The sequence below is a fragment of the Cygnus olor genome, chromosome 2 (genome assembly GCF_009769625.2).
Source record: "Cygnus olor isolate bCygOlo1 chromosome 2, bCygOlo1.pri.v2, whole genome shotgun sequence".
In the NCBI taxonomy this organism is placed as follows: Eukaryota; Metazoa; Chordata; class Aves; order Anseriformes; family Anatidae; genus Cygnus; species Cygnus olor.
The window spans coordinates 21,683,178-21,797,296 of NC_049170.1; the positions used below are offsets into that span (position 1 = coordinate 21,683,178).

Here is a 114,119-nt window from a genome sequence, read left to right on the forward strand (position 1 = left end):
AAGGAGAGCTATGTCAACAAGTTCTGAAAGTAGGTGAAATTAATTTCATCTAGCTGCTCAAGCGAGCAGTCTGGATAAAAAAGACAGTATAACGCTCACATTGTGTTCATTCTACTGAAATGGCAGTAAATATTTTCTCAGAGGAACCAGAACTGCTAAGCATATTCTTAAAACATTTTAAATGCCATTATTTATCAAATATCATATTGAAAGTTGTGCCCCACAGAACATCAGAGAAGGAAGAAGGCTAGATATGTCAGATAATGACACAGCAGAGAAGAGAGAAAATGAACCCAAACTTTTCCTGTGTCCACTTATGGTGACATCAGGGCAACTTTATGCTTATGGAGCAGTTCAAACCTGCAAAATCTGCCGCTTGCCAACTGGAATCTCGCCTGAAGGCACAAATTAATTTCACAACAGTCTATCTATTCAGTACAGCACATGAACAATGTTAAACTACACTATCTTTTATTGAGGTAAACTTTCAAATGTCAGGAATAAAGAAACAGTGAGACGTTGTTTCATGGGATGGCAAAGACAAATCACTACTAGAATTTAAGGACACAGTAGACTAAGAAAAATAGATGCTTATTTTGAATACAGAACCTTAAGAATCCCATCCCTCCTTTCTGTTATTTCACTTTTATGATAAATTGTTCTATTTAAGAAGACACAAACTTTTACTTATAACCAACCTTTTAATGACTATTTAGTGAATCAAAGTAGAACAAAAACTTATTTACATGTATTTCATATACAAGTAAAATATTTTAATTTAAACATGATTAAAAATTGTCAAAAGATTAAAATATTTTAAAATGTCAAATTAAATAAAGATATTCTTGAGACTACGATCTTTGAGTCATTTGACTGTTTAGCATAAAGTACACTGAAAATGTTTAAAATATTTTAACATATAGGAACAAACTGTTTATTTTCAAGCTTTCTGAACACAGAGGATACACTCGTATAAAATGCAGTGCTGTCAGCTCAGTCCTGATGGAAGTCTGGAATGACATTTACAGGACTGAAACAGACATTGACAGGGAAAATTTGGTTAGAAATTATAAAAGCCTTTCTAATAACAAGCTTCATTAGACTTTGAAAAAAAATGGCCTAAAAAGGTACAAAATCTTCACTGGTACTGGAGATTCCAAGAATAAATTTTACACAATTTTGTCAGCTGTGTATTAAGTATCCTGCCCATTCTCCCCCTTTCCTTTGAAATGCCTAGTCTGTTATTTAAACAAGAACATATTTCTATTCACAATACACTCATACCTCTTATGATAGCTGATCTTTCAATGCTTATATAAGTCATATAAAGAGGAAAATGTGTTTATACAGATAAGACTGAAATTTTACAAAAGTCCAACAGAATAAGATTTAATAATACTTTTGTGATGAGATACTCTGAAGTATTGTATCATTCCTATATTACAGGTATGTGCTGTAAAATTAAATATCCCAGTATGAGAATGCATGCTATCTGCATTTTGGAGCTTTCTGACCTGAATTTATACAACACCAACCCAAAGAAAAATCAAGTCTGAATGAAGTTATTGAAAGGGCAAGGAGCCGAGGACAGCTTTTCCATCTTCAAGGACAACCTCCTTAAAGCTCAAGAATGGTTTCTACCAGTATGCAAGACACAAAGTAGGCAGGGCCTGACCCCATGGGGAATTTCCGATTGATTTGAAACTCGAAAAGCTCAAAGTGTATGGAAAGTGAAAAAGGCAACAAGCTACCCAGCATGCAAAGAGGGACATGTCCTGGGCACAGTGGGACAGAATGTGGAAAGCCAAAGTTCAGCTGGAGTTCAGACTAGCCAGGAATATGAAGGGTAACAAAGGATTTCTGTGGGTACCTCAGCTGCAAAAGGAAAATGCGGGCCCACAGCTGAAGAGGTCAGGAGACCTACAAGACATAGGGCTGAGGTATTCAATGCTATCAACCATTTCTCACACTTCCCAGGTCTCTGTAGTTAGCAGCAGATGTTAGGGAAGAACAGTACAACCCATGGTGCAGAAGGACTGAGTTAGAGGTAAGGTTAGCTGTACCTATAGATGTCCACGGGACCTGAGGGAATGTATCTGAGGATACTGAGGGAGTTGGCTGTGGTCACTGGGAATCTGCACTCTGTCACCTCTGACAAGTCACGGTGACTGAAGAAGGCACCAGTGACTGGAAAAGTCAGATGTCACACCTTCGAAACAGGAATGATGAAGGATTTGGGAGCTACAGTGCAGTCAGCCTCTCCTCAGTCCTTGGGAAAATTATGGAACAATTCTCTTGGAAGCCATTTCCAGGAATAAAACAGACAAAAAAAGGGGGAATGGAAACAGCCAGAACTCACTTATAAAGGGCAAATTATGCCTGGCCAAATCAATTACTTCCTATGACAAAATGATTGTCTTGCAGTCCCCAGAGAAGGGAGTAAGTAGTGGATGTCATTTACCTTGATCTTAGCAGGACTACCAAAATCCTCTCTCTTAATATAGTGGGTCGACTGCAAGGTTGGTGAAAAGCTGCTTGGCCCAGCAGGTCTAAAGGGTAATATATTGTCAATTATTTCAAGTCTAGCCTGCACCTGTGGGGGTATAACTCCATGAAGCAGTAAATGCTGGAACTGGATGGTGGAAAAATGAAGGGTCTAGCCACGGGCCACTGAAAGGAGTAGGGGACTTGATATATGGGTATGTGGTAACAATAAGAATCTGACAGAGCAGAGAGAATAAGTTAAGGGGAGACCTGAGTCTTGTATTCAACTAGTTATAAGGGGGTTAGAGAAAAGATGCAGCCAAAATTTTCTCAGAGGTGTGCCGTGTTTTGCTGTGCAAAAGTGGGAAGGCAAGGGAAATTCAAATGTGGTATAAGGAAAGCAATCTTCACCAAGAGTGTGGATAAGCATGGGAGCTGACTGCCTGTCTGGGGCAGGGAGCTGGTCCTGCTTCAAGCAGGGATGTGCACGAAGTAAGCTGGGAAGTCCCATCCGACCTATGCAATTCTGCCAGTCTGTGATCAGTCAGTGGAGATCAGTAGTGGCATTTTCAGGATTCCTACAGATCTGGATGTACTTTTTGGAGAATGTTAAGACATTTATTCTCACAATTGCCTGTGATGAGTATGGTTCTCTTCATGCCCAAAGGTGATGCAGGACCTGTACAGAGACTGGAACAGCCCGAGTGTTCCTTTACACAGTGTAGCTCCAGGGTCATAAGCATGTCCTACAGTCCTGCCAGGTAATACTGTCCGTGAGCAAATCCGGAGTGTTGCAAGATTGCTTATTCCTGCTAGTACATAAGGCAAGAAGCAACCTGTGCAAAATGAACTAGAGTTTCCATAGAAGAAAATCACTTTACCTTAAGAATTCTGATATTCCAGTGCTTTAATTCATTTCCAAATCAGTCCTTAGTATGAAACAGTAATTCATTTCCAAGTTTGTCCTGATTATTAAACTGTTGCCTGTTCATTTTCTTCAATATTGGTCACAAGACACCTTGATTCATGAGTTCCAGGGTCAGTATCACCACAGTATATAGTATTGTCAAAACTGGCTGTAATTGTTTTCTGTTCGTGTCTTTTCTTATAGAAAAAATAGACTGTAAGGCCAGTTCCTGCTAGCAGTAGGAAGATCAGTATAACAATCATCACACTTAAACTATGTGAGGATGAAGCAGCAGCTTCTCTTTTTGATGCTATGAAAAACAAAACAGAACAGTTACTACAAATGAACAGAGACTGCTATTGTGTACAACATTTTCCTAAATAAACCAGCTGGGTGAACTATAAAAGTATGGAACAATCATAACCACACTTAAAATCAACACCCAGTCTCAATGCGCAGAGCAAAATTGGGCTCAATCTGTCCTACATTCCTTTTAGAAGTAGCATTATATTGTACCCCACTTTATTCAGAAAATAACAAAAATATCAATAAGCCACCCAGTTTGAAAGAAAAGTTCTTCTTTTCAACAAGTTTAAAATAAAATCATCAGTGATAGTTAGATGGGTATTTAAATGAAATTCATCTAGAGGCAATTTTACTTGTAAATAACGAATGCATATAAATGTACTGAAATTTCTTTTTAACATGCTTATAAGAAACCAACCTACCTTTATTGATGGATGAGTCATGGGTTGGTTCAACTTCAATAACTTTAAAATTAAAATATGGATATATTATACATAGTTTACAAACAACCATTCAAAGACTAAATACACAGTGTATACATAATTGTTATTTTGTGTTCCTATTAGATTCTACGTAATACAGATGAAAAATATATGAAAGCATTTTCCCTGAGAATTCACAATGATTTAATCAAGTATTCTTGTTTAAAGTGTTTGTTATAAAAACCCCAAACTGTTGTCTCACTGTTAATTGCTTTGAGCACTTTTACTGGTAGGGGAGACAAATGTTCAAAGTTTTCACACCTCCACGGTACCCATCCTTCACATAGAGAAATTCAATGTTTTATACTTGAAAAGCATTTTTACACATGAAAGCATTTAAGCTGTATTTTTGTTTTCCTCCCTCCCTTGCTTGTGATTCAGTCAATTCCATGTAGGTCTGGCTGGCTGGGTCCTACAAAGCTTGTGAATTACTCCATTGACAACATGTTGAGATCCAAAAAAAAAAAAAAAAAAAATCCCTAACATTATTTTTCTGTCCTTAACAAAAGTTACTCTTGGCTTTGATACAGATGCACATGCATCAACATCAACACATAAAAAGTACCCAGTGTATGATTAGTTTGACCAGGTATATTATATGTTAACTGCTACTTCTAAAATAACGCAGTAAACAGAATTCAGAACTTACTTTTGGGGATTTTGCAAATAAAATTCTGGTCAACAGAGCAGTAATAGTTCCTCCAGGCTCCACTTGAGACATCCATGTCAACACAGTGTTCATCAAAAATTACTGTAGGCTTTCCTTTCTCCCAGTTGACGTATTCTACCACACTTCTGTCTGCCCATAACCATTCCCCTAAAATTAAGAGTATTAAATAGTAAGTGAATGAAGTAGGGAATCATTTCTAGTCTACCAGGCCCAATGACATTGCATATGGAATTTATTATTGATTAATTTATCATCACAGAGGATTCAGTTTTCACTCTTTTAATAGTCAGAGATGTTCGGATGGGAATGCACGAAATATAATGCTCATATGCTGTACACAAAATTAACTCCATTACCCTCCAGAGCCATGGCTGTTAACAAAGAAAGCAAGAAATGCCCAGGCTGCCTGAGGACTTTCAGCTGAAGTCTGTGCCCAGAACCCACCTGTTTTTTGTTTTTTTCAGAAAAGCAGAGTGCCCCCATGAGCCATGCTCTGCAGTTTAAGTATCCAGATCACTCAGAAAATTTTCTTTACTTGTGGATCCAAGATCACTGAATAATCAATTGCCTTTGCAGTCTGAATCAGATCTGTTTAATAATAACTTTTTGCTCATCTCCTGCTGAGGGCCATCAAGTAGAAATAAGTGTCATCTCTGCTCCCTCAGGTTGTGCTTTCATGGCAGGATATCCTATCAACTCACTTCCACCTGAGTGCCACCACCTCCGTCCCCCAATCAGCAGCTGCACTTTCCTTTGCCTCCGCTTACACTGGCATGTAGCAATGTGGCAAGCTATTGGGCCAGGTCAGGAAATAAAATCACTTATTTTTTACTGTTAGTTTTCAGTGAGAATAGATCAGCCTGGCCAACCATGCTACAAGGTGCCTGCCGTTGCTGATGGGGAGAGACAGAGACTTGGACAGACTGAGGCCTCAGCAGCCCTCTTGCTCTGGAGCTCTACCTTCAAAGCAGGCCATGAAAATCAGGCTTCAGAATTATAATTAAACAGAAAACATTATTAAATTTGTTTTTACCAACTTTTTAAATGAGAAATTTTGAACTGTATTTCCAAATAAATAGCTGAAATGTTTTTGGATGAAAGCAAAAAGTTCCACCAAAAATTTATGAAGAAAAATATTTAAAAAATTAGATTAAGAAATATTGCTAGGCAGCTTGTGAGCTGCTATTCTCTGTTTTGTTTAGAAATAAATTTCAGTTAAAGGCTGCCTCACCTCTCAATTTTTAGACAATTTTTTTTTTTTTTAAGACTAACTCTGGCTAACTGTCAAGCAATTTTAGTAAGTAAGCAGTTAGTAAGTAGTTTAGTTAGTAAGCAGTGCTAAGCTAGAATCTTTTATGGACTGAACTATACTCCAACTACCATAAAGATACAAAAAATATAGGCCTTTAGCTGGCATATATTGTAAGTATTTTAGCTGAAAAGCTATTAAACACTTAACAGTTGATCTCTTTGTCTAATCATTTAATATTTAACATATTAGTATTTAATGTTAGTGTTATTTAGCATTCTCTCTGTTTATTTAGTATTTATTTTCATCTCACTATGCATTTTGAAATAATTACCATCAATATTTTTGAATAATCCTATCCAAAACCTTCTGAAGTCACTTGCAAGTGGAGACAAGTAAAGTAAAAGGAAGTTCAGTTCAGCTGGATCTTCTATGGAAACCAGAGAAGCACCTAAAATAGAAATTAAATATTACTTATAATTTCAGCAATATTTTCCACTATAAATTATTTACCTCAGTAAACAATCATGATATGATTCATGATAAGATTTTTCATATAGTAGAGAAGCTTGAGAGTAAATTAGCTTTAGCTTATAATTGATATACACAGACATAAATCTACACATTCTCTCTTGGTTCTGGATTTAAAAAAAATAAAAAATAAAAAATAAAATAAAAAATAAAAACTAAAAACTAAAAAATAAAAAATAAAAAATAAAAATAAAAGTCCTTCCCAAGGTTCAGGACATGTTTATATATTTCTACTTTTTATGACCTGTCTTCAACCTGATAGGGACTGCAACAAATCGGGAGCAAGAATACAGACTCTCTACAAACAAGGGTAGGAACTTCAGATGAGGAAGAAAAGACAAAATGCAGAACAGACATCAAAAGGGTCAGATAAAGCAAACAGGAAAATCAAAGTGATGACAGATTGAACAGGGAGGCATAAGGTGTAACAGAGAAGGAGTGAAAACGGCAAGTGGACACTTTCAAGCCACCTACCCTGCTAATGGTCAATCGAAAAAGGATTAAAACCTACCCACATTGGTCTTGGAGATTCTTGAATTTTTACTAGAACTAGTGGAAAGATGGAAGAATAAGCCAAAAATGAAATTTAGACTGCAACTTGTCACATTATTCTGGGCACAAACAACCTTTAAAATCTACTAATAAAAAAAGGCACTTACCCATCTGAATACACATCATGGAAGCATCAGGCCAGCTTTCTTCGGAAGTGGTGTGAACATAGTAGCAATGGCCACGGAAGGGAATCCAAGATCTACCACGCTTCGGTTCAGGACACTTTCCAGGAAGCTGTGGTGGTTCACTAGGGATTAACTCTGTTAAGGAGAGACAGATTTTAGTAGGGCTTTAAAAGATAAGGGTAACATGTACTGCTGCACCACACATCAGCCCTATCATTTTGACAGTGATTCCAGTAAAAAGAATATCCCATAGGCTCAACTAATGAAAAAAAAAAAACAAAAACAGGACTAATCATGGTAAACTAGTAATGTATTCTGGATGGGGCTGTTCTCCAATCTGCTCAAGAAGGCTTACTGGAATCTAACTGCAATTGTCTTCAGCCAGGCAATTTAAAACTTCAAAACTTATAAAAAAGAATTGGTCAGTATGCCAAAAGTATCTCAACACCACCACCACATGGGGATGGGTTCCCAATGTGTCGCTCATTCACTGCTGAGGTGTGCTTTGCAGCATTCAGATTTCCTATGTTTTTTAAGTATTTTTTGTTCTCCTGTGAATACAGCTACCAAGCAGCACCCTTCTGAGAAATGCAAGAGTGAGGAACAATGAAAAGAAAAGACAGAATGAGCAATACTCCACAGCAGCAGAAGCATACATGGTATTGGGCATAGTTGGACTGTGTTGGTCTGGTTTATGGACTGCCAGTGGCTTGTGTCCAGCTGCTTTGTAGCAAGGTCAGAGAAGCTGTCTGTATCTGCCCTTGTACATACATTTTAAACTATGTAAAAGTAGAAACAGCAACCTATTAAGTGACCTGATTAAAGCCAAAGTAGAGCTTAAATGAGCAAAAATTTTGCAGTGAAGTCTGGTACAGAGATCATAAATTCCATACATAATTTAAAACATGTTTGATAATTAGGTATAATATTTGAGCCCCTGTGGTACTTCAGTAAAAGTACTTCAAGCAAAATTTCCCAGGATCTTATACTTTTCATGAATATAAATTCATCAGTTTGAATGCCTCCATATTTGTCTACCTCCTGGTCCTCTTTCCATCTGCACTTATTGGTTCCGCAAAGTGAAGTTTCTTATCTCCCAATATTACAGAAGATAATATGAAATGTAATATATATTATTAATGTATTTACAGTTGGATTAAGGTTGACCAATTCTGCAACCCCCGACAAACAAGGATGCAGAAAATACCCGCTTATTGTGGCATGAAATGTTGCAGTTGACTTTATGATGTGCACATATTGACTGGCCTGGGAAATGAAATGTGAAAGTCTTTGGAAATCGTTCAAGACAGCCTGGATCTAGGTGTTCTTCCTTAACAAAAGCAATAGTTTATCACAAAGCATAAAACTTCTGTCACAATCATTGTGTATGTGCAAAACCTAAATTCAAATAAAGAATTTAAATTCCAGCCTCCCTAATCACATTTCTCCTACTGATAACCTACCATCAGATTGTTTACAGAGAGATAAAAATGTTTCATTGCAAGATGTTGTCTTCCAAAAACCGTCCAGATCTAGATAGGCACAGGCTGTGTTTTTATTTGGCTCTCCACTGGCCCAGTTATGATACCTGCTCCTCCTTCTATCTGACCACATGTAACGGCCACGAGTCTAAAAGCAAATGACAATACAGATTATGTCAAATACATGAATTAGGTTAAAAGAATATTAAGATTGCTTGCAGGTATGTAAAAGATAGGACAGGTCAGAATCACAGTTTCCTGCACAGAATTTATTATTCCTCTGTCATGATTATATAAAAGTCTGGTCCAAGCTTCCACTCTCTATAGCAGATAGGACAGTGATCTTACTGACATTTGTTCGCTATTCAACCTGCATTGTTCAATTCACACCATGTGTCTTGTGCAGTAAAGGGACAAAGAGCCTTGTGGTAACAAATATGAATATGTAATAGAAAAAATTATCAATGGACTCCACATATACACAGAGATCAAATGAAGATTGCAGAGAAACTACTCCTAGCTTTCCTCTAACACAAGCTCCTCTCTCTATATATATATATAAAAAAAAAAAAAGAGAGAGAGAGAGAGAAAGCAGAAGCTCCAATTGAACAAGAATACTGACTTTGTTTTTCATGTGACATACCACAGACCTCTGCCACCCATGCTAACAGGGCTTGCAATAGGTTTTTAGCTCTTGTAAGAACCAGCTACTAACTATAAGTATTTTTCTCTCTACAACATGTTCTTTTTTCAATGGATTTCACGATTATTTCCAAAACATGACTAACAGCAGTCACATCCACGGCTCCTCTCACCCTGTCCTGTGCAGTCTGACTCCTTCTTCCTGCCACCTTTTAGAGGCAGGCTCCTATTCTGTTCTTTGTAACAGTTGCTTTCCTGTCCTTTTTCCTTTGAACTCCCTGGCCCAGCTTCCTATCTAATCCTGGTTTCCCAGTGCCTGCTCTCAATGAAGTTCAGCTGTGGTTCCTCCCACATCAGGAACTGTGCCCTCCTTCTGCCCCATGTCCCACCAACCTCCGGCTAGCTCTACCTCTCTGCTCTTTATTTCCTCAAAACTCTGTTTCCACAAATATCCAGCTGCATCATCTTTTTTCATGCCCTTTTTATATGCCTTTAGCAAGCACTTCCCCTTTCAGGCCTTCATGCTCTTGGCTGTTGGCAGCTTTCCCTCAGGCACTGGCATCAGCTCTGAAAACCAACCTAATGTATCCCCCCTGCCAGAGGCCTGCTCCTTCCTCTGTGCTGCAGCTTGCCGTCTCTCCTGTTGATTGGACAACAGTTCATGTTCTTGTAGTGCTGGGCTGTCAATTGAAATAATAAAGCTTAAAATAACCTCAAAAAGAAACAACTACTTTTAAGCCAAGCTGTTTCTGTGGTGTGCTCCACAGAATGTCCTCAGAAATAGCTGTGCTGCCACATGTGAGTGTGTGGCCCGGCCACAGCATAGGAAGCAAAAATTCAAAGCCACTGAAGCCACTGAAGCCACTAGCTACTGCAGCTGTATCCTTGGTGGCCTTTGAAATGCGGGCTGTGGAAGTTCTGACTTACAATTTGACCAAATGCTTAGATGTTTAAAACCTCTGAAGTGGAGCAAAGCACCTTAGCAAGACTTTGATTCCTGCCAAGCAGTCACAGATCTGATTGAGAGCATTCACACTGGAGCCTGCAAGAGTGGATCCTGCCAACCTCTGAGCAAGAAACATGACTGATCTATGTTGATCTAGAGTAGAGGTTTGATTGTCACAAGCATTTGATGGACTTACTGTGTTGCTGTTAAGACCAATCCATACAGGCTCCCCGTGCTTTAATATTTGTAACCACAGGTAGGATTCAGCATAAGGATCCAGAATGCTGGCAAGTTCTGCATATTGGTCTCTGCAGTTCTTCTGTGCCTCTTCCCAGCTCATTTTGTAGTTGATGACTGCATAGCGGTCATCACCGTAATTGTTAAAGCCGAACATTGGGACCGTGGGTTGGGAATTTTGCAGTTTAGGGTCTGCAACAAACAAACAAACAAAAATGAAAGTCCATAGCTATATCTTGGCTAGACATATTATCATGTTGAAAGAGGATCTATTTTATCATGGTAGTCAAGTAATTGAAGGAGGCTGCAATAACAAATTGAGATGCTTCCCAACTAACACTGCAGTGATGAAGCCATGTTTTCACATTCTGTAACAAACTTTTCTAATTCCTTTTAGAATTACTTTTTAACATAAATATCTGTATCGCTTCCAGGAACACGCCCAATAAACTCTAGACCTTCCCAAAGTGACCGTGTAAGGCATTAAAGGGAACAATCCTCCCACTTTTTCTGTGATATACTAGTATTTGGTGTATTTCTGATAAGAAAAAGAGTAAGGAAAGCAGCAGACGGTAAAACTGGCATGCTGTGAGCAAACAAAGGGATATAACTGCTGATGATGAAATTGCCCAAGACTGTAAAAGGGAATCAAGCAGGGCAGATTTTCAAAACAAAGTTGTTGCAGTGCTTTTAAATATAACAGTAGAATTCAGTTTTAAAGAATTTGCCCATATAAAGGCAAAGTACTTCACTGTTCTCTCTCTTTCTCTCCCTCCTGACTGCCAAAAATAGTAAAATACATGATATTCCATAGAGGTTTTTTTATTATTATTATTTTTAATGCATTGGTCTGGTGCTTAAAATAGGAAAGATCAAGAGGATCAAGAGTTTTTCTCCAGAAAATAAAATGTGTGCTCATTTTGTTTAAATGGTTTCTAGTGCAAGTGACACTGTCAAATTAATTTCAATTAAAATAGCACTGAGTATGGGAAGTTAATTTTACCACCAGTTTAACTTAACCACAATAAATTACCTGTACTAGAAAGTACTGAAAGAAAACTCACCACTGTTTTTCTGGCATATGTAGCTTTTGCTTGCTTTACATTCTTCATCTTTCCATTTCCCTGCCTGTTCAATAGGGTTCTTCATCATAGAGACACAGTCATCCTACATGTGAGATGAGATTAGTAAGAAAAAGATGTGGAAAAATAGGAAACATTCCTTTTCCTACAGGATATATAGACTCACCTGTCACACACAGCTGAGTAAAATTAAGGTAATCTGTATCAACTCATATTAGAAATAGTCAGAAGCAGTAATATGACAATAGCCATTTACAACTCGGCTGTAGAACAGTTTGTACTTGGATGATGGAGGGATTGCAAATCACAGCTCCGAGGCAGGAAGAAGCATCTGGGACTATCTGTAAGTACATAATCTCTGTGCTTGCAGGTGTGTGTGTGTGCATGCAGGTAGATGTACATATGCTAGATGTGGCACACAGGACATTTAAGCTTTTTTTTTATTTTCCTGGAGGTTATGCAGAAACTTATTGGCACTAAAGCTTGCCTAGAGAGCTAAAACCCTCATTCTGCACCAGTCTGGCGCTAGAAACCAAAGATGTCACCACAGCTCAGTAGCATAGAGGTATCAAGCAGGAACAATTTTTTTGTGGGGGACAATTCCCCAACCCTTTGCACCCCAGGTTTGGTTCTTCTGCTTCCTCCTTTGCCTCCTCCAGCTTTCTGCAGCAGGAAGCAGCAGCTCTCCCTCCCTCATCTCAGCATAACCTCATGCTGTCTCTGACCCCCTCAGAGACAGTAGCCCAGCAGCAATTGAAGGAAAGTGCATGGGGAACAATTTGTGAAGGGAAATGGGCACAGCCTTCTACAGAAAGCACATGTGTGTGTGAGATGGGGAAGTCCTGAAAAGCCTAAAACCCAGCTCTAGCCCGGGTGGCAGCAAAGGTTGGACCTCACAGAGCTGTTTCCTGTTTCAGCAAGACTCAAAACAGTTCTGTCACGAAAAAGAGAGAAACTTGGTAAAGCTAGCAAAGGAGCACAGAAGTGGTGCTGTCAATCAGTATTCTTCATTAGCCATTTTAAAATTATTGAAGAACACTCAGATTTCTCTTGCAATTAAACAAAAAAGGTATAGCAGTGCTGAAAGTTTCAAAGCACGCAGAAGAGAAGTTTCTGTAAAACTGAGAAAATTTAATAGAAGGTATAGAGGGAGAAGAAAATAAGAAAGGAAGACCCATATTCTCCTTTTGTGGGTTGCATTCAATGCATTTATCTTACTAAGCTCAGCACCATGAAATGTAAACTGTTCAGTTCATATTTTCCTCAAGTCTAAATGACATTCGCTGTATCACTAAATTATGCAGGTATTGCTATACTGTGGTTTATTTGAATCTCCTGATCAGTCATGGTAAAGTAAGGAAAACTGCTCGTTTGTCTGAGTTTTGCACAATAATTCCAAATATCTGTCTGGATTTATATAAAATCATGACAAAACAAAGAAGTTGAAGAAAATATCTGAAAGTAGACCTTTCACATGACTACTTTTCTTTCAGAAGCAACAAGATCATTAAAAAACTTTATAAAGGAAACTTTACAAAAAATATTATTGTCTGTACATACATTTTATTCATCTACCAAAGCTATCATGAATAACTGATAATCGTAAATTAATGTTTACCTTACTATAATAACTTCGGGAACCTTTTGCCCAATTTGTGTAGTAAACTGGGCTTCCGTCTGTCCATAAATATACGTGCTCCTGATTTATATCATTCAGTCCAACCCAGGCATCAGTTGCAGCATTTTTTAAGAGGGACATGAGGAAAGCTGAAGGAAAAAGATTAATTGCACAAAGAGGGAAACTGAATTTAACTTTCCTAAATAGAACAGTGCCTGGAAAAAGGATGATGATTTTTTCTCTCTCTCTTTTTAAATAAAGAGGTAATTTTATGATAAAAATAAAAATATGGACAGGGTTTGATTCATAGAATAGTTTTCAACATTTTTAGAGGAATTTGTGTGCCCACTCTTTTGTGTTATTGATCATCTGAAGAAGAAGGGAAAATTGTTTCAACGGTATTACAGAAATTAACATCAGTACAGTACACCTTGTCACACAGAAAATGAGTCTACAGATTGCAGTCCATTTTCTTCTTCAGTAATTTCTTTGTTAACCAGATCCGAAGACTTGGTTTCGAAACAGACACAATGTAAATAAAACTATTTAAGAACTAAGTATGTATGTACTGAGACCTCAGCATGTCGGAAGGCCAAATGCTGTTTCCCTTAGCTCCTGCTTAGACTGACTTTCAAAGACTGTCCTTCCTCTGCTATAGAAAAAAAGGATAAAACACAAGCACTGATGGAATGAGCTAAGAAGTGGTCTACACAGCCCTCAGCAGACCTGTGGCATGACATTTCCTTTCATTATATATATTATTTTTCTTGCCTTACATTCAGTATTGAAGTTTGAGGCCTCAGTAAAAAAAAAAAAAAAAAAAAAAAAAAAAAAAAAAAAATGCTTAAAAGCAACAAAACCAGGCTGAGGTCTAGCAGAGCGGAAGGAACAGGGGGACATGGAAACTCCAGTACTGGGGCATTTTATTATATGACAAGCCCCTAATAAAAAATCTTAATATTTGAACAGCATAAATTCCCTTGTGGGTCTTATAGGTTCCCAAAGCTATGATTTTTAAAGTTAATCCGGACACTAATATCTACACAAACTTTTTTTCCAAAGTGCAATTTGTTCATTGAACATGACTTGATATTAATGTGGCATATATTTCAGAAAATTTAATATTTGTTTTAACCTGTTTCTCAACGATCATTTGAAGTCTCGTTCAGTATCAAAAGATTTGTACTTTATACCTTGTGTTTCCTTTTTTGAAATAGTAGCCAGGTTTCCTCCAAAATTAATACAATTGTTCCGTGCAGCGTGCCACGTCAGTGTATCATTTTCATCAAGGCCGAATACTTTGAAACACTGAAAAAGATAAGTGTGCCAAAGCTGTAGTTGGATGGTGTTTCAGAGTTTCCAGTGAAAGCATTTCTGTTTGTAACAAGTGAGATAAGTTAGATATTTTACACACACACACACACACACACACACACACACAAAAAAAAAAAAAAAAGGGAGGTTAGGTGGTTTAACAGTGTTCTGTAGCTTGCTTTAAAGCTCCATATTTTAGCATCTCCTTAAAATAAGGAATATGTCAGTCTAACAATTTCAGTAGAAATTAAGCAAAAGTGATGGTTCCTCAGCATTTCAGAGAAATGCCTAAGATCTCAAAAAGCAATGTGCAATAGGGATGAGACATTATTGAAGCTAAACATCAAGTGTCAAGCAACTCAAATGTGCTAATTAAAGCATGCAATAGAAAAGTTCATCAGGAATCTTTGGAGAAAAGGGGGACGAAAGACTGTCAAGTGCTATCTAAACATGCAGAGAGGAGCGCCTGGAAGCTTCCCTTCCAGGAGGTAAGAAAGAGAGAAACATTTAGGATGAGTAAGCATCAAAAAAGGGAAAAATCTCTGTCTGTGACTCTTTTCCCTGGAACTGAGAGAGAGAAGGAAAGAGGAGACAGCAGCCAGTTAATCTCACACAAAGGGGTTCCATCAAACTTAAATCTTGTTTTGGCTTAGCCAAAAGAGAGAGAAGAGAGAGAGGGGGGAAGGGAGGGAAGGGGAGAAGGGGAGGGAGCCAGATGAGGCAATGTAATCAAGGATTATCTGTACTGCTAGGTGTATTCTTAACAGTTTACACTGGTTGTTTATAGCTTTGTATTAGTGACAAAAATCTCTGGGTTTTAAATGTATATACTCTTTTTTCCTGAAATTTTGTCTTTTGAGAAGACCAAGAGTGATCTTACGTAATAAATCGTGGTGAAGCTTAGAACTGGTCTACTTTAACAATTATTTAGTTGCATAAAGAACCTAACAAATATGTTCAAAGGAAGGTGCTTTAGTGGTTTAAGAGCCAGTGCATGTTAGGCAAGGAACAAAACAGTGTCCAGGCAATAAATGACAGCCAGATAAACACAGCAAAGTAAATAAGAACATACAACAGCTTTGCAGTTGCTTCTCCCACACAAGGGAAACCACTCAACTTAACCATCTTTGGTAACATTAAATCATAGCAAAAAAAAATAAATAAAATAAAATAAAAATTTAGATGAAGATGAAGCTTTGTTCTTGTATGGCTCATGACCTCTTTCAGAACTCTTGTGATCCCAATAAAGGCTATAATCTCGATATCAGAAATCTTATTTTTAGAGTCATTTATACATATTTGTACATGATCAGAACATATTTTATGATAACTAAAAACCCTGCTACAACTTAAAAACTGAACCAAAGATGTTTGTTTTGTATTTTTGTTTGTTTGTTTGTTTGTTTTAAATACAGTGTACTAACTTTTCATACTGCACCTTGTTATCAAAGAGAAGCCAGTCTTCTGGACACCCACCCTTTGGTGGTGGTGTGGTGGGAGCAGTAGTTGGGCGAACAGTTCTGTTAAGCCTTTCACAGATGAATAATTCAACACTGCCACAGTTTAGATCATTCCATGTACCTGAAAACAAATTAGAATTAAAGAAAAACAAAACAAAACAGAGACCGGGATAGAGTATCCTTTCCTAAAACAAATCCATCATAGGAAGTAGAACTGACTACCATATTTATATTTCTCTCCCCCAGAAATAATGAGTAATTTTTATGTACATTCTCCTTAGAAATATTCAGGTTTCCAGCAAAATTGAGAATATAAATATTTTGGCTGAGAACAGAAATATTTCAATGTTTGAAAGCGATAACACTGCCAAAGGGGAGTTTTACTTTAAATGTTTAATTCACCTCTCTGAGATCTGGTGCAAATCTCTAAGACCCTGACTTAAACATTCAGCTCTCCCAAGCCTATACCACACCATGCAGACTGAATGTTGTTACAGCACACACCTGTTTGGGTATACATGACCACACAGTTTTCATCATTATTTGCAAAGTTGGGTTCATTTGGAGCCCAGGCAACATAGTTGACAGGAGTTCCATCCATCCATCTGAAAGAAGTAATTTAGGGGAATAATAATTCTTAGTTGAACAGAGAAGTGTTTCTTTATAAGGAACATACTAGAGCTTGGTATTTTGTTTCCTGTATCCTAGTTTACCAACATGCGTTGCTCTCTGGTAAAAGGAAAGCACTTTCACTTGGAATCACTAAAAAAAAATCTTTATGTCAACTACCTATTCTGTTGACCTGGAACTGGTCTCAACTAATCAGCTGGTGGTTGCAGCCTTCTTGGCCTCTGAGCATGAATAGCTTAAAGAAAACACACCAGTGTAACACTGGACCTCACCTTCCCCGGAATACAGAAGCAGAAACGTGAGCCTAGTTTAGTAATTTCCTGGGGCCAGAAAGAGTAATATAAGGTATAATATAATATAATATAATAATAATAATAATAATAATATAATTATTATATAGATATGATAAAATAATGTGATATAAAATACTGTAATATAAGATCTTGCAGGGTAAGAGAGATCCTTGAACCTTATACTGGGGAACACTGAGAACCATATTATTAAACAAAGGAGGTCTTTAATATTATATACCCATTGCTTTCAGTTGTGTGATAAACAATTCCTATTTGGTGATTCACAAATTTATTCTCAAAAAAAAACTTGAAAAAAAAATATGAAAAAGCCTCAGAGTGCTGGTGGGAGCACACTCAAGTGGGGAATCTGCCAAGACTGAAAGACTTCAGACAACACCTGATCCAGTGTTTTTCTAGTTTGAATTCCTGAGTATTCCTGAGTATTCCTCAGTCAAACAGGAAAAACAGTGCATAATAAACAGGGAGAAATAATACAAAGACAAATGATGTGAGCCAACATGAGTCAGCAATGTGCACTTGCAGCCCAGAAAGCAAACTGTATCCTGGGCTGCATCAAAAGCGGCGTGGCCAGCAGGGCGAGGGAGGGGATTTTTCCCCCTCTGCTCTGCTCTTGTGAGACCCCACCTGGAGTGCTGCATTCAGCTCTGGGGCCCCCAGCACAAGAGGGACATGGACCAGAATGCGTCCAGAGGAAGGCCATGAATATGATTAGTGGGCTGGAGCACCTCTCTTGTGAAGACAGGCTGAGGGAGTTGGGGTTGTTCAGCCTGAAGAAAAGAAGGCTCCATGGAGACCTTACAGTGGCCTTCCAGTACCTAAAGGAGGCCTACAGGAAAACTGGAGAGAAGAGGCTCCAGGGGATAAGACTGTCTCAGCTCCACAGAGATGAGCCTCTGTGGCTTGTGGACAAGAAAGACATCCCGAGAGGTTAGAAGAAAGGCTGACATTAAGAGAAATGAAGAGGCTGAGACTCATCTTACCAAGCTTGAAATCCCAGGAAAAGACACTAGAAAAAGGCGGAAGGTGAAGGGGGAGGAAGGTTTTGATCATTTGAATATTCAGTAATGTCTTCAAGTACCATCTGGAACATCCCTAGAGACCTCCAACCTATTTTATGTCTTGTCTAACAAGGAAAAGGGGATGACACTGCACTGACAGAGTGAACATGCCCTCACAAAAAAAAAAAAAAAAAAAAGGCTTAGAACTAGAAGAAGGGGAAATAGATAGGGAAATAGATAATGAAAACATCATGGAGGAACTGTTATCCTAAGGATGATAATTGTATTTTAAACCTTTATGCCAAAATATGGCTGTAGACAAATTTGGTCAGTCATTGAACCTGACCAGTCTCTTACAGACAGCCATGCCAAATATTCACACTTGATGTATAAGTCTGACAAACTCAATATTTTCACTTACCGGAATGTCTTATCAAGGCTCACACTTAAGCCAATATAGAAGTTATTTCCCCAATCTTTATAGAAAATCTAAAATACACAAAATAAAAATAAAAATAAAAATATAAATAAGACTAAAAAGTTTCAGTGAGATGTAAAAATAACACATTTCAAATAAACAAGTACTTAAAAATACTTTAGTTTTAGTTGTACAGTTACACAGTATGCAGTGTGCAGGGATTCACTGGGATTATGTTCTTGAACTGCAAAATGTAAAATTCTCATCCAACTTCTAGTATTTAAATGAAAATAAAAGCAGAATGGGATGAAGAAGAAATGCAGTAAAATACTGTGTTAACAAGATTTAAAAAAAAAAACAACTCTTAGGCAGGTTATAAAATTAAGCAGTATTTTTAAGAGTTTTAGGAAAATATAGTGAGAATTTGCTAAAACGTTACAAATAAATGGTGGAGTTTAGTACTTAGTCATGTGGAAGACAGGAAGGAATCATATTTGTTTTCAAACTATTTACAAAAGACTATCATCACCAGGTTATTCACTTCCTATTAGAAAGGAATCTGGCTTAATTTTTTATTGAAAATCTGAAATCTATTTTGACAAAAAGAGGAAAAAAGCTTTTTTTTTTTTTGGAATTCTGTTAAGAGAATGAGGTGGAAAACAAACTCAGTAACTAGCTTTCAAATAAACAGAATGGGGTTTTTGAAAGTTACACTCTGGGAGTGCTCTTGCAAAGAAACTGAGGATTTGTCTACGTGTAGCAATTTTTTGTCAAAATAATGGTCATGGTAAAGCTTCTAATTAGATAGGCCCATGAAAGGTGGCACTGCTTTTTTATGATGGGGTCCACTTTCTAATATTTCAGAAGCCAGGTGAAAAAGGTACTTCAGTGCAGGACAGAACTGTGCATTTTTGAAGTAAAGCAAGTTTCTTACATATTTCCAAAGAAATGTTCTTTCACTTTCACCCTCAATGATGGCAAGATCACCACCGTTCTTCTTGCAGTAGTCCCTCGCTTTTTCCATAGCCATTGCTTCCTTGCTGAAGTAGTATTCCTTGTGATTATATATTATCCAGTCATCTTCGCTAACAATATATTCATAATCTGCAAGATAAATCATTAAGCAGAGTGTCTGTAATAGACATTAACGTCATCATATGAAAACTTCTTTCTGTTAGTAGAAGTACAAGACTTACCGAATGTGTATGTAGGCTCTGGTTTCAACGATGCTCCTGCAATATAAATCGATATCTGAGTATATTACATCTCTCAATTAAATATATTTATTACATTGTTAGGATTTTAAATCAAAAACAAATAAAAAACAAAAAAAAAATCCTAGAGGTTACGCTCTTTATTTTTTTTTTCAGAGAATTTCTAAAATATCTGGAAAAAAAAGTGTTACACTCAGTAAACTACCATGTTAGAACCAGCACAAGTTAAGCTTACAGAAACTATGCATGATTTAGGCTACCTGATTTCAATTCCTCAACATGCTGCATGTACGTTGTAAACTTACACATGTATCTCATGAATGAATTTGTTGTTTTCAGCTGCTTTTATTTAAATTGAAATGTACTGTGTTTCATTGTACTTGATGGCATACCTAGCTTTACTGCATGCAGACATTCTGGTTTGACATTGAGAGGATGTTCTTAACCTTTTCTAAACACTTCTGAAGGGAAAAAAAAAAAAAGAAGAAGAAAAAAAAAGTCATCTTACCTTTTTTTATTTGGCAAACATAGTCCTGCATATGTTCACAAAATAAATCATTCCAGTTCATATCATTGTAGCCATTAAACACTCCACATTTTTCATTCCCATCATAATTGTTTGGTTCTCCATTTGCCCATTTTTCAAAATTTACCTATAGTGGAAATACAACTTTGTTAGTATTTTCTTCTGAAACAAAACAATTGTCTTATATTATCTTGTTAAAGAAGAATGTACTTCATTTGATTTCATGATCCGTCTTATGCTTTGGTGCCAGACCCTGTAAGGAGAAGGACCTGACCATTGTATAGCACGACGATCTTGCTGCCTATCTATAAGCCATGCTAGTAAGACAAGAAGTTGTCCTTATTTTTATCAGGAGATATGAACTTGTCCTGTTAAGGTCTAGAAAGAAGCATCTAAGAATCTTCCTCTGATTCCCAGGTTGATTATTCTGCTCTGATGTTTCAACCTGAGAAATCCATAAGTGCTGTGGTGCAGACTTGGGCCTTGCCTTGCTATGTCAGAAGGCAAGGGCCACAAAGCTCAGCTTGACTAGATATACACAGTTATTTCTAACAGTGAATGACAAATGGGAATATAAAGATTGGTACAACCAGAACTGCTAAAACCAAGAGAGACAATAAGCATTACTGTAAGTAAATAAGATTATTCTTATAAGTAAGTATCACCATCTTTGGTGATGGTATTTCATTGCTATAAAAAACATAACTGCTGTGTGGGATTGTGAACTAACATAAGATAAAAACTAATTTGTAGAGTGGGACTTGGAAGTTAAGACTTATACTCACTTGTGGTTTGTACCTGTCTGCCAAGATATTATGGAATATGAGCAAAAAAAGCTGGAACTAGAGATTATTTACTCACTGGTGAGCCGTCACTCCATGTAAATCCTCCATCAGAGTCCAAAGCACTTAAACCCATCCAGTAAGACAAGTGAAGATAATCTCTCTTCCTGAATGATTATGCACAAATATCACAATCACAGTGTGAAACAGAGATGGAAAATATATATCATTACATTCTCAGTGTTTTGGTACTTGAAGTACCATTTGAGACATTCATATAAAGTAATCATTCCATTTTTATGTAGAGATAAACACCCTGGCACTGCACATGGCAGGAAACAGGGACACAGAGAGCTGCACGGGGAGGATCATAGATATCACAATATCATAAATTCTGAGTTAAGTGAAAGTATATTTGAAGGTCTTAGTCACCCAAAGAAGCTTAGGCATCCAAACTTAGATGTGCCTGTAGTCACATGCTTGAGTTAAAAATTTTTATAAAAACATCAATAGGTCTGGCTTCCCTTAGTCTCCATTTTTTTTCCCATAACTAAAGAAAGAATTGTGCCTTTCACAGCACAGAGTATTCCTTTAATCAAGACTATTCCATCTACTTGTCAATTACAAATGAGCTAAAAAGATCAGGTTTCTCTTTTTGAACTAAACTCAGTTTAAACCAATTTTGCTGATGCTTCTTTCATTTTTATATATTCAGGCTACTTCCACACATAGACGCATCTACCCAGAGGCCTGCCAAGGAGCCCTTTTCTCATCTCTCGCCAGCTGTTTAGTTCTGCCACTTTGCAAAAATACATATTGTCTTTCCAAAGTAGAAACTGATCACCAGAAATTCTTTATGTCTAACAGAAAGGTCATTTTTTTTATTGCTTTCTTTCCTAAACAGTGAATTTTGCAGATACTTACATGCCAGCTATTAGATTTTGTTCTTCTTCACTGTGAACACATGCCAGATCTCCTCCAATGGCTCTGCAAAAATCTCTTGCTCCAAACCATGTTTCCATCTTCTCCCGTCCTCTCTGAAAAATCTGTGAAAAGTGGGCAGTTACAAACTGTCTCGGACAGTTTCTCAAACAGAAATTTAGAAACAGCATTCTGTCTTTCTTCTGGTCTCCCAGCCTCAAGTTTTATCACTTGCCATTTATTTTAGTTGTGCCACCGTACTTGTGATGTCACCTAGCAAATTCGGTTATCACAACTCTGCCTTTCCCATCATCTCAGAGTCCCTGTGGTCCAAACTTCAATTCCACCTGCATACACCACTTTGCAGCACCACCTGGCCTCACCACGCAGGCATGGCTGGAGACGCGTTACAGCAGACTACTGATCAGGTAAGCAGGGTAAAATCCACCTTCCATGCACAGACAAAACACATTCTTTATTGAAATGACAATTGCTTGCCTTCAGATGTTAAACACCTACTTTGAAGCAAAAGCTGCTCTGAGGAACAGAATGCCACCCCTCCAGGCAGGACGGGAGGGGGGGATTTGTTGGAGGGGGTGGAGGGGTCACTCCTTCCACCAGCTGCTTGCACAGAAACATATTTTTTTCTCCACAGTTGAGAATATCCCATAATCCAGCTGAAGTTCCTGTTCCCATGGCCACGCAGCCTGGCTCCCTTCCTTCATGAAAGACAAAATTTTTTAAATCTTATTGATAAATAGCTGCATCTTTTCAAAGCATATCATAGAATCACAGAATTGTAGGGGTTGGAAGGGACCTCAAGAGATCATAGGGTCCAACCCTCCAAATATGCAAATATGATATCTATTTAAAAGGTACCTGTCCTCATTGTGTTTGGATGCCAGTAATCCACATGCAGTTGAATTAATTTATAAACAAATTCCTTCTCTATTGTACTATGACTTACTATGACTCACCAAAATATCAAAACCACCAGATAATAAATAGTGAATGATATCAGTAGACTTCTGCAATCTCAGGTGACCTCTTGGATGGGCTACTACAATACCCAATTCAACCACTTCAGCACAAACAGAAGTTGCCTGGTTGTTTCTGCACATTTATGGCAGAAGAGCTTCAAAACCACCCTCTAGCTTCTAAACTCCAACTTTCTGGCTCCCCATAGCAGAAATTCTGCATCCCTGGTCACGGAGGTGTTGCTGCCCTGCAGCGCCTACCTGGCATTCCTACATTCCAGTGGGTGAAGATGACCGCGTCCCCACTAGCCCACTTGAATGTCCCCTCCTCTTCCGTGTCTGAGAGGCCAATCCAGAAATGTTTTGCTGGATTAAATCCAATTACAGAAGTCAAAAAAGCCTGTTCATATCTGTGAAGAATAAGCACTAAAGTAATATACGAACACAATTTCCCATTTCTTCAAACAGTTCATTGTAGCAAATGTGATAAAGTTAAGAAGAATTGTTAATATGTTGGAAAAATAAGCATGGGTTGAAGCGAGCATAATGGTCTTAATTTTATAGGTCTTATTATTACATAAATTAAGTTTATTTTACAATTTCGCAATGTAAATCTGTTTAGAATTTAAAGTGATTCTACTCTCCCTTTGTAGCGTACAATGAACAGCATAAACCAAATGATACTTGGGTTAATGCATCTGTGTTTTTCATTCTGCACAAATAAATGATACAGTATTTTACTGAGCTTCAAGATAAGGCTTAGATTTTTAAATTTTTTTAGTCTACGAAAAAAAATTACTTTTATTCTAAAAAGGGTAATTTTTCAGATGTCCCTGTTGCAAAGAAAAATCTGAAAAGCTCATATCCTCAAGAAGTAAATAGTTCCATATTTATCTGTTTAGTTTTAATTCCATGAGTTTTAAAACAGTCTGGCAATTTGGGGTTGTTAGGCGCTGACTCAAATTTTTAATTCTTGGGGTCAACAAGAGTGTAGGGGAGTAGCAGCTGTGGCTTGAACATTGATGACATACCATCCCCTCTTTTATTTTGTAACATTTACTCAATTCTACTGTATATTTTCCACCACAGGGGTGGTATCGCACTGGACACTGTTAATAACTGCAAAGTGGGAAGAGATGAATTTTTGGTTTGGTTTCATGTCTGAAAGGATAAGAATTACATTTCCATACCTGTCAGTCACAGTAGCCAGATGAGCTTTATTTTCTTCACAGATTTGTTTTGCTTCTGAAAATGTTGCTGGTAACTGCCCAATGGAGTAACAGTAAAAGCCGTGCTTCATCCAGCCCTGCCAGTGCAAACAGCAGAGACGCAAGGGGGAATGTCAGATTGCCCACCACAGCGCACTTCTAAAAGCCCCATTAACACCAGAGCCCAAGCCAAAATCAGCCTCAGAAGCCATGAGACAAAATGAAGAGGATAATCAAACATAGCCTTGTTCATTGCCCCTTAAAAGGGGCCTTCGTGAGTAATGGGCCACGGTTGTTGCAGCTTGGAGCTAGAAAGCATGCTCACAGTCACCATGCAGCTCCTCCTGTAAAGCCTGCTCTGCTACTTTGTTGTGTACGTGCAGCTGTTGCAAGAAACCATGCTGCAAACAACCTGCAACGTAGTCGGCTCAGATATTCCTCCCTCCTGGCAGGGTGAGTTGATTGAACTGAGACGGCTGTGTGCAACCCATGGGATAGAGCATGAAAACATGACATGCTGGCACGGGTGAAGTGACCAGCTCCGCACGGTGAGAGCTGAGTGAAGTGCACATGTAGCCGAGAAAAAAAGAGCAGTGATCCTAAATTTTATTTAAATAAAGAAATAAAAAAACATCCCCGTTAATCTGAGAAGTATCAATAATATGAATTAACAGTTTTCTAGGGCTCCACAAAGAACAGTCAAAATAATTGGTGTCTATGATACTTAGCATCATGGAAGTGAAAGTGAGATGCAATTACCCTTCACTGCTTTTGTTTTACACTTACTTTCTGGCAGCCCGGGTAAGTAACCTCAGCTTCCCCTGACTCTTCTGGCAAAGGTTTTCGTTTACAGATGTAACCAAGTTTTGTTTCACAAGCACTGTCAGCCCAAGCTCCATCCTGGGCATGGTAAGAAGAAACAACAAAGAGAAGTGAAATCTAGGGCAGGTCCAACAGGAATATTTACCATTATCATTATCATTACCACTTCTCTCGTCATATGGCTGAGGTTGTTTCAGCATTTCCACACCTTGAAAATTTCTCCAAACCTCCCAAACAGGGAACGCAACAAACAGAGGGCCACATTTCCTCAGAGGTGTGAGAATCAGGGCTGCATGTATTAAAGGTTCACTGGCTAATGAGAAAAGTAAGGGAATGGTCTGTTCCACCCTATTCTCACCAGTATATATACACACATATGTAACAGTATGTTCATCTACCCAGACTACAATAGCAAGAAGTGCTGGAGAAATTAAAAATAAAATATTAAAAATATATTATTTGTCTTTCTCAGTAGTGTTATGATATGCCATTTTAAAGTGAGGATAAAACAGGCTGTAATTTTTTAAACCAATTTTTTTGTGCTTCCAGTAATATGAGCTTCCAGAATAGCTAAAAAATGTGTGTATTGATGCTTTAGGGGAAACATAAGAAAGTCCCTATTCCAATAACAACACTATGCAGTTATGATCAGCCATGTTGAATGCAGAAGTTGAGTTACTTCAACCAATTTCAGATGGGAGATTTGTTGCAACTATTAGAAAGCAGCCCAAGTCTCAGCACAGTGTGTTACTTCCTGTGCTCCACCATGCCGTCTCCCTAAATCTGGCCTCCAGTCTTCCTCTTCACGAAGACTTTCTGAATCAAATTAAATTCCTAAAAACATTTAAAACCTTTGTCCATTTTTTTTTTTTATTACAGACTTTTCCCTTTTGGGGGACACAAAAGACTAAAAAAAGCATGAAGGAGAGAAGGAAAGAAGGAGTTGTACCTCTCCATTCATAACAATGCAGTCTGCCTTATTCCTTGTATGGGTCGGCTGGTTGTGATGCCACTTGGTGTACGTCACAGGTGTCCCATCACTCCATTCAAAATACATTTGAAACCTGAAGTCATTTAGACCGATCCACAGCTCATCATCTGGCTCTGGAAACACAAAGTTAATTGTTGGCATTGGTTTGTCTTAAAATGGAGCAATCCTGTCTCACATCTACAGTTGACTGAACAAGGAGTTTAAAAAAAAAATGAATAAAATGATTAAATGAGTAGTGGAAACAGTATAATTCCAGATTAAAAAAAAAAAAAAAAAAGTAGAAATACTCACTGTACCCAAGCTGAGACACTATAAAACTGTACTCCTCAATATTATGAATACTCGTCAGGTCTCCATCTTCTTTTCTACAAGATGACTGGGCTTGTTTCCATATTTTGGGTGTTCTGTAAATTCTGTAGCAATGGCCTATATAGGCCACCCATTCTCTGGGACACTTAACAGGCTTAATGTCACCTAAAAAAATATTTCAAACAATTAGTGAGCAGCCCTGCTCAGTGCTTTCTGTCCATCAAAAAGAAAATTACCTGAACTGACATCTGAGATATTGGAGTAGATACTGGTAAAGAAGACAAACAAAGCTGGGAGGATCACAAAGAATGCAAAACAGATTTTTCCATCAGTACAATATCGTGCTGGGAGCTACCCAAAAGCTCTTTTTACAAAATGAAATTAATACTAATTAATTTGCCACGGAAACTTGCAGGGTACAACTCTATGTTAAATCCATGATGCGCTGGGTACAGCCATGTTTTCCAATATGGTACCTCTTTTCCTACCCAGAAACTCTGTTTTGGTGAATTGTGGAGATTCTCTGTTTTTCTCTGGAAACACCAAGTGCTTAGCAGCCACTTTGAGCTCCTGCACAGCCCAAACCATATACAAGAAGGCCCAGATATGTTCTTGTTACACCAGACATGTTAGAAATGCCAGCTGCACACAAATGCAGTGCACTTCCTTCAGAAGGTATGTCTTGGTGTAGATTTAGTGTCATCAAGCACCTTCCACTTCCTTGAAGGTTCACATTGTCTACACCTATATTGTATATTGAAGAGGGCGGGATGTGCACCCACCAACTGGTCAGCCACATTGTTCAATTTTAATCACAGTCCCCAGACACATTTTTGCCCTGTGCAAGCTTGCGTTCCCCTAGACAATATCCTGGCATGGTCTGGAAGTGAGCACAGGTCAGTAAGCTGTCTGGATGCAGCCATAGTATATAGGATGATGTGCCATTCATCCCCAGTGAATAAACTTATATGCTATTTTATATGTATTGTTGAGCGAATTATGGTAGAGCTAGTAGCTCGCTGGGAATTTCCAGGTGAAGTAACTGCTAACTATTCTCTTCCCATAAATAAGACTACCTTGCCTCAGGTGAAGAGGGCACTCAGTTGGGAAAAAGTTCCAGCCCCGAGATCTGACTTTTTCTTTTTGGAACAGAATAGGAACTGTCAGATAGGGCAGAGGGAGCCTGAACTCTGGCTCACACCTTTTTGCAAGACGTCGTTAGTGTGTTTTGCAGAGCACAGAATATTCAGCAGTATTTTGCCATCTGGATCACATGACTTAATGTGTGATCCTACCTTCTTTGGTAGCCTGGGGTCTTTTCAAAATGATCTTTGGTTGAACAACTTTTAGACATCATCTTTAAAATGAACTGGAAAATGAAAGTCCTCCCAGGTCAGCAAGTGCAACAATTTTGACCATGTCATTTCATACATGGCACCTGCCCAGTATTTCTCACTCATATAAAAATAAACTTATTTGTTGACCATCATACCTGAGGCAATAGTGGAAGAATCCACAGTGGAGGAGTTTCTCTTTTGGCAAATATATCCCAGTTTCCGATCACAGGCCTGGTTTTCCCATTTGCCATTCCTGCCTTGGAATGTCCCACAGATTTTTATAGGTTCCACAGACGGATTTCCTTTAGGAAAGAGGCAAAATATACAGAGAATCCCTCTGTTAATGTTGAAAATGTTCGTCTCACCACAGGAAGGAATGTGCAAGTATGGGCAGCAACAAAGCCCCTGGAATATTATTCTTCAGAGTGATAATTCCCAAGAGAGATGACGAGGGGGCACAAATGAGCCAGCACTAACGAGACTTACCCCTCTTATCACATGCACTGTTTAAGCAGAAATTCAGCGTGTTTGAAATACTGCAGCATACAGAAAAACACTTTATAAAAGCTCAGCAAAGGCATTCCCTAGGGGTTGGTAATATTGCTAAAACTCATCGTCCTGTGCTGTTAAACACTGGACATGAAATAGATATTTAATTCCACGTGAGTGCTTGCCCTTTGGATTTCCCTGTAGCCACAACTGCTATTATGAAAATATATAACATGGCAACATGCACAATGGTGAATTAGATCCTAAGAAATATAGTGGAAACATTAAGATAGCAAAGTTTATCACATAAATGTCATAATCAATACATGAGAAAAACAATTAAAGTATATTTTATGTGATGTTTATCTTAAAATTTTCTCTCGTTAAATTTTCTTTATATCATTGTTCATGAGGTTTTTGTTTTGTTTGAACAATAATTGTGATGAGAAAGCTGTAGATGGAAAATCAAACATTGAATGAGGTGCAAATACTTGTTGATAATACTTTTTTTTTTGGTTGAGCTATCTGTTTTTTCTGGGAAATTCAGAATTAATGATGATCCATCTCAGGTGTGACCTGCAATATTACTTATTATTGCAATACCCTACTTTTATCATAATCTTTTGTAACCTGCAAAAATTTCTACCAAAGGAATTAGATAACAGGAATTCAGGAAAGAGAAGAGAATTTTGGCCCAAGTACCGATCATCATTTCAAATAAGCACACTCACCTGGAGCCCAGTTTAGATATCTGAAAGGACTACTCCCAGTCCATTCCCAGCCACTGTTAAGTCTATTGACAAGACCAGTCCAGAGCTTGGCATTGAAACCCAGATCATTAGTGAGGCCTACATGTACAAAAGAAATGAAGTTATTAAATGCCTCTGATAAGTTATCAAATAAAACTTGGCACTTGAATGTATTTTCACAGGTGAATATATGTATCCATGTTAAAGCTCATTTTAAACACCTGCATCAACATGTTAATACTTTTTTTCTCCTTTACCTAATAAAAACATTTCTTCATGAAGGTCCGTAACACTTAACAATTCTGCATTCTGCTGCTGGCAGCTTTTCTTTGCTTGGTGCCATGTCAGAAGTGAGTTTGAGTTTATCTGATAGTAGGTTCCTGTCAAAGGATTTGTTTTCCAAAAGTCTTTGTGGATGGTGTCTATAAATATGAAAAAGTGGTTTGACAAGATAATCACACTTGCTAACACAGAAATATATAAATATATATATATTTATTGCACACTAAAACAGTGTAACTGTTGGTAGGTAGGTTTTGCACCTCTTACATGTTTTATCTGTTCAATATTAATAATACATTAATAACATAATGAATTATTTCTCCTTACAAATCTCATTTTTCTCCATTCATCCTGTCCCTTTCCATTTATATCTCATCTACATCTCTCTCAGTTCAGTCCACATTAACCCACTCGCTGATCTATTCCCTATTCCCCATACATAAAATCTTGATCTCCACATCCATTTCTTACCTCGGGACCCCTCTTGCCCCATATCCCATCTGCCTCATCCCTTGCACTTCTTTCTGCCTTTCATTTGCCCTGACTTTCTTCTCAACCAGTCCTAAGCAGTTTCTCTTCCTTTTTCCATCAGTCCCAGTCACCACCCTGACAGTACTCTCCACATCTACCAGTATTGGGAGGCCCAGTAAGCCCTCTCCTCAACTGGAGAAGCAGTGAGAGGTCAGAGCAGGCACCCCAGGTTGTATCGCACCGCTCACCAGTGAACTAGGCTTGCCAGAACTGAGCTTGCTGTCCAATGCCACTGTCACATCCTGAGCAGATTTTGACTGTGAGAGAGGATGAAAATTTTACTGAATGCCTTTCTTGAAATCTTTCTGAATAAATTACCTTTTAATGGGCAATATCCAAAACGTTGGTCTTTATCAAAATCCGAAGAAGTTGCACACCAGAGAGAGTCTGCATCATCACTCCGAGCGATGCACTCTGCGTACCATTTACCATTGAGTTTGAAAGGGAACACACAAGGAGCACCAAAAGTATTTCCTCCCAGTGTATACATATCTGTGGAGAGAAACAGATCAAAAGCAGTCGGTTGGCATCTGGTGTTGACCACAGTGTGTGCTCCTAGGCAGCTCTCCATGGACACTGCTGAGTTGTACACGAGCTGATATGGAGAAAGCAGGTCAGTACTTCATTACTACAAATTTTTCCAAGGCTGCTATGCCAGTTAGGTATGGTTGAGGCAAGATGTTCAAAATTAACTCTCAAACAGCCTTGATTTGGCCTGCAGACAAATTTCTGTCAATCATTTCTTTTCATTTCTATCTGGACTGCTGTTTCAGTAGTGCTCATGACTCAACTTCTCCCATCACACACATATTTCTGTCCTCAGATGATGTTTAGGATCTTTTCTTTTTTTTCCCTGTATGTTTGAAGAGGCTTGGAAAGGAGGTATTAGGATGTTTTTTATTGTTCTACATCAGAGGAAGGTATATTTTAAATTCAGAAGTGACTCTGCTGGAAAGTGACAGTCCTATCTCTACTCAGGCTAACTTGCTGATATCTGAACAAAATAATGATAAAATTTGTTCCAGGTAGAATTGTCGTAGGGCAGGGGAAAAAAATGATCCCTTCCTATTTAACCTCCCACCATACCAGTGTCATGGTAGAAAGGAGGTTGGACACTTGAACCTGGATACCAGGTCTATGCAACCCAAGAGGGGTAATAAGGTAGGAAAAGGAGATCAAACTCTCCAGTGTTTCCTTATCTAGGTTGTTAGGACTTATAGAACTCTAAAACAATAAAGTGCTGTCTTTCCTTTTTGCTTTCTTCTACTTTTTCTTCTTGCTGGGACTGAGAAACACCAGATAAACACTGTCAGCAGAGGATCACAACTATGTCAATCAGAAATTAACTTCTTAATGACAACACATGGTCAAACCAAATCAGAACAACATTAAACATTTAAATATAACAGAATTCACCATTTCTTCCACAAAAGGATCAGATTGATTTTGAAACAGTCATAGACTCCCTCCCCGTGCTGCTGTACAAAAAGAATGCCCATTCTCCCTTTTGATTTCATCATAGGCCTTTGCCATTTTATTCTTTCATATGACAGAAACATACTTTCTGAGATGAGCAGAAAAGTGGACAATCCTGTTTGCACTGCATTGTTACTCTCTGTAGTCAGCTCTATTACTGATGTCACTGTACCATGAGGATGGCTGCATGACCAACAGGGGGTGGAATGGTTTTTGTAAACAGGAGCAGCTAAGTTACCTAGAAATAGAGATTAATTTTCAGTACTCACCCTCATAGTGCCGGGAGCACACGCTGTCTGTGGTTCCATGGATTTTCCACCTGCTCCCTTTGCCTGTTCCTTTGGACAGCCTGATTTTCTTCCCCTTCCCTTTGCCATAGTTGAGAAATAAATCATTGCCTTTAATTGCAAGGGTTTCATTTCTACATCCCCACTGCTGAAGCTCGTTCGTCCTGTTGCAGGTTTCCAGTGTGACGGCAACCTCATCGTCCTTGGCAAGTGCTCCCAGGCACAGCTTCATCCCCATGCTGAGCAGCTGCATGGCAGAGATCCACCTGAACTGCTGGAACTCGTTGTGCTCATCACAAGTGGCAGTTATGACCGAGCTAGTGTTCTGAGCTTGGGCACAGAGCTTGCTGTCTTCGTTATAGATTAGAAATTTTCCGCTATCTATAAAGCAAAATCAGAATGCAAATATTTGAGGAGAGATGCAGTAGGAAATAGGTCAGTTACTTGCTATTTGACAGCTTGCTACAACAAATAAATTAATATTCAGAGTCAATAGAGAAAGAAATCCAGGGAGTTTCATCAGCAGTATGAAGGACATTCATCAAAATGTTCTTAAGATACACACAATACAGAAGCTGGAAATATAGCACTTTCAAGATAATTTTTTTTCATCTTCACATCCTTCCTTAAAGCACATTGTTCTCAAAATGCTAATCAAAAATGTCATCAGTTATTTTCCATAAAAAAGCTTTTTATGTTTCAAACTTTCACCACCACGCAGAATATTGGATAGGTTTTAATTTTGCTAGTAAAAAAGCTTTTTGCTTTAGTGCTATTAAAAAGGTTTTACTCAAGATTCAACCATTTTTATATTTGGCCCAGAATGACACCATGGTTTGCAGATCATCAAACAGGTGCAGTGTTTTTGATTTTTAGGTAATTATTTTGGAAATTTTCGGCAACAGTGCAAAAAGTCATTTCTTCATGGAGTTCAGCCTGTGCATTTCTCAGGAGGGAAACCACAACTTGCAGCATCATCACTTCAGTCCTGAGCACAGCTAAGCCACGCGTCCTAAGTGCCATTAATAGCTGCAATGTAAATAGAAATGTGAAGTGCTGCACAGCACAGCTTTGTTTCCAAAGACCAACTGCAAAAACAGGGCAGAATTTCAGCCTGCTCCAAACTGTGAATATTTTTGCTGCTGGCCTTACCCTCAGCTCCCCTCTAAGCGACAGCAACATCATCCAGCTTGCTCTGCTGTGCCATTGAGCTTTACTGCCACCCAACCTTCCTGCCAGGAGTGAAATACTTAAATGGGTCGTCATAACCCCAGCATCCTGGGGCTGCCAGAGAACCATCAAACTGCCTTGGTGACGTTCCTATAAAGGGCTGAAGGCCAGAACAACCAGATGGCATTTCCCCTGGCACAGCTCTCCTTCTTCAGTGGAGCTTCAGGTTAGCAGGGGATGGGTTAGGGCCAGCTCGATCTTGCCCAAAAACTTGCACAGAGGAAATTCTCCCATAGTGGGTTAGATTGGTGCTGCTGGTTATGCAAGAGCACCAGATCAATGCGCACATCAGCCAGTGGTCCTGTGTGTGCTGAGAGGACGCTGCCTAGTACCTCTGAGCTGATTTACCCTCCAATGGAGTAATTTCAGGTCTGCTATGTCCCCATTCAGCTGGCTGATTTTCAAGACTCAGCACTGCCTAGGCTATGCCCGCAGCTGTTGGCATGTTTCTTTCACTCAAACACCTCCTCGAAAACCAGATTAAGGAAACAGAGTGCCTATACAGGTAACAGCGGATTTAGGAGCTGAATGAAACTGTTCCAAATCACATGCTGCAAACAGATCTAAACTGCACTCTCTCTCCGTGAAGAAGGATGTGAGGAAAGCACGAGAAAGCACATTTGCAAACCTTCACACTCCGCAGAGAACACAGACTTACCAGGCACTTGAAGAGATGTGCTAAAGGAAAAGAGAAAAGCCAGGAGCAGGCAGACAGCCATTGCCAGGTGTTTCATTCCTTTCTCCCCTTCACCTCAAAGCGATGCTGAAGCCCACACTTGTGCCTTGTAAGAAAACCCTTCTGCACTGACCCAGATTAACAAATCCTTTTCAGCTTTTCCGACTTGACGGATACAGGGAAGTTTGGGTCTGCAAATAAGGAACTGGATTGTGTCACGTACATAACTTTGAAGTAATGATTCCTTTGACTGTAATGATGAAACCTTGCTTTCTAAGCTAATTTCTCTACTGTAATAAAGAGTTTTGTTTTCCATGGATGTACTAGTTCTAAGAAATCACATTTTAGTGTAGAGTTTTGGAAACATACCTTGCAATTCAGGAACATTATTTTGGGGAAGTAGGTGGCATCAATGTCTCTCTACTGGAAACATTAAAAAAAATAAAAAGGAAGAAAAAAAGAAAAAAAAAAAAGAAAAAAAGTAAAAAGGAAAAAGACTTGTATGAATCAATAAATGATTAAAAAAAAAGTGCAATGCAATACTGTGAAAAATTGGCTGAGAAAACTGTGCAAATCAAGTAACTATGACTTTGGAATTAGAAAGAACTGAATTTTCTATTTCTGCAGTTCCATAAAGAAAAGCTGCAGAAGAAGACTCTGTGTACTACAAGAAGCACCTGTGCCTTCCTTTGCTCCATTCTTGACATAAGCAGAAGCAACATCCCCAAACTGACAGCAACAATTGGTGAAATTCTGAAAAGAAACCGCACAATTACAGGGGGAAAAAAAAATCTGTCACCGGAAAATGGTGGGTTTTCAGTTATTGCTAGAGAGGAAAACTAAACTGATTAGGAATACTGCCATATTTTTCACCCATCTAGTCTATGACAGCTTGCACCCACTGCAGTACACACTGTTCAGACACTGAAAAATTCTGATGTTTACTTTGAAATAAAACTCCCTCCTTTGTGGCATATAAAAGAATTAGAAATACGTAGAGGGGAGGGAAGAGAAAAGGCACTCATTCCTGGGGTATGTTTACAATGCTTTTTGTATTCTTAAATATGGCCTTTGAAAAATCTCAGTCCCCTTCAGGAAAGGCTGCTTTGGGATAATTTCCCTAATACTCTATTAACAGCACTCCGAGGTCTTCCATGAACTATGGAAGCCAAAATAAGACTTCCCCTGAAAATTGCTGCTATTGTAGGCAATAGAAACTCCGGGTACCTACATGGTGAACTGGGATCCTACTTCTATTGTTCCAACTCAGATACAGATGGATGACGCACTGGGTCTAAAAAGGTACACAAGGAATTAGAGCAGATCAAGTATCACAATGCTGAGAGAAAATAGTGAGACCAGGAGGCCACTGACTGAAAACAAGGAAAGGATGGGAGCCTGGGAAGGATGAGGAGAGCTGAGGAAAGAGGAAAGAGAGAGGACTGCCTCAACAAAGAAACAGATGGACAATTGTTCTGTAAATTATGACGCATATGCCAAGATGAGTACATCAACTCTGGAATAAAGTGTTCTAGTACTCCCCAGCATGGGAATGCTTGACGCTGCTACATCAGCTTTCCAACTTTCTTTGCTTCCTTTTTGGGAGCTTCACATGTGCAATGGAAAAATGTCATTTATCACTTAGGCAGTAGAAATGTAACGTCCTGTGGTTCTGCTACAAACAATGTCCCAGCACCTCCAAAGCTAACGGGCGGCACCAAATGCAGTTGTAACAGGGGAAAAGAATCCACTTCTGTTCCAACGAAAGACTGGTGTTTGGTGAAGGACTCTTATCAAGAATCTGCTGGGAGAAGCTGAAAGAGAGTAAAATATACAAAGGTCAGCTTCACCACCATGCTTGTCTGAGAAGACCCTGCCACAGCCCAAAAATTGAAAAGAAAATCAGAAGATGGCAGATATGCAGTCTGGCACCTTCCACTTGGCAAAGCAGTCCAAACTCTTAGAAGTGTCGAGGAGGAAAAGCCTTTGGGGTTTGTGTTGAGTCAGCGTTGTTCCTTTGGCAATCTCTGCTCCCAGGCAGGAAGTTACACTCACAGCGTGCAGATTCCCCATCTTTTCTCTGATGTCTGAACCCTTCTGCAGAAAAGGGGAAACAGAAATAAAGTGCAAGTGTACCAAGAAATGTAGCAACGTGCACAGAGGCAAACATTTACATGCTGTCGACTATTACCACCAAGTCTTTCTTCATCTGCCTGCGGAAATGAATGGGTGATCCCAGCCAGGTCCCACCAGATGCTTCCCTACAGAAGTTAAACAATTGCTATTAAAAATCTGAAAGGAATTCTGTGATTATCAACACAGAAACCCCATACATAGCATAATCACAAAGTTTCATGGTACTTTATTTTGACTTCCATTTATCTAAACCTCAAAGATGAAATATAACAAAACTTGGCAGAATCAGGGATTATGGATCTGAATTATTAAGGATCCGTTTAGAAGTTTCTTTTGCTTTTCTATTCAGCCCTTCTCTTTCATCTGGTTTATCAATAAATTTGTTGTTGTTCTTTTTACAGCAAGAATACTTCAGGAAAGCAAGATCTAAGTAGTGGCATCTGTCAGGAGACAAAATAAGAGCTCGCAAGAGCAACAGGGTGCTTCTAAGGCAACTGACTGAGCCCAGGATTAGCAGCAGCTGGTAGCAGAGAATGGCTGCAAGAATTGGTGGTGGTTTAGAATATGTTGTCCCAAATTGTATTGCATCTGTATGAATAAGAATCATTACCAAGAAGACATAGTGATTTTATTCAGACCGACAGAGCAACATGGATAATTTCTGCAGCCCAATCTTAGAAACTTCTCTGTGTAGCTGTCACTTGGTAGGAACCTTATAGCTTAGCAACAGAAAAAGCGGGCATAGTCCATAGTCCATTGGCCAGATCACCAAATGCTATTTGGTAAATCCATTGCATTCCAGCTCAGCCCAGGGAGGCTGGAAATAACATGAGGGTGTGGAAAGGGAACAGCTGTTGAAGAACTCTTCTCTCAATCCTTCTTGAAGATGTGCGATCAGTTTTGTCACAAGTATGACCAAAAGAATAATGATAGTAAAAACCCAGGGCTCTTTATTCAGACAGTCTAAGGAATTAGTTGCCATCAGGAAAGTTTCTATGTGGGGAAGAAAAAGAAATAAAGAAAAAAGAAAAAAAAAAAAAGGATTATTTTTCTGTGCGTGATTACGAGTTCCTAGCATTCCATTTAATCTTATGTTAATTAGATACTGTTCAAAGTGTCCAAGCATGTTAGTTTCTCTGCTTTCCATCCAAAAATTGCCATTAAAGTTTGTGTTTAGAGCATCAGTGCTCATCTTAAGCTCACTAAATGGAACCACAATTATCTTCATTTTTTTTCTCTTTTTAATGGGAGATTTGCTTCAATTCCATTTTATTGCAATTGGAGGGACAGTAAACCATGTGGCTTAAATTTCACCTTCTACTGAAAACTTTTCATGTCTTAGAGCAGACCAGACACAGCATTTCACAGAAGCAGCTACTGCTGTCACAAGTACATGTGACAAAATGTTATCTGGAAGAACCATTCAGTGTACAGATACCACCTTAAGATTGTGCGGGGCCTCAGAACAGGGTTGAACTTTGGGTAGCGACTGCACCTGCCTGGTTTTTGCACAACAGCCAGTGCAATGAGGCTGGGATTGCAATCGGGGCCTCTTGGCATTTCACTGCCCCTTTCGCATACCTTTCTGTTTCAACCATGTAGTTGAAATGGCATCATCTTCAACATCAGTAATCAGTTATGAAGTTTCTGGTTTATAAACCACATCAGGTGGGATGAAGGACCATTAGAAGTACTAATCCTTGAAAAGACATGCTCCAACAGCTGTGCATTGAAAAAGGAGACAGCCAAAGGAACAGAGGCAAGGAAATACCCGGAGAAAGGGAGCTCCAGAACAAATTTCCCCATTTTACCTGCACACATATATAATTCCAGATATTTTTCTAGATCACTCAGATGGCATTGCTTGAGCACGTAATCCACGGACAAATTCAGGAAAATATGGTCAATATATTACTTGATAACAGCTTAGGATGGAATGTCTCCAGGGTCAGATCATCTCCATTTTATCTTGTTACAGTCTTACGTTGGCAAGACTATACAATGCAAAACTGCTTTTAAAAAAATCAAAGCTGATTACTGTTTATTTCATGGAACAAAATCTGAAACCACAAAATTAAATCTCACACACCTTTTTATGTGAGTGAGGAATCATGCATGATTTGCGTTTTACAAGATTTGCAAAAATTAGGAGTATAGACTCCACATTTAGGAATCTAAGATTTCCGTAAATGGTAACTGATCTAGGCATTTTAGAAAGGAAACAAATCAGCATTAACTGATACATTGGTAAAGCTAAATTGTTCCTGACTTCCAGTACACACCTCACAAACCTATGCCATTTATTCAGAGGGTATAGGAGAGCAGCACCAACATGGGATCACCACAGCCCAGCGCTCCCATAAGCCTTCAGAACATGTATAGGTAATGTTCCTCCCCTCCTCAATAACTGCCATTATAAAAAGCAACTTTTGCCATGACCTTTACCACCTCTCCCAGACACATCCACTTGTGATTAGCCAGAACTCTGGCAATTAACACCAACCACACTTTTACATTTCAAAGGCCTGCCCGCAGATTTTACCTGATGATAAATAAGCCTAGAGAACTAAATTATTGGTTCTCTATGTTGTGTGAAATTATGGGAACTGAAATTGTGCCATGAGAGGATTTTTTTCATCTGTTGGTTCAAAGAGGATGTGCCTAAACACAGACTTATCACCTAGCAACTACTGCTGTAGTTAAGCCTCCAGGAGTACCTGAAAGCTGGCTGAGTTAGAGAGATGTTTGCTGAACAGCTTGGAACTCTGTACCTTATTACATGAAATGTAGGTTTGAAATGAATCCGGTGCAGAAACTACAAATCTTGGAAGCTTGCTCGAGTGGATCTACCTAAATTTCACTCTCTTTATTGCAACCATTTCTATTGTTCTATTTAATAATTAGTTTGCATTATCTCTAATGCAGTGTGGGTCTTCAGATTATGAGGTCTGAAATCTTACACTATATAAAATGGTTACAGAATAAAGACACTGCTCTGTGTAATGTTATGCACACACTGAAACTGGCTGATATAGTATTTGCACATGAAAAAATAGCTTTGGCTTAATTGTAATTGCATAATTTTATTAAAACAAGGCACATTTTATTTTATTACATTACATTTTACATTACATATTACATTACATTTCATTTTATTACATTACAGTGTTGCATGTTCATTCCGTTCTATGTTGGTCACAAGATCTTTTGTGTCACTAGTTCCAGGAACTGCATCACTATTAAAATACAAATTGTTCTCAAAGCTGTCATTTGTTGACAAGCGATTCTTTCTTCTTTTGTAGAAGAGATAGCCCACAAGGCTGCTTCCAACTAGGATGAGGATGACAACAATAACCACAACTCCTGTTTTTCCATGGCTTAGAGTAGGAGCCCTCTCATCCTTTGTCATTGCTGAAAACAAATACAAAGAAATCAAGAGGTTGTTCTACATTTCTATCTGAACACTGGAAGCAATTTTTTTCCACTATGTTTGAAGACAAAGTGTTTAATTTGCTTCAAAATAATTAGAGAAAAATATAATAGCATAAAATTAATTGATTTTAAAAGGCTAACAATGCATGAGTACGTTGTATTCCACTACGTAATAATATGCTCATAGGAAACAGATCTGGTACTCAGATACATCAGAAAATGTAAGATATATAATACAGAATAAGATTTATTTTGTTTATGATATTACACTGGAAAAGATTTTGTCTACCTGAAAGAAAATATTCTTACCCTTTGTAGGCATTTCAGCTGGTGGCATTTCGGCTGATGGCGGTATTTCAATTGCTGGCATTTTAAAACATTGAAAAACAATGACGTTATTATTGTATTTTTCTGTTATTTATGTTTATATGATAATTACGTTATTTGGAACATAGTGAAAATCATATTCAGAGAAACGTATGGTAATACGGATCTCTAAATGCTACATACACCTTGGTTTGGAGCACACAAAGCCACATATACCCATCAAAAGTCATAGCACAATGATTATTGTGCTATTGTCTCTTACGTATGTGTTTATATAAACTACTAGAAGCGACAAATCCAAGCGAAGAACCACCATGGAGACAAATCCCCACATCACTGAAAAACCACAAGAAAGTCTACACAGCTTCTTCAGGGCAGTGATGCTCAGACATGATCCTCAATTATAAATTCTTGCAGTACTTGTCATTCTATATAAATGTAGCAAATATAACATATTTGGTTTGCTAAGAGACCTTGACGACCAGCCTGAACAGATAACTGAATCCATTCCTGAACTCCAAAATGTCTTAGCACTTATCACATCCAAACTTAAAATGTCTGTAGACCATTTAAAATTAAATATTTGGACAATGAAATCTGGCTTGCTGGGAAAAGTAGGTGATTATAAAAGATTAAATCCACACTTTGCTATGTGGACATAAAATCAGTACACAACTAATATCTTGAATCAATGCATAATGTTTCATTCTGATGAAGGTGAACCCAGGAAGTTAGATTGTTTTATCAACCTCCTCACTTACTTTGCCTGATTTAATTAATAATCCAACAACCTTTGCTTCCAAAGATTTTCCAAAACACTGCTGGACTGTCAGCACAGCTAGTTTTACATTTAGAGACAAAACTACATTGCTCTACATCTAGCTCTTTAAAGTAAAACTAGACACGATTATTTGGATGCTTCCAGATCTTTGCATCTAGATCTAGAGAGGTGCCTTCCAATCTCAACCATTCTGTGATTCTGTGACAATAATGCTACCCTCTGTCTGAAATCACAGTGTAAGAGACAGTCTTGGCAGGAAAGAGGAGGAAATAATTTACATTTGGAAAATAATCCTCTGGCTGCATTGCTTCATTTGACTGAAAAAAAAAAGTGGAATATAATAACCTAGATATTTTTTTCAGCCAAAAATTATCAGCTGACCAAGTGTGGTGTTCCACTGATCATGTGTATTATGCACATTATGGTTGGGTTTTGCTATGAAATGACTGCATTTTAACCTCACCTACATGTTAAACAAGCACTATATTTACTGGTACAGATCTGCTGTTTCTAAGAAGTGAGAGTGAGATGCAATGAACATAATATTCCTAGCCACTATTTTGCAGCACAGTCTACTAGCACCTGTTGAACTGTTGAACACTTCTTTGAAATACCTACTTACTTACAAAACAAAGTTAGATTATTTATGTAATAGATCAGCTACAGAATTTCAAATTGCTACAGTAAAAATTACCTCAATAAGTGGAACAGCAAATAGCATCTATTTCACAGGAAAACTTCAATCACAGGTTTGCATTTGCAGCCTCTTCAGAAAACAGCAAACATAGCAAGGCACAGCAAGTGCAACTAAATAAAATGATGTTTCTAACACTCCGTTTAGCTGTTCAATGCATCTTTTCAACACTGCAAATGGAACACTATCATAGTTTCGCTAAATTCTGCGAACCCGAGCTGCATTTCTACAGTACTGTAAGACTCAACTGAGTCCTGTCCCTGAGTGAGCAGCTATGTAGAGTCCCTGCGCTGACACTGGCGTTTCGCTGACTCCATAGCATTCCAGCTCTAGACTGGCTGAAGCTAGTCCTTAAAAAAGTAACTGTCTTCCGTCTGCTTAAGGTCCTTGAACTGACTTGGTATTGAAACAGGTGAATAACAGTGCCAGAACAAAGAGGAGAGCTGAATAGTCAAAAAAGAATGGTGGCCATTGATTGTAACGCTTTTTATCTACCACTAAGACTATTTCAATTAAAGTCTTCTTTTTTCAATCACAATGTAAAAAGACAGATAAGTAAAATCTGAATGGCTGGCTATATCTGACAGTTCTGCGGTATTTTCTGTGCAAGATACAGTCATCATTACAAGTATCTGAGTAAGTCAGGAAAAATGGGCATGAGAGCAAATTTATAGAAAGTATAGCAGAAACTTCTCTCATTTCCAGTCTTGTAGAGGAAGTGGGTATATTTCAGCTAAATTTTCTGCTAAATGTAGATATTTGATATTTGATATTGCAATATGCTGTAAGAAATGATTAGCATGACTTCTATGAAAATGTATGCACTAGATGCCCTTACTGCCAAACATGCACATTCTGCTATTTCAGGACACTTCCAGTTTAGTACATTCAAGCTATGCTATTTGCTTTGCTTTTCATTTATTCATCATCTCAAAACAGGACAACACAGAGACAAAAGGTCCAAAATTGTTAATTTACAATTCATGAATAGTCAATTTACAGAAGCGCTGCTTCATACTCACAAATAGCACGCACATGAGCCTGCCAAAGGGAAATAAGCTAAGGGCATTCCCTGTGCTGAGAAGAAGGGATTCCCCGAGGAACATATTTTCAAAGAGATGGGACTAATTTGTGTGTGCAAAGCACAGTATTAACAATGTGATGACTGAACAATTATCAATATAGGACAGGCAATCTTGTAAAGTGTCTACACTAGGAACAGTAAATGCGAAAAACAGTCTTTTCAAAACAATTCTGAGGGATCTGAATGCTAGTCTGCAATTCTTTCTGGCAAGAGTTGGTCTTTCTTTCTGCTGGTATGCAAATGTGCTTCCTTTGGCATTTGTAAAAACACAAAACACCCAGCTAAAGTTCACTGTGTGTAAAGGCCATCTACTAGCACACAAGAAGAATACTCCATACATAAAACAAATTTATAAATGTAGCACTTACTTTTTGGCTTTTTACAAATATAGCCTTTGTACGAAGAGCAATAGTTATTATTCCAGTACCCAGAGTTTGCATACATTTCGACACAGTGCTCATTTTGTTGAGGGGAAGGTTCTCCTACATTCCAGTTGACAAAATTCACTGCGGTGTTGTCTAGCCACAGCCATTCTCCTAAATGGGAAACATTGAACATGGAAAGAAACAAGATAGTATTTATTTCCATCTTTGACACCTGTTCTGCATTTGTTGCCTTCCTAAGAAATCTTGTGGCCACTCTTGGAGACAGGCCACTACGCTTTTTAGATTTTTGGCCTGACATATCATGGTTGCCCTTGAGTTATTATGCCAGTGATAAAATATCAGTTTTGGGGAAATTGAAGACCAATCTGGCTTATAAAGTTATGAAGTTCCCACAATTTATTGCACTAGTATAGCATCAATTTCTTTTTCAGTTTATAGAAATGACTGAAATAAACACACAATTTATCTTCACCAAAATGGGCTTTATTTCAGTAATATGTAGAGAGGTTTTATATAACTCTTTTCAAAGCCCCCACTAAAGTCTTTTTAATTCTAATCTTTTCCCATTTGGTTTTCAATTTCTGCTCCTTCCCACTGACTGCACACACAATTTTCATTTCTGAAGATCTGCTTAAAAAATCTTGTGATCATTGTTGTTCAAGTGTGCTGGGACTTTCTGTTTCATCCTTCCTGTTCCTTTTTTTTTCTTTACTTTCTTTTAATAGCGTTACTTATTTAGAATAAATGTGCCCCATGTGACTTTTAAGTTGTACTCAGATAAGCAAATGGTTAGATTCAGCATGAAAGTTGTTTTATTCTTATAAGTCTTCATTTTTTACTTGTTTTAGTTTTAAATACCTGCCTTTTTTGCCAGCATATGATATTTTGATACAATCATTAAATTTAGTTACACTGAAATCACTACCTAGCTATACAATGGCATATATCTGCTGAAGCTCTCTCATGTTTATGATCGCTGTAGGAACTGTATTGTTCTGCACCAACTCTAGAACTACTTTCAAAAACTATTTTATGCAACAATTAACCATGTGAGTAAATCTCAGCTTTTCTTGATGTGTTATACTTATAAATTATTATTGAATTTCTTTCTTCCTCTAGTGACAACTTTCCTGTTTCCTGGCTAAGATTCAGGTATTATAATTGAATATTTTTCTTGCCCTCAAGTGGTGTATTGAAGTGTTTGAACATGCAATGATGGGAAAAACCCTCCAAAACTCAAACAAACAAACAAACAAACAGTACTATGAACCATTCTGCAGTCCTGTCTCTGACGTTGTTAAACTGGAGTCTTAGCTCGAGTAGCACAAGCCTGAAGTAGCCTTTAGATCTATCAATTAGACAGAAATAACTATGTAACTGAATATTATTTTTATTAATGAATAAACAGTAGAAGCAAATTTTTTTTTTACAAGCAGTAATTTCATTAAAGTAGCCTACTGTCTGTTGTCTCTTTCCTTCCCTTTCTGACAGTGAGGCAGAAAATAGGAAAAGTTATGCTACAAAATTCTGAAGACAAAACCAATTCCAGCTTCAAAGCAAAGTTCTGAGGGCCGGCCTTAACTAAAGATGGGAGATTAGTCATACAGGATGGTGAGTCCAAAGACAGGAGGTAATGTTAGACACATTATTCTCTCTCTCTAAAACTGGAGTATCTCCATGACAAACGCATCAGCCCAGAGCCTCTGCATTTGAGAACCATTTGACTTCAGCTTAACTGCCAGCATGGTCTTGCCTACACTCTGCTGTATGCACCTTTGAGCCTTACGTTGCTGTGAAGTACTTTTCTTGCTTCAAGATGAACTTTCTGAGCATGGTCTTTCTGTTATACGTTGTTGGTTACTGCTCGATTACAATTGACCAGTTTCCCCTACTAGCTTTTCTAATTTCCCTTGATATTTATTACAGAAGTATAATGTGAAAATTTTAACATCCATGTCAAACAGCTTGTGATAATTATTCACCAAACAAAAAAATCTCAAAAGAAAAGAAATTACCATCCACATTTCTGTACATTCCTGTCCAAAATGTTGATGTTTTCCCTTCAAGTGGTTCAATGGTGTATGTCAGAAAGCTGGCTTCAGCTGAGTCTTCAACTGATACCAAAGAGGAACCTGCAACACCCAAAGAGAACAAAAATCTCTTAGAGGCATAAGTTTCATAGTGGAATGTATTCTTGTTATCCTGTGAGATGTCAGTCTTATTTTTACTACTGATAATCTGTGCCAAATTCCAAGCTTGTATTGTTGCTTATGTATTTCTCACCATTTTCATGACATTGCACTAGCACTGTTTCCTCATTCACTGGGAAATAGCAACGCAGCTAACAACTCAAGGAAAAATACAACAGGCCAATATGTTATCCAGTACAAATTTCTACCAATGTTTTACTGTAAAAATAAGTCTCTAAACAAAATTACAAGTTTTTAGTAAACGGTAGCTATATCTTCAGTCTGTGTGCAATATAACTTTACATATTGATGATTAAATGTTTTCTGAGCCTATGTATAGATCACGTACAGCACACTTGCTGGCTTTCTGAAGCATAAATCATTAGTGTAACTCTTCAACCGGGTCATGTTTATTTTCCTACATTCTCATTGTACCCATCAGAAAAAGAAAGATCGTTTTGATCATCTGTTGTCCAGTTAGTGTGATACCTTGTTAGTCATCCACACGCAACACTAGGCATTCTGATATAATGATTCATTCTGATTCATTCATTCCGATGCTCTAGCAAAGACAAGAGGTCACAGCATGGAGCCTGCAGTGTGCCAGCTGAGAGAATGAGCTGCACAGTTTTGTATGGAGTGGCATTAAACACTGGATAAAGCGCATCTTCACTTCCCTCTTGTCTGAGACTGGAATCCAGTCAATAGGTATATATCAAGAGCTGTGTTTGACAATCCACTGGTTTGATTGGGCAGTTGAATTTTTGAAGGTGTTTTTCCTCAGGTAAAGAAGGCACAGTTACAGGGAGTGAAAACGTAGAAGTAATTTGGGTCACTGCTGAGCTAGTGATAAATTCTACTATGGTTCAGAATTCTACTATGCACGAGATATAACTGGAAAATTCCCAACTGCAAACAAAACCCAGAGTGCAAGCAGCGACAGCAGAATATAGGAGAACATGGAACGTTCCTCTTTTGTCACTACAGTCTTCATGTTTTTCTAGTGGTTCCTCTTTTGCTGAATGATTCAGATGTTTGTTTACTGTTAAGTTTGTTGTAAAAAGATCCTCTGCACATCCACAAAGGAGCACAGAGACACAAGGACAAGGGGGGAACCCAAATAGTACCCTTCTTTGGCTACTTCAGGGCCATCAAAGGAGCCATCAGCCCATCAAAGGTCATGCCCCACAAGCCCAGAGGGGGGAAAGAGGCACAATGGAAAGGGAAGAACCCAAATTATGGACTCAGGAAAAAGGGACATCCTGTTCTGGTCCTTCCTAGGGCTGTCGCAGGACAGCGTCAGTCCAAGTGTCCAGGCACAAAACTCATCAAGACATGTTGATGGCAAGTTGAACATGAGCCAGCAGTGTGCCCTGGCAACCAAAAGGGCCAACGTACCCTGGGGTGCATCGAGCACAGCATGGCTAGCTGGGGGAGGGAGGGGATTGTCCTGCTCTGCTCTGCGCTGGTGTGGCCTCACCTCAGGCACTGCATCCAGTTTTGGGCACCACAATATAAGAATGATATAAAACTGTTAGAGAGTGTCCAAAGGAGGGCTACGTCTTCATCCAAATGTTATGCAAATCTTGATGTGGAGAATATAGTAAGATTTAAAGAACACATACCAAAACTTCAACCTTCCCTCAGGAATACTAAAGTTTCTCAAACTAAAGCTGGTAATGTACTAATTCCTGAGAACCAAGAAAGAACTTGACTACCAGCAGGAAGAGTGAGATTCTTCTCATCCAACTCCAGTGTCTGTACTTTGATAGGGGTTTTACTGGTAGGACTGGTAGGTTTATTGCCAGCAGAGACCTACGCAACCCATTTTGTGTGCAATTCATCTGACCAAATGTCAAAATATATTTCTGGTGAAGAATAATCTGTAGTTAGTTCCACTGACTGAATTAACGAGGTCTCTGCATACTTTAATAGGAGGCTAAACACCTAAATCACTTAGCCACCGATGCTATAGCCACCACTGCTATTGACACATGAAGTCTGGCATAATGAATCTTACATCACTTTTCCAGAGAAGGAAGTTACAAGAATGAAACAACAGCCCTAGCTGACTAAATACATTACCCATTCTAGACAGCCGTAACTTTTTCATTCCAGTGGCATAAAATGGCAATAATCAAGGGGAAAATCAGATTGGAAATGCAAATCTTAAAAATGCCATTAAAACAAGATTTAGTGATTGCTACAGATGAGGTTGACTACCTCCTAGCAGGGTCAAAGGACCAAGTTTCCATTTTAGTGATCTTCACTGCAGGCCACGCAGTTCTTCTAACGCCTGGTGCCATACACATGAAAGGCAGTGTGTGCCAGTGGTAGACAGTAGCTCCATCTCCTCAAAATTAAGGCAATAATTGGATTGAACTGTGCTGTGGGCCAACACTTGGACCATCTTCAAAGTCACAAAATGCACATCACATGTTCAGCTTCCCACAGGAGGAAAAGCATGTCGGAAAGATGTGCTTTTCGACTGAAGATACTTACCCAAACGAAGACATTCTAAAGATGCCTGGGCCCAGTTTCTTGTAGATGAAGATTCAATGTAGTAGCAATGACCTCGAAAAGGGATCCACGACTGGTGTCCTTCTGATTCAGGGCACTTTCCTGGAAGTTGAGGGGGCTCAGTGGGAGCTTGAACTGTCAGAAAGACAGATGGAAGGAAGGAAGGAAGAAAAGAAGGAAGGAAGGAAGGGTGGGGAGGGGGAGAAGAGAGAGAGAGAGGGTAATACTTTTATTACCTTTTGACGTATTCTTAAATTGAGCTCTACTCTTTACCCACAATCACAGCTGACTTATTTGCTGAATTAGGGGCTATATGACCTTAGTCATACAGGTTGTGATCTACTATCGTGGAATGCAGAATGCATTATCATATGAGAGCAATCTGAGTTTCAGATCAAAAACAGAAGCGAAGACCTGAAGGAGTGTCCTTGAAAATTTCAGTACTATCTGTAATTTGTTATTCAGTTATAAAGGGAAAACCTGGAAAGCTGCTATGAGTAAACACTCTGTTGTAAGTTTATGTCTTGGTCATTCAGCCTTTCCCCCTTCAACACCGCACCATTGTGACCATAGTCACTACATTTGGATTTTTGAAGATTTTTGGTTTTGCATGCTTACACAATATTGGAATAAAATTGAAATATATATATATAACTAATAATGTAAAGTGATGGCTATTCACAGTCAATCTAGTTTGGTAATAAGTGTTGGCCTTCATTTGAAAGCAGCCCCATTCAAACCAATTACATTTTAATCATTTCATCTATTTAGTTCTTGAAATGAAACACGGCATCTAAATGCATATTAGCATACCACCTAGCACAATGAACTCTAAACAGTTCATCATTGTAATTACAATGGTTTGATTCAAGTTCTTACCATCGTTCTTTTTGCAAACAGAGAAGTAACTTTCATTGCAGAATCCTGTCTTCCAGGCTCCAGAAATGTCTAGATAGACACAGCCTATTTTCTGCTTTGGCTCCCCTTCAGCCCATTTAGTATACTTCATTCTCCAGTTATCAATCCATTCATAACGTCCATTAGTCTAAAAACAAAACAACAGGTATGATTAAACCCTAAGCATTAACCATTTCTTTGTTAGTCAAATGTCTATGTAGATGCTTGTGCCAGAAGTTTTCATTTAGAAATCGATAACAAATGCAAATTGCTCAGACTTTTAAATTTATGTTGTGACAAGCAGCTGTTCATTGAGAAATACAGCAGAGCAACAAATGCTTTTCAGCAAAAGGAAATGCAGAGGAAGCGACACTGAATTAATTTTGAACTTAACAAAACTGTTAATTTGGGTGTAATCATTTCATATGAATATTTTTAGGGGTGAAATTCTGATGAGTAATTTTTGTTTTCCCCCATGTTTCAAAAAATGTATTTTTTTTTTTAATTTAAAGTAAGTTTAAAAACTGAATTATCTCCCACCTAAGCTTGTGAATTCAATGGAATCATTCAGCTGAGTAGGTTTGGGGAATGTTTTATTTATTTAAGAAGGAGTGTATTATGTTCACTAATTTGTATTTCTTTTGTGTGCTCAGCCAAATGGAGGGAATGCATGACAAGAACCTGTGCCAAGCAGAAAAAGTGGTGCGTTTTAATATCCAGAAAGTATCAATGTATCAAAGAACTAGGACAGGGCAGAGAAGTAAAATAAAATGAGGTAAAACAATTAACTATTTCTGAAAAATAAATGTTGTTATTTAGAATAAGTGATTCTCACTGTACATCTTAAAATTTGTGGGTTTTATCTCAAAAAGCAAACGTTGCACTATCTATACAAAGAAATATTTCCAAATGCCAGCCTAAAATGTATTGTTTGGAAGTGCACAGAGTTTAATGTCATAAAACAAGTGTGAAAAATATGTCCGCTATATACAATTTAATCAGAGTAATGGAAGAGGAGAGATCCCAACCCATAAATCTGACAGTACATAAAAGTATTTAGGACCAAGATATAAACTAATAAGCTAAAAGTAAAACAAGATAATAAGACTTTGCATTTTCTGAGCTGTCCATAAGAGGAGCAGCATCATGTTCAGCCAGTCTGATGTTCTTACCACATTACTGTTAAGTCCAATCCACATGGGCACCCCATACTTTAATATCTTCAGCCACAGGAACGAATGACTGTAGGGGTCTAAGATGCTGGAAAGATCAAACTGATCACGTCTGCAGTTATTTCGTGCATCCTCCCATTTCATTTTGGTATGGATGAACAAATAACTACTGTTACCATATCGGAAAATGCTCGATGGGTCTGTACCTGTAGAAGGGAGAAGCTCAGCATCTGCAAAATAAAGGAGAGATAAAGGCTCATATATTTGTTCTAAAGGTGATTATGATTTGACTGTGGTTGCAAACAGGATAAAGCAACCTGCCTCTTTTCTTCATTTCATATTCCCCGACTAGCATGGGTTAGATGTGCTATTCTTTAAGCCAGCATCAGTAATAAAAGTCGAGTACGGAACTGTTGAAAGGAAAGGAGCTAATTAAAGCAACCTGTGACACAGAGTAAAGGAGCATTCTGCATAACCCAGTATTACTGAAATGGATTAGCGTAGGTCACAATTTCTTTAATATTTTTATCTTCAACAAAAGTGTTTTGCAGAGACTGGCTGTTTTGGACAGATTTTTCATTTTTTGCCAGAGCAAAGGAAAACTCCGTAACAGACCAGCCCTTACAAATCAATCTGATATTTAAATCCAGGTTTCCACTGGTTTTAATTTCCTTTCTAGAGGTAAATTAGTTCAAGTTCAATGTGGATGAGTAACATTCACACTCCAGACAGTTCATGCTGTGTGTACAATTCACTATTTTCCAGGATGTGTTCTGAAACCCAACATGTTCAGAAAACAGCAGACAAAATCATGCAACAAATATCATATTAAGGGTCATAGTAAGCACAAACATGCAGATAAATATTCCAGCTCAGGAAGTTAATAACATGGCAGTTACTGGTAAGGGTCTGCTGAGAGCAGACCCTAACTGGACCTTTGGTCTGACAAATATGACCCTTGTGTTCCTGCCTGAAAAACAATTTGTGGATGTATCTTTATTGGGAGTGAAATGGTGTTGAAATCCACACTTAACACACAAGCAAAAGCCTGAAAACTCATGAGCTTTGATTATAGTTTAAAAGAAAACACAAGTACCTGCATTAATTTGGCATATATATCCTCTGTTGTTATCACAACTCTCATCAGCCCACTTCCCTGCTTCCTTAACAGGATTGTTTCTCATGACAACACAATCAGCCTTGGGGCAAAAAGATACAAAATGAGTTACAAATAACTAGAAAATGCTAATAAGAAACTTTTGTCCCCCTTTTACATCTTCAGACAAAAATAATACTGTAGTTTTACTCTCCAATCCTTGTAATATTGAATAGTATAAGTTTTTAATGACATGGAGTTTCTCTTCCTCTTGCACTTCTCAAATTTCTTGAAGTTGCTCTGTCTTGCACAACACTGGGGTGAACAGGCACACCAAAGAAATTCTGGCATCCTCCCATCCCCAGGCATACAGCATGGAGAGAAGGAAAGCCACAAGCAAGTTAAGGAGAAATTAAATCAACTTTTCAACTTTTGTAGAAAAGAGTGTTAAACTTTGCCCCAGGGGAAAAAAAGAACAAAAAAAGAAAAAAAAAGACCCTCAATGGGCAGCGGAACATTTCTGATATATCAGTCCCTTATTTAAATCTAGTGTTGTAAGCTGTAATACCACAAAAACAGCAAAATTAGAACTGCTCGAGCTCAAAGTCAGCCACTTATACAGATAAGTACATACTGCCCTTACAGTGTGCTGTACATTTCAGCTTCTCTTACATGGACTCAATGGCTAGAATTTATGCTAGCACATTTTGAATGAAGAGTGACTAATGCAGAGGGCTTTTTGTTTACAAATGGTTTTGTGCAATGGAACATCCATGCTTATTTTATTCCATTTTCTTAGTTATTTTTGCTGTCCAGGACGAGATGCACAGAGAAAAACTTCATTTGCAAGTGAAATACATTAAGACTTAAATCTTTCCAATTGAACAGTTTCGTAGAACTTTTTATTAACTGTGACAAGTTCTTATTTTGCTGAGGTCAAGTAAAAATAAATTTAAAATTTATAAAATAGGGGCTTTACTAGTTTTCACAGATGACTTCATAGAAACCCTGCTAGTTTTCACCAAAAAAAAAAAAATATATATATATATATATATATATATATATATATATATATACTGCTCCTTCCAAAAGTAACATTTTAAGGTTGCTTTTCTATTTTTATTGTCCCAAATTTTCCTCCTCCATTAGGGATAAGAAGCTCAGAGGTGATGCTTCCAAAAAAAGGAAAAGGACATTGTACATAAAACTAAGCCTTCTATGGTAAGAATTCCATTCAAGAGAAATATAGCTAGTATTGTAATATGCTGTAGTTCCATAGCACAGATGTAAGATATAAATATGTAAGATTAAAGAGAGGGACTCTGTGACCTATCAGATCAGTTTGCACGACAGAGAAATAGGGGAAGTTTTTTGCTTTTTTTTTCTCTCCCCATAAAGCCTGAATGGCTAGCTTTTTACAGAAACATGTCCTTCCTGCAAATGTGAATGACAAATTTTGCTTGCATGAACAGTAGGGAAGGTTTTCCCGTAAATGATTCCTGCAAGCTGCATGCCAACTGAGAAACCCTCGAAGTTCAGGCACAACTATGGTCAAAGGACTAGGAGGATGTGCTCATTCAGTGCATTTTTGGGGCAATGCCACAAGGCAGGAATCCCACCATCTCTTTGGAAAAGTGTATTAATTAGAAAAGGCAGGACAAACACAGGTGCCATGCAGCCTTCATGGACACAGAAAATTGAAATCTGAAAGTAATCTTTGTATGAGCACTCTACAGATCCTACCAACAGCTAATACAGCAACTTCGCAAGGGCTCAGAGCCCTTCACTCTATTTCGATTTGTGAGTGACATGTATAAGAAGGATTGCAATTAACTATTATATCAATGAAATATGTAGCACCATGTAAACCACTTTAAATAATAGTTTAAAAATGCCAGGTTTCAGGTGGAGGTGGGGGGGGGGAATGAAAAAAGAAAAATAACAGTGAGGACAGTGCTGTTATTACATTCTTTAGATATGTAAGTAATCATAGTAATCAAGAAACTAGAAAGTCGAACAGAAACATGTCTCAAATCCCAGCAAATGCCTACATGTAATCTAAAATCAAATTTCAGTGGACAGTTTGTGATTGTTATTTACCTGGCCATCATATGAGTATAAACCCATATGTCCTGATGGAAAGCCTTTGGCCCAGTTTGTAAAGTAAACTCCTGTTCCATCTGTCCAGAGGAACCTCAGTTCATGATTTATATCATTTAATCCAATCCATGTGTCAGTAACAAAATCTTTCATATGAAAGGTGAGGAAAGCTAGAGTTTTAAAAGAGAGAGAGACAGAAAAAAAAAAGATACTTTTAATGAAGGGTAATTGAACCCAGGTGTAAGGCCTCTGAGAGCTTAAGTATTTTTCTGAAATACAGAACAATTTATTGTTGACGAAACAAACAGGTAAGATGAAAAGGAGTTGACTTTTTAGTTTAATAAACAGGGAATCACATATAAAGGTGTTGCTTTGTGCTAGATACTTCAGCTAAGTATCTAACCTGGTACAGGGATGAATCCCGAAATCATGACAGGAATGCTTTTTAAAATGTCTCAAGGCTTTTTTAAATCCCAGTCCTACAATTGATTTTGAAATATAAAGCCATGTAGATTCCATACATTTCTGATAATCCCACCAGTGTGGTTATGCCACTGTGGCAGCATACAGACAACACAACTGAGCACCAACCACTTGTTTGCCTGCAGCTGTAACAGCAAATGTTTTTCCTCTTACAATGGAATACCTGGGTAATAGCCTGCACTGCCATAACAGGGAGCAGAGTGCACAAGAGAGATGCTTTAAAATGAGTTTCAACAGAACTGTTTATCACAAGTGAATCGATTACCACAGCTTTGCACAGTCCAGGAAGGTGCTTGTGCATCTTAGTGTGGCTAGCTCAAAAACAGAGCAGGCTAGGTCAGCTGGCATTTATCAACCCACTAAACCACAGCATATCAAACACTGTGCTAAAATAAATGTATCACGGCTTTTGCCAATTGCTAGTCAACATTAAGAGCTCACTCTTCTTTACACTACTGTCTGCTCTACCAACCATTCACCTTGCCTTAGTCTTTTAAAATGAATGCAACTTACCTTTCCAGGAATAAGACCTATAGATTTCTTTGCCAAATGTTAATATTGTCAATCTGCCAGGAACTGTAACAGGAATTCAAGCTTTTATATCTTGCCAGTAATAACAATAGTATTGTGCTAATAGCTTTATTGGTCATTTCTCTGTTATCTAGAATTCAAGCCCTGTGCATGAACCACCTGAGAAACCTATTCTGTCAGATAAGGATTTAACTATGTTTGAAAAGTGAAAATCTGATTCTTCATGTCTTCACATGTGGAAAATGTAAGTAGTGCTAAAGTCATGTTAGCAGTCTAAATTTAAACTAGTTAATTGCTCAGACTACAACAATGACTTGTTTTACAGTAGCTGATTTTTCAGTATGCTCTTTTAAGTTCACAAACAGTTTGTGGTGTGCAGCATTTGTTTCTCATCACTGCAGTATAAAAGTAAAAAACAGTATTGCTAAAAAGAGGGTGTTATTACCATCTATCAAAATCTTTCCCAATTTTTAATTTGAATGTGTGCCATGTTTATTGAAACATGGGGTAATTTCCCTCTGCTCATCTTCCCCAGTCACTGATGTGGCTCTTGTGATCATTAAAATCAGCTTCTCTAGGGAAAAGAAGAACATCTATGCTGTGAGTTGTGGGGAGGTGTATGAGCAGTCAAACCTCTGCCCCAAACAGCCCAGAGACAGTGAGTTCTAATCCCAAAGGTGTTCTGCTTGAGTTAATATGGAAAGACACGCAGCGAGTTAATGCCACCTAGTGAAACTACATCACTTGGAATGGATCGTGCTGGGTCCAGCTGGCAGACAAAGCATTACTTTGGCTGCCAAGATAATATACACACATATCTAAGCCAACATCAGAATTCTGTAGATTCATGTGTAGATTCCACTGTAAATTTCTAAATACTGTATATTTTGGAACCCAAATCAGATGTGCAAACATCATTCAAATGCTGCCCATATTTATACAAATACAACAGGCATCCTGTAAAGATTAAATGCCATTTCATCTAGTTGCTATAGAACTAATCACAGTACCTTGCACTTGTTCATTAGAGATAGTGGCCAGGTTTCCTCCTAAATTCATACAAGCTGTTCGTGCAGCATGCCAAGTGACACGTTCATCTTCTGTAGATCCAAATATTTTGTAACACTAAAACATGAACAAATTCTCCATATATTATCTTTACTCCAACATCTCTTACAGATTGAAAATCACTGCTTCAAGCAAAGCAGGATGGTGAAAAGGCAGTAAAATAACAGATTTATCTAGAAAAAAAACACATTCAACTTAAAGCAAGCTTTTTGTGCTGGTCCATTTTCTGCATAAAATTTAATGTTTCAAGAAAATGTTTTGCTAAACAAGACATATAATAGATTTGATCTGAAATTGCTAAATAATAATAAGCAAATCTGACTTTTAAAGACAGCCAACTAATATTGGTAAATTCTACATGACTGGTATTAGTCTGCCTGTTTTTTGTTGTTCCTTTTTTATTTAACTCTACAAAACATATCACAGTGTTAAAGTCAAGAAAGACAAAATATATTCATTACTGAAAGAACATTATGATTTGGTTAAAATCAAAGTGTCAATACTTCAAGAACTCTCTCTAAATTCTTTAGGAAAATCATATCAAAAGGTTTGAAGAGATGACTAGAGAATGACTCTCATAAACTACAACTAAATATGCTTATATACCACTTCTAATGAAGTGTTAAAAAGCAAAATAGTGGATGGGCAAACAAAGCAAAGCGCGTAGGCGTCAACCAGCTCTCCGGAACAAATAATATTTTATTCTAATAAGAAACAGTATTATTAAATCATTCCTTTGCTTTCTATTTAACGTTGTGCCAAACATCCAACATGCTCTTTATCTGTTATGGTACCTTGTTCTGAAAGGAAAGCCAAGCTGGATGACATCCTCTTGGAGCTGAAACTGTTGTTGGAGGAACTGTTGAGTTTATGGAACTGTTGTGCCTTTCACATATGTAGGGATTTGGATAACCACAGTTTATATCATTCCAAAATCCTGAATGTAAGATAAATGTGGAACTGTATGACACCATAGTCAGCATTGTTTAAATCAAAAACAATTTCATTCATTCTAAAAAAAAGTTGAGAGACAAGATCAAATCCTCAGAGTCTCTCAGTTTATTTTCATTCTGTAACAGCATCTAGGATAAATACACCACTTCATACACACTGTAATTACAGTGTTGAAAGCAGTGTAGAAATAGGTACTAGAGATATCAATTTTGTAGTGGCATATTAGGCCAATTTTAATAAAAAAAATATAAAACAGTTGTATAGCAGTCATAACCACAGACCTCTATTAGTGCTTCCTCATGTTAGACTTCAGGTAAACACAGGAACACAGGAGTCTTAAGTCCTGTAATAGTATAATAGTAAGGTCTTCTACTACAACATTATGTGAAAGAACAAAAAAAAAAAAAAAGAGAGAAGAAAAGAATGGGTACCTCTCACCTCTCAGAAGAAAAAAGTTATGACACAAACACACAAACAATGAAATTCAGTAACAATGACACAGAACTCACCTAAATTCTTATACATGACTACACAGTTTTCATCATTATTTGCGAAGTTAGGTTCATGTGGTGCCCATGCCAAATAATTCACTGGGGTGCCATCCATCCAGCTTAAGAAAAACAATTCAACAAAACATTTCTTTAGCATATAAGTAGGACTGCTTCCATGTTAGAAAAAGTTATTCTCCAGCATGTTTAATACAGCTGCTCATAGTTTAAGGCGTAATGTTTGACCAATTTGCCTCCCTGCTAATTGCACTAAACATACTGTCTGTGCAAAGATATGGGATATGTGTTGAAGCTGTGCTTACTCTGAATTTATACAATACACTGACAATTTGCAGCTGATGGAATAATACCCAAAATCACCATTTAGGCCAACATGAAAGCCAGACACTATTTCAGCATGAGAGAGCCCAGGTGCTCACCATTTCCCACCAAGTCATACATTCACTTTGCCTATTACAGAGAAGAGATTTTAGTCATAACACTAACCAAATGTTTGATCATTTCCCCATGCAGAGGAAAAATTGTGAGGTCATGACAAACTGCCTACAAGGCAATTCCTGTGACAATTTTCCCTCCCCACAAGGTAAAATAGAACTACTGAAAAAGTTGTACATCAGTGTAGATTAAACCATCAAGAAAAAATTATAGCCAGGCAATCAAATATTAATGTGAAGATATATATCTATTGGACTGCAACTGACAGAGATGCCCAGAGAGCCCTTTATGTCTTCAGGCACACACACCAGCTACTTCACTTAAGCACATATTCATCTTATGGTCACTATAAAAGGATTTGATCCTTTCTTAAATAAAAAATTTCACTAGTATCAACAGGGAATTTTTATTTTTTAAAAATTCCTTATATTAGCTATATTTTACTGGAGTATGGGCAAGGCAGTCAACAGATCAGGGCAAATTTCAAATCAAGCTTTTTTCATTTTATAAAAAATATAGAACAACAGTATTATTAGTAGGGTGAGTATGCCTAACAAAAGAAGAGGGATTCAAAATAAAGTGGATTAAATGTAATGATGCACTGTGATATATTTAATACAGAATACATTTTTACAACCTTCATAACCAAAACCATCAAGCATGAAATACCAATCCCAGGCAATTCAGAGTAAAAACACGAGAACATTCTCATTCACTTTGATAGGCCACAATTTCATAAAAGCATTTCATATTTTTTTCTCTGCTCAGTAGATTTCTTCTTTCTTGATTTCAAAGCACAATGCAAGCTTGATGGTTCTCATTGACCTACCTTGTCTTTTGATCAACACTCAGTTGTAAACCAATGAAATATGAATCCTCTTTGCCGTTTTTCAAGATCTAGAATATAATGATTAAAATTGTATACACTTCCTCTTTTTATCACAGAAATCTGTTATGTTAATAATGAGTAATATACTATTTATAAACAGGGGTTATGAGTTGCTATATCCTCTAGCTACAATGCTAAAGTTAAAGCAGCTCACAGCTGACAGTCCTCAGACAACTTCACCATTGGCCAAAAAGCTTGGTTACTATATCATCATTTCTTACTCGAAAGTCAGTGAAATCATCAACTCTTGCACAGCCTCTGTGGTAGATATCCGGCAAATACTCTGCAAGAAACAAACCCTCCTACAATTTGGATGACAGTTAATATAGGCTCTTGTGTCATCTCACTGACACTTTTCAGCCACTTTAGGAAAAGATTTAAGTAGTTCAAATCTGACTTTTAAGCATGTTAATGATTTAAAGAAGTTGGTCTCAAGACAGCAAACAGGTAACTAACCCCCAGTCACCTAGGAAACATCATTTAAAAATTCTTTGACCATAATCCATGACTCAAGTTTTTCCCTCATAATTATAATCCATACGAGGTGGCAAAGGGGCAAACTTGAGAACCAAAAAGATGCTGCTAGGTAGGCTACAACTCAGATATACTGACAAGTTCAAAAGCCAATCTTCTGAGAGTTGCATGTAAATTAATAGCTGGTTTTGATTTGCTACTTAACACTTTGAGTTTTTCTGTTGACCTTCACTTTCAGTTAACCCACCTGCATTACAGAACTGTAGCTCAACTTACTTCTTGCTAAAATGAAGCCACAGATTAATTAAAATTAAGCATTAAGATTTACCTTAACACATAAGCAGTTGCAGATAGATATAACGGACTTGATCTTTTTCGTTCCCTTCAAACTCAGGAAAGCCTATGATTCTATCATTCACTGCTAACATGGTGTAACTTCCACATTGTGTATTTAAAAGCGGATAATGATTTCTTTAATGCTTACTGTGCTTATTTCTGTAAAAAATCCTGGACCAACCTAGACCCTGTCTCAGATAGGAAACAATCTAAGAAAAGACTTGGATTTGTCCTTCATTTTCATCTGGCTTAATGTCATTGGAATTTTACTGACTTCGCTTTCATAAAACTTGTAGGGAAAACAACAGGTTGAAAAAGATTTGTGCCCACAATCACTTGCTCTGGATAATTTATTCCACAATATTAGTGATTTTTCTTACATATCGCCAGAGGAACTTTCTTTCACTTTCACTCTCGATGACAGCAAGGTCTCCAAAGTTCTTTTTGCAAAACTCACGACCTTTTTCCATAGGAACACTCTCTGTGCTGAAATAATAATGTTTGTCTTCATGTATAATCCATCCATCCTCAGTAGTCGTGTACTCTGTAAAATAAATACTAAGCTAACTATATTGTTCCTGAGGTACAAATATTCTCGTTAGTAGAATTATAAAAATGCATTTAAACACACACACACAAAAAGTAAAAGCAATAACACTTACTGGGTGCAGGAGATTCTGTTGGTTCAGGCTTTACACTTGCTCCTGTAAGAAAAAAAATATTTATTAGGACTGTACACTTTCTGCTGTAAGAGAAAGTGTTTACCATGACTGATGGGCAAGTTTTTCTCTTGACATTGAATTTTAGTGTTAGCAATGGATTTAACATCAAAATCTAGAGGGAATGAAGTGGCCTACATGTCTTATTTTCAGCCAAATTTAAATACATATTCTTATTCCCTTAGGCTCTAAATATAAGCTATCCCTAATGCACAAGGTATTATAAATTACCTTGAAATTTGTCTGAATTGTGTAATTATATTTGGTATTCACTGGATGCTGAAAACCTCATGTCCCAAAGCATTAACGCTCATCTTCCCCTTCCTCCTTTCCCCAGGTCATGTATACACAAATTCTGGCTTAAACTAGAGATAGCATGAATGAGGCTGGGTGATCTTCTTCCATGGTGCCACAGCTACTAGAGTGATGTTGTTTCCATCTTCTCTGAGAAGAAAGAGCTTCTAAAAAAATTCCATAGAAAAAATCCCACTGGAAAAAGATATGCTGCCAATAAATTAACTGGTTCTTTCTAACAAGAAGATTTCATGCTAAAGAATTCCCCTAGTTGTTTTGGTTATGGCATGATAGAGATAGCATCATGGAGGTCATCAGCATCTCAGGAAAACAATTTCTAAAACAGGACATCTCTCACTGTATAGGTTTACCCATTTACTTTGTGGTAAGAACAGTCTTATAGATATTGGCACTTAATAAAATATTCTCTGTCCAACATAAAGCAGATCTGATGGTTTATTGTCCATAACCCAAGAAGGCATATTTATTTTGCACCCTGCCCTCCCAATATATGAATGTGGTAAAAAGCTTAACCAAGTATTTTCCAAAATACTCAAAGGTAGTTAGATGTGCTGTTTGTAGAACTCAGAATTTCCCTAAATTACAAATTTTGTCTTGTTGTTTTCAGAAAATTAAAAGAATCCAAAATTAGATTTCGAGAGGACTTTGCAAGAAATCAACAAATGAATAATAAAACCCAGCCAAAGTAAAATAAAATATCCCCAAATCAGGCTGCATCTTGCAATTATAGATTCAATTAGCCAAAGCCAAGCCAAGCCAAGCACCTAAGCCAAGTAAAAGAGGGAGTTTTCACATATAAAAATTCAAGTATGTGAACTGATTTGTGAACCATTTTCTTATAACTTGAAGCTCAACTCACAAAAAAAATGAAAAGAACACAAAATACCATTTGTTGGAGAAAGCATGGATTGAGACGTAAACATGAATATTCAAAGTAACATTTCCTATTTTTGAGGAATCACATTGTTCTTTCTGAAATCACAGAGAAAGATCAGTGAGAATTCCCAGCAGGGTGCCACACAGGCTCTGTATCTTCAAATACATTGGAAATCCTTATGCCACTTTCATATTTCACCTTCCACAGGGAACCATTCTGATAAACACATTTTGAAAATTTTTGTTTCTCAAAGTTAAGGGAAAAAAAATCAACCAAGAATCTTTTCTTATTATAATAATACACAGAAGGAAGCAATAATACCTTTTCTTATCTGGCAAATCCATCCATATAGATAATCACAGTGCCTGTCATTCCAAAGCATGCTGGAATCGCCACTGATCTCTGCACAAAGTTCAATTCCTTGATAATTATTGGGTTCTCCAAAGCCCCAGTTTTCATACCTCACCTATGAAAGAAAAGGTTTTGTGAGGATTCTGGTGTACAGCAAGATAATAAGAAAGATACAGCATCAAAACACACACCTAAAATCTGTTCCTACTGTCAGTCTGTAAGATAGGAGGAAACCAGAACTTCCCCCTGCAAATGCTGACATTTCAAATTTGTTTTCAGATTGCAACCTCAACCACAGCTTAGATAACTTGTTTCTTTTCACACTTGGAAGAATATTGACATCTTTTTTAGGATATAAATTCTGTAAAATTCATCTAACAACAATGATACATGCTACATGTTGCTATTAAATTTATTACATATCCTATACAAGTAAAATAATAGGCCATTGCTGAGACACAACAAAAATGTTGGAATTTTACTCACAAAAATCCTGTTATTCTAATTCTAACTTTCCTGTATGAATTCCAATTTCAGTTTTCTCTATGGTAAACTTCCATCAATATATTTTGACCAACCTTGAATGAAATGCAACCTCATCTCTAGAACCACTTTTGTTCCTACAGTTTTCTACACTGGCATAAGAAATTACCTTCAGCTCCATGGAATATAGGTCATTTCAGATCAAGAGCTAATTAGCAAAGAAGAGAAATACTAATGATGGACTATTTTACTGAATATATACATATATTGATAATAAACTATATTTACTCAATATACTCAATTATATATATATCTCCTTTTTTTCATCTACATGAATTTAACTTTCTCAATAATTAAATGCACATTTTCTTATAAAAAAATCAGTATTTTTAGCCAAAAAAATCAACCCATGAAAAGCTATTCATAAGCTTTCCTAAAGAGAGCATGACACAGGAGAGGATTATGATTAAACATGAAATTACACACAGACATCTCCACCACACACAGTTGAGAAACACAGGGAATGCAAAATAACAGCTGTGAATAATTAAACCACTCACCGGAGATCCATCGCTCCAAACAAAGCCATCATCAGGATTCAAATAATATAAACCCATCCAGAAATGCTGGTGGTAATAACCATTGTTCCTAAACAAAAATAATAAACATCTAATTTATAAGAAGTTTAAACATAAGAACAAAGCTAATAAGGGCATTACAATATTTTTAAAATCTATCATTCACAACAGCTGATAAACTTCTGTAAAAATCCTTAAAGCTGTTAGAAACAATAATGAGGGAGGACAACAATTAAAACACAACTATCTCTAGCTCTTAGCACTCGACATTAACTCAGACAATTTGAAACACTGGCCAAGACTTTTTTCAGAAAGTGTCCATCCAATCCAACTGCTGAAAATCTGATAAGGTTGTTTAATACTTTTCTCTAATAGTCCAATATCTACTGTTTCTCATTTTGTCTTTAAAGGCACTTACAGTATCCAAGCTGACAAATATTTGCTGCAGTTGAACCTCATTAAAAAAATAGCATCTTAAACGAATTCTTGTCTACAAGCAGACACACTTTACTGATTTCTCAGAATTTATTGAGTCAATATATGGTAACGCAGCACCTGAGACTTCTTCCTTTCCAGAAGTATATAGCTGGGATTCTAGTACGGTTGTAGTATTTTACAAGGCTGCCATGTCTCAGTCGTGCTTTCTAGATAGACAGACAGGTATGTGCTCATTGAGCCCAGCCTCTTCAGGTCATATCACAAGTGCTACCTTTTTAACAGTACTTGAACACGTTCAGAAATCTTTCACCTATTTTTTACAATTCAGGGACCTATAAACTTTATTTACTTTCCGTCTATGGAAAAAAATGAATCTGAAGTTGCCTCTGCTTCCTGATTTGTTCATAAAATAATGAAACAAAACACTGACCAGATTTATATCATGACTGTTTCCCTGTTTGTACATTTGCTTATGCCAAACCAACTGGCATCTGAGGTAATTTTATAATATCCACAAATCCAAATGAAATATTTTTATATCTGATCATAAATGTTGTCTCAGCGAGGTATCCTGCCAATCTCACAATAGCATTAGCTTCTGGGGTGACTGCCACTAGTCATACTACAACTGCTGTTTCATCAGCTCCGCTTTCTTGCTGTGTGTTTGATACAGGTGCTGATAATAAATCAAGACTACCTTATACTGAAGTAAAAATGCAGACCTAAAATGAAATATTTCAGAAAGATCAAAAGGGTAGTTGACGCGGATGGTTGACCACGCCACAGATACTCACGCAATAGAACGCCATATCACGTACTGTTCTTCTTTACCATTAATGGAGGCCAGATCTCCTCCTATAGTTCGACAAAACTGTTGAGATTCAAGCCATGTTTTCTTTTGCTCTCCTTTTGAAAAAGGCTAAAGAGAGCATATTTTGCAATCAGATATAGTAGACCATACAGACCACAAGAAAAAGAAACACCAGCAACACAAAAGCAATTCATTTACAATTAACTTGTTCAGTGGGGATTACAGAAACTTGGAATATAAGGTTAATGAGCATTCATCTGTGTGAGAAACGGGTTTCACATGAGTGTCTTTGAGGCAAGTTAGCAGACTACATTGCTGACAGCAGTATCTGCTCCAAGACAACAGACAGAGAAAGGTATTTTCAATCTTAACAGACCACGGATAGGAAATTAAGCTCAGAAGATCAGACCTCAAGATCAGACTTTAGAGGAGTAAACAAAGCCATAAGCATTTCAATAAAAGGGAACAAGACCTCCACATATAATCCATAAATATGCTTATGAAACAGCAAAGCTTCTGTAAAACAATTTTTACTGCATATAAACACAGCAAATAGAAACTACCTTAACTCAGAACTAAGCAACATACTTACTTTGAAACAGAAGCTGATACGATTGTTTGAGTCCCAGCCTTCTGGACACCTGGGAACAGGAGTAGTTGTAGGAACAGGTGGTGGCGTCACTCCCTCTGCCCACACTTTACATAAGAATTTTGCCTTTTCTTCACATTTTATTACATCCCATAATCCACCTGCAATTCCAGTTCTCATGGCAACACAGCCTGGCTTTCTTCCTGGTTGTAAACAGGAATGCATAAAAGCAGCATTTCAGGGGTCACTGCAAACTTAGAAAACTTCATATTCTGTGATAATGGAAATAAAGTCTTTGTCTGTACAGAGTTACAAATGTTTCAAGTTCATGAAAACAGCAAAAGGTTAAAAAAAAAAACCTGTTGTTCACCCATATCTGAGATATTTAATTGTGCCTCACATCAACTCACATCAACCTCCAAGCAACATCATAACCTGCAATTCTACTAATTCTCCCCTGAAACTGAAGATATGTTTAGAGCTATTTTCTCAAATTTGTCTCATTTGACTATGATTTTCAAAAACGAGCTGGCTATGTGCAGACCTACTGTTGGCTTCACAGTCTATGTAGTTTTAGCACTCCACCTGACACATTTAAATCAGCATTTAAAGCACTGCAATTAATGAGGATCAGAGGATCTCCTGAAAGCCAAATACAACACACCAGAATCTTGAATGCTAGAGACCATCCTCTTTCTGATGTGATGATGTGACCGTGTCAGAGATAAAAAGGCTTCCCATCCCAATGTTTCATTAGAAGAGGTAAAAATAGCAAGGTTTTCATCAACAAAACTTAGTAAATAAGGAAATCAAACTCATCTAGAAAAGATATTAACTAAAAAAGACTAAACACAAACCTTCCTCTTGTCCTTTCCCACAATCCCATTTTCTCTAAGACCAGAGACTTTATGTGTGCTGTGATCTCACACACCTCAAAGCATGCAGTGAGCAAGTGTACTATGAGATATGCTGCACAGGCAGGGCTTGCAAGCAAGGCAAAGCGTGTCTGCAGAGATTGACCTTATAGAGTAGTACATGCGGAATGGAAGTAAATCAGTTTAAAGTTTTTTCTGAGCTCATATTAAAAACTCACTTGAGCACCATGCAGGAAGTTAGCAACAGCACTGCATGCTTGAGAGAGCAGAGAGATATACTTGAGAGCAATCGCTCAGTATACCACCAGGAAGGGGTTATGGACTGAAACAAAAAAAAAAACACAAGTGGCGAGCGATGTTTTCTGAGCACTGTACTCATTAAAGAGTATAGAGTCATAGCTACCAGGCATTTCAGAATTCCAGTGTGTAAATAAGACAGATTCGCCATTAGCCCACTTGAAAGTTCCCTTTTCTTCTACATCCGAAAGTCCAATCCAAAAGTATCTTTCTGTTCTCAGCCCAACCAGGCTAGTCAGGTAGGCTTGTTCATATCTGTTCAAAAGAACACAACTGTTAAATTAATACCACTAAAATATTTTTTAAAGCTGTTAATAGTTCCTTATTTTCTCAGAATTACCTTTGTACTTTCTTGAAATAATGTTTTAGATGGATCTACTTGAACAAACCAAATAATAAAACATTCATAATATTTATTTTGTAAGTTTGAATACCAGAATATTCTGTCTTCTCTTCTGATGTCCAATAAAGAAAGTGGTATAAGGGTGGACTGACTATAAATTGGAGAGGATATGGGAAGGAAGAAACCTTACAGGACTTAACTGGAATATTACTGTATTACTGAGAGTTTCTGATACCACTGAATTTAATGAATTCTTGCTACAGACAAATCCAAAACCAGAAAACTCAGGACTACTAGGGAAATAAAATAAACTGAAGGCCAGAGTAGTATGACACTTAACTGTGAAATTAAGGAAAATCCCAAATTAGATCCAATGATCACACCTGAAAAGTTATGTTGGGAAACAAACCTATAAAGAGGCAAAATTTGCCATAGTTTATTACAGTGTTTAAACAAACAGCTTTTGCAAAATCGGAGCAAATTAAAAAAAGGCTTCCCCATAAAAACATATAGCCTAAAGACCACATTATCGTTAAACAATTTTTATCACAGCTGCAGTGCCACCTACATTTAGAGAGTTACAATCCACAACAGATTTTTCAGGCCAGAACACATCTATTTAAATTATAATGAAGCAAGTAAGCCAAAGCGTAAAGCACTGAGTCAACTGCAGGTGCAGTGAGCTTCGTTTCTTAACCCTATCTCATTTTCACAATATGCCATATTCGATAATGTGTATCAGCTGCTCAGAAATTTAGCACAGTCTGAACCCTGATGGAATTGTGATGGATTTTCAGGCACCAAGCCCTTCCATCCTCATTTGGATTCTCATTTTAACTTTGAATAAGTAGCTCAGTTCTGAAAAGTGCAGATAGGTGAAACTGATGTTCTCTTGCTCATTCAAACTAACTTTTGAGAAGAATTCAGAATCATTCTGTGTACTACACTCAAGTAAACTCATCCTCAATCCACTGCAATTAAAGAAAGAAAATAAAATTATATTATTTTCCTCAGCATAACCACCTATAGCAATGATTTTACAGACATTGCTTATTTTTACTACAAACTGAATTCCTGGATTTGAATACATATGCAAAAACTTTTAGAAATTCTGTATCTTCAGACAGCTGTCCTCTCAAGCAAGATTGTCATCCAATCAAAATCTTTATTTTGATATTCTGATGATGTTAGATGTTAAATACTCAGGGGGCCCCTCATGCAAGCAGTTTTCACATACCTGTCTTCAACAGTTGCTAAAAAAGCCTTATGCCTTTCACAGGTTTGATTTGCTTGAGAAAATGATACAAATGTATTTCCAATGAAGTAACAATAAAAGCCATGTCTTTTCCAGCCCTGTGAAAATAAACATTAAGTGATCACATATGTTATAGCTTTTCTAAACTGCTTATCAAAAATAAATCAATAATGTAAAAAATGTGAAAAAAATGATTTATGACACTGTCAGCTAACCATTGGACAAAGGAACAATTAAACTGGAAAAGGCAGACTGGAAACAGCCAGAAACAAAGTTTTTAAAGTTCTGATTCATAAAATAATTTTTGGTATATAATAAATTAATAAATCAGTGAATTTCACTTATATAAAGGCATGAGAGGCTTTGTTGTAGACCTTCAGTGCTCACTATTGGACTGTCTGGCACATGAGCATGCAATCATGAAAGCGCTCATGAGAAGTAAATTTCAGCTCGTCTTTTCAGAAAGAAAATGGCACCTCAAATACGTTTGGTTATTATAAACTACCTTTAACACTCTTTTCTAATGTTTTGTCATTCAAATGTCATTAGCTCAGGAATATGCTTGCAGAGGAATAGTTTGCTGGGAGCTACAAGTCACACAAATTTTCTCCAGACGGTCTTAAATTTTTCACCAAGGAGACTTCTTTTCTACCGGTATGCACTTAGTTCTCTAGACAAGGACAGCATACAGAAGCATTAGGATCACTTTATCGTCTCCCAGGGACTCTTTCACAAATACAGGGAATTAATATCAAAGAATTCTCTGTGGCTGTGTAGAGCAGAGTTTGGGGAGAAGGATTCCCTATGACATAACAAGTTACAGTCAATTTCTTGGAACCACTTGTGTCAACAGAACATTACCAAATCAGCAGTAGATCCACTAGCAGTTCAGAAAGAGCACAGTGGATCTATTTTGCTTAGGCACTGGTAACAAATTCTTCAAAGTAAGGAGCACTGCCAGAACAGCATGAAGACAAGCACACCCTTACTGTTGCAAATAATATTTAAGAAAACTGTAGGTAGAGCTGAAGAGCAACTGCTGGTGCAAGCAAATTTCTTACGAAGGCCTGAAAGCCAATAACTGAAAAATAGTCTACTGCACGGACAACACGTTTGAATTTTGCTTGAAGTTCTGGAAAACTAGAGGGAACTTCAAGAGTTAAATGACAGTCAGAGCCTGGATTTATTCATATGTATCGCCTCGCCCATCTGTCATAGAAATGAGAAGGCCAACTGTTCTAAGATGACAACACAGAATCCATTTTTTTTGTCTCTCTGTCCTTGCAGAGCCATCCAGGTGCTATTTTCTCCTCTTAGTCATTCCTAGCAGCCTGCTCAGCTCTGACAACTTTTCCTTTACTTACTCTCTGGCAGCCCGTGTCAATAGTTTCCTCTTCTGTTGGAGCTTCTGACATGGGTTTCCTTTTACAGATGTAGCCAATTTTCTTTTCACAAGAATGGTCTGCCCAAAATCCATCCTGAACATTAGAACACAACAACACAGTCAAGTTGGATTTAGTTTTCAAAGTACGTGCTCTATGCTTTTAAGTATTTAACAACTTTTTTCTACCTTTAGAGGAAGCGAAACCTACATGTAACTTCAGTAGTAGCCATTCATTCCAACCTCCGTTCTTCTACTGAGGCTGATTCGCCACTCACTTACGCTTTCCTTGATTAACCCTGCTGAAAAGTGAGTGCTCCGAGATGACACCAATACACTATCTTTACAAAGACTATTAATTTAATAACTATGTAGAAGGAAAGGGAGATCATAGAATCATAGAATGGGTTGGGTTGGAAGCGACCTCAAAGATCACCCAGTTCCACCCCCCCCTGCCATGGGCAGGGACACCTCCCACCAGACCAGGTTGCCCAAAGCCCCATCCAGCCTGGCCTTGGACACCTCCAGGGATGGGGCATCCACAGCTTCTCTGGGCAGCCTGTGCCAGTGCCTCACCACCCTCTCAGTGAAGAAATGCTTCCTTATATCTAATCTAAATCTACCCTCTTTTAGTTGAAAACCATTACCCCTTTGTCCTGTCACTACACTCCCTGACAAAGAGTCCCTCTCCTGCTTTCTTGTAGGCCCCCTTTAGGTACTGGAAGAAAGATGTCATCTCTCATTGCAGAAATCCAGTTACAATAGAAAACAGAAACTTCATTGTAACAATTCCTTAGAAGATGCAAAAAGTTCCTTGTAAAAGTTAGTATTAAGGTCGTTACTCCCCATATTACAGATTCTCAGAAGAAACAATGGCATTCAGTGGGAGCTGTACTGAAAGAATGAAACTTCATAGGACCCTATAATTCTGTAAGCTGGACAAAGCATCTACATCCGCATCTGACACTGCCATAGCCACTGCCCAGGAAGCACAGTAAGTGAAGTACAAAAATCCTTGTGCCCTTAAGAATTTGTTTGTTCAGTTACTATGTACACCATGGCCTGGTTGTCGTGGAAGAAATACACCTTTACACCCTTGTCACCAGAGCATGACCACTACTGCAATGGAGAAGAATTTTAACGGAGATTATAACCTCACCCCGACTTTGGCCCAGAGAGAACAACCCCAATAAACACACACAGCTCTTCTCAATTTGGTGAGATTTTTATGTTGTAGCCTACACAGTCCTTCCTCTTTCATGGTTATTACTGTGGTTTTGCTCTCCCAAGGTTGTTATTCCAGTTCTCTTCATTTCTTCCTGGAACTGATGATGTGGTCTCTTCTTCTGCTAGTGCTGCTAACTCCTCCATGCCCCTCACAGCCAGATGTGTCCCAGGGCTGGCTCCCTCTGCACTCAGTCTCACCTTCTGAACTGGTGTGTTTGTGCACCAGAACAATGCAGACACCTGAATCAGCTGCATGCATACACACCGCTGTTGCTCTTGATAGCACTAAACCTATTGGGAAAAAAAATCCTAATTTCCCTAAATTTAGTGAAGTCTCCCTTTTTTTGAGTCCATTAGTCCATTTTGCTACCCTTACACCTTTGGATTCACTTTCCTTCAAATTTTCTTCCATCTTGAGTATCTGTCCCGGTTTCGAATGGGAGAGAGTTAATTTTCTTCATAATGCTGGTGGGATGCCATGTTTTGGAGTTAGCAGGAAAATAATCTTGATGACACACTGATATTTCAGTTGTTCAACAGTGCTTATACTAAATCAAGGACTTTTCAGCTTCTCATACTGCCCTGTTAGCGAAGGGGCTGGGGGTGCATCAGTCAGCTGATGGTATGCAATTGCATTGTGCATCACTTGCTTTGTGTATTCTTTTATTTTTGTTCTCCCCCACCCTTCTCTTTCTTATTAAACTTCCCTTATCTCAACCCATGAGTTTTTACCTTCTTTCCACAATTCTCTTCCCATCCCATCACGTGAAAGGGGAGTGGGGAATGAGCAAATGGCTGTGTGGTACTTTGCTGCCTGCCAGGTTAAACCACAACAGTCTCTCAAACAGCTTCTCATTTTGAGTTAATAAATACTGAAGTCTTTCCAGATTTTTTTAGATATTTGCCATTAAATATATTTATGTCATTAAACGGTGTACTTCCCAGGAAGCATACTGAGGAGTTAAAAAATAAAAAAGACTTTTTTTCTCTCAGTATCAATGGCAAATACAGAAATATACAAATACAAAACAAGTTATATTTGTGTATTTGTTCCTTACGAATGATAGAATACTCTAAGACTTGATATTTTGAGAAATATGGGAACTACAAGCAAGAACTAAAGTTTCTTGTATTTTTTCTTTAATTTTGCTTACGAGTGTGGGCTTGCCCTGTGAGGTAAGCTCTGTATAGTTTTCAGGCCAGTTGGGAAAAAAATTGTAGCTCTCATCTTTTAGAGTTGCACTCACCAAAAGTACAGCCCTCAAGTGTTAATTTTGCTAAATAAGAAGATACTTTGATATGGGTAAATGCTCTTTTTTCTCCTCATAAAATAGGTAAACCCTCAAGGAGGTGCTAAGTTCAATATTTTTAATTATCACTAAGAGGAAAAATATTGTTTTGCAACATCACACTGACTTTTATACCAGATGATTATCTCAGTTCCTACAGTACACTTAGATACTGATCATTGCTATATTCTAAAAGGTAGCCTTTTCAAAACAGCCTTGTAACTGTAGGCATATGGTCACTGAGGAAAGGCCTCCTCTAATGTCATTGCTAAACACTTTCCTCACAGCTTTTCACGTGCAGTGCAGATACAAGTATAATACGTAATCCATCTAGATCCCAGACCCAGGTTTTATTATCTTGCCTAGATAAAGAAAACAAAGGCTTCTCTTTTGTTCTAAAGTTACCTTGAAGGAAAGCCACCACTTGCTTCTCAAAGAAGCAACAACAAAAAACTTTTAACAACCTTGAACAGGGAACTTTCATCTAAAAAACAACACCTGAAAGAGTCTAAAATGGGCTGCTTCAAACGGCAATGTCCCCCACTCTTGCGTTCTTACATAGAAAATACCCCAAAAGATAAATTAAATGGTAAGATAATTAGGTCAATAGCTAAACATGACTTTACCTTTCCCTTCATAACAACGCAGTCCTCTTGCCTGTTGTTTGCATGCGTGGGCTCTCCACGAAGCCACTTGGTGTACGTGACAGGTGTCCCATCACTCCACTCAAAATACATCTGAACCTTGAAGTCATTCAGCCCAATCCACAGCTCATCATCTGGCTCTAAAACATATGATTAACAAGGTTGATAACAGTCCTTTCATATGATGGGAACTTTTATCTTCATGGAACAGCAAAGAGTTTATTGTTAGGAAGGCTAAAAGGCAGTCACAGGAAATTAAATCTCCCTGTTTCATAAAGACAGCACACCATTCCTCATATACCTACTCCAGTCATCAGGAAAGACCACTCACTCTAGTGGCAACACAATAAAAGTGTTTAGCTTTATACAAAACAGCAAACTTACTCTCTGTGTTGAATTATGTTTTAGCACAATTTGGTTTGTTCTTATTTTCCAGCTCAAAACCGTTGTATAACATATACAACGAGATATGACTGAATACCTAAAGAAAATTCTGCTTTCTGTTTTCCTCTTAACTTTAGTACAGCAAAGAAAGCAGAAGCGCCATCTTTTCTAATGCTTACACACCCAGTGCTGTCTTTTAGAGTTGACAATCAGAGCACTTGCAAGTCTTCCCATTACATGTTCCTATATTTTGTTTCATTTCAGACCAAAATGAAATTCATGTAGTTGTTGGATTTTTTTTTTAGTTCACAATGGGGTAAACTGCTGGGTTTTAGTTGGAAGTGCAGGAATAATTAAGTATCTTACTTTACAGAAGATATATCTTCGAGGTTTATTTGTCAATGCTTAAAATTCTCTACCATATTGCTACTATAATGTTCATTATCTAATTTTCTTCTGAAAAAAAATCTATTTGAATATGGAAAAAATGGGCATTTAGAATGTGAACTCAATCATCATCAAAGGGAATTCCTTTGTAGTACTGATTTTATGACTTTGTTATGTGCATTTATTATGAAAAGCATAAAAGAGATTTAATTCCATTATTAGCAGCATGATAGAACTGTACTTTGAAGTAAATATACCTTTGTGGAGAGAAAAAATCATAAACTGATGGATATCTGAATATGACTGTAGTAAAAGACCTGCTTTCCTTCTGGTATGTCCCTGTTTTTAAGGCCTGCTATAGAACTCATATAGTCTGTCATCAAGCCTATACTAACGGCAGTATAGATGTCTCCTTTGGTCCACAGCACCATGAATCAGATCACACTGACCAGCTACACACACACACAATCCTTCCCTTGGCTAGCATTCATCCTGTGCAAAATTTGTACAACACTCTCCTGTTCACAGTCTGTTCCCACATTTCTTTCTTTCTGAATAAGTCTTCCTTTAACATCTTCTGTCCAGACTGACCACAGGCAACTTGACAACGGAATCACCCATGAAAATTCAAAATGGGATTGTTAGTCCACCCATAAAGATATCTGCTGCTACAATGGTCTCTGAAAGGAAGCTGGAGCTCTTTCTATTCTGTTACTGCTGTCACTAGCAACACAAGTCTGCAAAGCACTGTTAAAAGTCATCTCCCTTAAGGCAATCCTTTTCTGATAACACTTTTTGGATGGAGGTTTTAATAGACACCCCCACAACTTAAAACTCTCCTGTGACATTTCTCCCATCTGCTAGATAAAAGGACATGGAAGCTTCCCATTCTGTCAAATCGAGCTCCTGCAAAAAATCACCCTCCCAGTTTGTCACTTTAATGGAGTCACCTCTCCTTTCTGTTTCCCTCCATTTCCCTTCCTGTCTTTATTATACCCGAATACGATCAGCCCTCATAGCTCATCCATACTGTCCTTTCCATCTCTCCCCCAACACCAAGGGCTCAGACTCACAGGACACCAGGTCCATCTTCAACAGTCACCTTTACCCCTTCTTCCAGACTGCACTTTCATGTTCAGAAGTCCCCCAACAACACACCTCAATACCATCCTTTAAACTCTCCTCTGATACCAAAACTGAAGCTTCTTATTTCACTGCCCATCACGCTCATTACTGTCCTGTTCCCTCTTTAGCTGCTATCTTCCATGCTCTCTCTTTTTTTTTTTATCTGTAAAAAAAATTCTGACTGTGTTTATTTGGCACCCAGCACAACAGAGGTCCATGGCAAGAGCTCCTAGTGTGGTGGGCTATTGGTTGGTATTACCATGGTAATACAAACAAAAAACAGCAATCCATAACAAAATGTTTACATCTAACTCATCTAAATAAGCCATATAAATCAGAAATCACCAAGAATTATCGAAGCCACTTCCTACATAACATTTTCTCCTCTGAAGAAGAAATGCTGTCAGAGTCTTGTGATCTTCTCTGAAGCCAGGTGACTAAATACCAAGATTTTTTTCCACAGCCACAGTATAAACGAGTTATTTCCCCCTCTCTCAGATATGCACTGGGCCACGTTTGTGCAATATCAGACGTTGCACTTCTGTGTAAACATATACAATGCACTTCTCTTTTATTCTTCATGTTCCTCTCTAAAGTTCTCCTTTGTGGGTGATGCCAAGAAAAACTGAAGAAGCTTCGCTAGTACATCAATACTTATCTCATTATACCCCTTACTGCTTGGTTGCATCATGGGGCTGTGAATTGCTTGGTGTGAAGATGGACTTTTGTTCTGTTTGTACAGCATTTTTGGAGCACAGTTTGATGCAGACAAGATTTTCTAGGCACTGAAATACACAGTGTTCTTATCTCAGTGGTGAGCAATGGCAATCTGATACTGTCTTACAAATGCCTTAAAAGGCTTCTTCAGTAGTTCCAGTTTCCCCCCTCTGAAAAAAAATACTTTCAAAATAGTCTGTGGCAGTGAGTGTGCCGTATGTGAGAGGCCTGGTTTCCTTCAGGCCTATATGCCTTTCAGAAACATTCGCTTTTACAAAAACAGTGCAGTGCAGTCAGTCTTGGAAAGGCCTTTGGAAAAGGCATTAATCTATCTGTGAAATGATCAACTTCCAAGGAATATGGTGAAAATGCATCTAATTTCCTTTAGAGCCTAACTTATTTCAAATGTCTAATGCCTCATCAAGAAGTCCCACCTTTCCTAATCGTCTCATTTGAAAGAATAAAAGTTTCATGCAAGAAAGGGGTTGGGACCCAATGGAATTCATCCCAGGGGCCTCAGAGAGGTGGCTGATGTCATCACAAAACCTTTCTCAATTATTTTTCAGCAGCCTTGGGAATCTGGAGAGGTCTCTGTTAACTAGCCGGCAAATGTTGTTCCAATTTTCAAGAAGGGCAATCTTCTTGAAAATCTTGGATGCAGGACTTGAAGATAGACTAAGTTAGTCCGCAGATGACACTAAATTGGGAGGAGCTGTTGATTGTGACGAGGGTGGAGAGGCCTTGCAGAGAGCTCTTGACAACTTAAAGGCCTGGGCAATCACCAGCTACATGAAGTTTAACAAAAGCAAGTGCCAGATTTTGCACCTGGGAAGGTGCAACCCTGGCCGTATGTACAGACTGGGGGACGAGAGGCTGGAGAGCAGCCCTGCAGAAGGGATCTGGGGGTTTTGGCCAATGCCACGCTTAACATAAGTCAGTGGTGTGCCGCCTGGCAGCCAGGAGGGCCAAGCGTACCCCAGGATGCATCAGGCACAGCATGGCCAGCCAGCTGAAGGAAGGGATTGTCCCGCTCTGGTCTGTGCTGGTGTGGTCTCACCTTGAATACTGTGTGCAGTTTTGGGTGTCATAATATAAGGAGAATATAAAACTATTACAGAGTGTCTAAAGGAGGGCTACAAAGATGATGAAAGGTGTAGAGGGCATAACATATAAGGAGCTGCTGAAGTCGCTTGAAGAAGGAGAAAAGGAAACCAAGAGGAGACCTTATGGCAGCCTACAGCTTCCTCACGAGGGGAGTAGAAGAGCAGGCACTGATCTCTTCTCTCAGGTGACAGGACGGCATGAAGCTGTGACAGGGGAGGGTCAGGCTGTGTGTTATGAAAAGGTTCTTCACTGATAAGGTTGGCGGGCACTGGAACAGGCTCCCCAGGGCAATGGTCACAGCACTGAGCCTAACAGAGTTCAAGAAGCATTTGGACAACACTCTCAGACACATGGTTTGATTTTTATTGGGTGGTCCTATTTGGAGCCAGGAGTTGGACTCGATGGTCCCTGCGGGTCTCTTCCAACTCAGGATATTCTATGATACTATGAATGTGAGGACAAGCACAAGTTGCTATGGAGTTGGACAGGATACAAAGCTAAAGCGTGCCAGCTGTTTTATGATTGCTGCTCCAAGACTGCTGTTAAGCTGCCCAAGGCAGCCTACTGCACTTTTAGTGAGGATAAACTAACTTACACTTATCTGGCATTAAAAGCACACACAGGATCAGTTACTGCAATGAAACAAACACAGGTGTGAACATGTTTCCCCCATCAAAAAGTCGTGTCTGATGCTAAATGCAAAATCAGGTCCAAGTAAAGCAATAGCAACTACAAAATTGCCTCAGCATCAGAATGGCTGTTTCTCACCTAAGGAACACACAGCATCTGTAGCTTAACTAGCCTTGCAACAACTCGAGTGTGGGAGCACCTAAGTACCACGTTTCAGGTGGGGCACATCTGAATCCACATACTGGGACAGACAACTTCCTTTTTCAGAAGAAACACAAGTGACATGACATGAAATATAGAAACATGGCAGTGCTGGTAACAGGATCCACATCTTCCCAAATTCTGACTTAAAAGACGTTGTTTGCCTCACCTATCTTTGCAGACTGATAGTAAAAACTCTTCCAAAATCTGAGAAGGTTATAAATTGCTTAATCTGTATAAAAGGAGGTAGAAGCAGACCCAGATAAATAGGAGATTGTGTTTGATGCAAGTCTTAACACTGAGCACAGCTTTTCCATGACATCATAGTCCGTGTAGATTTAATTCTCATATTGGTATTTTTCTTCCAAAGATTTTTGAAGTTTAAAATTCTCCTTCTGCACCTGTGATCAAGACTATTTTTTTTAAACAAATTTCCTTAGTAGGTAAGACTTCTTTAAAACTCTTTATTTTCTTTGTATAAAAGTTGTTATGTTATTGCAAAAAAGTACTCACGGTACCCAAGCTGAGAAATAACAAAGCTGTACTCTTCAACATTATGGATGCTTGCCAGATCCCCATCCTCCTTTCTGCAAGATGTTAAGGCATCTTTCCATATTTTGGGGTCCCTGTGAATTCTGTAACAGTGACCAGCATATGATATCCATTGATCAGGACATCTAATAGGCACATTAGTCTCTGAAAGGAAAAATGACCATGAAGAATTTCAGGATTCTATTCTTAACTAAAGACCAAAAATTACATAAGGAAAAATTTAACAAAGAAATAAATTATATATTTTCTTCACAAAGAACAGAGTTGAAAAATATGTAAAGGAATCATAATGTACAAGTATGATCAAAAGTTAAACCTTCCAGATTTTTTTTTAAGAACACTACAGTTGCAAACAAGTGCTTGAAACTTGTGAAAAGACAGATTTAAACTGACCACAACAACACACTTTTGACCTTTATAAGCATACATGTATACCAAAATGTAAAGTTTACAGAGCTGTGCTCTAACACTTTTCTGCACTCACATCAGCATGTCCCTTCAATCTCCATATTGCATAGGTACCTGATAAGAACCTAGGCTTACAAAACGTACATATGAAGATGGTTTGGTTTTTTGGTTTTTTTCCTTTCCTCATCAGACTTTAAGCATTTTATGGATTAGCCACATTTGCTGGATTAGCAAAGAAAAAAACAAAATGATTCTACAGGATCGTGCACAAACCCAGATAAGAACACCGCTTTAGGAGTCTTTTTTAAAAGCTCCATTGAGAAAATTACACTGTCAAAGTAAATGATCTATGCTTAAAAAATTGCTTTTAGAAGTTCAGCAGAACAAACCAGAGTACTGCCAACAACCACCCTGCTGTTCAGCAAACAATTCAGCCTGAGAAGTGCCATCCAAATGTATAATAAACAGAATACCACTGCTACATAAACAAATTGTGACTCTTGCAGTATTTTATTCATAATCTGCAGACGGGTTTAGCAAACACCAATATATAGAGTAGAACAAGGACAGCAGGTTTGCAGAAATTCTGTTGGCAAAATAAACTTACATGTGTTGGGGAAGGAGAAACAATGAGTTTCTGTAGGACAGGTGAGTATATTCCATGGAAATATTTAAGTAGGCATCCAAGTCACAATCAATCATGCCCAGTTTGCAAGTATGTACCCCGTTTCAGCTGGAATATGCTGACAATTAGTAGGTACTCAGTGTCAGAACCCTGATTTCTAGCACAGCTATAAACTACTTGTCTGCCTGCCAAAAAAAAAAGTGCCAGCACCTTAACAAAAGTTCAAGTAAAACTGAACTTTGTCACCCCAGGGCTCAGTGCATGGTCAGAGCCCTGTCACTCCTGCCACAGAAACAAAGAACTGGAATAGAGACTAGGGAAACTGTGGAAAGACAAACTGATAGCACTTGGTGTTCTTCAGAGAAATGAGACAGAGGTGACAAATGCTGTTGTAGAGGTTTGTTCGATGCTTTAAACAGCTGCCTGATTTGTCTTATGTCTGCTGTCAACTCTGAGCATATGCATTTTACAGTGCTTTGCTATAACAGTCAGAGAGCAGCTCTGAAAAAAAAAAAAATCTAGGTTTATATGCACCTTCAACACACTCCATGCACCCTTCTGCAGTAAACAGAATAGAACAGATATCAGCAGTTCAGAAAGGGCTACAAAGAGAATCACAAACGTCTTTATTCCCCGCTAAATCTGTGAGAGTCTCTCCGCCAGGCTGAAGGAGACTGTAGGATTATTACTGTAAACACTAAAGCAGCTAGGGCAGGCTGGGAGACTCCTTTAGTTGTAAATCCAATACCACCAGGGAATTTGTTGCAGGCAGAAAAACAGGGATAGTAGATGACAGTCCAGTTTCTTTGGTGGTCTTACTGGGTTTCGTTTGGTCTCATTGGATGACAGAGCTGGGCATTTCTCAGTAAGAGAAAGCCTTCAGTTCTCCATTTCCATTAGTCAGCAATGAACTCTGTGCTTCCCTCTTCTTTTAAAGACAACACACAGTAATACAAGGCCATACGATATATTTTTCATCTTAAGGGAAACAGGTACTAAACCCTGAACTTCAACTGACATAAGCAAAAGAAGCAAGGCAAATTAAATAAGATGTAACAAAGGGAATCATTCTCTTGTATAAAAAATGTTATCCCAGATCACAAGCTGATGAATACTGTGGAATAGAACAACATACAGAAATTAAGCAGAGATTGTTTTTTTCCCTCAAAAAGAGAACAAATATTTTTGTAACCTATAAGCTTGGCTTCCTGAAGGCTGAAGATCTCCCAGTGATTGACTTGTGTGTCTACAAGGGTGAAATCACTAGCTGAAGTTTTAATTAAGGCATTAATATTTCTCTCTCACACATCCATTCTCTGTAGTCTGATAAGAGAAAGCTCACAGAGCAGTCACAACAGTTACACGAAGACCATTTAATTCTCTCATGGATATTTGATTTTATGAAATATTTGGAAACTTAATACTTTAAGACCATTGCACATTGTCCAATTGGGTTAAAATCTATTTTGTCAGTCACTTGGTGGAGGTAGACAGTCAACCAGCCCTTCCTTAGGAAATGAAGTTAAAAAATAAGAAAGTTTTGCAACTGAAATTAACAGGTTCAAATTGATCCACTTTGCTGTATTACAGAGTAAACGCTTTGAAGCCCTATGATTCTACGTGGCTTAATGTATATAATGATGTGGCTCCCTGCTGGAAAAAAACTTTTCCTGTGGGGGGGGAAAAAAAAAAAAAAAAAAAAAAAAAAAACAGCTATTGACTTAGTGCAAAAAGTGTTACAAAAATAAAGATTCTAGAAATATTTTTCTCTCCTTTCTTATGGATACAAGCATGATTTATGTTCTGTTGTAAAGTGTTCTTTTATCCCACAGTATTTACACTGCTTTGTTGGACTTAATTGTACTCTTAAAATTTCAATGGATTGCCTTTGCATTTAATGCATACACCGCTAAGTGCATGCATGAATTTGTGATTAATTTATATTTTGACTCAGGAACCCTGTTCAGGAAAACATCATCTGCCATGAGTTTTCCTTTACATCATTAGAAGTTGAGGACACTTAACACCTTGCGTGATTGCACACTTATTCTTTTTATGACTTCCTCCCACAGGACATTTTGGAATGTAGTTTCTGATGTGAACCACCACGAATCTCTGTTTAATCTGTCACCATGTTTACTCAGTAATTTTCTGAACCGAAAACTTTTGTCTCATTGGTGTTCTTCCTCCAAATTATTGATGCACTTGGGGTGGGGGAGGGAGAGGATGAGTCAAAGCCTAATGCATAAGAAAGAAATGGCCATTAGCCCTGAATTAAGACTTAATTTAGACTGAATTTAAAACAAAATAAAATAGCAGCCAGAACTGAATCAGTAGTTTATTTATATGCATCAATGTTTAAAGATGGATATATGAATCTGAAAAGCTGAGCAGTAGCTAATTGAACAAAGACAACCCAAATTAATTAAGCTATCTGGTCATCAGATGTACACAAATACTAACAAAAATTTGCAATTTAATTCAGGAAAGCATTAAAATATGCACTAAAATCTTTACCAACCCAGGCAAATAGTTATGCTTGATTTCAATACTGAAGTATTATTTAATTAATATTAAGTAATTTCAATATTTAGTTAACAATACACTAGCTCATTCTTGTGTTCTTTTCTCTTTGCAATAAAGCAAAACAAGTTTGCCAGAAGGCTGTTCTAAGTGGTTTTGACTGGACTGGTTATATATTGGCTATGGAAGAAGAAAACATTTTAAAATGTTTTTAAGCTGAATATTTTGGAAATTCAACAATTGACATCTGGTTCACCAATAATGTATATTAATAAATGGACTGGAAATAGGGTAGTAGTTTGTCTGCTTCTAAAACGTATGCAAAATAATGTCAATGGATTTAGGAGACACCTGTATGTTCTAGAAAGATAAAGAAACTTGGAAGTAAGGGATAAAGAAGGAAAGCTTGAAGAAACAAAGGAAGAAGCTACAAGGTAAATTATAGAAATAGGGAATCAGGTCTAAATAAAGCTATGAGAACCTCTCGCTGGTTTGTTTCTCCTGTGTATCTTAACCAAGTGCCAGAATTACATTTCTTCTGAAAAAGTGTCTTTATATATATAATTTAAATGATTTTATAATTAGGTGAGATAGTTTTTATAATAATTTTGTATGCACAAATTTGTATATTTAAAATATTTTTAAATAAATGTTTATAAATATCAAAAGAATTTAAAAAAATTCCACTATCAACTTGCACTGTGAAACTTACTCTGTTTCATAAGTAGAACAAATGACAAGAAGAAATAGATTTGTTTCAATGAGAACATGAGGCTTTAGATAATCACACTTTTTTAAACATTAATTTACCTTTTTATTCTATCTACAAAATCTAACAGTTCTGTTTGGTTTTGGAAAGAGAACTCAACCATTTCTGCAATTTAGAAAAGCTACTGAAAAAAAGATTCCTATACAGGAAGTAGGGAGGCCAGAATAAAGGGGAAGTACACGCTGTTCACTTTTACAAGGAATCTTGGCCAAGCCACATTCTGCACAGACATGACCTTTGCTTGGTTTTACCATGTGCAATAACAATTATATTATTAGAATTATAGATAAAAAACACTGGCCATTAATTATTTGTTAGGGGATTATTACCAAACCTACCTGTAGGAACAATGAAAGATTCTAAAGTAGCATTTCCTCGTTTACAAATGTAGCCAAGTTTCTGATTGCATTCCCGATTCTCCCACTTAGCACCTTTGCCAGGATTTAATGCTGCACAGATTTTTCCAGGTTCTGGAGAAGGATGCCCTTCAATAAGAAAATTAGATAAATAGAAATTTAAAAAATATATATTTAACAACAATAACCAAGTATAAGCACCTCGTGGTTACGCTTCCAGTTGCTCACATATTCTAATTTGTTCCATGCTTTAATTAATTATAAGATATGTCAATATATCGGCAATTGTAATTCTCAACAGTCCCTTAGCCTAAATGGTGTAGCTCGTTTCCTTTAACAGATACTCTTCTCACAGCAACCACAAGCTGAGATATTTATCCAGTTCACAATTTTAACCTCTTCACAGGCTCAAAGTCTCATTGTAAGGTATTACAGTGCACATATTTCATCTGTTTTTTCCCCTTTCTCAGCTCCAGAGTATAATCTTTAGGTGAAAACCTGTTCAGTAAGCTAGTCAAATTCTGCATTTAGTATAAAAGACACAAAAAATAGTAAGTGGTTATGCTGCTAATGTGAACTTCTTGTCCACTTGTCTAAACAACACAACAACAGCAAGATATTTGGCTCTCTTCAGTTGAAGATTAGCATTAGCACTAACAGGAACATCTAGAAGGAAAGAGAAATTGTAGCATACAGCACTTTTCTGCAATAAACTGGATGAACTTTTTAAGACCTGGTCTATGATTAAACTTAACATGGATTTTCTTTCACATCTCAACAAGTCACTACACTACACAAGGAAGTGTCAGAAGGGCTCAACAATAAATACAGCAAAACAATAATTTCTAATGTGCAAGATTCACTGAAATTTTTCTTGTGTCATTATGATTTCATTACCTTAAATTACAGTCCTTCCCGTGGGAGGAAAAATACTTTTATTTCAAGAACAAAAATTTTAATTGGTTTAATGCATGAAAAAAGCTCAGCTGTTGGCAGTTAGCTCTCCCAAATGACTAACCAGCATAACTTTAGTTTAAATGTTGACAACTTAGCTCCTTTGTTGCAGATTTTTTTGTTGTTGTTGTTATCTATTTAGGGCTAGTGAGATGGAAGAATGTGAAGCTTCCACAAATTCTTTAAAAACATACTAGCGGAAGAACAGTCAACTTTTGAACATCCAGGAAAATGGGGATGAGACAGAGATAGGATGACCAAAGTAAAACTGTGAAGGTGATATTACAAGCATAAAATTTGTTAGATAGACATAAGAGTATTACCTTCAAATGAAATTAAGAAACTTAAAGGGTTAAAGACAAACGGAGCCCATTTTGGTACTCCAAAACTCATATAATTCTTTACAGGATAGCTGAGAGTTGTCAGCAGTTTTAACAACCATGAACAGCTTCCCTTGCTGATTTGGCTCTGTCTCACAATCAGGTTTCCTCCGCTCATTACATGCAGATTCTCACCTGTGCTCTTAGAAGACAGACCTATAAATACCCTCACAGCAACTTGCAGTTCAGCCCATCTGTTTTCTTCATGTGCTCTCTCCATTGGAGAGCTATTTATACAGTGGTTCAATCCACGTCAAAGCTTACAAAGAGGTTTTCTCTACCTAAAATGTAGTTTGGGCTTATCTACACAAGGAAGCTACTGGGTGATAAGATGGAGTGTACATTTACACCATTACTGCAGATTAAATACATGGGACATGCTCAGTGGAGGTGAAGAGTATTCCCACTGCATAACTTCAGACCTCAAGTTTATATTAGCTTCCAAAGACTTCCTGAATACTCAGGACAAGGAAACAGAGGTCCTGCTAAAAGTCACCTAACACAGACACTCCAAATAGTAAACTGGAAAATCTCCTCTTCTCTGCTGAGGCATAGGAAGCTAGCTTTTTAACACCACCACCAGAGCTCAACAGTGCTGTCTCCAGGTGTGGAGCAGCCGTTTTTGCTTCAAAGTAGGCTAGCCGAACATGTTCACTTCTATATGTGGTATTACCATGGGTCGGTTAATCCAAGATGAAAATAAAAACTGAATCATTAAGCAAATAACTAAGACAAACTGGAAAAGAAAGGAATAAAAATAAAAATAATAAAAAAAAAACTGACCAGTTTAAGCACACAAATGAAAAGACCTTGAGCATCAGATTTACTCTGCATTCACATAGAGATGAAGCAAAGTAAGATATACAGATGACTTAAAACTTTCCTCTGAATTTGGAGGCTACATTTTTCATCCTAAGTAATAAATTAAACCCATCATCTATACCTAGCATGAGGGCTGTCATTAACAACATCTATAGGATGAACAACATCTACAGGATGAATAACAACAGTACAATAGAGTACAAGAGAAGAAATCTGTTACACAAAGACCTTTTTTTTTTTTTTCTTTTAAAACCTATTAGCAACACATTTAATCTTACCTGGAACCCAATTTAAGTATCGAAAAGGAGCACCACCAACCCACTGCCATCCACTGTTGAAATTCAAACTGTTAAGACCAAACCAGAGAGCAGAACTGAGCCTGCCGGTCAAACCTAGGTAACAGAGACAAAGAGAGACACTGGCAGTGCACAGCAAGAGCAAACACTCACTTAGAACTTAAAAGCTGAACTCCCTTGGTTCTCCTTTTTCCTAGTACAAGTTTTTTAAACTTTTAAATATATACTTTTGAGGTGGCTATGCTAAACTTGCACAACATGTAGTCTTACATGGCCATACAAAAAGATTAATTTCAGCTTTACAGTTTTCACAATTCTATGTGTAGGGAATTGTGTTGGAATGGAAAACAAAATGACATACGTGCTCTTTGTAAGCTCATTATCATAAATATGAAGCAAGGTGCAGAATTATAAAATATAAGATTGGAAGTTACATAAAAGGAAAAAAAAAATAAAAATCAGTTTTCCAAAAAACAAAGATGAATTGTTTCCTGCTGTGTATTTTCCAACAGTTTCAAATATAAAAAATATTGTAAACTAATATTGTAAACTGTTCATATTTTATCACACTATATTTAAACATGATCGTTCCAAAAATCATCTTTTTAAAAGCACACCTTTTGCATTTTCAGACTCATCTGATTTCACTTCTTTAGCCAACTGTAAGTCACGTTTCCAAATGCTGTTCCAACCTACTGCTCCACATCTGAAAACTACTTATTATGCTCATGTATGGTCCTACTGAATTCTCTGGTATTATTTATAGTAATTATTAATCAATTGTCTCTCTCTGCTTTGTGTATAAGACTTGGAAGCCTAGCTGGATGACTGCTGATTATTTTTGAATTAATTTATTTCTGCATAGCTTACAGAAAATCATTTCACAACATATATTATTAATTTCTGCTGTTACTGGTGGCATTATGCCAGTAAGCAATTTTGCTCCACGTATTTTAGTTGTCTCTGACACTGTGGTTATGAGCTGCACTTGAAGCATGGCCAGGTTAAAAGCAGGGGTAGTTAAACACTGGAAAGGACTGCAATGTCATACTGGAGCCTGATCTGGCAACAACACAGTAACGTGTTCCAGTACTACTTCTGTACAAACAAGTGGAGGTTAAGAGAATCAAAAACTGAGCATGACAGGAAATCCTGGTTCTGCCAGAATAGTCGCAGAATGAAAAATGGATTTCCACATACGTTTGGCAGCAATATATAATAGTCTGCAGTTCAAACATGCCTACTAGTAATTTACTCCTAAATTTCAATGCTTCCTTGAGCATTAATTTTAACAATAAATTTATTGTAGTAAATAAGACTCAGGTTTTGACCAAATACTTAAACTGAAAACAGAAGTTTACATAGGAAAGGCTATGCATCACGTTAAAAATGCATTTACTGAGTACCCAGTCATCCTCTGAATTTACAAAGCACAACATGCATGTTATATTTCATAGAAAATTTTATCACCCGTTTGATTAGACATATTCAAAGTATTTTCTAATCTATTCAATAGATGTAATATAGTGGACTGCTTCATGTGTGTGCACAGGCTAAGAAGGTAATGAAGACAGGACTGCCTCTTTATAGAATGCAAATACATTCAAGCATGAATTCAGGAGTGAATTTTCTCTGGAGAGAAGTTTGAAAAGGACTTTGGGAAAAAAATGAAAGAGACCGAAATTAAAACAAGCTATTTGTAAGTCCTCTTGTATATTGCTTATTTTTCATTCTTTTCATATTTCAGTACATAGTGATGATGTAACAGCTTCAATGCAATAGGCCAAAATGCTTACTAGTACACACAGCAAGTGCAGCTTGAAAAAGATGCAATCTTGGTATCTGCCTTTTTGCTTTCAAAACCACTTTGAATTTTCATGCATTCCAAAATTCTTTCTTTATTGCTTGCATTACTTATTTGCTGTTATTTTTCATGTTACTGTAAGTTTCTGGCAATGTTGATTCAGGATAAAATAATCATCAACTTTCCAATTCTCCAGGTGAATTATTCAAGACAACAATTTACATCTACTAGTTAAAAGAACTGAACAAAATACCAACTTTTGAGATGGAACATGCTATATAAGTGCCACTGTTACAATAATTCACTTTTTAAAAAAACTGCAGGATGATATTACTCTACCTGTCAGGTATGTTTGTTCATGCAACTCTGTGATGCTTAATAACTCTGCCTTCTGTTGTTGACAGCTTTTTCTTGCCTGGTGCCATGTCAGCGCTGCCTCAAAATTTATCTGATACTGGACATTTGTTAGAGGATCGGTATTCCACAGCGAATCAATATTATTAACTGTAGGGAGAAAAAGAAATGGTGTAACTGATCACAAAGACTAAGCCAGATAAAATATAGAATGAATCACCCAACAAAAATACACAAACCTAACCACTGCAGTACAGAACTGGTTTAAAAGGAGTCCCAAGGCTCTCTAATATGATAGTAAACCCAGGCCTGAGCTAAACTATGACGGTAGTGTCAGACAATAGACACATAATGAAACAATCCCCCTATTTTCTCTGGTATAACGAAGCTTCTGTTTAAAATGGAAGATGAATGGCTAAAGTCATTCCAAAAGAACTGATTTTTAACTATGGAGAAAAACACTGAAACCTGACAGACTCATGCTAGCTAAGGTGTACGTGAAGCTGCCCACTGTTCTGAGCTAAGAAACCCCTGTTTATTTTACAAATGTTGGGTGCTATATAAAGCAGCTGTGGATTCTCTAACTGAGATAGAGGTAATTAGACCCAAACACCGGACACAAAATTTCCATTATCAGCATCAGTCTCACACTTTTCTGCAATTCCTGACTTGTTTTATGCATGTATACAATATACTTCCATGCATTCTTCTCTGTCCCATGACTTGACTGAATATTGTTGAAAACCTGAAGTTGGCACATCTTGGCAATGTCAAACCGGTGAAAATGTCACCTAGCAGGGCCTGACATTAGAATTGGCCCCAGAAGTAACCACACTCCTCAAACTATTACAGCCTTTCCTAGCTCATGTCAGGTGAATCTCCACAACACAACATGCTGGAGCATGATCTTGCTCTGCCAAAAACAGGACCTACTGTAGGTCACTGAACTACCGTAGGTACACTGAACTAAATATCACTCCATAAAGTTGCATGACAAAAGCAGAATATAGTAGAGGTCATTGTAGGTCTGCTGACAACGGGAAAGGGACTGAAATTCCTGCAGCCTCTATCAGCTCCTTAAGTTGCAAGCTGTGAAAAATTTAAGAGAAAGGGGTCTTTTCCTTTTCCGAATTCAGAGATCTCAGAAAACGTAAGAGTATAAATAAGAGGAAAACAGTACAATAAACAAAACTCAAGACAAAGGATGGTACATGTTAAATGTCAGCAGGTCAGTAACCAGTTCCACTTTTTCCTGTATTAAATCTGATAGACAATATGAAGTGCTTCTTTTCAAATTACCCTTAGACAACAAGATAAATACATAGCATACTGTAATATAGACGCTAAATATGGGAACTTTCATCCAAGTATCATTACCCACAAACTAACTTCTAGCCAAAGCACTTTGTGACTACCAGAAGCCAAAATTTCTTCGCTACACTGCGTTCTACAAAAGCTTTAATTCCTAGGCACATGCACATGCCTGGGATAAAATAGAGACGTAATATTAAGAGTCTATAATTCAGTAAAAAAATTTGTCTCTGACAAAAGGGTTTTACAGACCTTGTACATTACTAGAGAAGAAAAGAAAAACAAGTCTCAGGCATTCATCCAACCTTCAACCTCCCTCCCTTGGTCTCTTAATTTACAGATTACTTGCATTTGGTGCTGTTCTATAGGACGTTGGTCTTTCATCAAAATAAAGTTCGTTTCTGAACCCTTTTTTTTTTTTTTTTAAAGATATTTCTACTTTTATGAGGACAAACACCTTCACAGAGCGGGTTTTTAGGAAACCTACGTGTTATTGTTTAAAGCTCAGTATCCCCAGAGAAACCAGAAGAGGAATCACTTTTCTAGAATGATATATTTTAGCATCTAAACTTAATTCTTAATAAAATACACCTGCATAACTGGAAAAAGAATTTTTAAAAGCTCAACTTTATCCCTACACTGATGAACTCAACATGCATTTTTGTATACATGGAAATTAGTGAGAGAGAGGTATTTCCACTAAGACTACCATCTTTAGTCTTTAAAACAAAGTGAAGCAGACCAAAAATGCACTGAATTTCACTCATAGCCCTTGACAAACAAGCTAAAACCTACAGGAAGGAAAAATTGCCCTATTGATGAAAATATTTATTACAATTAAAATTAAAAAGAATGCTAATAGGTTTATCACATACAGTATTTCTACTGAATCTGGAAACAGAAGAAACGGGAAATCAGTAATGGTCTTGAGAAGTTTTCGTTCCAAAATTGCAAGCTGAAATCTTGCCTTTGACTAGCAGTAACAACACAAGTGTTCTTGTTTGCTTAGTTAGCCATCCAAAACATGCTCAGTTACGTAACAGTCTCAGTCCAATATTCTTGGAAACCGCATGAATAGAATCATGGCAAAAGAAAAACGAATATAAATCTTGCTAGACAGCCCATAATATAACTGCCATCTCTTCCTCTCTGACCAGATAGCCAGGAACGAATCCCATAATAAAGACTTTATAATTTATGAGTGTATAATATAGTATATGATATAACTAAATGCTGTCAATAGTAATAAAGAAAATCTAAAGTACACTAAATTTCCTTCACATAGTTATCTTCTCTTAGATATTTTTTCCTAACGTGTTTCTTTCTTTTTCCTACATAAATTTGTGAGGTCCAAAGTCGGATTATGACTTTCAGGTAACTCAGAAGAAACATGGTAAATCACCCTGTATTTGGCCATTTCACAGGGCATTTTGAACTGGACATAAAACCACACTGAAAAATCCTTCAAAACACCTTGAAATGCCAGCATGGGGGAAAAGCCTGACATTAAAAAAAAAAAAAAGTAATATTTTTTTTAAATCAATACTTCTGAATGAATGCAAGGATGTAGATTTGCCCAATGATTAATATGCAAGGCTAAGACTATTTAAATATTTCCTTACTCCCTGCATTCTTTGTTTACTTCCTAGGCTTTCTAAATTCTTTACAGAAGCTCTAGCTCTTTCAGCTCTCAAGAAAAGAGCCTCAGTGGACTTTTGCCCACTTCAATACAGCTATGGACATACGTCATGACTTGATCTCCTGGTAATCTTACCTTGTGCAACCTGTTCTCTTCCTCAACGCCTAGTTTTACATTGCAACGTAACATACAGCTCAAAAATACACAGTAATATATAATAATATAATACCTGTAATAATAATAATACCTGTAAAGAATCAGTATTTCCTAGGGTATTGAAAATAGTCTGAAGTGGCAGAAACACTTCTCAGTTTCTTCCTATGGGATTTAAGTTTCATCTGTCAGTGTATCAGCATCTTTTTAAAGCACCAACTAAAGGGCTCATACTTATAATTATGTTACCTCTACTGGTCAAATTTCCACATTTCTTTTGAGTATAATAATTACTTATGAGTATAATCTTAGTCCTCTTCATACTGGAGAACATTTGAGTTGGTGTTGCTCACAATAAAAAAAAGTGACTGGTTCAATTGTAATTTCACTGTGTGTCCAGGCCCTATTATGAAGAGCTGTAAAGGTCTTCATATCAGCACCTTTGCTCCCTCCAGATAGTTTAGAAAAAGAACAATGCTTAAATCTTCTTAAATAAACTTTAACATACAAAAGACTTCAATGTTTTCTGTCTAAAAGGTGCTCTCGATGTTTAACAACTTACCACTGTCATGCAGTGCAGTTCTCAGTCATACAGCTGGATAAAACTTTTCTACCCCAGTCTGTCTCTCATTAAAATATATGACCTAAACATGAATATTTTATAGCCAGTACTGAAGAATTAGGAAGGAAACGTGCAGGCAATCAGCATAAAGCAGCTTTTTCCAAAAACAATCACAGTCATCTGAATGGATTTCCTTGAATTATGCCAGAGAACTAAACAAAAATTTAATGATACCTCCTATTTGCCTTGCTCAAAGAATTCTAGACAGGTAGCATACTTAAGCTGATTTGCATGTGCTCTCTTTATGGGATTGATATTTCCAACATGTTTTTATATCTTGAAAATAATATTGGCCTAGGGAAAAAATAGCATGCAATTTTTGTTTTTCTGAAATAATGAATGCAACATTCATGGAAATCATATGAGGACACTGATACTTCATCATCAGACCAGTTAAGATCAACCCACTCTGTTGTCTTCACATCAAAGGAAAGACACGTTTTTCTCTTTTGTTCTTACTGTGGTCAGTTGGAGCTTTACAGCCAAACACAATCATAAAGAAGAAGGGAAGGAAAAGTGCCACCTCTCCCAGCATGACAAAAAAAAAAAAAAAATACAGCTTGCAGGCAAATTGCTTAGTACATATTTTACAGAAGTTCAGAGAAACTTTACTCAAACTGAAAATAATACAAATACATACAAGCATATTACTCCAATTTACTTAAAGGAATGTCAACATTTCTACATAAAGTTCTGTATTTTCATAATACTGCAGTTAAAACCTAGCTATATTCAAAACCAGGGAATTTAGAATATAGACCTTTCTTACTGCTTTTAGTTACAGAAGAGTAAGTAATGCAGAAGAGTAAGTAATGTACTAGGACTTAGTAAAAAGTTCACATAAGTTATCTTATGTTCACAAGGCAATTCATTTGTATGAAGTCTCATTTTTCAGTTGTTAAATTCTCGCTTCCAGTTCTGCAGCACAAACTTCTTTGCCATCTTTTGTATGTACTAATGTAATACCTTTACATCTAATTAACTTGCTATTTGAGCAAATGCTGCAATTACAGATTCCAGTATATGATTAACACACTTTCATCAGGATATAGTCAGACAATTGTTGTATGCTGAGCCCTATTTTCTCATAGTTAAGTTGTTCCTAAAAAATAGCAAGCTGCATGGAGACAGAAAACATAAATGTAATCTAAAACTTTTGTACAGTAAAGCAGCCGACAAGAACAGCAATATTCCTAGGCAGCTGAGTAACAGAGCACAGCAGAATCTTCAATATACAAAACTCACATTTCAGTGGGCAAAATCCATACATCTTGTCAACATCAAAGTCTGAAGTGGTTCCACACCAGAACCAGCCGTCTGATCGGCCAGCATCTGTGCAGTCAGCGTACCATTTGTCACCAAACTTAAAAGGGAATACACAAGGTGCTCCATTGGCATTTCCTTTCACTGTGTAGGTATCTAAGGAGACACAACAATTTAAAGATGTCTAAGAGGTAATAAGCATGGGATATGTATCAGTTAAGCTTTATGATCATATTATAGCAAAGCAGAGCTTGCTAGCTTCGATTCCAACCTGTACTTGAAATGGGATGTTGCTAGTTTTTACTCTCTAGGTCCAAGCTCATACCTGTTTCCACAATGAGACAAATTTTTGTCACTTAAGGAGACCACTGGCCAGAAAAGGAGACTACTGACCAGAACTGACTGAGCCAACGCAGGTGCTTTCCCACGCTAAATTTTACATGCATAACAATCAATAGTATAAAATCCACAAAGTTAACCAATTTTCTTTTTAAGCACAAACAACTGTTGGTTCTTGTGTTGATAACTCATTCAATTACTGTTTTAGATATAACGTCACACAGGTATAAACTTGCAGGATATATACCACAGAGTGATACATACCACTCCTTCATACTATGCCCAAATAAAATTTCCATCTAAAGGCCAATTTTGTTTCATCAGGCAGACGAGTTGATGAAACTTATCACAGTAACTAAAGCAGCTTTCTGTGTGCACACACAATGTATGTACCTCGGTGAGAGGATGTACAGAGGAACACCACTTGACAGGGACCACTACGGAGCTGACATACCAAGGTCACTGTCTCACAGAGCTGCTAGAAAACAAAGGGCAAAGGAGAGATGGGCCATAACTCCATCTCCTCCCTGCCTCCTTTCACATAATTTGCTTCACTAGGGTTCTTTTTTTTCTGGGTCAAGGACTAATACTGTAATCAGCATTCATGTTAACCCTAGGAAATGCATCCTTCCCTTCCTCTGCCCCTTTCTGTTTACCAAAGGGAAGCCAAATGTATTCCCAGGTACTATCATAAACATACATGCATGTACATTTTTATATTTAACTATTTAAAATGTCTTATTTCTTGTTTTCACTTCAGCACCAACCCTGAGAGGCACTTCAAACACCTAGAAATGCACCTTCAGTATACTGGACCTGAAGATACCATGAGTTAATTAAATCCTCACAATATAATTTATATTTGCTCCTCGGGAAGGGGGGGGGAACATAATCAGACTATATGCTGATACTATGTTTTTCTGTAGACATATAAATAGTCAAAGCTATCACTAACTGTTGTGTAATGGTTATACACGTTCTGAATAACCACAGGCTTTCCTCTTCCTCAAAATGAATCACTGTCTTATATGGTTAATTATCTATCATAACTTTGACAAAAGAAAAGCAAAACAAACCCCTCAGAAAACATAAAGCACACTCATGTGTTGTTGATTTCATCAGAAGTCACACTCACTGATCACTGAAAAGACTAAGGTAATTCTCCTACACTTCTGAATAGTTTAATTAGATACACATAGAAATGAGCTTAGAATACAGAAATTAATGTATAGAACTTTACCTTCATAGCCTCGAGAACACAGATCGTCTGTGGTTCCGTAGACTTTCCACCTACTCCATAAACCAGATCCCTTGTACAGCATAATATTCCTTTCCTGTCTGTTTCCATAGTTGAAAAACAAATCTTCCCCTTGGATTGCAAAGAGAGTCTCATTTCTGCATTCCCATCGCTGAAGTTCACTAGCCTTGTCACAAGGATACAGAGTGATCGGAACCCAGTCTTTCTTCGAAGGCACTCCCAAGCACAATTTGAACGCTACGCTCATAAGCTGGTGATCTGAGACCCACCTGAATTTTTGTGACTCACTTTCTTGAATGCAAGGAGCGGTAGTCACTGAATTAGAACTTTGAGCCAGTACACAGCGCTTGTGGTCTTCATTATATATTAAAAAGATGCTAGTATCTGTAAGACAAAAAGCAATGGAATTATTTGGTTTGAAGTAATCTTACCTACTATCTAAATGAAATATGAGTCTGGATGCTGCTCTTGGGGTTAAAATCTCATCATCTGTTCAGCAAAAGAAGGTGTGTTACTCCTGTGGACTACATCTGTTCAAGTGGCTGAGAATGCAAACAGTTCAGATTTTGCAACATTTCAACTATCTTGCATCAGTGAAAGCATCTATACTCAAAAGAGCAAGGCAGTAGAGACAGATCTAGTGTCTCCTGCAGCTTTAAAGCATTTTTTTTTTTTTAAAAAAAGTGTTGTTTTTTTTTTCCCCCTAAGGAAAAAAGCCCACTCACAATTTCATTTAAAGCTTCAGCCGCGGGAGTTAATGGGAGGAGGGAGCACGCACGCCATGCACTGGCGCTGAGCACTCAGCTCCTTGATCCTGGCTCCCAAGTGTGAGAAGATGCCTACAGCATAAGTTCTTCAGGCTCCATTTCCCCTTGATGGAGATTTTTGCTCTCATAAGCTCTGCTAAAATCCTTGAAGTCTTAACTGAGTGGAAGGATTTTTATTTTTTACCCCTTGTAAACAAGCTACTTGTAGGGCTAGAACAGCATATTCATTTTTCACTTAACTGCAGTAATCGGTGATTACTTTGTCCTTTCTTACATTTTTCCAGTGACTGAGAATTTCTCCTCCTTCCTCTGATCCCCCTGAGATACATTTTAGGATGGTAAATTAACAGTTCACTGATATTCTATCTCAAAATGTAACAGACTGCACAAGGTCTTAAAATTGTATTTCAACTGGGCTACAAGCTAGGAAAAAGACTAATTTATGTTACTCTGGGGATTGAAGCTAATTGAAATATTATTTATTTTAATGCTAGATTACCAAATTAAACAAATTCTACAATGAAAAAAATATTTAACGGGAAACAGGTTAACCACAAAACATTTTCCTGTCTCTGCTGAGGCTCCAATGTGGAAATGATCATAATTTACTACAGGAGAACAACCTGGAAACAAATAACCTCTATCTCAGAGAAAGAGCTGACCTAGACTTATTTCACCCATGGTTCAGTTTCCTTCTCCTGTCCTTTGGCTTCCAACTCACTGGGAAGCAGTATAAAACTGATGAGCACTGGAGACAAAAGTTGTTGCCTTTTGCCAATCAGCTTTACTCACAGACAATACAAGGAAATATATAATTATCACTTCTGGTGATAACTTTATTTTAATTCTGCATTTCTACTAGGATTTAGCACAATGATACATGCAATGCTTGCAACTCTCCTTTTCCTGAAATCTTATTTAAAGCTTCCAGTTAAAAGAAAATGTCACACTTTTTCACAAGTGTGGAAAACACTGCTTGATCTTTTAAGCTGCTAAAATTTTATTTGTGGCTTAATATAACATTATATGTTTTATGCGACTTGTGGCGTTAGAGGACACTAGGCATGTGAAAAATGTACCCCAAAGTCAAAAGCCTGGACTGCTGTACCCAGGCCCAAAAGAGTGTGAAGTTTTGGCTTCAGAAACAAGGTCAGAAAGCTGAATAAAGAGGCTTGGCCAGTGGGGGTGTGAAAAAATCTTTGGTCCTCTGCTTTTCTGACTGTACCTTTACAAAGTGTAAGCAGTATGTAAACGCAACACAAAAGCTTTTACAAGAGCCCCAGTGCACACAGGGATCTGACAGGGAATAACACTTATGAGTTATAAACAGATAAAGGGCCAACATAGCCAAGTAGGCATTAAAAAGAAATTGGCACCAAAGCAGGATGGAAGAACAAGAGGTGGAAGAAGGCAGGAGTAACTGTGGTTGAGACTGCAGTTGGAGAATTTCCTTTTCTTTGTTGTAGCTCCTGATACATCCATGACCATACAGCTGATTTGTATCACGGTCCTGTGCTGCTCCAGTTATGGCTTTACTGCTGTGTCTGTTCTGCCTGTTTGCACACCAAACCAAATTCCCACACAATACTTTCTGTGTGAGATATTAGAGAGTCTATAAGAATATCAAACAAGCCAGGTATCTGTGAAACACCCATTATGCCCTGGCAGCTCTTCTCTGTAACCGCTTGATATCACTTCTTGTCAACATATTGAGTTGTATCTGTAAAATGGGCTGTGCAGAACTATTCATGTAACTGTTAACTGTGTTTCTTCACCATTCTGTAGCAACATTTGTCATAGAGCTCCCATAACAGGGGCCCATTCTTCACTATAGATGAGCTGGAGGTGGTACACAAGAAGGTTCACCAGAGCATCATCCCAAATACTACGGTCTTGGTACGTTGAATTATGGCAGTTTCTAAGAGAGTAACATATAATGAAGGTTTCAAAAATTACTCCTGGAAAAAGGTTCATAGAAACCTTCCAGGCATAAGTACCAACTCATCTCACCCTTAGAACTGTACTGGGTCTGTCTGGGATGGAGTTAACTTTCCCCACAGCAGCTCATACAGTGCTGTGCTTTGCACTTGTAGCTAGAATGGTATTGATACTGTACCAATGTTCTGGCTGTTGCTGAGCAGTGGTTGCACAGCATCAAGGCTGTGTCTCTGGCCTCGGCCCCCCCCAAAGGCCACTTGCCTAGGGGTGGCCAAAAGGCTGGGAGGGGGCATAGCTGGGGATAATCCATGCCATAAGATGTCGTGCTCGACACTAAAAGCTTCGGGGGAAGAAGAACAAGGGAGGACGTTCCAGCAGTTGCCTGGACATCATTTGCTAAAGGGTAGAGAGAATAATTTTTTTCTTTGCTTTTCTTTCATTAAACTCCTGACTCAAACGCACAGGTTTTCCTCCATTTAATTTTCTCCCCACACCCATCATCCTCCTGCTGAGGGGGAGTGAGAAAGTGGCTGTGTGATATTTAGCTGCCTGTCAATGTTAAACCACAACAATAACCCATCCAGAGGCATCTAGCATTTTACCTCAACTGTCCCAAGCAGTTAATAACAGATTCTTTTTCCCACAAGGTTTCATTTTTCTTTACCCATCACACTGATGGTTTGCCTATTTCTGGCCCCAGAAAGCATGTACTGTAAAATGTTACTGACCAAGTACCTTTTCCACAGTAGAGATTACATTCTAAAAGTTCCAGTATGCCAACACAGCTTCAGATTTTTCAGCTTTTTCAAACTATCACAGACTACATGAGTGTAAATTAAGAAGTGACTCATTAAGCCAGTGAAGGGCTACCAGTGTCAAACACCTACTAAGAGCACCCCAACAGCCAGAGGCAAGACAGCAGGAAGTAATGAGGCAGCAAGCAGGTAGGATGACTGTCTTCCTCTCCACGGAGGCTCTCACTTACCAGATAGCCTACAATGATTGCTGCTAACTACACAGAGCAAAAAAAGGTTACAAGCTAGTGTTACAAAGCTGTGCTTCAGTAGACCTCAAACTGGACTGCAAAGGATGCCGAGAAGGCTTTCAGGAAGGGTTGAGGCAAAACTTTTGCTGGAATATAGCAGTGCACTGGAAATCAGAGAAATTCTGAGGTGCAAGCTCCATGTTTCACCCAGACTACCCTATGACAATATCTGGGGTACTCTAACATCCCCAGGCAGCCCTGCTTGGTGCCCACTACGACCCAAAAAACCTGAAACCCAAAGGGCCGTCTCATGGGGCAGCTTCACCCACTGATCACCTCAGGGTGAGGACGGGGAGGGGGCGGCAGCTGGGGCGTGCGGCTGAGGGAGGGACGGACGGGTGGCGGCCGCCTTCCCTCCGGCCCTCCCCGACTCCCCGAGGCTCCCCTCGGGCAGCACTGAGGGGGGTAAAATGGCGGCGGGCTTCACCCCGTCCCGCGGGGCTGCCCTCCACCTGCGCGGGGGTTATCCCCACACACAGCCGCAGGTCGGCGCCTGCCGAGACCCCTCTCAATTCCCGGCGTATCGTGCACAGCCCCTGCGGGCACTTACCCAGCAGCGGAAAAGCCCCGGGAAGAAGTACGAGGAGGAGCAAGAGCAGGGAGGGAGCCATCGCCGCGGCTTCGCCCGTCGCGCCCCTCCGCTGCGAGGAGAAGGCTTCCCGCCGGGCAGGTCCTCCGCACTTGTGCAGGGCTGGTGGATCGGGGGAAAGCTCTGGGCTCGAGATGATAAGGAAATATCCTGTCACATGGGGTGCTTTGAAATAACAGGAATTCGCTGTTCAAACTTTGCTTTCCTAAGCTGATTTTCCTCAGCGGAGGGAAGAGCCTCCTTCCAGGCACATACAGGTGATAAAGTGGTGATAGCTGAGGGGCGGGCTGGGTTGGTTTTTTTTGTTGTCGGTTTTTTTTGTTTTTTTTTTTTTTGTTTTTTTTTTTTTTTTGGATCCCCTTAGTGACCCTGTTAGTGCTGCACGTGAGTCGTTGCTTGCTTTTCTAAGAAAATCAGCCCTCCGGGGAGGACGGGGAAGAGAAGCGTCCACCCTGAGCGAGCAGGACACCGCTCCTCCTGCCCCCTGAGGGGAGCCCGCACCTCCAGCAACACCCCCACCTCGCCCTGGCTTCTCCCAAACTGCAGGAGGAGGAGGAGAGCCCTACTTTTTGGAAATCAGGATTTCGCTGCCCCCCCCCCACCTCACTCAGGTGGCAGGTGCCCAGTGGGGATGCACGGAGCTGCAAGCTCACACCAGCCATCAGTGCCCAAGCTACAGACGAGCACACCGGCTTTCCATGAAAATGTGCCACACATGTGTTTACTTGGTTTTTGATCACCAGCTGCTATGAGCAATTAGGTTTACATCTGTAAATGCTGGCTTTTACAGCATCATTTGGAAACAAGCCCTGATTACTGTTATTATTTTTCTTGTCTGCACTAATACCCACGTTTCAACGTTAAATGCCAAGGATCAGAACCAGATTTGTTGCCTGTGTGAGTGAAGTCACTGGGAGTTGTGGAGACTAAAGGAAGAAAGAGAAGGACTGAAACACCTCTTTAAATATTTCTCCAGCTTTTTCTGAGCTCTAATAAATTTCTATAGATTTTTGTTCTCCTTCTGACTTTGATGGCTGTATCTACTTTTAACATGATGTAAATCTTGCTCACGTAATCAGAGCGTGAGGTGGGGGGGGGGAAATAGAAACTTGCTAGCTTTCACAAGCTGAAGCATCTTTGTGGAATTTAAGTAATCTTTCTGAAAAGGTGCTTTTAGAGCACAATCTGTCTTGAAGTTTTTACAGCTTCTTCCTGGGCGTACCTCACTAAATGCTTTTTTTTTTTTTTTTTGTGAGGAGCAGCACATTATTGCTTAGAGGCTGTTACCAGTATTTGATCTGAAGGGTCCCAAATTGATGGAAAACATAAGCCTTACTGCTGTCTTACATATAGAGGCTTTTGTAACATATTGGACTTACTGAGCATACACATATACATGCCTGATGAATTGCACCATGTGCATGGTGCATGTTGTGCAGTTGTTCTTGTACCATCGTGCACTCAGAAATCTCTGGTCAGTATAGAAAGTTTTCTAAAGCCTCTTTGCCGGAAGTTCTGGGTGGAAAAATAGAGCAAACATACATGTGAAATTAGTATGGAAGGAAAAGGGGCAGAGAGAGCAGATACTTTTACAGTGCTTTTACAGGAGAAGAAACAATGGAGATGAAATCCAAGCCCATTTGAATTCCATGACAAAACTCCCGGTAACACAAGCAGGGATGCCAGCCAGGCACCTGAGCTCTGTTGTGCCCTCCTATGGACAACGTATGGGAAGTGAAGAGGAAACTCTTCATAATTTGTATTGACATCTGTGGTCCCATGTACACAGGAGCTGGGAAGTATTTCAACCATAATCTGCAGAGTTCTGTATCATTATGTTGATGAATTTTCATCTGGGAAACTCCGTCCCACAACTGATATGAATTCTCTTGCTGCAGTATCTGGCACTTGTTATTCACTGACTACTTGCAATAACCTTTATGCTGAACAAATAAAAGATCCAAGTGCTTCCACTGAGGAGATACAGCAAACTTAAATAATCATAGCACAACTCAAAAATGAAGAGTTGCCTCATATTCTACCACTATCACCTCAGAAACATTCAGGCATTGAAAAGGGCTTTTAGATGTGGAGGGAAAAAACAGTTTCCTAAATCACCTTAATATTTGTTCACATTTATTTTAATAGTAGTTAGCAACTATGGGAAGCCTAGGAAAACATCTAGTGCTAGAAGGAAGAAGTCAGACCATGGAGAATAATGCAGATGTCCCAACAGCAGACCATCATCCACATTCTGTTTGGGAATCCTTGGCATTCTTTTGGCTAAGGATAATCAAAGAATGGACACACTATGTCAAGTTCAGTCTCCATGTAAGTACAACTTCCATAAAAGTCTTTAAATTGAAATAGCAAAACAGGCTGCATATAGCCTAAGTGCCTACATGCATCATACAAACAAGGGAACAGTCAGTGGCCGCACCAGGAATGAACTATATTTGGAGGTAACAGAATAAACAGTATCAGACAATTCTTGGAGATTCCCAAGACTGAACTGTACAAGCTTAGCAACTTGATCTAAATTTCAATGTAGGCCTGCTTCAGTGAGGGGGTCATACCAGATGGCTTCCAGAGGTCCCTTCCAACCAAAGCGAGACATCAGAAGAGCTACTACTAAGACTAGAATTCCAGCCTTTCTTGAGATCTTTGCATCACTGAATTAGTTCCTTTCCTAATTCTTAAAAAATGCCTTTTCCTCATTGTCCCTTGCACACACACTGGAAGTACTGTCACTTCAAACTCATTTTGATTGTGGTGCAGGTATATATAGAGACACATGACCCGCTTAGAACAGCACAGGTCTGGATGAGTTTATTCAGCCTCCATGTCTCATCTGCGGAATACTGCTCAACAATTAAGTCTGGGTCTAGCTTACGCTTTAGGAAACAGTGTACAAGTACATAAATAGTATATTCTGATTGTAGCGCAAGGGGAAGAATTTCTCTATTTTGGACAAAAAGATTCAGCAAAGTCTTAGGCTATAGTGATTTGTAGGCAAATAGTTACCAGAACTCCAATCTGCTAAATAACTAATGACAGGTTACTACTTAAAACACACCCTAGATAGACATATGTTTTCATCTTTCTCTGTGGGTAGCAAGCCAGCTGCCATTTACATTTGGAACACAAAGGCCTAAATTCCTCTAAAGCAGGTCAGACTCTCTCCAGTTCTGGCACATATAGTACTTGCAACTGGTGACTGTTCCTGGCAAAATACCCTGAAAACCTGAAGTTGCAGTGGCTCTTGACTTTTGATAGTCAACAGGAAAATGGAAAGTTCTGTATAAATGAAATCATATCCAGCGCTGAAACATAATATCCCTATTTTGTTTGTGTTGAAGCAAAAGAACTGGATTATTAGCCATTCTTTCACATTTACATCCAAGATGGTTCTTTTGATGTTTCGTGTGTGAGTCTGTATCTCTCAGGGGGCATTCAGTAGTTTTCTATACATTTCAACATTTGCATTGTGGTGTACAATAAACATACAATTAAGAACAAAAAGCTCATCATCACTATTATGACAATACTTATACTATATTAAGGAGCTGTATGAATATGATATTGGGCACTGAAAAAAATAGGAATTGGCAAATTTAATGTTTCATTTTTATGCAAATCAGATTGCTTCGAAATGTTATTCAGAAATTGATTTTGACATTTGTAATTTCTAAAAACAAAACAGAAAAAAATGTTTTAGGAAGAAGAAAAATCAAGGCTCTAATACCTGTCACCAGAGAGCCTTTTCCTAGCAAAATCCCTTGAAGATACCATTAATGTAATGTATAATATTCACTTTAAGTTCAACTCATGCAAACTTTTATCTGTGCTTTAAATGTAAAACAAAAAGTAAAATAATCCAGCATACTGCCTCTACTGTAAAGTAAGAATGTCATTATTCCTTGCATACATTTTAATTGCTTTATAAACATACATGGATATTGGGAATTTATTTATACTCTCATGATTTCTAACATGTCGAGTTTGGTTTATGTCTGACCCACCTTAGTAAAATAAAGACGAACTTCGATGTCCTTGCATGTCTGTTTCCTTATACAAGTAGGTGTTGCCTGCATAGTTAAAAGCCACAGAAAATGCAACCAAACGTTTTCAGATGTTTAAGTCAAGTAAAGAAATTTAAAAAGGTCTTTTTTCTTTTTTTTTTTTTTCTTTCTGTCATCATAGAGGAGTCTCAAGAGGAAAAGGAAAGAAGACCCATGGCTGTAAAACACCCGGTGTGTCTATATAGATCATGTCATGTTCTTACCAATTTTTATTCAGTTTTCCAGGATATTTTATTATGTCTTGTTTCAGAAATACAGCTAGACATTGGATTGTGTGGAGGGACTGTATTGTGTAATTCAGGTTGTGTAATATATTGGAATTGTATTCAGATTGTAATATATTGTAATATTGTATTCAGTTTGTGTAATATATTGTAAATCAGATTCATACTGTGTAATTCGGATAAGAGGTCCTTAGTTATAAGGTGTTCACATCTTAAAATTAGTGTATTAGGAGACTGGTAAACACAGCCAAGACAGACTTAGTTTGAAAGTAAGTCTTTCTTCTTAGGCAAGCCACCACTTCAGCGTATATATGATTTTTATCTCAAAACCAGAAACTTCATAAGGTACATACATTTCAGAAAAAAAAAAAAAATGGAAAGTAAAGGCAGTCTGCTTAGAAACAAGGAGGAACATTACTAAAAACTGTGCTACTTCCTATCCACCCACCAAGAAAAACCATCTACTTTAAACAGAATCCAAACATACCAAAGATTTTTGTGTTGAAAGATTTCTCTCACATGCATTGAGATGCCTTCCAGCATTAAGACACCGATGTTTGGAAGTTCTGCAGGGGAAGAAGAGGTAGATGACTTCTCTCTAGCTTATTTCTCTCCAGTGTTTTTTCTTGAGTGCTTGACATCACAGTTTACTTGTGAGAAAGTTGTAAATGCTTTCTTAATATAGACCTCATGCTCTTACTCTGTCAACACACGGGAACACTATAAGCTTTGTAGTGGTCAATCTTAAGAGTATTTAAACAACATTCTCACAATATTTAAAGATCTTAGAAAGTTAGCTTTCAAGATTGTTTTGTTGTAAAGAGCTAATTAAAGACAGTCTAAAACATTATTTACAAAGATCATTTTAAGAACTTTACTATTCTATACCTTAACTAAACTAAATATAAATAGTATATAGGAGTCAGAGAACTTAGCTGTATTTAAACCAGAATCTTTCAGACTTCAAGAAGAATGAAAAGCTAAGAAGAAAATAACAGAAAATGGACAGAAATCTTGACATTTCTCAAAGTTTTTCTTGACAGACAAACTGAATATAACAATCACATCGAGGAAAAATTATAGCGCTGTTGTGTATGAACGGAAAGAACCAAGACACAAACCTATGGATGCTGATTTTATATGTAGCCAAGGCTGAGTCAGGCATCTTTCCTCCATACAGGCGACAGTGGAAGGAAGGTTCTTAAAAGCTTCCTGATATAATCATAGAGCACTTTGTTTCTCCCATATTTTACTTTGCAAGACTTAAGCTCATCCTGTTCACTTCTGCAAGCACATAGAAATGAGACAGCTGGTAGGAACAATGACCAAACCAATGCGTATGCAGGGTCCTGTTCAGCATCGGTTTTGCAATATCATTATCACAACGAACAATTTTGACCACTGGTAAGGAAAAAATAAAATAATAACAATAATAAATAAATAAATAAAGCACTGCCAAGAAAGTAGTTTCATTATTCTGTAATTACTTCAAATGACAGAAAGAAATTTTTTCTAAATACCCAAATGTGTTCATCATACCAACACAACTCCCAAGACAGCAGCACAATCACCCTGAATTTCTTTTGCTGTCAGTGGAGAGAAAAAGAGGCTGTAAGAGACCAACTTGGATTTCATAGCCATCTGTGAACACCTCAGATATCCAGCCTTACCTGGGCCTGCCTTCCTGAGTGGGATACATACACTGCTGTGGTAAGTAGAAATACTGAATAAATACTAAATCAGGATAACCATTTTGTTTATCCACAAGGCAACGCCTTAAGCCTTTATTTTTAGCAACCTGGTCTGGGGGGAGGTGTCCCTGCCCATGGCAGGGGGTTGGAACTGGGTGATCTTTAAGGTCCCTTCCAGCGCAAACCACTCCATACTTCTATGATTATTTGTGAAGCCTTACATGTTTCTTTATCTTCATAAGAATTACATCAATTTTTTTAACCGTTACTTATTACCTTTTTTTTAAAAAAAAATTTTCAGTTTTCCAGTATAAAGCAAATGGTATTAACTTCATTTCTCTGTCTGCCTACAGCTATTTCAGCTATCTGTTTTATAGGAAGAAAATATCTCACTGCTGATTTGGGAGATAAAGTACCTTAGTTCACTCTCAGAAGAGAATTCATCTCAAACATGAAATACAAGCTGCAGATCCTCTCCAGACAGGATGGAGAAAGGGAACACTAATAAGCATTCTTTGCTGATCACATTGTACTCAGTTTTCTCTCCCATTCTTTAATAACAAAGCAATCCGAAGTGATAACTGTGGATTATTTTTTTTTAATTACAGAGCCCTGCATGACAATGAGCTGTATACAACCAGAGCAGTGGGAGACACGTCGATGTCAGCCGCACAGGAGAGAATTATAAAGTCATAAACTACCATTTCTCGTTAATCTAGCTGCCAAAAGTCTTTTGGATACACATCTTTAATCCCCTTGTAACTTTTCAAGTACAGCAGTGGTCTCTGTAAGTTTTCTTCATGCATAATAATATCCATATGCAGTTGAAGAGTAGCTCAGCAAAATTTGGAACTCAGTGGGAGTTGAGCAGAACACAGATTGAAATTAATGCAATGCCATAACGTATTGATAATAGTTACTACCTTTCCATACTACACTCACTTCTAGTTATTTGCCATGGATGAAAAGAAATGCAGCAGAAAAATGGCAGTTCACAGATGGAATAAAGACCTTAATAAAGGATGAGGAGGTTTTTCTCACCGAGAAGTAGGCTTTTTAGAAATGAAAGACAAATGTTGAGGCATGATAGAGAAAGCTGGAAGAACAAACAATACAAAGCTGGTTTGTCAATCACTTCTATTTGCCACATCATGGTACAAACACAAGAAAATCCAGTTTAATTCAAAGACAACAGTCTTCATATCCACTGTCAGTACTAACTCAAAATATAACCATAGACGTGAGCTCTCACAGGTCCAACAGGGACTACCATACTCTAGGACAGAAAGAAATGAGCAGGTGACTGTATCTAAGAAGAAACTTCTCTGAGCAGGTTAGAGGATTGTTAGGTAACTGTAAAGTAGAAAGTCTGGGTTGGCTTTGTTTGCAGGAAAGATTATTTGTGGGGTTCTTTGTTTCTTTTAGCTTTAGCTTTACTTCAGGTAATCTAACCTGGGACAAAAGCATAGACCACACTCATTAATCACTGGTTTGATCCTGTAAGCATTAAGATGATACCTGAGAAGTCTTTGAATTCTGCCAATGCTTTTAGCAACTATTCTGTTGGGTAGTAGTTGAAAAACTTTGCAACTTTAAAAAAAAAAATAAAAGTCTATACCAGTAATCAGTATACCACTAAATCTCTGTCACCATGGATATTAAATCATAATGGTTACAGCAACAAAGTACTGCACATGTGACAGATGAGTTTTATTAAAAAAAAAAAAAAAAAAGGAATCTGATTTAAGTTCAGATTCCCAAAGAAATATGAAATTAAACAGTAAGAGTTAAAAAATCTGCACCTATTAAAAAAACAATGATACCTTCCCAAAATGAGTCAGATTATTGTTAAAGAAGTTAAAGTTTAAATACATGCTATCCTCAAGTTTATGAAGTGTTACCCATAGTATTGGGTTTATCCACAGGCAGAATACTAGACCTCTAAAAGGAAATATACTTTGTTTCAGTAAAGGCACTAATAATTGCAGTTACATCCACCATTTAATGTTCAGGTATCCTTTCTCATTCAAAGAAGCCTTGCGCTCTGGATTTTTTTGCAGAATCTAAAAATCTTTTTCCTCAGAAAATGAACTCAAGAAAGATGAAATATTTTGAAGTATTGTGTAAACCAAACAGTGTCTGACTACATATTATTGCGTTTTCAATATAGTAGGGAGAAAGTGAAATTTTATGTTGCAGAAAATTGTTGAATTTCATTCTAATTTCAGCAATAGCTTTTTAATAGCGCTTTTTTTTTTTTTTTTTTTTTTTTTGTATAACATTCCATGCAGAATGGGGAAAAAAAAATCATGCCTCAATGCCTCAATTCCCTCTGTGGCAGAAGAGACTGAGTGTCCCTCCCAAGGACTTCTCTTTAGGCCAGCACCAGGACCAGGAGATGGCCCTGTGCTGCCATACAGCTCACCCTATGTTTGCTCATAAATGCAGTAAATTTTTCTCTGCTGAGAATAACCAAGTTTGAGAATGATGTTTTTATCTTACATTTCAAAATTAATAAATAATTTAGTTTTGATTAGTCCAAAACTGTTTAGAATTCAGGCTCAGCTCACTATTGTTTAAAAAATGCTTGTCATGGTGGATTCACAACATGGGCTGACTCACTAGACCGCAGCAGGGTGCATTAGATCTGGGCACATGTACAGCGGTGGATGCCTCCCATGGGAGACTTCCCATCACATGCACAGCATGTGTCCTGTTGCAGCAGCATCGCCCAGGAACATCGCCAGTCCCGATGAACACACAGTTCTCCACAAAGCCAGCCCGAAGTACCCAACGTAGTGACTGCATTTCGCTTTATTCCTACCTTTGCCTGCTTACCCTTAAAATGATATTGTTACTACCCACCGAGACTTACTGGAGGAGCAAATATAGAGATGCATGTATTTGAGTAGTAAATACACTGAAATTTATGAGCCAAAAAGCGGCTGAGACATTCTCACAGCTATCCCTACCCTCCAGCGTATTTCAAATGAAATGAAAGCCATGCAACAATTTCATAGATTGTGGTCTGAAGAGGAATCACTAGTGAGATGGGTAGAGGGAGGGAGGCTGGTGCTACCTGACCTGTGGGAGTAGCTCTGGTGGAGGGATTGGGATGATGCTGAGTGCTGTTGTGAGAAGACATACTGAAACAGTGCTATAAAAGACACTTGAGGGATTAATCCTTACCTGGACCTCGGGAGGCTGCTGGAGTTGCGATAATGAGCTTTCTCATTTTTTCTCCATCTGCTCACCCATAGCTGAACTTCGGGGCAGTGCTGCTCCAAGAAATAAAGACCTTACCACCCTCTCTTGATACAGCATCTGCTCTGCTAGATCTTAGTGGGAGAAAGATAAAGAGAAAACAAAGTCATAACTGTTCTCCTCTTACAACATTTGATAAAATGGGAAGGGCGAGTCTAAGTTCTTGGAAATTCAGCAGCCTTGCCTTGAGTTCTTAGAAGTTTGGCAAGAGCCCCAAAGTTAGTAAGAAATGTAGCAACACATTAAACACAAGAACAGCACTACACCACCCCAAAGGACCTGCTGTCTGAGTGCTGTTGTGAACCAGGGATGAAACTGTTGACTTGGGCCAGAAGCATCCTAATGCATGTCATCACTTCAGCTCTTCACTGGAGAGCATTTTAAGCAGAAGTGCCCTGGCGAGCAAGCAGAGAGGCTGAATCACCTTTTTCTCTTCTACTAGGGAGTGTTATGAGGAGTCAGAAAATCTCACGCTGCCCCAAAGCCAAGCTGTACCTGCTACGTACTTAGAGAAAACAACCAATTTCATTGTCACTTGTCCAACTGGCTTCCCATCAAAATAACTGTTAAAATAAGCATTAAATGCTGAGATTTAAGTGAAATGTCTTGTACCACCGTGTAACAGACTCGACAGGCATTTTCTTGAGAATATTTATGAATATTGACTTTGTAAAATCTAGAGGGAAGTAGTCCAGATTCCTGGGAGTTATGCCAAGAGATTTCAAATCCAGGAAAACAGCACTCCTGTGACGTGAAAACAGGACCAGAATCCACAGCTCCTGGAATTTAGACTAAACTACTGGATTTCTGCATGTTCTTTGTGTACATTTCACTAGTTTAAGGCATGCCAATGTAACGTACTGAGTAGGCTGACCAATGTTTGTATGATGACCATGCATAGATGAGCCAGTAATGTTCCCAAAGATAACACTTGTTTGCAGAGTGAATGATGAAGTACTCTCACGAAATTTTCCCTCAGAACACCGGGCAGCCAAACTCAAACATTGCTCTGAAAACCACATAAAAGACCAAAGCAGCATTGGTCTGAGTACAAGGTGATAAAATCCTGCTCCACGAGACAATCTGCAGAGCACAGGAGGAGTGTTGTCTGTGACTTCATCCTTTTTTTTTTTTACACCAGCAGTGGGGCTCAGCCCTCACACGTGGATGCTTACAGCACCATGGGGCTGAGGAGCCTCTTATACTCTCCCTTTCTCTCCTAGGAAATAATCCTGTATCTCCAATGTGGTCAAACAGCAGTGGTCCTGTTACCAGAAAAGCCTTCATCTCCTGTGTTCATACAGATACGGGTTGGTTGTGGGTGACTTGGATTCCAAAATTTTGTAGGTATTTTCATAGATGGACAAAGCATTTCTTTTGTAAGTCAAACTTTAAAAAACACACACTCATACGGGAAAAAGCATCCAGAAAAATGTAAAAGGTACCTAGCAGAAAGGGATAATAATCCAGAACAGGAAGAGTTTGGGGTTATTTATTTGCCTTTCCTGGTACCTTGGCTGGAAGCAAGAGATCATCCACAGTCATGGCTGGATTATTTTGATGCCTCATTTCAACAGGAGGCAGGCATCAAAATGGCTTTGAAAATGTGAAACCAGTGGCAGTTAAATCAGGAAAATGCAAAAGGAAACAATTGTTATGATGGATTAAGAATAGTTTTATGATAGGGTAATGTTTTTCCCTTTTGGGGCACATTTCTTTTGGAAAGACCAATGCGTCTCCTATAATTTGCTATCTCCACCATTTCACAGAAGACATTGAAGCCTCTAGGTTTTAAAAACCTAAAATTTCAAAGCAATTCTCTGTCATTTCAAGCAATGCCTGTAGTTAAAACACCCTGATTTTTCATTGCCTCGTTGGCTTTGCTATCTGCATTTAAACCCAAGTCAGATTACCTCCCCTATCCCTCCCAGAAACTAGATATCTGCACTGCTCGGCTCTTTATAACAACTCCTCACAGTCTGTTCTGAACGTACAACAGCGAGCGTACCATTTGTTATTTTACCCAGCACAGTGTGTAACTGCTCGGGCAGACCGAGCGCGGCAGCCTGCCAAGCAGCCAGGAAGGCTGCACCACGACAACTTCGCTCTCTCCCCTTCCATTTCATACGGACATTGTCATCTTATCGAGTCGTTCTGTAAAGCGACGGGTTTGAAGTCACGAACGACTTGAGGTATCTGTATTTTCTGAGAACAGCTTCCTCCTGCAGTATCAAAACATGCCGTTTGCTTTTTCTTCCTAAAATAAAAACACTTCAGCTCAGTGCCGCATGGAGGATTTATATGGAGTATTCTTTTTTGGAGCCCTGGCAGCTCTTCCTGCCTGTTATCTGTGACCAGAAGTGAGCTGATGTATCCAAGTTTTTACAGGAAACCAAATCAGCAAATGTCACAGAGGCAGTAAAGCAGGATATAGCAAACCACGCTCTGCATATACATTCCGTGCTTCCTTTAAGCCTTTGTAGCAAAGTGGCAAACAGCAAGAACAGGTATAAGGGGAAGAAAGATAAAGTGCTTCATAAATCATAGAAACTCTTGTGTTGGTTGTTTTTTTTTTTTTTTTTCCTACAAGCCAGTAAAAATGTAAGCAATTGAAGATGAACACTGAGATGGTCAAGAAATCACATGTCATAGGAGTCAGAACACCAGCCAAAAAGATTTGCCTATTTATCCTCCATTTTTGTTTGTTTTGAACAAACCTCTCCTAGGTGAGGCACCTTACTACAGCACCCAGGGCAGGAAGCTCCCGTAAGTCCCTTGATGCTACAGAACACACCCTAGCTCTGTTTTCACTCAGAGCCCTGCCTTACTTCATATCTTTCATAACAGCTCTGTGAAAAAAAGCTTACTTTTTAAACGGCCTTAAGATACTGTTCGGTTTACAGACAATTACAAGTTTGTATGGGTTAATCCCCTATATACAGAGCACGTGTGTCCTTCCAGAAACAAAGCTTTAATGATAAAGATTCATTTATTTGCACAGTCTTCCTTTTTTTGTCTCTCCTGATTGAATCTTCCATCTCAAGTGGTGATTTGCCTTTTTCCTCCATTCCCTCCACCATTTGTACGACTTTGAGACACTACCCCACATCAGACCTGATTCCAGCGAAGCCAGTGCTTGACAAACCTGACAGGGAAGTGCTGAGAAAAGAGAAGATTAAATCATTGTATCCCTTTCTTCAAGGCCTGCTTGTCATTCCTATTCCAAAGTACAACATTACCCAAGAAGATTGACTATTATATTCCCCATTTTTAACACCAATATCTTCAACAGCTGTCCCTTCTGCTTGTAGCTGTGCATGTAACACTTTTGTTCTGTGAGACATTGTCAAACAAATACCAGCTCCTACCCTTCAACCCCCCAAAGAAGACCAAATAGCCATAGAGAGCTATGGATAACAAGTCTGATTTAGCTGAGAAGTTCAGACAAAAAAAGAGTTTCTTGGTAATTATGAAATCATGACAAGCTAGATCTGCAGTTAAGATTCATTTAATGGCACAACTTCCTTTACAGTTTGGCATTCAGTGTCACAACCGATGAAAGATCGATCAAACAATCAGCGGAGCAGAGGCTTCTGTCCATGAGAAGCGTGTGCTAGAAGTGATGGTTTTGTCACTACCTGAACGGAGCACCCGCCTCTCAGCGGCAAATAATGTCCCTCAGCAGCTTTCTCAAAAGAAGCACAGACTCCTGAGACTTTACACTTGCAGTATTGATCCTGAGTTTACATAGGACTGATTTTTATTCTTTAAATAAATCAACCCAAAGCTATTGTGCCACAGTGATAAATTCCATTTTTCTTTTCTTTTTTTTTTTCTCTCCAAAGAACAATTTAAAAGTTTGTGCCTCTCATGGAAATAGATAAACCAAAGAAATCTTGATATTTTTGCAAACTCAGTGCATAAGCTGGGCTTAAAAATTTCCTGAATGTGTAGACTTTGCTGTCCTGTAGGATCCTGGGGCTTAGGAGGAAAACATGAAGGAGATTTTTATTTTTTTTTCCCAGAATATGTTGATAAGAAAGTTGCTTAAGCCCACAGAATTTACTGCTGTGGAACGTGCAGCCTGATAAAAACCAGGCTGGAGGTGATGAACCAGGAGATCATATTCTGTAATACAACAGCACAACCGTCAAACAAAATTACACGTGTGAGAGGTCAACACCATTTTTCATACGGCTGCTGCCTGCACGCGGAGCTGTGCTGTGGCAGTGACAGCATTGTTGGGATGCAGAAAATGGACTGGGCAGGGGCCAGCCTCTGGGACGCCCCTGTACCTTGGTGAGGATGAGCATGCAGTGCTGTGGTCTGCAGCTCTCCTTCAAAGCACTTGGTTAAAGTGTTACTCCAGGCCTGTACCAGTAGCCCAGGACACGGTGTGTGGGTATTTGGATCTGGAGATTTTGGAGCCCAGCCAGGGAAAAGGCTCCTGTGCTTACAGCTGCTCCAAAACGAGTTACCCTAAGAGCAGGGTGCGGGGGGCTGGTCCTGCTCGTTATCAAAAAATGATGAACTGTGGACTGGAAATAGCTGTGATGACAGAGCTCCTGGGTGGTTGGGGTTGTGTTGGTGGTGGTTGGTTTTGGTTAAATCTGAACCAAATGTCTTACAAATAAATAATAATAATAATAATAATAATAATAATAATAAAGGAAAAAAATGAAAAAGGAGGAACTCCAAGGTCATAACCTCAATATAGTCAACATCAGCATCATAAAGGTGAAACAGCAGTAGGCTAACGACATTATTATGTAAAATCCTAGTCCTGAAACATTTTAAAAATCAAGGTAGTAAAGAAAATGACCGGAAACAAATCAAGTGACCAGAAACTGCAATGAATGCAACGGGATTCCTGACAGACCACTGGAGGATTTTGTAGCAAGTCTTTAGCCGTGAACCACTGCTTCCACGTGCTCAGAAGAGCTATGTGACACAGCCCTGGCTGCGGCCTGGCTGGGTTACTGAGAATTGTGACCAGTAATTGTGTTGAGGTTTTTAGGTAAAAATAAAAGGAAAATGCAACCACAGAAAAGACTGGGAGGCAAGACTAAATACTAGGAGAAAAATATCAAGATCACCGTATTTGTTGTGTACAATAGTTATTGATTTACCTGAAAATTAGCCAATATAAACAGTAGGGAGAAAAGACTAATTTTTCCACCTAATACTCAAAAAAAGAGTTGGTAAAAGAGGCTTGCTAAATGCAATATTTTGAAGACCAGGATGGTTATTCCCAATGTGATTGCAAATGTGCTGCATTTGGACCCATGACTGACTCTGTATTTTTTTATTATTATTATTTTATGAACGCAATACTTTTTTAGCTGGGACTTGTCTTGAGGTAAACTCTATTTCAAAAAAAAAAAAAGAAAGAAAAAAAAGAAAAAAGAAAGAAAAAAAAAAAGGAAGAAAATTACCTGAAATAATAATAGGAAAAGAGGAGGCGGGACACAGAATAATACATGTAGTATGATAAAAATAGAGAAACATGCTGATTTACACTGAAGTGGAAACTCTTACAAGGTCTACTACAGATCCCACTTCTCAATAGGGTAGGCAAATGAGGCAGACTGACGTTTCCACTGGAGTATTGTCTTCAGCAGCGTACAACACTTCACATACACTGACTTCCAAAGAACAGCATTTGCTTTTAAACACTTAAGCCTATTTGCTGTACCTAATGGTATAATTAAAATAACTAGAATAGCCTCCTCCTGAGTGAAATACGAGAAAGAAATGGAGAGCTGATTATGAGAGTTTGGTTATTATCTTTAGAGCTGTTTCATAACAGAATGTTTTTCTTGCAGTTAAGTTTCAAAGATGAGGGTAGAATATGTTAAATAATTTCAGAGCAGCATGGTGTTTTGGAATAACTCCACTATGGGCAGAAAATTTTTATGTTGAAAAACCTTTTTTTTTGTTGTTTTTCAGAAAGTTGCGGAAACAACCTATGGTCTCGAAGGACATACTTTCACTTTGGAAGATACAAATTAACACTGGAAAAACCTAGAGACACACTTTGATAAATGCAATGTAGGGATAGCCTGCTCTTACACTATTAACTATCAATTTTCTCCTACACTCCCTGCCTCCCATCTGTCACGTGCAGAAGTCCTCTGTGACAAGCTCGAGTTCAAAGCACGTCCAATGCCTCTAGCACAGATGAACAAGGCTGCAAAAACTGCTAAGCGTGTGGCCTAGGGAAATGGAAGCTGGAATCATCCATGGGATTGTATAAGCATAATCAATTGCCAATCAGAAAAACGATAATTGCCAATCAGAAAACGATGATCTGAAGTCAATGGCAAGGTGCTACATGACAAATACACTGTAGGCTAAAGCAACATTAGAGGAACTCGAAACATATGAAGCCCAATTATTGGAGCTGTGTGACTGAACCAGTGGGGAGGGAAAGAGATAGTACTTCATAGGCTAAAGAGCATTCAAAAAACAACTTAAAAGCTACACAGGACACTTAAAGAATTATGGAAGGAGAATCTGCAGAGTGGAACTGTCCAAATATACCAATATATATGCATGTGTATATATAAAATGAATTAAATTTATATATTACTAGTCATTATTATCCATGGACATGCTTACCATAAGGATCAAGTATGAAAAAGCATGTGAAAGAAGGGGATAACTTAAGAAACACACATACATATGGAGCTGCTGGAATATTATATGTATACACACACACACACATTTATATACTATATATATACAGACACATCTACAGCTCTCCTGTTTATACATATATGTACAGGAGAGATGGGATTTGAATTCCTTGTATTTCTGCTGCTGAACTACAGGATGCCACTGCTCAGTGCTGTTTACAGAGAGGCAGTTGCTTGCTACCTACTATCTGTACTGAAAAAATAAACCAAGCAACAAATCTGGTGTCAATTTTAGCTTCACAGATAGACAAACTCAAGGGAGTCTGGTTCTTGGAACAGGCAAAATTAGGAGTGGTTTGAGCAACCAAGGCAAACAGCTGCCCTCTGAAGTGATCAGCAGGACTCCCAGACCTTAGGAGCAACAGCCAGCAGTTACAGGAAGTCTTGATTATCAGGAAGATAAAAAGTACTCAAGAGTAGAAAGCACGGCTGTTTTGGTTGAGAAGAAGCTTACTAAGATAAATGACTAAATGGAAATAATCTATTTTACAATTAAGTGAGCAGGAGGAATTTTAAGACTTACTAATGCTGAACCCTACTCGAGTGCCATTATCCACACAAGCAGATAACAAATTATGATTCAACAGAAGGTGCAAGAAATTGGTTACAAAGTGAGCTCGTGGACACTTAAAAAATTATTTTTATTTTTTCCTCCTCACAGCACCATGAGGAAAAAGAGCCCCTCTCAGCAAACACAGATCTAAGGAGAGAGCCTGTTAGACAATACCCATGGTTTATCTGAAACCCCATGTCCCGTGATGAGCTGATGATTCCTTTTGTGTTTATGCAAGGCGCCACAACATCATATTACCTGTATTCCTGAGGCCACCATGCTTATTGCTGCAGGGTTGGCCTAATTGACCTCTGCCACAACACTTCACCATCAGCTACAAGAGTATGTTACCAGGGAACAAACACAAAACTAATTTGGGGAAATTTTCACAACCCTAAAAGACATCAGAACCAGTGATGTAATGCTCACAATGCTTTGTGAAGCAGAGAAAATTGGGACAGTCTGACACTCAGTTTGCAAAAGCAAGATGTCTGCATGATCCACAAATACCCGAGGATGGATGAGTCAACAGGGGTGAGCCATCACCACTGGCTAGAAATAGATTTCGGTGCGATTTCAGTAGCAGCTAGGGCAAATAATTTGCTTATTAGTAAATCAAGCTTTGGAAACAGCTACAGAATATACAGTGTAAAATTAAGTGGACCAACCATAAAGTGGTAGAGACACCGGCCAGCCAAATGAGAGGTTGTACCCTGTGCTCCCAGTCTTCACCTAGAAATATGTACTTGCCTTTTTTCTCCCATGGATTTTCTGTATTATCTATCTAGTATTATACTATTTTAATATATTATTATATTATCTATTTTCTGTATTGTATGCTGCCGATATATACCCCATACATACTCAAACATCAATGTGAACATAAGAAAAATGCAAATCAGCCTTTATCTGTGGAAGTTTCTCCATGCATTCTCTCACACTGGCTTATGACTCATTTCTCACTTAAAGCACGGATCACAATCAGTATCAACCAAAACAGCCTTGATTTAGAATAATCCAGGTAATTTAAATTCACAGATGTGGTGAGCAATGAAGGTTAAGGTTGGACCAGACAGCTGGACTGATGAAGGCTTAAGGTTGGACTAGGTGATCTGATCTCAGAGGTCTTTTCCAACCAAAATGCTTCTATGTTTTATGAAAGCCTTCATCCTGCAACACAGTAGCACAAGATTTTGAAAAACAGGTCTGGTAGTAAAACACGGCATCAAGTTCTCCAGCTTCATAATGCAGTATGAAGTGACCACTATGAAGAGACATTATGTATGAAGCAGTTCAGTGAAAGTTTAAATGAAAATGGTTGTTTTCATCTCCTTAAGTGGAGACTGATGCTTATTTTATGTGTTGCACAGATTCATGGTGGCAGATTTACAGTAAGCCTTAAATACCATGGAACAAATTCTTAAACTATTTTCAAAACAGACACCTCAACAGAAACATGCTTCCCATCCTAAAGCTAGGGGTGGCACAGCAAATTTCATTTTAACTCTTCCTCCCTTTTCCAAATCAGAGACTTTACATGTTTCATTTCTATACAAACTGCAAGACACTTTATTCCTGTCAGCCAAATTGATATTTTCTCTTGAGACACGAGAATTGTCACACTGAGTTAAGCCACAGTGCACATAACCAGCTATCCTAAGATGTTTAGCTCATCTTACTTGGGAAGAGACCCTAAGCACAGGCAAAACTGCTAACCTGTCTGTCACTGCTTCCAAAGCCCTCTGGTGGTCTTCAGTACTTATACTGGATCAAGCAAGAAATCTATGAAGTTTAACATTGTGTTAGGAACGCAGCATAACACTGTCAAGACCATTAGGCTTCGGCTGTGGCCTTATTTTAAGCAGTAACATATTCATGAACCAGGCTTTAGCCTGATCTTCAACATATTTCACATAGATCTAACAACCCAATCTTAGGCTACTTTGAGTTACCATCATCAGAAATGGCATTAGCTGTCAAGTAACTGTGTAGACAACCTGCCCCTAGTATCTGCTTATTGATGCATAAGCAAATATATGCATTGGACTACACAAATAGAGTTGTTTCCTTTTGT

General features: G+C 38.1%; 2 protein-coding genes across 3 annotated transcripts; both read right to left on the reverse strand.

Annotated features, from left to right (window-relative positions):
• Positions 1–508: 508 nt before the first annotated feature.
• On the reverse strand, positions 509–33,508 carry LOC121064328 (macrophage mannose receptor 1-like). The gene is made up of 30 exons (XM_040545608.1): positions 33,236–33,508; positions 31,330–31,728; positions 29,903–30,076; positions 29,029–29,193; positions 28,754–28,870; positions 27,689–27,835; positions 26,179–26,361; positions 25,846–26,000; positions 24,861–24,974; positions 24,057–24,172; positions 23,128–23,276; positions 22,409–22,608; positions 21,893–22,014; positions 21,048–21,135; positions 20,169–20,313; positions 19,643–19,678; positions 19,381–19,550; positions 18,450–18,517; positions 16,591–16,691; positions 16,065–16,207; positions 14,506–14,620; positions 13,313–13,461; positions 11,677–11,779; positions 10,572–10,804; positions 8,770–8,935; positions 7,289–7,441; positions 6,433–6,549; positions 4,829–4,996; positions 4,120–4,161; positions 509–3,701 (listed from the first exon to the last, which is right to left on the reverse strand). Exons 1-30 carry the CDS (start codon positions 33,309–33,311, stop codon positions 3,457–3,459), a joined length of 4,359 nt encoding a protein of 1,452 aa, XP_040401542.1. The 5' UTR covers positions 33,312–33,508; the 3' UTR covers positions 509–3,456.
• Positions 33,509–37,490: 3,982 nt separating this feature from the next.
• On the reverse strand, positions 37,491–95,789 carry LOC121064327 (macrophage mannose receptor 1-like). 2 transcript variants are annotated; one of them, XM_040545606.1, is made up of 30 exons: positions 95,495–95,789; positions 91,177–91,578; positions 89,580–89,753; positions 84,595–84,759; positions 82,434–82,547; positions 79,982–80,128; positions 75,280–75,462; positions 70,201–70,358; positions 67,042–67,155; positions 65,660–65,775; positions 64,186–64,334; positions 62,911–63,110; positions 62,302–62,426; positions 61,052–61,139; positions 59,979–60,123; positions 58,409–58,450; positions 58,127–58,290; positions 56,877–56,944; positions 55,613–55,713; positions 54,944–55,086; positions 54,092–54,206; positions 52,068–52,237; positions 49,968–50,070; positions 48,872–49,101; positions 47,682–47,847; positions 46,785–46,937; positions 44,109–44,225; positions 42,076–42,243; positions 39,131–39,184; positions 37,491–38,800 (listed from the first exon to the last, which is right to left on the reverse strand). In XM_040545606.1, exons 1-30 carry the CDS (start codon positions 95,553–95,555, stop codon positions 38,550–38,552), a joined length of 4,386 nt encoding a protein of 1,461 aa, XP_040401540.1. In that variant the 5' UTR covers positions 95,556–95,789; the 3' UTR covers positions 37,491–38,549. The 2 variants fall into 2 exon arrangements, with proteins under 2 accessions (XP_040401540.1, XP_040401541.1); XM_040545607.1 differs by lacking the exon at positions 95,495–95,789 and having other exon boundaries at positions 91,464–91,547.
• Between the last annotated feature and the right edge of the window lie 18,330 nt (positions 95,790–114,119).

Excerpts from the sequence above, each read along its gene's own strand:
- LOC121064328 (XM_040545608.1), bottom strand. The coding sequence starts at position 33,311 with ATGAAACACCTGGCAATGGCTGTCTGCCTGCTCCTGGCTTTTCTCTTT. Across the intron at positions 19,679-20,168 it reads TGTTTGCCAAATAAAAAAAG|GAGCATCGTTGAAACCAGAG; the intron begins GTAAGATGACTT and ends TTTATATTGCAG. Across the intron at positions 4,997-6,432 it reads ATTATTCAAAAATATTGATG|GGGAATGGTTATGGGCAGAC; the intron begins GTAATTATTTCA and ends TCTTAATTTTAG.
- LOC121064327 (XM_040545606.1), bottom strand. The coding sequence starts at position 95,555 with ATGGCTCCCTCCCTGCTCTTGCTCCTCCTCGTACTTCTTCCCGGGGCT. Across the intron at positions 91,579-95,494 it reads CGGGGCTTTTCCGCTGCTGG|ATACTAGCATCTTTTTAATA; the intron begins GTAAGTGCCCGC and ends TTTGTCTTACAG. Across the intron at positions 52,238-54,091 it reads CTCTAATGAACAAGTGCAAG|CTTTCCTCACCTTTCATATG; the intron begins GTACTGTGATTA and ends TTAAAACTCTAG.